Source organism: Pagrus major, chromosome 4 (assembly GCF_040436345.1).
Source record: "Pagrus major chromosome 4, Pma_NU_1.0".
Lineage (NCBI taxonomy): Eukaryota > Metazoa > Chordata > Actinopteri > Spariformes > Sparidae > Pagrus > Pagrus major.
The window spans coordinates 33,458,731-33,602,909 of record NC_133218.1 but is presented as its reverse complement, the minus strand read 5'-3'; the positions used below and the strand labels follow the sequence as shown (position 1 = coordinate 33,602,909).

At 42.3% G+C, this 144,179-nt stretch overlaps 1 protein-coding gene and 1 long non-coding RNA gene across 2 annotated transcripts; one reads left to right on the top strand and one right to left on the bottom strand.

Moving 5' to 3' along the window:
• Positions 1-15,831: 15,831 nt before the first annotated feature.
• irx5a (iroquois homeobox 5a) lies at positions 15,832-18,853 on the top strand. Its single transcript, XM_073465174.1, has 3 exons — positions 15,832-16,074; positions 17,024-17,429; positions 18,165-18,853. The coding sequence occupies exons 1-3, from the start codon at positions 15,832-15,834 to the stop codon at positions 18,851-18,853; spliced, it is 1,338 nt and encodes a 445-aa protein (XP_073321275.1).
• Positions 18,854-58,484: 39,631 nt separating this feature from the next.
• Positions 58,485-129,246, bottom strand: LOC140994363 (uncharacterized). Its single transcript, XR_012178730.1, has 3 exons — positions 129,068-129,246; positions 126,761-126,860; positions 58,485-58,584 (listed from the first exon to the last, which is right to left on the bottom strand). It is a non-coding gene; the product is annotated as an uncharacterized lncRNA (long non-coding RNA).
• Between the last annotated feature and the right edge of the window lie 14,933 nt (positions 129,247-144,179).

The window sequence follows — 144,179 nt, the reverse complement described above, 5'->3', positions numbered from 1 at the left end:
GGTCAGAGAAGAGAAGAGAGAAGATTGCAACTTTAAGTTTCGGGTAACTCCTAGCGATTGTGCTCTCGACTGTGCCTATCAGGCTTGAAAAATGCAGAGCAAGACAGTTAAATTGGTTTCAACATGCAGGTCAATCAAACACAACACTATTCAGTTTCAGTATCACAGAATGATTGTAATTATAATCACGGCTGACAAACATTTCTCCATCTGTGAGTGCTAGCGTCACAATAATTACCCTTGTCACACTAACTGTGTAATTTAGCAACACAAATCATGGCATTTACCTCTGCTGACAGCTACAATGATAAAGATTCAGTAAAAGCGTGGCAGAGCACCTTCCAGTTCATCTCCACTGTTTGTATAGAAAGACTTTTTTTTTTTTCCAACAACAGAGACGCAAGCAACTCCTTTCTTTTCGCTAAACTCTCTGTTCTCAGAAATCATATCAAAAAGCCTCTCTCGCAGTGCAAGCCCTCCAGGGTTCTGATGTCACTTCCACTGTAACACTTCGCTGATGACTGACATATGCTTCACATGAGTGCAAAGGCAAAAAAAAAAAAAAAAAAACATACACACACTACACACACCCTTTTTGTTTTAGACGACACTTCCGACTTTACGCTAACTTGTTTTGTCAAAACAATTCCCGAAGAAATTAAACGACACATTACTCAAGTCAAACCTGAAACCTAGATCTGCCACAACAAACCTAATCCAGTTTGAGCAGCCCCTCTGTTGTGGTGTCCTCGGAGTGTGTGTGTTTCTCTTGTAACACAGCTTAGGTTTCAGGAAGTTTCAGGCCTGGAGTCAGTCATCGAGGGGGGGATGTAACGGCACAAAAACAAGGGCTCTGATAGCACTGATAATGGCCGTGCGTTCATCCCTTTGAAGAACTTTCACTGGTGTAAAAAAAAAAAAAAAAGGCTGAATGAATTACAAGAAAGTGATGTGAGTGATTTGAGCAGGTGGAAAAAGCTAAATAAACACTTAATATGAGGGTTTTCATCCATCATGCTCAGCAAGAGACAGCGGTCCTCTGCCAAAAAAAAAAAAAGTCGCCAAAAAAAAGTACTTATCTCTAAGGTATTAGAGTCTAAGAACACACTCAAAAGGGGAGCCCTGCATTTGAAAGAGCAGAATTAGGTGCGATTAGAAGAGATGGGAAAAAGTCCATATTTGTCAGAGAGCTCCTTTCAGCTTTCACCTCGTGATCAGAGGCGTCATTTAGACAAAGAACAAAAGACGGCAAATATTTTGGGAAGGAGAGAAAAAGGGGGCCTGTGTAGTGAGTTGCAAGAGTGAAACTGAGCGGGGAGGTGCGCCAAAAGAGCCCGTTGGTGTGGGCTACAGTTTGCAGTGCGTAGCAGCCGAGATCTATGAATACAGATCAGGGGAGATGTGAGGGAATTTTACAGCAGGTATTGTCTGTCACTCACCCCGTCTGTCTGTGTGATCACTGCCTCCGCGGCGGCTGTTTCATCTTCCACTCTCTCTCACACACACACACACTCACACACATACACACACTCCTCCCCCAGCGCTACCAAAGGAGACCTGGTGCTGGGGTGTGCCCTTGCCAAAAAGTGACAGGTGTTCCAATAGGAAATCCAAAAATCAAAGGGCCATTATTCCTATTATACGTTATGATACCCTGCTTATGTCTGGCTTTGTATAAGTTACTGACATCTGGATCTAACTGAGAATATAGCAACAAACATTATGTAGAGTGTGAAATGAAATTTAGCCATGGCAGGAAAATTCAAACATTTCCACGTTTTTTGTATACATAGTGTCGAGAAAGTATGTTTCATGTCCCATACTTCGATTTTTTTTTGTTCTTGTTCTCATGATGGGGAGAAAATACTGTCTGCATAGCCTGCAGCCCTTTAGCACACACTGTGAATTATGCCTGCAGTGAACATAAACACAGTTTTTACAGCAAAACAGCGCTGTATATACACAGCGACTTGAATCACCCGCTCCTTCTCTCATTTAACAGCATCACCGCTGAGCCGAACCTTGCTCTGTCTCTGCAAAACACAGCGCGCTGCCTCCCAGAAAAGCCAACATGTGGATAAGATGGCCGATCAACATTAAAAGTGAAACGCTGAACAAAAGGGGGCGGACTTCTCGCGAGCAGTCCCAACACAGTCGATCTGCCTGAACAAGTGTTTGCTTTTGCATGGGAGTGTCAGTGTTGATTTCTAGCATCAGGAGAGCAAAACACACATAAAGCTGCCCCGACTGTTCAATCACGGTGCTCTGCGAACGGGAGCGGGCCTGCAGTCTCAATCAGCTAAGTGTAGCAGGCAGCTGTTGTGTGGCGGATGGAGTGTGTCGTTAATTCTGTAAATATAGCTCCCCTCGTGTGTCTGAGAATCACCCGCTCAGGCCACATTTTGGCCAGATGAGCAGAAGGCAACGTCTGGTAAACCGGGCGAAAACTGTGAATGACTCAACGGAGCACGGAGGAAATTTAAATGTTTCTTTTGAGTAACCTCATTCTTCCCTTTGAAAAGACCCAGTAACAAGGTTGCAAAACTTACTACAAGGTTTTCAAATGTAAACGGAAAATGGAGCAGAAGTTTAAACAAATAGAAGTTATTGTTGTCTGCCCATGTTCCAGTTGTAGCTCATTTTATCCAAACAGGACAACAATGAGAAAAATAAACAGTGTGTTCTTTCAGGGGCAGCGCAGCATTCAAAATGATGGTTTAGCACTTGTATTGTTCTGCAAAGTTGAAGCAGAGAGGCAACAACATTCTGGCACTTCTTTTATGGGCTATCAATAATCTTTTTCTGACACATTATTTGCTGGGCTGGAGGAAAATAGGGAGCAGCACGGTCAGTGGTTCACCACAAAGACTGCTGGGAGCTGGCGAGGGGCAGTGTGCGTAGGCGATGCATCCACCCTGGGACCCTGCCAGGATGTCTTTTTGACCAGGCTGCTGGAGCGCTGAGGGCCAGCGACCGAGCTGCACACAGTCTCTGGGAAAAAACACACAGAGGCAATTAGAAGACATGACAGTCATGAAGATGACGAGTCTGCACCGAGCCTCATTTTGTCTGATTTAGCTGTTTGTTGCTACATTAACATGTTTTTACAAATTGTGAGCTATAGTTGTGGCCCTGCTCCATGTTAAATCTAACTTATTAGTATGTAATAGATCCAATGAGCTTTCCATTCCCTCTTACAATTGTGGTATATTTAAGAATGGAGGGAAATAGAAATAAATCATGATTTCGGTTAGACAACTTTTGTACAGGAAATAAATCCCACTCTCCTGTGTAAAAGTCCTGTGTCTGAGCCATCCATCCACCCGACCTCCTCCGTCTGTCTGTATTTGTTCGCGCTCTTGATAGTCATATTTACTTTATACTCAAACCATGATCTTGATCTTTTCTCAAACAAAACCAAGTGGTTTTAAGTGCCTAGAATTGCAATTGTTTCAAACGGTAGGAAGGTAGGCAGGATTGTCGTCATGTTGTCGGTAACAGACATGCCTCAAAATTATTGTTCACATCGTGACAGATTAAGAAAAACACATTTTTTAATCATAATTTGCCACGTCGAATATAAAAGCTCTCAGTGCACTGCAGATGTATCTCTGTTTCTATAACCTTCACTATTTTCTCTTTTCCATTCCTCCCAGTTGCTTCTAGTTTTCCCTTGATGGCCATCTTGCTGGTGTGCAGAGTTTCACACCCATATTCCCTCTGAATTCAGCACAGCTAAGGCTTTTGGGGGAAATTAAATAACCTGAGGATTGAGCTACTTTAAGAAGCCCAATTAACATATTTGCCTCTAGAGGAAAATATTGCCTGAAGTTGAATGGACGGTAATTTTACGCATGGATTTTTCCATTCTAATTCGCAGAGCTTTGAATAATCCGGAGAATTTGTTTTACAGAACAAGGGGTTTTTACATTCTGCACTGAAGCTGAAATGGTTGGATTTTTTTTTTAGAGAAGTGTGTGTCAAAACAAATAACACAGCTGTTCAGAGGGCTACATGTTGTGTTGTGTTAATTGAACATGACTCAGTGATTTAATCCAGGACAGTCATCTGTTTTGAGTTTAATGTACTCAAGTATCTTTCCCAGAGCGAGATCCAAGTTTGAAGAGATAAATCATCTCTGTGGTGGCCCTTTATGGTGTATTGTGTTTTGACAGCAACTGTGTTTGACCACTGTGATTTTGGACAACCTTCCAGTCTGGTGGTAATCTCATGTGTCCCTCCCTGTGAGTGACTAATCCAAGATATCCATTTCGGTTGAGCCTACAATATGTTACACTCCAAAAACGTTCATCCAAGACTCCAAAGTTAGAGCATCGTAATTACCTCTGCGTTGCCTTCTTCTCCACCCACCTCAACACACATAAAATGGGGGTCAAATTCCAGTTCCAATCTTAGCGTACCTTCTCCAGTGCTATGTCTAAATCCCACCGTGCATGAAGATCAAAGTCTTATAAAGTTGGGATAACCCTTATTACTTCTCATTAGTGGGTAACCTGATGCACACTGACAAGCCCAACAGTTGCTGCGGTCAGCTGCTGATGCCTCCAAATGGTCCGGCCCCCTCTGCGAAAAGAGGCTGACCAGACGCTGAAGTAGTCCCCAAGTCTAGTCTAGTGTGGCTTAGCATGAACCCCATTTGCGCTGTCGCCTGTAGGCCCAAACCAAAAGGGACTGTTAAAAATGGGCTTTAAGTCTCCAACGGCTCGGCTGACATCCACCACTACAGATCATTAAGGCTCCACGGCCCCCCTCTTTCTCTCTCTCTCTAGCCTCAAACACACCAGTGGAGTCATTAAAGGCAATGTGTAATTAAAGTTGGAATAAACAAAGGCTTTTCCCCAGGTCTTTTATTTCTCCCTCAACCATGTGTGTATCTCTCTCTCATTTTCACACATGCTTTCTCTTTCTTTCCCTCCCTCTCTCTCTCCCTCTCTCCGTTTCTCTTTTTCTCCCTGTGTCTCAGAGAGAGAGAGAGTTGACATATAAGAGAGGAAATTCTCATTGGCTCCCATGGTGGTGGCAGGCATGGACGAAGGCCCTCAGCCTAATTAGAAAACTAAATACTCTGAGTAATGCCTAACCCTGGGGAATACAACTGCCATATCTCTTACACATGTGATGTGGAAGGACCCGGAATGCCACTGGGGTGTCTCGCTGAAATATCCTGTGCTGTTCCCCTTTGCACAGCTGTCCACACAGACTCATGCACTTAAGACAGGCTCGCTTTCATAGTTAAAATAGAAATTTGTGTCCTAAGTGCTGCAGCACAGCTAATGCTAAATATTTAATTCCCCTGGGTGCTAATTATGGTTGAGTACTGGCAACACGGATTCCCTTTTTTCACTCCACATAACAACTGTAAAAGCAATTTAAGCATTTTTCAATTAATTAAACACACAGTCTTCCAGTAACCTCTTGTCATTTTGCCCTCCAGGACCATAGCTAATTTGTGTAGAATAGAAAAGGGAAAGGGGAAGGAGTGGGGGTGGGCGCTGTTTTCATCATCGCAAAATGCTCCTACAAAGGAATTAAAAGGGAAGACACATCATTTTCAAGAGAGTTTAAAAAGATCACACTATATCATTCTTTTTTTTTCTTTTTTCAAAAACCCTGTAGTATTCTTAGTGTAGTTTTGAATGTGATGAACCTACATATCAGATGACTGTAACCACGAGCAACCAGCCCCCATTATGTTATCAAAGCGGTGTGAGATAGTCTGGCCATGAAGCTAATCCCTGATGTATTTTTAGTCACAACTGACTGATGAAGTGAAATTACTACATCAGTGATAAAATGGGGCTCTCTGAAAAGCCTTTACAAGATCATGTGGCAACCAAGAGAGCTCTTTAAGCTACTGCAAGTCTAAATGAACTTGTACAACAGTGGTGAAGTGCATGACAATATGGTGAAGATGACTAGTAGGGAAATTAAGATAAGGACACATTAATGCTACTATAATATGCTGAAATGATCATTTCTGCTTTAAAGTTCTGTTCTCATTGTGCCGGCTAAAAATATGAAAACGGCCCTTCTTTCATCCATTCATAACTTTATCTGAAAATTAAGAAATAAAAGTAGAATATCTCATCACATTTTTGTGATAAAACTATGCACGATTTTACAGGAAAAATGCATTTACATGGCATATAGTGGCAAAGTTCACATCACATATCAAAGTGTCTCCTATATTTTACCATCCATTGCGTGTGTGCTTTTGGTGCATGCATGTGTCAGCTATTAGGAGGGGTAGTGGCACACCCATCCTCTTATAAAGGCCCCTGTCATTGCCAGAGATCAGAAGCAGGCTGTGAAATCCAGCTAATAGTCATTATGGGATCCCGGTCCCCGCACACCCTACCTGCTTGCCAAGGCGGCTCCCTCCTCACATTTCATATTTGCATTGTGTCATCTTATCAGCATTCACCCAGACAGAGGACAGATCACACCGCAGACTGACAGCCGCATCACTAATATGAGTAAATAAGGCAGAGGGAGAGGAGAGTGAGCAGAATTAGATGTCCTGCACCCGGCGAGAATAAAATCAAAAAGAAATTACACGACGGCACAATCTTGTGACACTAAAAATAGCTGGGGCAATATTATTTTTCTCCTGATGTAAAATTAATGTCCGTCGTCTTTGTAGATGCCCTAGCCTGCGATCTCCCCCCCCCCCCCCTGTTCTGAGTGGCGAGGAAGGGTGAACTCTAAGAACCCTGTGTGCTCAGTCACTTCTGGGCCCATGCAGTCAATAAGGCTATTTCTGATCTCCGGATGGCTAGGGTTTCAAAGCCTGTTTAAATGGGCTCCCACAAAGCCGGAAGCACCAACCTCAGTCCTCTCCCTCCCTGTCTTTCTCCCTCTCTCTTTCCTCCTCCACTCTTTCTCTAAATATTGAGCTCAGCTTGCCTACCCCCTCGGTCAAGAGAAGGGGAAGGGGAGGGAGGGAGGGATGGAGAGGGAGAGAGAGGGGGGGTCCTCCCCTTCCACATGCATGGTGGTGAGGAAAGACAGGGAAGCGCAGGGTCAGGGCTCCCGGTGCTAAGCTGTGAAAGGCAAACGTTTGGCAGAGTAATTACACGCCGCACTGCTCTGGGAGTGATTAGTGATAGTTGTCTGTTCAAAGTGTTTGGAGCTCACAGCCTTTATGGGCCACGCTTGCCTTCCCTTCGCCTAATGTTTAGATTGCATTTGCATGAGGAAGAGAGTTGCATGTGTCAACATAAACAGTGTGTCTGTGAAGCTCACCAAAGTGTGCACTTGCTCGTGTTCCACTGATGCTCAAAATATATTTTAGTATAATATCCAGGAAAGATTATCAGGCTACATTATTGTGGCGTATCTTCCACAGCTCATCTAATATGATTTTGTCTTTGCCAGGATTGTGTTAGAATTTTGCATTTAAGGGCCAAAACTCTTAAATTTATACATAATAAAATATCTATATAATCTTGATCTTTAAATTGTGCTTCCGAGCTGCATTACTAACACTGTATACCCTGGTAGCGAGCCTATTTAGCACTTCCTGAATATAATGCCTCCACTTGGCACGACAAAATCTTCTCCATTCCCAGGTCAGGTGACACTGCGGTGCATTGCAATCAACATGCTCAGGTGGTGCGGCCCAGGCTGCCAGCCTTTGATGTCCTTGCTGTGTTAATGTTGGCTAGCAACGCTGTCCCAGCACAGCCTGCAGATGTGCCTGCAAGCTGTAAGGTGAGCGGCAAACACTCCTGAGTAACGTGTCCAGTTGTAAAGCACACCCTGACAGAGGGTGTGGCGGGGGCGGGAGGGGGTGTAAACAACAGGAACAGACGGATACAAGGTAGCAGACATGTGGGATTAGGGAATTAATGATGTTAGCATTGGAAATGTTTTGATATCAACAGTCATTCTGGCAAAAGTCGTTCCTCTCTTTGTTGAATAGAGAACACATAATTACGTGACTCGAGTTCACTTTTCTGATGTTCTAAATAGACATTAACTGTGAACGAGTGGCTTTGTTCTCATTCTGTCTCTTTGAAATGCTGAGATACACACAGCGGTATTTACTCAAGTACTGTGCTTTTGAGGTACCTGTACTACTATGCTACTTTATACTTCTACTCCACTACATTTTAGAGTGAAATATTCTACTTTTTACCTCGCTACATTTATTCTGTACTATTGGTACTTTGATTTTTACATACAACACTTAAGATCAACTCATTTAATATGATGCATTGTTACAGATTAAAGGCCCTGCACTCACAGGTGTTTTCACTTATGTTGCTGATTAGACCTGCTCATTTTAAAGCTCCGCTGGGATGTAACGTCAGGAACATGAGGCCCTGAAGTCCAGAGAAAATATTATCTTGTCAGTCATAATAATGTGTGTGTACAAATTACTATCTTGTGTGCAAAGGATACAATATATATATATACACATTATGTACTGTATATGTATATATTTTGTTTCAGCACCTTAAGTTTCCATAATTTTACACTCTGAAAAGTACCATTTTGCATAGTGAGTACTTTTACTTTTGGTATTTTAAGTACATTTTCCTGGTAATACTAATGTAATTTTGAATGCAGGACTTTTACTTGTAACAGAGTATTTTTACACTGTGGTACTGTTACTTTGACTTAAGTAAAGGATCTGAAGACTATCCACCACTGGATTCACGTGCAACAGATTTTTAATCCTATTGATATCTTCTGGGGCCTTAAAAAAAAATACCTCAACAAATCAGAACAGTGTGTATCAAAGGGATGATAGGCATCGTATTTCAACACCTTATCACCCTAATCCCGACACAAGGGCTGACTTTTTGACACAGGCAGGAGAGTTGGGTGGCAAAGCGGAGGAGAAACAAACACAGCCGCGGACAGAAAAGGAAATACCTCAGGGACTTTCTGGGATTGGGGAAGAGGTAAGACGGTACCTGTAGTGCAATCCCCTCCAAATCTGCACCAGGTGTCAGGCATTAAGGAGAGCATCTCCGCTTTGGCTTTCCACGTCTGGCTCAATCACCCAGGGCAGTGTGTCAGATGTTGGACAAAACTGATACTCTCGAAGAAGAAGAAGAGGAAGAGGAGGAGGAGGGGGAGGAGGAGGAAGAAGAAGACCTGGGGCTCTGCACAGTACAGAGAAGGTTTCTAACGGTAAAAGTAGAATCTGCACCGTGCCTAATAAAAGTGCCCTTTTGCAGAGGTAATTTCATTATTTTGCCTTGATTCTCATCAATGTTTGACATTTAAATATTCAATTACATGTGAAATTAGTCTACTGAGAATACAATACATTGGAAAGACTGCAGTAAGACAATAAAATATGGGAAGCAGAGCTGAACACTTTGGGGTTTTAATGAGTTAAGATAGATTTAGAATAACATTACACTGTATCCCATTGAGATTTCCAGTTAACTACAAAGACAATTGAGCACTGCCTATTCCCCGTGTGATAACACGAAGCAAGGAGTATACTATAGAATGCTTAGCTTGATATTAATATTACACTCTCAATCGTCAAGACAGGGTCTAAATTGAACACCTGGCACTGTCTCAATTTCAAGCAAGTAAGCTTTTTTGCACGCGCAATTGTCCTGAAACAAAACAGTAGCAGCGTAATGGTTCAGTACCAAGAGAGTGGGGGAGAACATAGAGCCATATTGGCATTGTTGTTGCCACAGATTATACACGACACACCGAATAAAAGGGGCTGATTGTAAGATGTTTAAATGTATCAGAGACATGGGAGAGGAAACTTAATGCCTCAGCACTGGGAGATGGAGAATGCGACTGGGCACGTGCGGAATGCAGAGTGGCAGGAGGAAAGCGGCAATCTAAATTTCTAATGCTGAGGATGTTTCCCATTCTGTGTTTATGAAACATGGCTGCCGGGACTACAAAGGTAAGGGGATACAGCATCAAAGTCTGCCCTGACAAAAACAAAAAAGCAACAATGCTGCAGTGGAATGCACGACAGAACATAATACTCCACCTCCTCCTTCTCCTCTCCCCTAAGCAGTCTCATTTGATTACAGTGTAGCAGGCCCCAAATCAACCCCTTAGTCCCATCTCTGGCTCCCCACCGCTGCTGTGAGTAGGAGGTAGAACACAACTTGCCAAAGTGGCCCAGGAGGAGAGGTGATGTTGCGGAGCAGAATCCCTCATTTGGGGAACAAAAAGAACATGGGAATGGGTGAGCCGAGGTGTCCGCGGCAAGAGGGTGGAAAGTGGTTGTTGTCTCAAGTGCGGAGACCGAGGCAGAGACTGCATGTCTGATGGCGGGCCAGGCAACGTATCGTTTACAGGCCCCCTCAGCAGAAGCCCCTCGCATGTCCGTCTCCAGCCACAAGAGTTTGCCCTCTACTTAAGGCAACAAGAGTCAGGCTCAGCATTACAAGCCTATTAAAAGATACTTTTAATTATGCCCCGCTCTCCCGGGATCACTTCTTCCGTGAACTCTGTGTTTCTTTGGCATGTGCACTTAGGAATGGCACAACCAGGAGCACGTGTTGTTTTCTCCCTCCAATTAAAGGGCATGTTGACAGATTAAGGCTGCTTCTGGTTTGTGCTCCACTAACGCATTTAGAGAAAGATGATGAACATGGAGGGAGGAGGAGGAGGAGGAGGGGGGGTCTCAAAGAGAGAGAGAGAGAGAGAGAGAGAGAGAGAGAGAGAGAGAGAGAGAGAGAGAGAGAGAGAGAGAGGAGCTGATAGAAAGAGAAAGAGAAAAAGAGAGAAAGAACATGCACATGAACCCTGAGGGATTAATGTGTTTACATTACCTGGGCTGTGATCTATCACCAACCTCGTCAACTTCTATTATGCATCACATACATAAGCGAGCAACAGACCTGGGAGCCCCTGCAACTCACTCATACTATTTCAATTGGATTAAGTCAGTGCAAATATCTAGGGCACAGCTCCCACACTGTGGTTTTAGCATTCTGGTAGTCATTTGATTTGTACGTTGTATCACTTTACCTTCATGCAGGCATTGCAGGAGTGCCTCCTACATGCCTCAGGAGCTCTAAGTAGTATGGGATTTAGATGATTACCATATGGCACCTATAGCACCTTCAAAACAAACATGCTATTGAGCTGTAGGTCTGGTTTAGAAAACAGTCAGGCACGGGGAAGCTCTCAGATCATGAATCAAAATATACAGGTACACACCGGTGAGAGGAAGTGTGTGGATTCACCATCTGTGATATTCACTGACATGAGGTTTACTCTGTCCCAGCTGTAGTAGCAGGTCTGTATTGTGTGTAAAACACTCAGTTGGAGAGATGCTGACAATGGAGTCTGCAGCAGGGCCCCTGAAAGAGCTCATAGTCACACTCAGGCTTCATTATATCCAATCAATATTCGTTTAGTCACTGAGCCTATTGACTCATTTTTGAAATAATATTACAGGTCATTTGTCTTGTCATGGAGTAGGGAGAATTATCCTTTTATACCATCCCCCCATTTGGAAAAAGGGGGTATGGGGTGAGTCTGGGTACGCCCTATGTATACAACTGTAAATAAATATTTTTGATAAAGCACTAAAAAATCAATGGGTGCTTCCTGTGATCCATCTCGAGCGAATCAATCATCATCTGCGCGGCTGACAGTGTGGTGCAGCAGGACGGCGTGGCAGTGAGAGAAGGGTGCAATCTTTGTCTGATACCTCTCATTTTGGAATCGCTTCTCATAATAGGGTCATCATTTCATCACTTAGCCTATCCAGAGCCCTGCCACTCAGCCTTGCGGGGATCATTGGGAGTAGGAAAGGGGGTGGGGGGTGGGTGGGTGCAGACAGGCCCCATCAGGAGTAAACCAAACACACACACACACACACACACACACACACACACACACACACACACACTCACACTCTAGCTCCATACATCTTCATTCAGGTCAATAAAACAAAAAGAGATCTCAGGAACAGAAAAGAGATCAGAGAACGGATTCTCTCTGCTGAGAGCCAGATCGGCTCATTGTGCGTCATGTAAATTGTGTGATTTTCAGGGTTGTACCGAGTTGTGTTGCAACTCATGTGAGCAATGATTGTGATATCAGAAAATTCATTTAACCTTTCTATATAAACAATCACATAAGTGTAGCGACAATAGCATTTCTAAAAAGTAGAACTGAGCTAATTAAATGAAAAGTAAGTAAATAGTAAATAAAGTGAATTTAATGGGTGCTGTGGTAAAGTTTTATCTGTGTGTGTGTGTGTGTGTGTGTGTGTGTGTGTGTGTGTGTGTGCATGTGCGTTTGGCGTAGAGCATTTCACTGACTGCTTGGTGACATGAGAAGACTTCCTCAACATGGATCTGAACAGATTTAAAACAAAGACAAACAGTGAATTATCATTTTTAATGCATTTGAAACAGTGTCTAAAATGAAAGCACACAAAAAACACTAAACCTGCAGTAACAACAGATGTCATGCCTATCACATTTTAAAATGCATAAATAAAAAACGGGTCAAATTACTGCTGTACTTTCATAATAATAGCTAATCAAAGCTGCATAGGATGCCAGTTGTTTAGTCAAGCAGCATAGTGCACATATGTTTAATCATTTAATAACCCCCTCTTCAAAAAAAAAAAAAAAAAAATGCAAGGTCAAAAATAAATTACATCCATTATTTGCAGCAGATCTCCCCAAAGCATTTGGAGCGAAAACTGTTTTGAATTTCAATTGGCTTCCAAGTGGCAAAAGCCCTCAGCTAATACATCAAAGAAAAATTGGTGTCAACTAATCGGTTTAGGACACAGATTTAGAATGGTTAAAAATCCCATGAATACTTCAAGCATTTTTCTCTGTACACCACTAAAGCCTTGGGAGCAGTGCAGCTGACCTTGTGCGCTCCAGAAACCTGTCCGCCACTCGACATTAACTGACTGTTTAACTCACCCAGCCGCGCAATTAGTCCGCCACGACGCATAATGTTGTGTAATAATACCCTCTATATCCAATTTAGATTACACTTGCTCCCTCAGGCATTTTTAAGTGGCATGCATCATCTTTCATTCACTTCTTCTTCTCCTTTGCCACGTAAAGCCTGTGTTCATGCGTCGAAACGGAGCTCGTTCTCTCAGGGATGTAAAAAAAAAAAAAGGAAGATAATAAACGATAATGTAGAAGTTAGAAGCTGTCAGAACAGCAGGCGCGTAAACATTTAGATTCGGATCAGCACATTGCGTGAGGAGCAGCCCACTTTTACGCATCTAAAAAACACAGACGCACCTTTTCATATATAAAAAAGAAGCGCCAAATGAACAAAAACTATACTCACCTACACCTCCTCCTTTATCAAGTGCAGTGCTGCTGAGAGGTGGAAGCAGTTGCCATAACCTTCTCCTATTATAGGCTCCGTGATCTCAAATTATGGGTCCTCCTCCTACTTCAGAGAGCAACTCTGAACCAAAACGCGTTAAGGAGGACACATGACACGGGCTCTCTCCTCTTAGAAACTCCACCGCATCTTTTATGCAATAACTAAATAAATAAATAAAATACATAATGTTACTAATTCTGAATGCCATTTTTATTTTAAACACATCACATGGCACGATGTGATAAAAACGTGGACGTTTTCTCTTTTATATCTCGGGACAATAATTTCATTATAAGCGGGATACACCCGTGTCTAATAATGACGTTATATTGCGCCTTTTCATCAGCTTCTACATAAGTAAGAATGTCAGTACCAGCGGATTCAGTTGCTTCTTCTTGTATCTGTTGTTATGAGAAAAGTTCCGGCAATTAGTTGATTGTCTGCTCACTACAGGAGGCTGTGAAACCGGGTCTCATCGTATCACTGTCATCTGATTAGGGCTATACTGTAGGGTCGCTTTGTGTATCCATCCTTCTTTCTTTATTCCTCCCCCCCTCTCTCTCTTTCTTTTCTTTCTGTTTTTTTTTTTCCTTTTTTTTTTTCTAAGTCTGCGTCGGCTCCCACTGTACCAGCGTCATCATTCTCTCTGCTCTCTGGAGGGTTTTCAGAGCGTAAAAAAAGAAAAAAAAAAGAAAAAACACGTGACACCGTGTGCACACACTCTTTAGCAGCGCCTACAGCGATCCCTTTCGGCTTATCGGAGACTTGAACTGGAAAGTCAATCACTGGAATGAAAATGGCTTGTAGACGCTTGAAACACAGTGAATAATATTCATAACAGCGCGTTAATATGTTTTTAAAGCCAAAGACGCGCAAAGACGATGAATTGAATTATAAGAGCTTACTGTCATTATAATAATAATAAATAATAATAATAATAATAATGATAAAAATAATGAGCCATCGCATTCCAGTCAGTTAAATATAAAACGGTAATATCCGATAACAGTGGCATATTAAATAAATCTAAGCTGTCCAGTATTTCAGCACTGAAACGTATCTGCAGTGATCAAATGAGATTACAGCCACTGGTCCAGGCGGATTTGGTGTAGTTGGCACTAATCTGCCCTGGCTTGAGGGTTTATGACTTTCTTGGGAGTGTGTATCTGACTGGGTTTATTCTAGGATCTATTGCAAAAACTATTTAGCCGTCGCCACAGCAAATCCTCTCAAACACGAGCGACGGGCGCAGACAACACAACACTTCGACTATCACGACATATAAAATGTCCATCAGGCAAAGTTTGTTTACACAACAACAACTATTCTGACAGGGCTCGATCGGCCGACTCTTTGCGCCATCTTACTTTCGCTTATTTTGTTCAGCGTGTCGTATATCTTACCGATGCAATATTCATCTGGCGTTAGAAAAAGTTGACCTGCAACGATAGTAGGAAAAGAAATCCATTTTGTAAACTTCCCATTGCGGATTTTAACACACAAGGCGCGCAGAGATCGAGGATCATCATTTAACGCATACACTTCAAATTACGCACAAAGAAAGAATAACCAAAAAAAAAAAAAAAAGGAGCAAAGCAGTGGAGCGACTGCTTAATTCCTGCCGGTATCTTGCAAGCCCCCATATCCTGGCACACAACAGCCCGATTTGTTATTGATCAAGTGTGAAAGTGACGGCTTCGTATTTGGGGGGGGAGAGAAGAAAAAAAAAAGAGAGAAGAGAGTTAGGAGTTGACAGTCTCGCATGATGTCGCCATCCGAAGGGGGGCTGCCAGGCGCACTTGAGACTTACTGCATCGAGCCTTGTTAAAGAGGGGAGAAAAAAATAGAGAAATAGAGAATGAGAAGGACTGTTAGTTAACGCGAGAGAGGGAGGGAGGGGGTGAGGAGGAAACAGAGAGCGAGAGAGAGAGCGAGAGAGAGAGAGAGAGAGAGAGAGAGAGAGAGAGAGAGAGAGAGAGAGAGAGAGAGAGAGAGAGCATGGATTTGGGCAGGGCTGTGGTTACCCAGCATAAGCTTGCCTTTTCCTTCGGTGACTACACCCCGAGAGGAGGAGCGTAGTAGGCGTCGGGATCCTCAATTTTTCAACTTAGCATCTTGGCAGGACATTTTCCCAAGCAAAGCCCCCGTCCGACGGGTAAAAAAAAAACTTCTGCGCGGGCATGAGAGCGACGGTGCAACTCAGATAAGGGAGCAGCAACAGCACAAAAAAAACAAAACCAGACAAAACATCCGACGAGGCTGTGGCTGGCTGACTGGCAGCGACCAAAAATAATCCATCCAACATCCGAGCCTCTCTTTATTTAATCACTTTTACTTTTTCTTGCCTTCACCATTGTCATTTAGAAGGTGGGGGGGACAGACAGCGGGTCTGCAGACACACGGCTCTATGCGCTCCGGCAGCAGCGCATGAGAAAATAAAGAGGGGGGAAAGTGCGCAAGTTAAGTGGCTCATACTCTCCGGGCTCCAGCATGGCGTATCCTCAGGGCTACTTGTACCAGCCGTCCGCTTCTCTAGCCCTGTATTCCTGCCCTGCGTACAGCACCAGCGTTATATCGGGACCCAGAACCGAGGAACTTGGGAGATCCTCTTCGGGATCTGCTTTTGCGCCCTATGCCGGATCTACTGCGTTCACCAGCGCCTCGCCAGGCTACAACTCCCACTTACCATACAGTGCAGACGCGGCGGCAGCTGCCACATTCACCTCGTACGTGGTGAGTAAACTAAAGGTGATTATTCAGTCTAATAGGAAGTAAAAAAAGCTGATGATACTAACTCGTTAAACAAGCCTGAAGTGTCCGCTCTGCATTTGGAGCCAAGCGATTAAGAGAGAAAATGTGCGTCACCGAGGAGTGCATGGATATAATATTACAGACTGTCAGGTCCAGGAAACATGTTGTTGAGTAAACAGAACTAATTTAACTGAATGCTGTGATATTATATGGCTCCTTTGTGAATTGTAGTTTTTTATGACACAAAAAAAGTAGGCAATGTCCTGCTGGAGCTTCTGCGCTCACAACCGACTGCAACGCGCCGTGATGGCAATTTAGGTCACTGGTTGTTTCTTATCATCCAGTTGTGCCAGCTGTACAACTTAAATATTGCAACTTTTGACTAAAGAAAGAGGAAAATTGTGTTTTTGTTTTTAGTTGTATTCTCGGTGAGCGATATCTCAGCAACACAGGTCATTCATGCAGACCGGGGTAGACAGGCCTGGGCATTACAAAGACTGATCGCAGAGGAATAGGCAAAGAAACTGCACGTTAGGCCCGTCATGTTTAATGTCAGCGCGTTATCATAATTTGCTAATTGTATTATTTTAATGGGGAGAGTTAAAGCCTCTGCATGATGACATCATAATAATTAAAGATGCACAGAAACAGACGTCACAATTTCTAACACAACAATCAAGTTCCAACAAAACTCCAGAAAACATTCACTGTCAGCTAGTAAACTATTTAGACCAGTGTGCTCGTGCATGTGCGTGTCTGAGCGTGTGTGTGTGCGACAGAGAGAGTCTGTGTGCGCGTGCATGTCCATGCGTGTGCGCGTATGTTTGTGTGCAGGAAGTCCTTCTAACTATTTTTTGAAGCAGTCTGAAAAATGACCGTGACACAACTTTTACACACTTTTTCATTTGTGTGTTTTTTTTTTATATCACAGAGCTCTCCATATGACCACACTACGGGCATGGCCGGCTCAATAGGATACCACCCTTACGCAGCACCCTTGGGCACCTACCCTTATGGTGACCCAGCATACCGTAAAAACGCAACCCGGGACGCCACCGCCACCCTGAAGGCCTGGCTCAACGAGCACCGCAAAAACCCCTACCCAACCAAAGGCGAGAAGATCATGCTGGCCATCATCACCAAAATGACCCTCACCCAGGTGTCCACCTGGTTCGCCAACGCCAGGAGGAGGCTAAAGAAGGAGAACAAGATGACCTGGACCCCCCGGAACCGGAGCGAGGACGAGGAGGAGGACGAGAATATCGACCTGGAGAAAAACGACGACGACGAGCCAAGCAAGCCCACGGACAAGGGAGACTCCACAGACACAGAAGCAGGTCGGTGGTGCAGAGAAAAAAAAAAAAAAAAAAAAAAATCATCAATTTTTCATCGCAGTCGTTTCCACTCAGGGTGCAAAATTGATTGCTGGTTAATGGTGGTATATTATTTATAATGGGACAATTGCTTTAAATAATAATCACCTTGAACTCCCCTCGTTTCACTTCTCAGGGGCTGAAATTGCTGGTGACGCAAAGTGTTTAGCAGTCAATTTATCTTTAACTGCATAATAAGGATACAGCTGGTGTGTTGCGCCGGATATACGGCTGGAAAATATCGCCTTTGTATGATAATTATATCCCACTTCTGAACGCTCACTGAATGCTTGAATAACTTCGATAACATTTCATGCGGAAATAAATATTAAAATGTCATTTGTACATTTTAAATAAGCCGACATACTGCACTGCTCACATTTTTAATTTGCACCACATTGTTCGCGTTTGGGCAACAAAAATTGTGGAGAGTTCACCTTTTTTTCTAAGGCTGGCACGCGTCTTTATGAGGACGATTTATAGCACGCACGTAATTACTGTTTTTAGAGGAAACGTGCATTAGCAGCCTAATTATTTTCATGCATCCGAGCTCAGTTTGCTGTGGTTGTTCGCTTGACTCACGATCACCTGCGACACGTGTTCCAGTTTTTATCAACCATTTTTAATGTTCCGCTTATTTGGCAGTAATTCTGATCCTTTTTTTTATTTGTGCTTTAGATCATAAACTGCTGAACCCAGGGGACATAGGCTGTGACAGATTTAAAGAGGAAAACCACGGCAAAGACACGGATCCCCTTCTGAGCGACTCGGAGTTAAAAGACCAGGAGGAGCGGACTACAGAGTTGCTGCCGGATTCCGCGAAACCCACCACTTCGTCTCCGTCGGCGGTGCCCCGGGGGAACCAGACCGTTGCGCAACAAGACAAGCCGTCAGATTTGAGCCATGCACCGGGAACGGTGACCAGCAACGTGACCTCTGTTATCCACTCGCCCCCCTCAGCCCCCAAACCCAAACTCTGGTCCCTTGCGGAGATCGCCACGTCCTCAGACAGGTGTAAGGGCAGCGGCGAGGCGCCACAGGCTTGCCCCGGTTTGGGCCAGAGCGCAGTAATGGGCACCAACGCGTCTCCATCACGGTCCTCCCCTCAGTGCCCGCTCCCCAACAGCACGGTCCTATCCAGGCCTCTGTACTACACCTCCCCTTTCTACCCCGGCTACACGAACTATGGTGGCAGTTTTGGACACCTTCACAGTAACCACGGCTCGGTAACCACGGGCTCCACGGCACATTTCAATGGATTAAACCAGACTGTGTTAAATAGAGCAGAGGCTTTGGTAAGGGAGAGCCAGAAAGTCAGAGGCCAAACGCAGGTAGATCTTTGTAAAGACTCCCCTTATGAACTAAAGAAAGGTATGTCAAACATTTAATACCTGAATATTTTCCACTCACCGCGGACTTTTATTTATTTTTTTGTGGTTGCATTAAAAAAGAAAAAAAAAAAAAAAGGAAAAAGAAACAATGATGAAGCAAAATTCTGAGAACAGTTATTTTCTGAGTAAATGCTTATCCTCAAATTTTTAGTTTCTGAATGGTTAATCCTAAAAAAACTGTAACAAGAATGGTCTTAAATCGCTGCAGCCGCCTGAGTCTATTTGTATTAAAGACTAACATGTATATTTAATGTAGCATTTTTGTATTTAAAATGGACAACACACTATCTTTGAAGTAAATTATGGAGAAAAAAAAAAATCTTTGTGCAAGCGATTATTTTTTGGGGGGGAGCAGTTGGCTTTGCCTGATATGTGTCTAAAGTGCTTCAAGGCCAATTAATTTATACGAAATATTAATTAAATTTTGCACCGTGACAGATGCTTCAGTGGTAATCATCATCTCTAAATATTCTGAGAGCTCTGGAAAGGAGAAGGCCTACATTCAGAGAAGGGGTGTTGGAGTATCTGAACAATAAAAGGGTTCTGGTTGGTTCTGGTTGGTGCGAATATTTAAAGGGTTGTTTTTGTGAATGAACATTTTTTTGGAAACAACACGGAGGTATGTTTTGGTCTATGGCTTATTCCCAGATATATTTTTTTTTATTTTTCCTTTACAACCAGGGCCTCCTTTTTCCTTTTCTTTCCCTTTTATACTTGAGCACGTTTCCAAAAGTGGATATTGATATAATAACAACACCGAGGCGCAGTTATTTAACCCAATTACCTTTCGTGTTTTATGCAGAGCAATCAGGTGGTGAACTCGGGTAATGAGCTCGATTTTATGCCAAATTTAGACCTCATTACTATTTTCCAAGGCGTGGCAAAGCTGTTAAAAAGGGACGCGACCATGCATTTAGAACATACTGCCCTATTATATATCATTAATGGAGAGGCTCCTTAATGGCGCGTTAGATGTGAAACACTGGTGTTTTTTTGGAGAGAAGCGAGGAGCGCTGTCATGCACACAGTGTGAGACAGGCAGGCAGGATATTATTGTAGTGTGCAGCCGGTAAGCCATGCAGGCACTGTCCTCTAAACTCTTCCAACTTCTGCAGGTAGGTGTCACACTTGCTCCTAAATTCAGGGGGACTTTTCTTTTGTTAATCCGTCACGGAAAACCCATCCCTGATCAAATGGCCTAGTTAAAGAAAAAAAAAGAAGAAGTGGAGCCAATGGGGCACACACAGTGATCACAGTTATTATGAGGATTATAGCAACTTTGACAAGTGGATAAAAAAATATATATATACACATGAGCGACATGCAGGACAGAGAGAGTGATATTTCTCAGGCACACTGGAGAAAGACAGGTGTTGGTTTTATGTTTGTTTTCCTGATGATTTCTTTAAGTTTAAGCTCAAGATTGAAAGAAATAGAAACAGATTGTCTTATTAAAAAGAGCTTTATTATTATTATTATTATCATAATTATCATTATTATTATCATCCTGAAGCCTCCACAGTAATGGAACAGGTGAAGGCCATGAGCCTAAATTTATTTTTTACAAAAACAAGGCATGCGTTTTTTTTTAAATATTCGTTTTTCCAGTTAATTTTGAAGTGCAGTGAATTATTAATATTATTATTACGATTATTATTATTATTATTAATGTTGTTATTGTTGACCTCCACTGAAGTGGGACAGCATGCTCTTGTTTATGGCTGCCATTAATCTCTATAGTTTACTTTCCCCTTCTCCAATTTGAAATCTCCCCTGAGGTTTATATAATTCCCTTAGCCTTAATGTCCTTTATTCGGGGGCCCTCTATTTTAATCTGACAGAGTGTGCTGGAGCAGTGATTGCGACACATCAGCCGGCTAAATAGCATAATTATGTTTTTTTTTTTTTTTCCTCCTCTCTCTGCTGATCCCCGGGGGGGATCTGAACTGTTCGATGCAATGTCCCCTCAGAGAGTATTAGAGTTTTATTAGAAATTGCGTTGTTTTTTCTCGGAATTGATTGAAGAAGTAATGTTTCACAGGGACAATATACACACTGTTTCCATGCGGTGTAAATCATCCGTGTGTGTGTGAGAGAGAGAGGGACAGAGAGACTGGGTAAATACTGTGACGTTTATATGTCAAGTAGGTTTTTCAGGTTTGTGTGTGCATGTGTGTGTGTGTGTGTGTGTGTGTGTGTGTGTGTGTGGAGGGGGGGTGTGGAGTTACTACTAGCTAAAGGCAGAGTCGGTTGATGATGTTGTTAACTCTGCTGATTTAAATGCAGACGGGAAATGCTGGGTGGATGATCATCTAAACTGCCAAACAAATGGGCAGGCGTGATAAAACATGTCTGACTGTCTTCCTCAGTATTGACACAGCTTAAAGTATTTGACCTTTTTTTTTTTTTTTTTTAAATGTACAATGCTGTTTTGAGGCAGAGATGATTTTGTGTTTACTGTTTGTTTTTGTCTTTAACTCAAAGATCCTCAACATTTTTCTTTTGAGCTTTTTTTTTTTTTTTTTCCCAGCTGTCTGAAATCACAAAACCAGTGGGAGAAAAATAGCACTGGAGTTTGCACTGTAATCCATTATTATTATTATTATTATTATTATTATTGTGGAAAAGCTAAATCAAATATAGCAGATGTATTTTTATATCATATATTGAAGAATCCGCGACAGCTTTGATGTCACTGTATTTCAGCTCAGTGTTCATTAAAAGGCCTCGTCTGAAAAAGAAAGAAAAATAACAATTAAAAAAAAAAAAATTACATATTTGATCGTTGATTATACTTGTTCTATTCCTGTGCGTGATAAAAGCCAGTCAGTGAACCCTCCAGATTACCGGAGGAAGCGGAGCGAGAGAATATTTTTTGCAGCACCCCCCCTCCCTCCCCACTTTCCATCAGAGAGACTCGGTGTAGCCTACAGGGGAGATGCTCCTCTGCAACTTTATACAACTTGGTCCCCGGCTTCCCCTCCACTTTGAATGGCGTGTCGGTTCATTGTTGGGATTGCTACAATGTGAGAATACTAAGTAGGGGGTGAAACCGTTCCCACGTGTGAAAATAGGGGAAAATAATCCGACAGCAGAAGAAGCACAAGAGAAAAAGAGGAGGATAAGGTCTGCACCCTTCACTCCGACTTTGTTGAGCGTTCAGACGCAGATTCGCAGACTGTTTGGGGCGGAAAAAATGCTTCTTATTACTGTCGTCATATTAATTATTATTATTATCATTATTTTCCAAAACGGAATATAAAGGCCTTTGACTACACGTGTGCCTACAAGGGCCACGACTCATGCGTAATTTACATTTTCTGATTAACTTTTAAATATCGGTCCTGGACCTGACAAAGTAAATTGCACCTTTTCCCAACACATATGTTAAAATCGAATAAATGCATAATTAGTGTATTGATGCGAGTAAACAGCCCCCCCAAAAAGCAAAAAAATAAAAGTGACATAAAAACAGTTGTAGGCCTATTTTTGGTCATTTACAGAAAAAAACAAAACAAGAAAGCAACAGCTTCTCTTCATGTATGCATATTTACTCTAAAAGTAGACTCGACATTTATGTGTGTGTGTGCTTCGGTGTGTTGGGGTGTCATGAGGGAGACTTTCAGTGGGGTGACTGAAAATAGTGCTAATATAAGACTAATGAATAACAAGAGTAAACCGTGGTTTCTTGTTTGTTTTCGACACTTTTGGGAACGCCAGGATCTAATGAAGTGAAAGTTAAGTCTGGCATCTGTGGCCCCGTATGATCCCTTTATTATTGTAATTATCTGTGCAGCCTTGGGCGGGTTTATCAGAGGTAAAGCCACGTTATCCAACGATTACCTAACATTCAATTTTAGTTGTCCGCTATGTAATAGGGGCGATGTTTAGACCGCTAAAACTCCAACTTTACGCATTTTTAAAAATATAAAACTGCACCCAAAATTCACAGCACCTGCGTAATCAAGAAGGATATATACCTACTGTATATTAAGACGTTTTAAAATGCGTAATTAAATTGTTTTTTAATTAATACACCTGCGTGATAATCTACAGGAGATCAGCTCAGCCATCACTGGTTTTGACACTATCCAAAAACGCACCCTCCTGCAAAACTACACGCCTGAGATATCAGTAGTTTGGCAAGAGATTTGCAAACGGGGGCAGACTTGTGAAGAGAACTTGGGAGCAAACAGATTAGACACCTGCCACTGGACAGCTCTGTGAACGCCTCTCAAAACCGCTACTGTATGTCAGAGCACAGGGCGAAACCAGAACCTGTTGATAAACACGCTCCCAATATCACTGAAGGATTTACTCAGCGGCCCAAACGCCACTCCGTATAAACAGCCCACTGATAAAAACGTCCTGCTACACGATACAACACGTACGAGCTTGGTGGGGGTCAAATTCAAACTCAAATGCGTAAATAGACACCCGCTGTACTTAACCTGCACAGATTATTACAGGGAGGGGGGGGCATCATCAGAAACATGAGTGGTGGTGCCAAATGCGGTATAAAAGAGGGCTGAAATAAAAGGAGAGCGTCTTTTTTTTTCTTTTCCAGAAAAGGAGGGTCGGTCATATCTGTGACTGAAATGCAGTCGGCTGTGGAGATATTTGTTTTCCCTGGATTTACACGTTTCCTCTTCAAAAATAGCCTTCAACTTCAAAAACCAAGCAGAAATAAAAAACAAACAGTGGGATGTTTTACAGGGAGCAGCTGTGCGTCTGTGGCAGGCACACTTTTATTTCTCTATATAATATATACATTGTATATTCTATAAGTTTATTTACATATCACCATAACAAATAGTTTATTTTTGCTCTGATTTGTTTTTGGGTTTTTTTTGCAATCCTTGCATAATGTGGCACAAGAATATGTGGAATCACTTTTCTTTCTTCCCCCCATTTATTCTGAAATGTAAAGAAGTGAGCAACTGTTCTTTAGTGAGCTTCAGTGAGGACTGCAGTACCTCCTCATGGCTATTTAATCATCATCATTCCCTAAATGAGAGGGCTAATTAAGGACACAATATTTCAGCTTTTAGTCTCCTGGCGAGACTGCATGAGACTTGAGACTGGAGTCGACAGGATGTATGCGCTGTGCTCGGGTATAACAGCCTGTAAAACAAATTCAATTTTTACTTTGAATCAAACAATTGACTCCTGAAACGTGTGTCCATTTACCCACTTTCGGAAACCCTAAAAAAAATCATGTCAAGGTAATATGAGTCTCAAGCCTTTGGCACCTCCAACGTTAATGTTAAGTGGAGTTATAAAACGCTCTTGAACACACTGTAAAGCGACCCAGATAAGGTGGCAAAGAGTGATTTACCACTATTTTTCCGCACTTCACGGACTGTTTTTCTATTTCTCCCTGGAGTTCCTCTGGGACAGATTACACGTGTAATTTTCAGCTGTGAGATGGTTTAAGTGTCCTCCCCCCCCAACATAAATAAAACATTTCTATGAAGGGGAAAAAGGGGGGAAAAACATTAGCGAAGAGTGATGAACTATGAAGTCCTCGGAGGCCAGGGGTTCAGGTTGGGAGAATTGAGGGATTCAGTTCCAGTGGCAAACAATAATAAGCCTATTTAAGAATGGATGGATTATTAAATATGTTCATTAAGCAAAATAAAACATAAATTAGGTTGTTTTTTTTTTAAAAAAAAGGTGGGAATTTAAATTCAAAATGTTTCAGCTATGCAAACAAGTTGTCTCATTTTAATATATAAATGACATGACACACACAAACACACACACATGCACACCCACAGAGCTCTACTCTGCGAGCACCTTGACTCCTTGAAAGGGGCTGCTCATTGACCAATCTGCTCTGACAGCAGTGTGGCGTGAGCCTCTGACCCTGTGACTGCAAAGGGTCTGTGTTCAGTGGCCATGTAAGGGCTCACTGGCGCCCACACTGGGGGTTTCTGCCCCTGCCCTGGAGGAGGTGACACGCGCACACACACACGCGCACACACATTACAACGCACACACGTGCAGGAGGGGGATACACTCCACGCCAAAGCCCCTCAGGTATGCACAGCCACAGAGCAGTAAGTGTGTGCATCCAGTCTGGAGGTGGAGACACCGGCAGGTTCTTCCTCCTGTGCCTCTGTACAGGTCGTGTCTGTGTCCTCGCCTGGCTCCTCCCTCGCTCTGCTCGCAAGGTGAGCAAGTTCAGCACAGCCACTCCTGAAACACTGACTAATGCCTGTGTTTTATGACACAGCCCTGCTACCTCACACAATGCAGCATCCCGCTCGGCAGCTTCCATCACACCATGCGCATTAAAGATAATCTAAAATAACATAACAGCCGTGTAGTATTGATCTCTTCCTACTGGGCTGCACCAGGGTCAGCGTCTCTGTAGATGTAACTTGCATATTTGTTAAATAGTAATAATATACTAGATGTGGTTTGTGAGGAAACATTAAAAGGGGCATCAATAATAAAGCCCTCTAATATTACAACATTAATGGTTGTGATGAAGATTGATGAACTGTTTTCTTTCAGTGACTTCAGAGGGTCCAGGAGGGAGCAGGGGTACCGAGCTGCCTGACTGTTTATTTACATTTGCCCTTTTTAAATGATCCCTTTCTTCTCAACATCTGCTCCACATTACCACACAGATATCTGTCCTAATGACTGCTATAATGCCCGTGCTCACACACACTTTGCTCCGACACTAGCGCTCACACATACACTGCCTGTAACATTACCATTATCCCCTGTTCATCTGGGACACTTTACCCTCTCCAAACCACCTTGCACAACAAATGGACCTCCTCTCGCTGCCGGCCCTTTTGTTTGCTCCGAGCTTTCCACTTTTCCTCCCAGTTTGGTGGAGTCTGATGGATGCAAATGGGCACTTACTTAATTGGATCAGTTCCCAAGATGGAGATAAACGGGGCACTGCCTTTTTTTTCCCCCACTTCCCCAAGTTATTTTGAGCGGCGCTCAGTTCAGCGGTGTGTGGAGAGAACGTTAATGAGGAGGGGCGAGGAGGAGACGCCGCCGCTGCTGGACTCATTCAAAACTCTCTGCTCCAGACTGGCCCTCGCTCCCACACAATGAGGTAAGGTAGCTGCATGGGCCCCATGTGCGACGATGTGTCGATGCCAATTTAGTAAAGTGCCTGCAAGTGATGCAGCTCGGAAAAAATGCCCAATCAAGAAGCACCACCCTGGCTGCTCTGGTTTTGGTAGTTGCAGGTTTTGTCTGAAGGACAATTAGGTGGTAGCCAAATCTAAACATAAACATGGAGGTAAACAAATTAGTTAAGTTCATGTCCATGCTTACACTTGACACCTGAATGTTACAGTCAAAGCAGATGATTACTAATGAGAAATGTTTGGTAGTTTCTTTTTTCTTCCCAAAGCCCACCACCATCCATCCCAAAAAAAAAAAAAAAAAAAAAAAATCAAGCAGTGGCTGCATGCCAGTGGGAGTGTGTTGGCTGCTGCACCCTGATTAACAGAGTGGTTTACAGCCAACTCCAATAGGTAATCTCATCAGAGAGGGGCTTTAAACAGATAAAGACCACCCCTAACTACCCCCCCCCCCCCGCCAACCCCTCCAACTTGCATCCCTTCCCGCATGAGACCTCCCATCTAATGCTAACTGAGAGCTGCTAATACCTGAAGGAGGCTAACATGGCCAGTCACAAACCAGGCTCAAATCTTCTATTGACCTCATTTTCAATAAAGGAGCCGTTTCCAGTCTGATGGATGATTTGTTGGTCTTGCATGGAATGGCCATCTGGATGGAAGGATATGATCGCTGTAGTAGGTACACATCACCTGCCAGCTAGGATTCTCTGTATAGGCTGTATAGCTCGCAAGCTGCAGCTATGCGTCTGTCTTTGCATCTCACATGAGTTGATATGTTTAAACCCAGACTAGCCGAACATAAAGAAAGAAAGGAAAAAAGAACGGCTAATTGAATCTCGCACCATATGGTCACTATTGGCTCTGGTTTCTTCATCTCAAGTCAAACATGAGGTTATTTTGATCCAATATGAGAAAATCCCTGGTTGCATCTGGAGACATAACAGCAGTTCATTCAGTTATCAAAAGCTTTGTACTCGGGCCTCTTTGTTGCAGAATAAAGAGGAGGAATCCAAAACAAATCTGTGAAAGAGCTCGGGCTGTAGTAAAACCTCTTGTCCCACACTGCCTCCCTTTTTTTGTTTGGGGAGCTCAGATTGGGTTCACAGTAGCTGCACTTTAAGTATAGAAAGATCTGATTTATTAGCTTGTCAGGGGAAGCATTGTTCAAGAAAGCAATCAAAAAGCACTTACCTAGCTCCTCTAAAATTACTGCTTTTTTCACTGGCTAATTTGTGTAACTCCCATGGAGAGGCTGGCAAAGAGTTTGATGAGGCATATAATGATGATTAATGAATTTATTGCCCTACTGCTCATCAAACGGTTGTAGTATATACTTCTCTCCCTTTCTTCCAATGTGTTGCGCAGGCTCCAGAGCGACAGAGGGGCAGAGATGAGATAGTGTTGCCCTCCTCCCTGCTGCCTCCCTTTGGCTGTTAACCTGAATGACCTGATGGGCATAAGAATGTAGCGGAGGGTCTGTGGGCAGGAGCCGGAGCACAATGGACAGTTTAATAAAAGGTTAAACTGGAAATGCGAGTAAACCTGCTGCGAGGTACACATGCTCTCAACTTTCAGTCTCTGATCACTTTTGTGGGAAAAGCCGGGGGGTAACCAGATCCACACGGTTTCTTCTGCCACCACCGCCGACACAACAATCTCTCACAGCCCCCCATGCAATGGCCTCAAAGAGAGCGAGAGGGGCGGAAAAAGCATGGAAGCCGCTACAAAGTCTTAGTAATGAGTCGACAAAAATCACCGAGCACACAATCTACGTACGGAGCGAGAGCCATGTTGAAAAATGACGGCGCGGTGTTCGCACATAGCATTATTCTGTTCAAACAAGGCCTGCTCTCATCACAAATGATGATTAATGGGCTGACGGGTTTGTGTGTGTCGGTGGGCTTGTGAAGCGGTCACTATGGGGTCAAAAGCACTTCTACATATTTGCTAAATAAGCCCACCCCCTCCATCCAGCCTGCTCTCATAACTCTGGGGTCACGCATCTCTCCGTTCGACATTGTATAGGATGTTTACACTTGATTACACCCCATGCCTTCCTATCCACTGCTCTATGGCCGACTCTGCTTGATTAAGTCCTTGCTTGTTCACCATTGCTGGCAACTAAAGAACGCATTGTTGCAACTCCCCCCCACCACTGCCACCACCACACACACATACACAACCGCACGCACACACATCCCCACCCCCACCATCACCCTCTTTGAGATCAGCTCCCTGGATAGGCTGTTTCTGCATTCACTGATTCATTAGGATGGTCCCTTAAATACATCAAAGAGCTCCTTCGCTCACACAATAAACCAATAAAAGCAATTATAACCCCATATCTTCTAGGCAATGTTGATCTCCTGGGTGTTAACGTTAGATAATGAAAGTGTTTGATGACATAAGTTTTCAGAGAAAGCTCACTTTCTGTCTCTTTCTAGTGTGCATACCCTTCCACAGATCGTGGTTTTTTCTGAGTGCACAGTGCAAAATAGCACATGCCACAGCTTCCCCCCTCAAATAACATGCATGTAATTTGCCCATATATCATAACCCCAGAATTTGGAGTTAAAATTAGAAGTCTTTGCAAGTATAGTGACAAGCCAGTGCAAATGTAGCGCTGCTTTGGCTCTCATGCGTTTAACATTAAATGTTACCAGTTAAAGTGCTTTAAATATTCATCGCCCTCCCTTGCTCTCTCCGTCTTTATGTGTGATGGAGTGGATGGAGAGGTTTAGGTGGAGGCCGTTCCGGCTCTGATAACCTCTTCCGCTGACAGGGCGGAGATGAAATGCATTTGTCAAAAAGGAGAAATTGAGATTCACTCAGTGCTGTCTGATATTGCTTTCATTCCTTTCTCTCAAAACAAGAGACGGCAACCCAATCAGGGGAATCGGCATATGCAGATCATGGCGATAAATTTTTCATGAGCATGTTTCATCCTAAAGCAGATAAAAAGGAGGATGGGGAAAGTGGTTATTAAACAAAAGATGGAATCAACAGAGTGAAAAATGGCGTTAAAGATGAAGTTTCTAAGTGGGTGTTTTGCTTCACAAGCTGTTTCAATTCTCTGACAAGTATGCATATAGCAGGAATCATTGTACTGCATACCGTATGCTAAACGGGAACAGTTAAAACCTCCCATTATGCAGTTTGGTAGTATTTCTAGAATGTAAGTTTTTCTGTGCCGCAAGTTAAAAAAAGACATTTTTTTCTCTCTTATTGGAAACACATTGGACGAACGGTCAACAGGTTCACTTGCATATATCACCAATAGGTTATAATCACACTGTCTGTCGCCTGTGGGAATCCTGGAATTTTAATGAATGATGCTTCAGCTTCCACACACATGAGCTTCAGTCTCTCTGGATGGAGTGGATGTGTGTGGAGCTGACCTTGTTCAAACAGTATTTGCAAACATTTTTCATGGTTTACTTTTGCCTTACAGGTGCTAGATGGATGGGGTTTGCCACAGAGGATGATTTGAGTTTTTAATACCACTTTTCCACCAAAATTAGCTGGTCTACACAGGTTTTTTTTAAACGCAGATACACCCGCTAAAAATCGTGTATTGAATTCCCACTTCTCGCAGGCAAGGCAGTCCGTCTGTGATTTTTATCTGAAGCGTTATGTTGTACATCACTGACGTCTTGAGCATCACAACCCCCGCAAAATGACTTGTTTCACTATCATAATTTAAGCCATTCAGTCCAATAACATTTGGAAAGTCTAGAAGAGCCACATGATTAAATTATTTTATTCCCATTCAAGTAAGCTGGATTGGTTGGCGATCCAGGTATTTTCATAGCTGGGAAGTCGAGCTTTTTTGTCTTCAAAACACCACTGAGCAGCTTTCAGAGGAATGAGCGGGGCTCCGCCTCCAACACTGTGTCCAGTAATAAAACATCCTTGAATAGACTGCATCCCAAACTCCTTCCTTATTTACGTGCCACCGGATGTTGATAACACATCATCACTTCGCGCACGGAATTTAGCACATTCACTAGAAGTGTTACATTTAGATCAAAGCCGAGGTGATAAAAACTTCCCCATCCCAAATTCAGTTGTATCCAGTCTGAGTTTGTGTATTACATGGTCTGAACAAGTAAAAGTTTGTGTTAAAAGTTAAGTTTGTGATGAATTAAGAAGGGTCCATAATGCTACTTATAAATTCCAGGAAATTTTATCAAAATGTTCATGTCATTAGGCACAATAAATATGCTGTTGAGCAAGGCATTTAACCTCCAGCTGCTCCAGTGCAACCAAGACCATAGCTCAGCTGATGTTTCCTGATTAAACATGGTTTGAAAACATTTAGTACACTGTAGCCATAATTTCAACTGTTTACAACAAATGAACTGAAAATGGCTTAACTGCTTTGTGTCAGTGCTCTAGCAGAGGACAACTGTGCATTACCCTTCAGTCCTTGACCTGCTGACTGACTCACAAATGCGCCAACTTCATTAGCGGGTCACCAGTCGGCACTCGCACTGTCATTAGTAAATACATGAGTATTGACACACACATATACAGTAAAAACCCAACGCACATTATGTCATCGACTGGAGCGGTTTTACCTCCGAGGCAACAGTGAGTAGAGATGATGAGGGGTCGCCCAACCAATTACAACTGTTCCACCTGAAGCAGTCAATAGCAAGTAAAACCTTGATTCATTATCAAAAGTGCATGGATAAAATTGTTAAGTATAAAAGAAAAAAGAAAGATATATTGACCAGCATAATATGCGTACTGTTAGACAGTCCTATTTTGTGTGCATAATTGCTTTAATGTGGGCTATTAAGCCTAAGTGGATATGATTTTACTGTCTGCCCTACATTCAGTGTGATCGCTGCCATGATCAATACTTATGATTTGTAAGTCACCAGCCATCGATGGCATCGTGTGATAGTTAAGCGTTTGACCTTGTGAGAGAGAGCTCCTTGCTTGTTCTTGAAACTATCAAAGGGCACACGGATGCTGGAGGACAAAGGATACAGACTGCAAACACAGGTACATACCGCGGATACACAGGACAGACAGATACGCTTTCAGAAATCCATGTATCATGCAATGCGTCTCCTGTAACATCAAAATAGGCTTTCATGGCCAGGTAGAATATGCCAACATAGATAATAAGTCTGGCTTTGGAGCAATTAATATTCAGTGACATCAAGTTGAAAGCATGCAGGCAGGAGAAAGGGTGTAATGATGTGGTGAGGAAATATTTGAGGCTTTGGCTCGGCTACATTCTTTCTCAACCCAGAGCCTGTTTAGAGTGCTTCGCCATGTATGGAAGTGACACAAACACACATACGCACACACAGACACACACAAACACGCGCTTCAGATTAGACGTTGAGCCTGAGTGACTTAAACAAGAAAAGATAACTCTTTGTATGGTGACAGATGGATAAGCAGAGCTATCTCGGGCTGGTATCTTGGACTAGTTTGAGACACTTTGTGTTTTGGCAACAGACGAACACGATATGTGATCTCCCCCTGAATGAATGAGCAATAGTGTTTTAAGAGAGAGGGATCTGTTTTTGATTCGTGTTGTGTCATGTTTTTACCGTAGGCGATCAGACACCAACATCTGGCACGATCACCCCCAAATGCAGCGTCACTGTAAGACAATACGTGGCACTCAAAATCAGACACACCGCAGGTAAATAGCTGCATTGTTAGCACGTACTATTTATATATCATCTCTATGTAAAATGCACATATGAGGTACATTTCAGGGGATTTCATGCACTGTTTCGTTTCCACTAATGGAAATTATCATCCACATGGGAAAAAAAAGCCAATGTCATGTCATTTGTGCAAATGTCCAGTTCACAATTGATATTATTTTCTTTTCACTACTAAAGCTTTCATTCACTTGTAAAAATAGCCAATCTCATATGAAAATATTCAATTCACATGTGAAAATCCAAAATCCACATGTGACATTTTCGAAAGGGATGTGTGAATACACCGAGTACTGATTACTCAGGTTCTGGCGTACCTAGACCAATTAAGATGTACTTACTGGATCAATAAAGAAAACATCAGAGTGAAAGAACTCCCAGCCTCATTAGTATTATCAAACCCTCACACTGGTCAGGCATTTGTTGATAAAGATCTGCACTCAAATCTCCTGTGTGCGTGTCTACATGTGTCTGCATACACGTGCGTATGAGTATTTTACAACAATACACACGTTCGCAAATTAATACGAACACTATGAAACATGCTCGGGGTATGTACGCATCAAAGGCTTTACTTATAAGTGGTGATTAAGACACAAAAATCATTTTAACCACTCTGATCTCCCTGTCAGTCATATATGTTATTCAGTACAGAATTATTCTTGTATCAACTTGTCCGGTCTCATGTTTCCACTTGAGCATACTCTGACCGCAGGCATTTCTTGACCAGCGGCTGGGGCAAAGTATTACTGAATTCAGTCTTTGCTGTCCGTATGGGTGAGGCTGAATCTGAAGGAAGCAGGACTAGAGGCACCTAGCACAACACAATGATCAAGTGCTTGTAGCATGAGTAGCCAGGGCTATTAGATGTGAGTGATACGGTTGAAGTTACTCCTGTGAACTTTGCCGTGACTAGACGCTTGGTACTGTTTTGGGTTGGGGGGGAGCCACTTGAGTTGGGGGTGCGAGGGGGTGTGTGGTCTAACAGTCGATATTTATCCCAGCGGCCACACAACTCCCCTCCTTGTCTCCAGTTGGATTCCACTTATAAGTGCTGCCATTCTTTCTTCCATCGAGCTCAGGCAACACGTGTTTGTGACCGCACTCTCTCTTTCTCTCCCTCTGTTTTTCACCCTCTCGCTCCCTTCTCCACCAAACCCAGTTATTAACACAAACACTGGCTGACACTTGTTTGTGCTTTTAATTGTGTCTGGATGTTATGTCTCTTGTGAACACATACATTAGCATTTCTCTGGCACAGTATAATCACTCCTTCAACCACAACACCGTGCAGACAGAGCACAGGAAATTACCACATGCAATCATGTTTGCTGCACAAGCACATTTGGCTTTCGCTCGGCTCCTGTATAGTCTGCTGCAGCCACTGACTTTGTGTTGGGTTGTTGTGAGTAAGTGCTCTTTGTGGATGATCTTTCATTTCAGCCCAGTGCAGTGACGGGTAACTGAATTATAGAAAATGACCCTTCCAGTAATGTCAATAGTGTCAAACTGTTAAAAGGCCATGGAATAATATGAAATATGGATTAAAATGTTAAATTGATAATCCATTCTGCTTTGTTTAATAGTGAGTATAAAAAAAGTCTATATTAACATTGAGCTCATGGACCAGTCGACAGACTGACGATGTTTATATGAACAAAATATTCCAGTTTTTGCCCTTTTGCTGAAAAAGACTGCATTCCTACTAGGCTGTTTACATGGCTAATCTAAATGAGTATGCTATTTACATGACCCCTATCAAAAATAGTGTAATCTGTGTGCATGTAAACGTAAGGAATGTGCACAAAATCCCACTTTCTTCACCTGCAGACTCCGGTGTGATTATTAAAGACTTCACTGTAACACTGAATTGATTCTGACTGTCTTAACACATTTAGATTCCTCCCATTTTTCTCTCACTGATATTACAAGACCCACAAAGAAAACCCTCTGTTTCTTCAGGCCTCTCCATACACTGTGAACAAAAGCAGTGGTGTGCCAAGGATTACACTGTAAAATATGCATGTCCCAATGAAATATGCATATAGCCGTGTGTCATCAATGACATGGCTCCTACAAAGGCTATACCGCGTACACAGGAACGCATGTTTCTCTGATTCTATTCCCTTGACTTTAATTGGTGTAGACACAAGAAAAGACTCATCTGGGGGAATAATTAAGCCTGACACCAATGTATTTGGTGTGCATCTTAACACGTTTCCCTGAACCACTCATTTACTTTATTTGAATAACTTCGAGAATGGTAATAAAAAAGCATGCAATAAAAGAGGCTCAGTGCGCCAGCCGGTATTGTTTCTGAATTAAACGCCCCAAATATCTTCAGGAAATAAGATTGTTTTCCTGCGGATGGGGGCCTAATCTACTCAGTCATGGTGGTTTGAAGAGGGAATGTTTTCAAGTTTTAACAGGGTTGGTTCCAGCATTCCCACCACCACCACAGTGATCTAACTATGGAGAGGGGCTTCTCTTTTCCTCTCTCAGCCACCAAAGGGAAAGGAGGTTACATGGATGAGCTGTGAATTACACCCTGGAACAGCCTAAGCAAACCAGCTTGATTGCCTGCGACCTGTGAAGTGTCACTGATGATTAAATGATATTCATCAATACGAGCATTGTATCATCTGCGTACTGTGGAGTGAAACTTTGTCCTCTAAGCAGAGATAAAAGGGAAGGATTTTTCAGATTCATTACAAGAACTATGCCCAAGGCTATAGGGCCGCCAGATAATCTCCTCCTGACTCCGACTCCCACAATCAACACAAAAGCATTAGAACCATAACAGTTTGACAACATTCAAGTACAAGAGGGTGCGACCAGAGGGAAGCTGTGTTAGCTGGTAGCCTCTAGCTGCTTGGCTCCGGGTCTCAGGTGTCCGCTTCTCTACAGGTATGTGTTACCATAATAGAGTAGTTAAGAGGGCCTCTTGTCGAGGGCCCTTCCCTCCTGTCTCGGCACACTGACTCCAGTGTGAACAGGGGTGCCTGGCCGATTTAGCGCAGTCTTGTTAGATTGAGTATTGCACAATGGAAACTGTCATGCGGCTTGTAATGTGTAATTGAACTTGGAGCCATTTTGCTTGAGAATATTCAGACCCAGCTCGATTGGATTTCACTTGGAAAAGCCGACAGACATCGCGCTCACTGTTTGCTCAAGGGCTCTTTTTTTGTGTGCAGGGAGCACAGGCCGGGGAACACGTCTCAGAGTAGCTCTTCCCAAATGGCTACATGTCCAGTACAGTTGCAGCCTTCTCTTATGTCCCCAGAAACCACAATCAACCCCCGCCCTCCAACCCCCACACTGCTTTCTCACAACCTACCCCACCCTCGCTGGGACTGTTTTGTCCTCTGGAACTTTCATTATGTGAAGAGGATAAAAATACAGCACCCTGTGAATTTATGGTTCCTTCAGAGTTGCCATTGAAAATATGAACTTTTCAGACATTCGCTCTGAAACCCAAGTAAGAAAACAGAGCAACCACAGCGTTTATACAGAGTCACCGCAACATAGAGGCCTTTAGTCACTGCGCTCGCACTCACAGCTTCATGGTATTAAGGCGTAGACACTTTAGGCTCTCTCCACACACACACACACACACACACACACACACACACACACACACTCGTACACATCCACCCACAGCTTGAGTACACATTCATACAAGCATGTAAACATTTAACCATATCCACATGTGCCCATATGAGGAACATAAGCATTGAGTAACAAATGAAAACATGCACATTTCTGCACGCAGAATAAACACACCCACACACAGACACACAATTACCATAATCCATTACGTCCTCTTGGATATTGTTGTAAATGTTTGTTGACTGTGCCAGTTTTAAAGGACAGACAGTATATCTTATTCCTTCCCAGTGTAAACCTGTCCTACCCATTTCAACCTCAGACACTGATGACACATCCCTTTAAACATCCCTTTCTCTTGCATGGACATATGACTCAATGATAATGACAGTATTGAGCGTTTTATAGAGTCATAATTACAATCATCTAAGCCTCCATTCTTGGGAGTTTATGTCCATCTCCACCTTTCTTTCTTTCTCTCCCTCTCTCTTTCTCACTGACAGCTGCTTTTCCTGGGAAAGTGCCTCTTTTCTCAGACGATAATCTATTGCCGTCCCCCCATCGCTTACATGTAGCTACATGGTGAGTCAGTGCTGTAATTCCGTCATTAGCTGGATAATGTGTGTGCTGTCTGTGTGTTAAAACTCTAAGTGCCAGCTTTGGTGTGACCCGGGGGCAGCCTGTGGGTTTGACTGATGCCAGTCTACCCACCAAGCGTCATTTGAGCTCCGTAATGGGTTTTGTCCGGCTCAGTTTGGTCTAGATTGGCTTACTGTATCAGGATCTCCACGTGTGCATGAATGTGGACTAAATGCTGCTTCTCCTACCATGCAAAACATCTCATTTGTTTGGGTCCTGGATGTACCTAATTAATTTATGTGGTCTTATAAGTTTTAGAAGTCATAAACTAATACAGGGACCAACTATATAAAACAAAAGACAAAGGCATAGTTCCTGAGAGTTCTAATCACAACACATAATGGGATGTTCATTAAATTGCATCAGAGTATGTGAAAGCTCATCACTGTCTCTTTCTCCACCCTCGTTCTTTTCTTGATGAACTTGTTGACGTTTCAGACACAGAATTCACACCAGTACACAGTAACACCTAATCACCTCCAGCCAGTTTCTCCACAGCCAGCCTTCACAGTGGGAGCATTCAACCACACAGTCTGCCAAAGACAGACACCTCTAAATCAAAAGCGGAATTACAATAAAACATGAGTTGCATTACGCCAATACTTTAAGATACATCGAAAAGACACAAAGCCAAATTGATAAAACATGTCTCGGCTCAGTCCCCACCTGTCTTTTTCCAATAACAAACCCACACAATTAAGTTCTAAACTCTGCCATAAATCTTCCAGGACGCATGTTTAAAGAGTCCCTCCAGGCAGGCAGACATTTGCTTTTGATTGCAGCGTGAGTAAGAAAGAATGAAGTTTATGTCTGGGTTTTTTTGTTTTTATTGAAAAAGTCATATTATTTATATATATACATGTTTGTGCGCTGGCATACATGCATAAATGCATGGACACATGTAGATAAAGTTCTTATGTGTGGACTTTTACAGACTTTCAAATGCACACAGACCCACACATTCTCTTGAGTGCACATGCATCTACTCTCTGCATGCGTGTGTGTGTGTGTGTGCGCACGCGTGCGCGTGCGCGCGCGTGCACACATGTCACTTTTCAAACACCAAATTCAATCACAGATGAGCTCCTACCAGCCCATGACAAATCTCCACCTGTGTGTGGGATCAGTGTTGTTGCACATGTGGGAGCTCGCCCTGATCCCACAGCCTCTGCACTATCACCCACCACCTGAGGCCCTGCCTGAACGACTGACTGACTGATGGGAGAATCTCGCCTGACAAAAAGCTTAAGTGATTGATCACCGAGGCTCACCTGAGCACCTGAGGGGCCCGACGTGCCAAGCACTGCGGGGCCCAAAAGGGTGCACCTTTCCTGGGTTTGTCCACCTGACACCCTGGGGCAGATTCCCCAGTACATGGATCTGTGTAGTCATCACCACTGCTATGTGTAAGTATGCAATCTACCAATGACTGCATCATAGTAACCTAAAACATATACAGTACACCCTGAGGACAGGAAAATTAATTAAGGCACTAAATCATTTACACTTTGAGACAAGTGTCTTCTCTGTTGATCTTGAAAGGAGCCCACTGACAAAGCAGGTCTTGGAAATAACCTTGAGGTATTATACTGACTAGTCTGAGAAATTGGATTTCGCCTCATTGAAAATAAATTAGGGTATTTTACACCATATAAGAGCAGGCCAAATTACACCAAGGAAAGGACAATTAGCGCTGAATCAATCCCTTTCTTCCTGTTTCCTTTTTTCTCCTCTCATTTTGTTGTTGCTTTATTTTAGCACCATAATGAGTGCTAGCAGAGGAACACATAAACCATGAGATTCTTGGAAGAAGAAGGCAGACAAACCCCCATCTCGCTCGTAGCTATGTCTGGATTGCCTTCTGCGCTGAGATAGGAGTCAACATGTTTAGCGACATCAAAAGAAAACCTGATACCTTAAGTATAAGAAGATTAACACTTGCAGTGATCTTGAGCTTAGGCTTCTCCAGGACTTTCAACAGACTGTGCCAGAAGGGACAATTACCGATGAATTGGCACCAACATCTCGTAGTTATTTAACAAAATCTGGCACAGTGTATAAGCTCTCGTCCTTAAGACTTCCTTTCAAGTCTGGCCCCGGTATCAGAAGGCTAACAGATTGGGGAATGTGACGAGAGTCGACAGCAGGGGAATCTGCAGGGACACTGAAGGAGGAGGTGGGAAAAAAAAGAAAAGCAAGCAAGAAAGAAAAACAAAGGATACAAAGAAGCAAACAGAAACAAAATCGTATCACTCAGTAGACATTTTATTTCCTGACTTTAGGGCTGTGTTATATCTCAGGGTGGATATTTGTGGTGTGTCTAAGCTCACTGGTATGCCTGTGGGTTTTTTACTGTGTACCTCAGTGGACTCAATTTGACAACTTTAGGAATGTGACATTGTGTAAAACTCTGAAAACAAATGCTGACAGTATGACACAGAGCCACAGAGACATGCATGCAAAAACATGCACGTACACACAGAGAGACGAAATTAAAAATACATTTTAATCGTATAATAATTTAAATAGGATATTATTTCATGATTATTGCTATTTAGAGTAATTTATAATACTTAGGTGTCACCCACAGTCCCACACCCACACACACAATTCAGCTAAAGAACACCTGTGAGAGATGTTATGTTGCCACAAGCGCTCTGCTAATCCTTACCTTGAGCACCTCGCACTCACCACAGGACTTCTCGGGGTTTAGAAAGTACACTACTCTTTACACATATATCACTCCCCATTAATCCAAAGTACATACTGTATGCTTGTACCTACAACGATTTTGTACAGCAAATGTAATCTGCCTGTCAGAGGGGATGCCAAAAGAGGAAGCCGCATGGGGGAGTCATAGACAAGCTGCTCAGACAAAGATGTCTCCTTCCCTGCAGGAAACTCTGAAAGCACCTCTGATTTTCACCTCCAGAACGTAGGAGCAACAACTTGGGTGAAATTTCTTCATAACTCTAGTTTGAACTTTTGCCCTTTTTCTGAAACTTAAACTGAGCAATATGTATATGTCATATTTGTATGTAATATGTAATTTGACATTTTTAAATTGATGCTCATAGTGCTGGAAACATTAGTAGCTATCAATTTGCAGCTTCATTGAGCTTTTTGTCTCTTTAAGTTCACTGTTTTGGTTTACAAACCACACATTTACTGTATAGTTATGTCTCAGATGTATATTTCATGTGTGTATATGATTTGCTCGGGAAGTCTTGGTCTGTGTTTTCTGGATGTGAATGAAGGAAATTGTTTGCTAACCTGTTATCGTTAACAACTGTAATCTGACATGTGGTTGATGTGTATTATTTCAGCTTGTTCCAATGTGTTTCACTCACCTAGTGGCCACATATTGATTATTGCAGCTTTGAAGTGAGTTGTGCCGAGTCATCTACAACAATGAATGTGAGTGTGTGTGAGTGAGAGAAAATGAGCAGCCACTTCTTGGTTCTCGAAAAGACTTTCTTTCAAAAAGTACTGAAATTCTGTCCCCTGGCCATAACGTCCTTCTGCGATGATGTAATAATAACTAACTACTCTTTCCGTGTCATATGTGGCTGTTGAAACATGGAGAGATTGTAAGTGTTGAAGGAGGATCTTTTTGAGAGTGTGCAAACGGCTGCTGCTACAGAGGTCTTAAACATTAACCTGCATGTAGCGACTACTATCCATTTAAAAGCCGCTAAGAGGCTAAGTTGGCTCTTATCTGTGACTCATTCCAACAAATCCATGATGTCCAGATTCGCTTAACTGTTTATTTTGAAGTAAAGACTGACAAGCAATGATAATCAAAACAAGACGTGAAGGTCAACAGAAAATATCGGAGCCTGATTCACCCTCACTCCCACCGAGAAGTGAACAGGTAAATAATTTGTCACCACACCAAGGTGCCAAATACCGGATTTGACAATAACCAAAAAGACATGCAGCCAAAACAAATAATAAATAATGACACAGACTAAATGCACATTTTGGCTCCAACACTGCATGTTGTCAAAACTAATCTGAAACAAATGTTTGCTTCAGCACTTTTACCATGCTAATGTAAAACTATTTTGTATACCTAAAATGTATTCTACGGTAAAGATGATGCCACATGGATTACCAAAATATGAATATTTTGAATGTGCCTGAAAAATGTTCCCCAGAAAGGTTTTGCGTTGTCATCTTTTACAATAAAAGACCAAAGCACAATCAAGGTATTTCTGAATTTAGGGAAAGTCATGGATCCAGCTGTATAGTCAGCAGATGGTTGATGGCCGACTTAAACATTCATCTGCCAGAGCTCCACACTTTTCCGTTTTCCTCTGCCACATGAACATTTCACTACTTTCTGCCTTGGCACTAAACATTGAATGTAAATTGCTATTGCAAATCAGTTACACATGAACATAATTTCTAGGAGACATTGTTGCTTTACTGTTGAGAAAATGTGTGTCATCTGTCACCCCCCGTAAGTAGCTGGTTTACATCCAGTTGTTAATTTAAGACACGTTCTCCGAACCACCAATTTGACTCGAACATAAAGAGGCGTGATTTTCTGAGTGACTTTTTCCTATTTTACTTGTTTCCAGCCATTATGGGCTGCCAACTTTAATAGAATTGCAGAGATGCCACGGCACGTTCCATGTTGTAAAACACACACCCCTGCATTTTTTAAGAAAAGCAGCGAGTGATCTGACGCAGAACTCCAAGACATGGTAAAGATAACAGGTGACAAGACAAGAGGCGCCAGTTCGTTGTTGGATCTAGAGGCTGCCTTGGGATACTGTGACAGATGCTGGATTCTGACACGTCTCAATGGTGGATGGGGAGGAGCAGGAAAAGTGAGTGATTTGGCGTTGTTTTGGAGAAATTCCCTCCAGTCATAGTGCTCTCTCATTCCCCTAACCCTCTCTGGAGTGGCTCTGACAGATAGACTGAGGAGACGTGACCTGAAACAAGCGGCTGTTTGATCATCTCCATACTGCTTTCATTCTGTCACAAAGATCTATGCAAAAATCACATAATATTAAAAAAGATTTCAATATTATTAAAGTGAAAATAAGCTCACTGGTGCCAATGCATTATACATCAATAACCCTGACAAAATCTATTTTGTAAGTAAACTGATGAGCCGAGGGAAGAAAGAGAAATTGTGATAAGTCTCAAGAAGGGTATAATGTAGGCCATAGAGCGATTTGGCATATGTCTGTGTGTGTGTGTGTGAGCGAGAGAGAGAAGAGAGAGAGAATGTGTGTGTGTGTGTGTGTGTGTTATAAAGACAAAAGGAGGGAATGATTCAAACAGATCCAAGAGTGTCAAGTGCAGTGAAAGAACATTTTTTTTACTTCTGATTTTGTCCACTCTCCACACCAACCACAAGAGGATAAAGTCAGTGTACGTGTGTGTTTGTGTGTGTTAACGTGCAGACAAACAATTCTGGTACTAATTCAATTTGATTTAATTCCCTAAGAGTGGTAATACATGATGTGTGTTTTTGTTAGGATACCATGTATTGAAAAAAAGGATCTAGATCTCTTTACAGAGGGTAAAGGTTTATCTAGAGAAAAATACACACATAAATCTGCACACACACACACACACACACACACACACACACACACACACACAAACTTCATGCTATCCCAACACCTCGTAAAGTCCGAGACCGCCCACGCCCCAGCAAATTTAAAACAATCAGAGGGTTTGGCGGGAGCAGACTGCTCTAGTCATTACTCTGGTCTCAGTGACAGCTTGCCCTGCTCACCTCATCTGTCTGCCCTCTATAAAGACCAGCCTTATGGGCCCCTCTCACACCCTTGCTCTGACACTGCCCCCCTTAGACCCTTGTCTGACAATTTAGGCATGGTGTGGATACTTTCGAACGCAACTACTAGGGCTGGGGACGGACTTCCAAACAACTTTAAAAATTAACTTTGCTTCTGAAACTTTCAACACAGATGTCACAAGCACAGCATCACAACACGACTATAAGATTTAGTTTATTTAAATCTCTCACTCACAAATACATTTCAGATTTAACAATATATCATCTCACCGGTATATTATATACTGAGACGTATGTAATGACCTCTAATCTGACACAAATGTATTTTTTTATGTTTTTTTAACATGTTGGCACAGTATTATTTGGACTGGTGCAGGCCAGACCCCAAGACCCCAGGCAAGATACTAGATGTAAAAAAATACCTAATCTCTCAACCTTCTGATATCTTTCTCCAGTGTGACCTTCCATTAAAGATCATTTTTTATGGCTTTGTTGATTTATAACACATTCAAGAGTGGCACCCAGGGCAGTAAGGGCAGCAAAAAGTCTGCAGAGTCATCACTATGGCCCAAAACCCCACAGACTTCACTATTGTTCAGCTTTCTTTCTTCTTTTTAGCCACTGACACATTCATATATACCGACACAAATATGTAAGCAAACAGATGGATGCAACTAATCACCTAATGTTCACCGACACATACTTTTAATCCCTCTATTTCTGACAATCACGTGTTAAAAACACTCAGACACATGCAAATCTTTACCTCTTCCCCTTAGGCACACATACGCAGACAAAATAAACCAACACACCCTAACATAAGCCTCTCTGACTCTCCTCCACTGCTCCACTGTACCCTGCCGCAGCCGACTTAGCCAGGATTTACGCAGCCCAGTCACAGCGTCTCCATTAATTGCTGAAAGTGACACCATGCACGGTTATTACACGATTACGACATGACAGCTCTCGTTTTTCACCATTAAGAAGCAGACGGGCCTGCGCTCAGCTGCAGCAGGGTGTCAGCGCATGGGAGTGAGTCGGCAGGAAGACAGGTTAGACTGCGAGGGCCGCGGCCGCAGCATGGGGTGCTTAGCTTGCTTATGTGCTGGCACGGTATACGGGTGACGTTAAGAAATCTACCAACTCGACGAAACCGCACAAATGGCTGAAAGTGTGCTCGGTCAACACAGACGTGCAATTTGAGCTGCCACTCATATTAAAGTCACAAAAGAAAAGCCAGTGTCACTTTTTACATCCTTTATGCTATTAGCAAGAGAAGTAGGGAAGGTAGCAGCAATATAAGTAATTGTAATCCTAGAAGACATTTATGAGAAATTGTGAATGCATGTCAAGCAGTCAGCGGAGTAGTTTGGGGTTTACAGCTGCCATTGCCTTGATATCTAATATGTCTCAACCAGTATAAATGATGTGAGAGGGCATCGGTATCCCTAAGGTCAAGGGGGGAAACTGACAGGAGAGCACATATACATGTATATATATACCATCCATCACTATCCAGGTTTTTCCCTGCTGTAATAAGGTGTAGTACCCCAGCTGTTTTGGGCCAAACCTAAGCTGATGAATGCAAAAATCAAAGTGGAGAGCATAAAAACTAACTAAAGAACCTTAACCAGACCTAACAGATCTAGTTAATCCCCAGCGGACTTCTTTAACAAGTTTTTTGGGTTATCTGTTCTAGCTTTTCCAACTTTTTGTACAGCGGTATGGTAACAATGATGGTCCATATGATGTGAAACTGCATATTTTTTATTTTCTTGGGGGAGGACGCCCTAACTTGTCCAAAAAAGTGCACCCAAGTTTCCTCAAACATAGGGAACACACTATGCTTCACTATAAGTATTCTTTTTTTTTTTAATTTTAGAAACTCATAACTGGCACTCTGGAGAGGCCGTAACCGACTCAGAACCAATAACATGCATTCACGATCATCGTCTCCTTGCCAAAAAAATTTACCAGTGTCATTTAATGGCATCATTATGTCCTCACCTTTAACTATAATTATGAGAGAAAATAGATCCGGCTTTCAGTACTATTAATTGCCCACTTGAAGCAAAGACATCAAGGCCGTATGGATTTTCTGCCAGGGAAGTCGTGTGTGGCTGTCCTTCTCCTGATCCGAGAGGGTTGGAGTGAGGTGGGGGTGGGTGCAAGAAGAGGATGTGAATAATGCATTACAAGGTATGAGGCTGGTAAGGAGCCGGGGCTGTGGGGAATTTAAAGGCATTTGTGTTTGTCACACAAATCAGGAAGTCTTGCTGCACTCGGAGGCAAATCTGAACTGACGGCCGAGAGCGGAGGATGACACCACCTTTTCCACAGAACTCGGGCCTGAGAATGAAGCAGTTGGCGAGAAAGTGTAACAGGAAGTGCGTGTGCGTGTGTGTGTGTGTGTGTGCGAAATGGAAAACAGAAAGGAAGAGAAGAGAGATAGGAAGAGTTAAAGGGAGCAATGTCAGCCTTTCTGAGAGAGGTCAAACACAATTGAAATGCTTGCCAAGTAAATGGTCCAATCATTGCTGAATAGATGAGATACACCACTGAGTACAATATACATTCCAATCATTACTGCTCATTGTGGGAATATTTTTTTTTTCCTGAACTGGAATTCATAAATATCGTATAATATTATGATATGAAGCATTATCTCTGAACAAACATTTCTGCATTTTTGGAGTTATTGTTTCTCGTGCTGTTATCGGACTGACTTACAGAACAGTGGCTGATCTGCAGGGCTTTAGAGTCACTCAAGAACACTTGGACATGTGCATGAGGTTGATGATTGACCTGTGGCTTTGGGGGAATCAAACTTACCGAGTATATTAGGTACATGGTGATCTTTTTAATCTTAACTCACCCGACTGCCTCTTTTACTAGGTTACAGATACAATCTGCTACACTGATTTTCACAGTCAGAAATTGGTATCCATAATTCAGCATTTACTAGCGGCTACTCTCACGCATGCGAGACCTTCAGATGAGTAAGACCCACGCTAAGGTCAGACACACTAAAGATAAAAGCCATTGACCTCTGCTCAGGCGGAGATTCTCTTCCTGCCTGGCATGCCGTGCTGCTCTGTGGCTTGTCTGTCAATGGGGCAGTGTGTGCGCGTGTGCGTGAACGAGTCTATATAAGATAATTTGTGCCCGTCTGTGTGTCTATCTATGTAGCAAGGGTCAAGTTGGGCTCCTTGTGTAAGCCAGTAAGGCGTGTCCACGGCAGTCTGGAAATGGAGGTTGGTCTTGAAGATTTTCACCTCGCCTGGTTTGGTAAGGGTGGAGGCACGGCAGGGCAATTGGAATGGACAACTGGGTGTGTGTGAGACTGTTGCCCTGCCACTGATGAAGAGGGAGCGGAGGTGCAGACAGACAGGAAACAGATCACACTCTGAAAAGGCTGAGCACCAACAGTCTCAGCCCTTTTTCAATCCTCTCTGTGAGCTACTATGACCCTGCTCTGTAATTCAAAAAGTACGTAGATAAACCCTCAAATCTCTGCAGAATAACCAATTTTTTTTTAACTTCCATGTGATGTAGAAAAACAAAGTAGTAAAAGCAACAGCAAGTTTGCCTTTTTTGTCTGAATGGGCTTTTTGCTGCATGTCAGGCTCTTATTGCCTTCCATTATTGTTGCTGTGGTAGCTCCACTGCTGCCCTAATAAGTAAAAACAAAGAAATGGACCAACTACTCCTCTCAAGAGCAGCGGTTTAAAGTAGTTTCTTGCCTCGCTGCTGACAAGAGATTGCATGTTACTTAAGGTAATGGCACAAAGGCTCTGCTGCCAAGCTGAGGCTGGCAGACACATACCAGACCTTCACTTAAAAGGCCGCGTCAGGGGTTAAGTGGTCATGGAAAAGGAGGCAGAGAGCCGCCGCTAAAGTTATTAGGCAGCATAGTTTCTCTCGTCAGCAGGTGGGAGGTGAGATCTAGTGTGAGGAGCAGGTGCTGCTCAGGGCCAGAGATCACAGCTGAACCTTAGGCTGTGATAAGCCCAACGCCACTTAAATTACACCCCCAGCACCGCTCTGACCCTGCATGGTTTGTATGTGTGCGAGAGAGAGAAAGTGAGAGAGTTGAGGGTATAAAGTGTGAGAAACAAAAGCTAAGACATGGTGCGTGCGAAAGCGAACGGGGTTCTCTTTTTCTTTTAATGGCGAAGGTTAGGAGTGTCTACATACTGTGTGTACATTAAAGAGAAAACACTGACAGCTAAATAAGTCCAGTCGGGAATGGCAGCTAAGGGCATCTTTGTCTGTTTATAGTCCTTTCCATTCCTCAAATTCTCCTCTTCAAACATCCACCCAAGTGTTGATTTGCCTTCACAGCTCTCAGGGTGTGGGGGTGGACAAAGGCTGCCGATGAGCATGGAAGATGGAGGCCTATGAGGTTTTGTCAAACGCGGGTGCACATCCACAAACTCGCATCAAGCCACAGATTTCAAACTCCGGTGTTTTGTCTGAAGCCAGTGTCAACACATGTTAACGACATTTTGGAAAGGAAAAGAGTGGGAGGAAAGGCAAGGTAAGGGATGAAAGTGTCAGAGCGAAGAGGCGAGGTAAGAGAGCAGGGAGGATGCATTTATTTGATGATTACTTTTTTGTTAGTTGCTGCCCTAGAGACCCCCAGCACCTGAAGCACTTCCAGCAAACCGAAATCATAAACAAACAAAAAATGTTAGAAGAGACCGGGGATGAAAGTGGACAGAGAGCAGAAGCACGGAGAGCTTTGAGGATGAGGCGATGTGAAGTATCGATCATCCATTGACAAACACAATAGAAATTTTAGATGTGATGTGAGAGGCCCCATCCATAATTTATCAGTGAGCCAAATGTGAGTGACGTGGGGTGTGGACAAGGGGGGGCACTGAGTATTGATTAGTGGGGGGAAAAAAGTGCACAGCGCAAGGGGGGCTCCAAAGAGAAGAGAGCGGGGAAGGAAAGGCGGGGGGGGGGAGGTGGAGGGGATGCAACCAAGAGATGGCTGAGAGGGAAGGTGGGGCAGGGTAGGGGAGGGGGGACGAAGATGGAGCACAGGAAAGCCATTAAGGATGGCAGTGTTACCAGACACTGGCAGCGACTGAGAGCGCAAAAGAGAGACGCGCGAAGATTGGAGGAGAGAGAACCAGAGAGAGGTCAACAGTCCCCCACCACACCCCCTTCCCATCCCACTCCACCCGTCTCCCCACCACCCCAATCAATATGACCATGTCAAAACATAAAATGCATGCTTTTGCTCTTAAGTAAAAGGTGTCTCAGATTTTTAAAAGCATTGATTCGAGGACGGGTCGATGGAAATCAAGGCATATTTTCCTGTGCAAAGAGGGGTAATAACACTCAGCTGATAATAGCACAACAGAGGGGACTTGACTGTGTCTGCAAAGAGTGCGCTGGTCAGATTACTACACTCCACTCCACCAGGAGAGGTCCCACGAAGGGGGCAGGTCAAGGATTTGAGCTCTCTCTATACAAACCGACTCTGAGATTTGTCTATGGGGAGAGCACAAGAGGGAGAATGAGTTGATGGCACTGGACTTTTACTGGAGCATCTGTCAGAAACATTTTACACATTAAAGAGATGAGTATCTAGACAAGAAGTTCTCACAGGCTCGGTCCTGGGGGAATCTGCACCATCAAGCACAGCCAGACGGAGCAGATAATTCCTATTTTGCAATGCTAACCACACAGAGCCAAAAACATTTAATGAGAATTCTTTTGAATGATATACTGATGTTTAAAAATGTCAATCATCATACCTTGAGGTGATATCACTGTACTACTCTTATGGTTGAATTTCAAGCTTAACCCTCCCGATTATTATTTGGCTGACAGTTTTCTGCATGCCCTGAATAAAAGTCACTCACTGAGGAGGAAAACGAGTCTCAGGCAGAAAGGTTCTGGGTGGGTTCAGTGGTTAGGGAAAGTTTTTTCCCTAATGTGGGCACCAGTAAGGCAGAGACAACCTCCATGCCGGCACTGGGGACACAGCACCGCCCATGGAGAGCCAAACCCAAGCAGTTAAAACAGACCAGGCACAAAGAGAGACAGCAAGAAAAACACAAGATGAGAGAAGGAAAAAACAAAATCATGTTCCATAATCAGAAACAAAACTTGTACCCACCACATGAAGGGCACTGCCAGTGTGCATCCATGTGTTCCTTGCTGCTGCACCAGTTAGCACGGCAGCCACAAAATGGGGCTTTAAAGACAATGGCAGTACAGCAGCAATTAGCCTTATCCCTGGGTGTGGCTACGGTCTGAAGACACTCATCTGTCCACGACCACAGAGGCGTGTAATGAATGACATGACATTGCTGTGACACAATAAAATAAACAACATCTGGCTGAACTTAGACAACTCCCTTCCTCTTTGTTGACCCCTTGACCTTTCATATGTCTTAGAAGTGGGCTTTAATCAACAGCAACTGCACAATGAATTGCAATCATTCATAATTTTTGAATGTTAGGATTGACACATTTACTTTGGTTGGATTTTTAGAGCGCTTGGGGCAGTGGCTCATTAGCTTTCTAACTGACAACACCAACTCTGTTCAAGCAAGCCTCAAAAAGTGATTTTGCATAAAAAACATTCCTGCTTCTGCATGTGTACTTTCAAGACTTTTAAAATTTTGTGATGCATTATGATTGATGCATCACATGGTCACCGAAGGGCATTTTCAGAAAGCTCTTTACATAATACACCAGGGTACTGAGAGATTACCTCTTGCAACACTAGAGGCCATCACAGAGCAAAAGGTAGAGAAGTCACACAGAACTCCAAGTGATCCGAGCAGAAAGTAGAAATGTCACCCACAGGACAAGCACCACCTTGTCATGCCTCGGTTACTGACAATTGAACAGGATGGTCACAGTGGTCGCTGCAGCCTAAGATTGAACCTGTGTTCTTCCAGATACCCAACAATCTCTCTAACCGCCAGGCCATGCTAACACCCCAAACAACATGGTTTTCAGCTCAGAGAGGTGTACGCTTGACAAGCTGCATTACTCACTTTGGAACATCGCCCATCAAACTCTAGACCTAATGCCAAGACCTTTGAGTCAACAAGGTCTGACCTGAGCATTTCTCTGACACATGTTGGGGAAATAGCAGGACTCGTACTAGTTAGTCATTTGGCTGGTTTCATCCTGATTGTGCGTGATCTGTTTTCAGTGTAGCACATGAGAATGTGGGAAATGGAAGCCGGTGGGGAGATAATCTGGTCACCTGATCCAGGCCCGGTGACGGCGATGACAGCCATGCTGTGCCACCGTGTGTCATACGATGAGGGGGCCAAACGGCAGGTGACTGACTCACCCCCTCTTAATGGACGGATGACCATGCCACCAGGAAGACGTGGGAGGAGAAGGAGGAGGCACAGGGGGAAGAGAGGAAGAAGAGAAGGGGATAGGTAGATGCGGTTAAGGAGGTAGAGCGATGGCTTTCATTTGATACCCTATTTTATGTGATTCTTGATAAAAGTGGGTTTGGTGTTAGGTGGTGAGGGAGGGAGGACCGGAAAGAAGAGGTACTCTGTTTCACACTGTAGTGAGCTAGAAGGCTCTCTGCTGGTACTCCAGCGACACTGTGTGAAGCCAGCAGGTATGGAAACACTGTCTAATACATCCATGTGTTAGTGCGATCGAGGATGCACATGAGCACGGTGTGTGCTAGCTTGTATGTGTGTATTTAACAGCTTAATCAATTACCTAACCACTTGCCAAAGAGGAAACAGGATTTGCTCAACATGCCTCCCACCTTTCAGAAGAGGAGTCTACACAAATAGCTTACGCACACAGCTCAAACAAAGAACAAAGCATCTCCCCCTCCTTTTGTTTAAAGGAGACTTCTGGTGCATTGTATCAATAGCCAGAGTTCTCTGTGGAAACAAAGCCAGATGACAGTCATCTGTGTGAAGGAGAGGGGGCAACCACACAAACACATCTATATTAATATCTTGTATTACTACAGTCACACTAGATAATTGCCCAAAATAGATAAAGGGCCAGGCAGCATGCTAACACCCTCATAAATGCAGATGTTATGCGGATGATTTAATCACGGGTCTAACAGATGTTTTTAGGCTGCCCTCTTTCATTAAAAGCCTGCCACAGCAGATACAGGAATCAAAGATTATTCTAGGAATTAGGATATGAAAAGCATGTTAGCTCAATTAAGAAAATTAAATTGTGTACATTAGACAGAGTTCAACCAGCAGTGAGCATTTTTCCGGCAAGGCCGGGGCGTAATAAAATCAAAGAATCACGGCTTAATTGAAATGCACTTAAAAAGGATCATGCTGACAAATGCGATTGCATTGAGGCGCTAATGTGCACACCTCCTCCCAGTCCTCTTTAAATCCAATGAAATTGAAATATGCTGAGCTTCTGACCGCTTCCTGATACAATCAGCCGGCCAGCAGCGCAGCACATTCAAAGAGGAAGAACAAGATGATGAAAAAATAGCAAGTAGGTAATCAATTTAGAACAAACACATCAGGACGGCACCTCTCTCACTGCGTCCCTTTTCTCACACACGCACACAAAAGACCACTTAAAGATCAAAACAAATGAAAGGTGAAGCGTAGATAACAAGCGTCATAGTCTTATCAGTTTCGTCCTGCCAAGGGAGACCGTTCACTTCTTTGAGCTCATAATAGCACGAGTTGGACGCTAGAGACGATGGACCACTTTGCCAAAGGCTTAATTAACATGCATTACACATGCACACACCCACAAGAAGTCGTTCCTACACGCATTTATGTATGCAAACACATGCCAGCATACGTATAACCTCCTGTATGTTTCCATATATCTCATCTTGATCTCATGAATCGGATTGCTAACAATCTCAATGGGAGGCTATCTACTGCCATCAGACGCACATATTCAGATCCTCCTGACAAACAGCACTGGGAACTATGTTTTCAGTGCTTTGGCCGAAAAGACTAGTCAGTGATTAACATTTAATAACAAGGTGTGCTATTAGATTTGTGGTTCTTGGCTTGGCCTGCAAATACTGCATAGATTAAACCAAGTGTCTAAACACAGTAAAACATTAATATCTAAGTTAAAAAAAAGAGTAGATCGTATTATTTTCTACTCTCCGAGGCTCTATCTGGCAGCCTACTTTTCTCAGTACTAAACAGAATATATTAGGCTGAATCATAGTGGTTGTGAAGAGGAAAAAAATTACCATCTTGCAAGTTGAAAATCATGTATATGAAAATACACAACTCTCTCCCTTAACAATTTTATTTTATTTAGTAGTAGTTGATGAGAACATTGTACTTGAATTGCAAACACTAAATAGCTACACCCTTTTTGAGCTTACACTACTTTTCACAAACAAGCTTCCCCTCTACATATATATGTAAGCAAACAAAAATAGAAGGTACACAGTTGGACTGCTGATATGGAAACAAAAAAGTAATGTGTTTGCTATTTTTCGTGCCATTAGTGTGTTTGCTGCTGTGCAGAGTAGTACTCTCTAAGGTAATTCTCTGGAGGAGCCACTAGGGGAGCTTCCAACCCCCTTTTCAGCCAACTTGAGCACACAGTGTATGCAAACACAGAGGAACACATGGCACATACACACACAGACACACACGTACACACACACACACAGGGATAGTGGTAGAGACTAAAAGAGAAACAAAGAGAGAAGGAGAACGGGTGTGATTTACTCAACAGAGGAGAACACTGCAACACAAATTGCCCTATTTACAAAAAAAGTAATGCAATTTTATTATTATTGTGGCTTTCATCCTTTAATTATTCAGCCACCTGCATGCACTTCTCACTGTTGACGCTGCTGTGCGATACGACGAACAAGCCAGCATGCTATTGTAGTACAGCCTGGTATAGCAATGGGAATACTCTGCGCCCCAAAGTACAGAACACACCTCCATTATGCATTACACATCTAAGATATTTAAGCTCTTTGTAAGAGTTAAGTCTTGGAGCCATGCCGTGTCATTCTGCGGGGGATGATAGGGAGCTTTAGTCATGTCTGTATTAGCGGGATGACTTCCAAAGCCTCTGGGATGGCGTGTTACAACCACTAGCTCCAGTCAGTCCCTGCATTGATACTCAACTCTGCCTGGCCCTAAGCACCAGATCAGAACCCCAAATAGGCCTTGCATTAAAGGGGATAAGCCTTACCACAGGGACTGACTATTCACCAAATAAGATCAAATGAATCGCTGTAGGTTTATTGTGAGTCAAAATAAATAGAAAACGCAGTGGTTCAACAGTCCAGCACGGGGATGGAGCCAAGGAGCAAAGCTCTGATTTCTGTTTTGTGCATGCGGACAAAAGGCTGTATGAGATTATTGTGCTTTACAAAAAGTCTTAGGGAGGGGAAGTGAGACTTGAGACCTGTGAACATCAACTGACATGAATTCCAGGACACGTGTCCTCTTCAGAAGTGGGAAAGGCAGTCTTTTCCCTTCTTGGAGCAGGAGAACATGGTTCTTATTCTAAGATAAATACCGCCCATCTGTCTGGTACTGTATGGTGGCGGGGTGTGTGTGCCAACATCGGAGCCCTTCAAGAGACACTTAGGTCTGTGTGTATATTTTCGCAGTCTGATTGAAGTAAAACACAGCCTTTAATGTGTCATTTCAAGTGAACACCGTGCCCAAATGAAAACACACACACCTACAAGCCCCACTTAATTGAAGGCTACAGGTTTTCACATAGCAGACAGGTTTTTTTTTTTTCCTTCTGCTTTTTTTTTCCAAGGGGAGAAGAGAGCACTTTTTGAAATCAATATTCTCAACTTGTTTTCCTGCAAATTAAAGCTGCCATTCTCAGGCTGGTGTCACCAGGGACCAGCACTGAGAGACAGAGACGGATAAGAACTGCAGCAGTAAAGTTTTATATTTCAAGCAAAAAAGATCGAAACGTAATCCTGCATTATCTCAAAATGAGAGAGACAGAGAGAGAGAGAGAGAGAGAGAGAGAGGGATGGGAAAACATATACACCAAAAGGGAGCCCAGATGCTATTTCTGTGTTCTGACAGAATAGGGAAGAATATTCAAAAAGAAGAGAAGAATAAAAATATCATGACATGATCATAATTTCAAATCTTCCTCATGCATTTCTCTTTGAGATATAACATAATAAAGTGTCTGTTACAATAACTTGGTGTTGACATACTTTCCATCTGTGGGAGAAGAATTTCATTGGTACAAGTTTCTGCCTCATCTTCCATCTCAATAACATGCAATTGCCTGCAGTTAGTCTACATAACATGCAATTTACACACAAGACTGCACTCTTCTCGCTGTCTGCTCCGGTAGACCAGGACTGTATTTTGCCATAAAAACAGATACTCTTCAGGAAGCTTTGTAGTGCCTAAGAACCTCAATTAGGTTCATCAATATTTGATGCAACGACTCTGATAAGGTCTGTTCCCCCACACCACCCCCCCTTCAGTGCCCCTGTGCTGGCGTGATGTCTTTAATTGTTGGCCCAAAGCACTGGAGACAGACAAGACTTTGTTTTCTCCGTAATGGATGGCTCTGTCCCTAACACAATATTGAGACTGACTATTTTGCAAGCATGGCTGCCGCACTTGTGGCCTGATGTGAGAGTGGAAAAGCAGGGGGGGTGGGTGGGTGGTTTGGGGATGTTGACAGTACTGGAGGAAAATGGAGGAGTCATGTGATGAGCAATGAAGCCCCCCTACATCTCCCAACATGATGTGCATACAGTTTGTCAGTATGTACTGGCACTCAGAAGGACAACAAACCGCAGGACCTCCATCGCACTGCAAACCAACCGCTTCTCCTCCACATCCAACTCTTACAACAGAAAAACTTGTGAAGCATTGCAGACGGAAGCATTCACATTGGGACAAGCTCTTTAAAACTATCTTGCACATACGGCAGGGCTGTCGAGATAAAACAGGCACAAGGGGAAAACATGAAAGACAGTCCTCACCCTCCCTGCCTCCCCCTATCTCCTCCTTCCTCTGGCGTGTGTTACTTTCACCTTGGCATGCGGCATTCGCAGCCTCCATCCTCGCCTGTGCCCCTCTTCCAGGACCCGTGAGCTGTCCTGGGAGGTGCCTTTACTAAGGGATTTCTCTTCATTGACTTCCTGGGTAAATTGATTTTAATAGCCAACACTTGGGGCCTTTTCTCACGGTCTCCTCTTTCAGCAGCGGCAGTCTCCGTCACGCCCTGCCATATTTCTCTACTCAGGACGTCTGGGCTATTTTCCAGGGCTATTGGAATAAGAACTGACGAATCCCTTTCAAGGTCCCAAGGAGATAATCTCCTGTCATTTCTGATTTGCATAACATTATTTAAAATTTAATGTAATGGCATTAAGCTATAGAAGACCCTCCCTTTTCTGTGAGCCCACATCTGTTTGCAGTGTGTGTGCACAGACTTGTGCATTTGTGTATGTGTATATGCAGACCCACAACACTGTGGGGGCTCATCTCTGATGGGGTAACAGGAAGCCCCCTGCCTCCCTCTGCACTTCTCTCTTTCTTCCTATCTTCCCAAAGCGACCCCCACCTTCCAATCCGTCCCCACTAACACAGAATACGACCGCACAGCACAGAGATAATCAACAGATAGCTCAAAGCAGATGAAAGAGGTATCAGATCTATCCACATTCAAACGCACACACAAAGAGACACACACGCGGCGCAGCTAACAAAGCAATGTGTTCCAGGGTACAGGGCCAAGGCATAGCCCTGAGGACCGAGGGCCGGATACCATTCCATTTGTCGGATCCGTACGTGTCCTACTTAGAAGGCTGCAATGGGACTCAATTAGGCTGGAACCAAGACGAGCTGATAAATTAATTTATTAATGAATACAATGGAATGGAGAATGGAGGGATGAGCTTGCTCATTTGTTCGGGGCTGGCTAGGCCAAACAGCTCCACTACAATACTGGGCTTTGATGGGGAAGGAGATGGGTCAAACAGGGATTATGCAATGGAGACTTTAATAGTTTTGTGGTGGGTTTGTGAGAAGGAAAACTTTGAAAACAGCACAGTATCTTAATAAATAATATTAAGCCAAAAAAAAACAAAAAAAAAAACACACACACCTCCAGAAATGTACGCTGGTAAATGTGTACACAATGTGCAACTGCATTACTGATACATGCACATACAAATATACAAAAAAGGCAAAGACACATGGAAACATAGTACTACACAGCAGACAGACAAGAACATAACACACACACGCATCTCTATTCTCTGTGGTAGAGCATCTTCCACACATTAAAAATAAATTCATTCAGAGTCAATTTGGGGAATGTTTGGCGATGCAGGGCAGGAATACCATCTGAGCTCTGGGAATTGTAGATTGCTCCCCCTCTCCCTAAGGCATTCTCTTTGTCTATCTATTTGGTGTGATTAAAAATACAATGATGAATGCATATTTCTTCCAGATGAATAACTTGAAGGGGTTGGCAGCAGATGAATCAGGGAGCAGTGTGTTGGTAGAGAGACTAGCCAGGTCAGACCGTTTCACAGTCAGATCCACTGTAAGCTGGACTTCCTCAGTATGGAGAGGAAAACAGAGGAGGTCATCTGGACAGCAGTCGACCACAAAGGGCTGGAGCTGGTTAAATTCACATTAAAGCTGGAGGCAAGATTTTTATGTGAAAATACAACATCAAATCAGCCTGAAAATGGAACTGCAAAGGGAAACAGAACTACCATTCCACCATCTGAGAGAGTGAAATTCATCCTGTATGCCCAAATTAGTCTATAATTTCAAGAAGGGTCACTAATAATATACTGTTCCCTCAAAAGTGATAAACTGAACATCTGGACCGAAATACAAAACAGTTTCTGATTGTAGTGATTAATTCCCAAGTAAAAAATGGGAAAAAGTTGGAATGGCACTAATGCCACACCAGCACCAACAACAAAAAACAAAAGTTGCTTAGCGTGTGTATTTCATTGCCATCACATTCAGAAAATGTTTTGGACTGTAAAAAAACAACAACAGATACATCTTGCTACCATTTGGGGCCGCCAGTGTATGGAGTTGCTTTGTGAAGCTTTGTTTCAGTTAAAAATGTAAAATGTGGGAAACAATTGCGATATGTTACAACACTCAGGAGCACCACAACAACTGTGAAGCACATGAATGTATGCACACCAGTCCTAACACCATACGGCCATACAGTCAACTGTGCACCAAACATATGAAACGTAAGCCTCCCCAATGGCTCGGGATGGTCTGGGTTTGAAGGCGAGCGTTTGAGGCTCATATTCCCAGTAGAGATCACTCCTGGCAGGGCTACTGAGTGGCCCCCTCCCTCCCAATGCCCCCTACAAACCAGTGAGAGAGGAAGGCCCTCCTCTCCTTACATGTCAACTTCAGAGAGCATGCCTCTTGCTGCCTCAAAGCTTTGATACCAAAATAGTCCAGGAAGCCTCTGTCTTAAAAATGCCCCAGCAGACCTTGATTCCGGGGATAGAGGGAGGGAAAAGAAAGAAAGAGGCTAGAAAAAGAGAAAACACAGGAGAACTGGAGCATTACTAGGAAAGAAAGAAAGAAAGAAAGAAAGAAGGAAAATTTATGGGTTTCGTACGATTGTTCAACATTGCAAAAGGCTCAGGCAATATGATTCAATCTTGACCAGCAAATAAATCTTTACATTACAAGAGTTCACACAGCTTTGGTGCTGGCGGTAAGGATGAAGAAAAAAGGTGTGAAAGGCTCTTACGGGTGAGCAAACACTGCTCCGCTCTGAGGCCCCCTGGCCTCCAGGTCTTTCAGAGCATCCAGTATACACTGTATTTATATAAATAATACATAAACAATGTTATTCAGCATCTGAGTGAAAATAATGCTTAAATAATATAATTTTTGGTGAGTTTAGAGAGCAGAAGAAAGTGAATATTGGAGAGGTGAGGGTCTGTTTTTTAATAATCTGAAGATGAAATGACAGTGCAGAATAGAGAAGACACCATGAGGGCTTGGAGGGTGTAACATCCATACTCAGGTCTGTAGAGAGACACACTGTTGGTTGATGGTTACTGATGTTGGTGATGTTTATGTCTCCATGCCTCACTGTCTTTATTTCAAGTCATCAGAAAGCAGAAGACGGCGTGTTATTTGCTTCCACATATTTACATGTTTCCTGTAAAAACAGTCAGGTCAGGAAAGAACGATGAGCATGCCGATTCATATTTATAGTAGCCAAAAGAATTATTGCTTAATGTGAATTATGCCCTTGCCATGCAGCTACATGTCAAATTTGCTGACTCTGAGTGAGTTTACAGTAAACACAGCCGATTAAGGGTTAAAAGGGCGAGCCTATCATGGCCACACATTGCAAGACCGACGGCTGCCAATACGCTGACGGGGAATACAGTACCCTGGTTTGGCACCAGGCAACCCGGGGCCTAAACGTTAGTCAGCTAATAGGACCACTGATGTTAGCTGCATGATCGAACAAGTATACAGTAACTGTCCAACAGCAGCTAAACTCCATAAACCACTGCGGTACTGGATTCCCCGTCGTCAAACTGGCTGCAGTCGGTCTCAGAGTTTGTTTTCGGTCCTGACATCAGCCAGAAAGCAACATTTCTGGCAACTAAGGCCCATCTGTTTTATGTATTTATATCCATATTGTGTTGTCACAGAAGGCTGGCATTTGCCATGCTTTTTTGTTTTTTAAGCAATGTCAAACCAATTTTCCTCTTTTTCTTTTTTTGACTGAGAAGTTTTATGAGGTATGAGTCACTGTTATTGTGCACGTGGAAAAAAAAACGAAATGTTAAATGAGAGCAATGAGTTTGTCTCCATTCTTGTATGAAGATGCATCTACAAGAGGAGATTTAGTTTCATCTTCACCTATCCTATGCTACTTCTATTTAGTACACAACCATCGAAGCAAGCGCAGCTTTGTGAGTGAGGTAGGCCTGACTCCTGCAACTATTGTGGGTGTTGTGCAAGCTATTCGCTAGGCTGGCACAACTGACTTGGTTTACATTTCGCTTGCCAAGTTAGCAAGTAGGCCATGTCGCTGCACTTGCTCATTCTGCAGACAGACCGATTGGTTCGTTCAATTCCGAGCTCACCTGCTTACTCAACATATAGGTCCAGGTTACCTTGTTCATTCAGCAATGCCTAGCACTAGTCAGATGAAAGCACTTGCACCTGTCAAACAAACTGCTGGAACTGTGATAAATTAATGATCAAATAGCTGACTGAGAAGTTCAGTGGCACTAGTGAGTCCTGTAAGCACCAAAGCCAAAGAAATAAAGATAGAGGGGAAAGGAGAGGGTGAGAGAGTCAGAAATGAGGAAAAACAGAGGGAGGAGAGGGAGAATAACAGCGTAGCAGAGTGGAAAATATGAAGATGAGGGAGGAAAGAAAAATAGAAAAAGAAACTGACATCAAAACATATTCAGTGGTGTGTGTGTGTGTGTGTGTGAGAGAGAAGGGTAGCATGTGCCTTCAAAGCAAGAAACACGATGGGAGCACAAAACTCAGGCTGCTACAGTGCCCTCTAGATTGTGCAGCACATACAACGCAGTGGTGGCACACACTGACCATATTAGTTTGTACGTTTTTTTAAGTTTTTATAGACACTCAAACTGGTTTGAACAAACTTCTGAAAGCTGCCTACCATCCTAAAAACACTGGCCCTGTGGCTGTATTAGTTTGTGACAATGTTCCTACATTGCAGTAAACACATACACTTTGATAGAACAGCAGTTTTATTATAGACATACAAGAAAATATTAACAAATCAAAAGGCTTCATCCAAACACAGTCAATATTCATTATTCATCTGCTGTATTTTTGTAGGGGCTTTACACAAGCATATTGTCGTTCTCTGTCTGTGTGTGATTGAATATGCTTTGGGGGATGATGGCTTCTGAGGAAAAAGGGAGAAGATGTCAAAAAAGGGTTTTTGTAAACAACGTATGATTGTGGGTTTTTGGTAGTTGAAAGAGGAAGTCACAGTGAGTGAGTGGATACTCTGTTCTTCTCTGCACATTTCCATCCCTATTATGTCGTCCAGGCATTGTGACAGAGCCCTGCAGCTCATCTCATATGCAGTTATCCAACTAACTACGAGCCTTCCCCCTGCTGCTCCACCGGCCTTTGATAAGAACAGAGGGAAATTAAAATCATGAACCTGAATTATGAATCCAATGACAAGATAGCCTCTGAAGGCTCTTTCTCAGCACCGTCTCTCTTGGCCATTTCTCCTCCTCTCTCTCTTTTTCTGGCTTTCGCTTACTTTTATTTCTCTTTCAATCCCAGTGTTGTTCTCTTTCACTTTTTACTTTTTCCTCAACCCCTCCCCCTCCCTTCTCTCCCAGTTACAGAGGATTCAACTGCTAGCATATTCCATAAGAGCAAGAGAGAGACTGAGGGAGAAAGAGAGGAAAAAAGTTTCAAACGACGATAACACACAGTTTGATAAAACTGACAAGGGACTCAATTAAGGCTTCCCTGTCAAAGCAAGAGTGATATTTTATTAAGTGGCAGTGTGCCATTCGATGGGTACATCAAGCGACACATCTGTAGACGAGAGGACTGCACCAGCCGGGTAAGAGGGACACGTGTTGCCACTTTCAGGAAACATCAGTCGAAACTCACTTCATCACGTCTGCTGAAAAATTAAGAGGCCCCGATATTAGGATGCTCATTTACTTTTTTATGCACCAACCCTAGTATTTGGTAGAAAATCTTGCTGTCCCCCTTTTTTTCCCTTTTATTTCGAACACATCCAAGCACAAAGGCTTCTGGTGTTAGCTTTTGTTACATTACCATCGGAACAAGCGCGACCAAGATTCTCCCACATCAGAAAAAAAAAACAACCAAAGGCCCACATTGTCGCTGTCGCACATTCAGCTTTTAAGCAACAGATTTTTAGGGCAACGAGTATGCTTATTTTTTAACTGTGTCTAATGTTTTAGTTGTGTTTCCATGATTTCTTATTCAGAATATTAAAACAAGTGAGTTTAATGATGCTGAACCATTGCAGTACATGTTTCCTCTGAATGGGTACTCGTTGTTTAAGGAATACAGAATAAGTTAATCAGAATTAAAGTAGTATACATTTATTCAGATTTACAAATAAGTGAAAACTGCAAATGAGACTGCACTGGCATGTAAGGATTTTCTTAAACTATTTTGACAGGACTTATTTCCTCAATACTAAAATTATATAACCTCATTTTATATAGGACATGTATCCTATTTTCCTCTAAAGAAAACAAATATTTTTCTCTCTGGCTTTTACTGTTGTCTAGGAAATCTATTGCCAGGGTGACTTTAACCCGAACTTTACAAATGTGTGCATATATAAAATTAAAAATACCCAAAATGTCACATGGAATGTAGCTTTCATTGTCTATCACTACAAGCAGAGGATTTGAGTATCAACATTATATATAAACCTGGTTGTTTGTGTGAACAACTGGATATATATTCAGCAAGTTCCTTCCTGCTTTAAATTTCTTTTTAAGTAAAAGTAAACTTAATCCCTCAGAGACAGCAAACATGGTGGTGTTGTTAAAAAGAAAACAGCAGTGCTCTGATGTGCTAGGAAGAGGCCGTGGTGTTACAGTAAGATGAAACTTTAATTCTGAAGTCTCTCTTGTAATTGAGATTACTTTTGTAGGATGTCTTACTGCTGAGAAAAAAACAGATGCCCCTGTCCACCCCCGCTCACATACACACACATACACATTCACTCGCCCACATAAATATGTGGGAGCATGGGTTTGCATGTTGTTGTACACAAGTATGTGTCTACAACTTGCCATGGTGCCTACAGTGTGTGTGTGTGTGTGTGTGTGTGTGTGTGTGTGTGCATATGTGGTGGCGCAGACACAGCTCAGTGCTGACCATACATAGTCTGTTTCATCTAGAACAAAAGCTCTGTTGGAGGACACAAAAGGCCAGGTTCAAAAGCATTGCAGGCGTCAGGAGCCCAGGCCCAGATACATGAAACAATCAGTGTAAACTTGTCCACAGCTAAGAGTGCTGTGATGCACCTACAACAATGCTCCTCGTGCTCAACAGGCACGGTTCTGTCCACATAAGACAAGATTAAAGCTCTGGATAGATCAAACACAGTGTTGATGATTAGCGCGAAACAATGTTTTCATGTTTCTATCATTGATTAAAATGTTAGTCCCAAGACGAGCGATGATTTATGCATGCGGTGTGCGACTGACACCGCAGCCCTCTGCTCTGTGTAGATAGCATGGGGTGTGCAGTGGTTGGAAAAAAGCAGGTGATGTGTGTGTGTGTATGTGTGGGTATGAAAGGTTTACTCACATATATGTGTACAAATGAAACTTATATGACAATTGTGATGAGCGAGGGCGGGGGTGTAAATCATTCTTAAGGCCACATCTCAATGACAGCTACTGGAGATACACTGACAGATTCAGGCACTGACAAGCAGATGCCTGAATCCTGAATCTTCTTTTAATGAAGAGGAAAATAAGTACACACACACACATACACACACACACAAATGTCTGAAGGTCTCACCCCTCCCTTTCTGTTTTTCCCCTCATTTCTTCTCCTTTCCTCCTTCCTCCATCACTCTCTCCAGGATGGATATTTATGACTGATAGATCTGTCAGCGCTCTTGCTAAACAAATGAAAGTTGCAGCTTGTGCCATGGAGGCGACGCTTTCATCAGGACGCTGTTTGAAGTGGGCCCCCGCCTCCCTCATGTACTGGCGCTGAACTTGATGAGCTAGTACTTGGGAATGTGACATTTTACATTCAGCTACCACATGTAGCGTAACTGTGTTTATTTTTCAGCTGCAGGAAGTGGTGTTATTGGTCTGTCATGATTATATAACCTAAAGTGTGTTTTGGTGTCACCGTCTTGGATGCAATTTGGATTCAATATGATTATACTACGGTAGCAAGTAGCTACATTGGAGTCACGTCTCAGAGAGTAACTGGAATAAATTCATAACAATAACATCTGTGATGGCAAAGTCCTAATCAGACAGGTTAGGTTTTACATTGCTGTGTCTGTAAGGATCTCCGCTGTTAAACACCCACTAAAAATGACCTTAGAGAAGTCTTTTGCAAAATCCATTGGTAAACATTAGTCCATTTAATGTGGGAAGGGAGATCTTTTCTCCAGTTTTTCTTTTCTTCCTTATCATTGAGGTACTAGATGAAGCCTCTGAACTCTTCACTTTTGTCCAATAATATTGGTACCAGCATTATTCAGAAGTTGAACTGGGTCGAGAAATATCCCATGTTACCATTGCTATGCTGGGATTGTACACGTGTAATGTTGCTGTGACAATGACACAGAAATTAACCGTCATTGTCCTGAAATCATATAGAGTGTGTGTGTGTGTATGTGTTAGTGTCTGTGTGTCTGTGTGTGTGTGTACGGTGGTTCAGATAGTGTTTTGTTCCTCCTTAGTACCTGCAGGCTGTTCTGCTCTGACCACATACCAGTGTGTTGTCAGCCCAGGGGCATTGTGTCTAGGTTGGCCTGGCTTTGGTCCCCTCACCATCACCCTGCTATGTTGCTTGAAAATCTGATACAACTCTACCAACACACTCTCTATGAATCGATATTCCTAAGGACCCAAGGACGCAACCAGTCCTATTTGTCCTACTGCAGTCAGTTTCACTGTTGGCTAGTTAGCAGTGTCAGGTTAAGGATCACTCAACTTTAATTGCAGGTGTAGAGGACAGCGATGCTCAGTTATTTCTAGACATATTTTAAGACAGTGATTGACAGCTGGATGAGAAGATGGGCCAAGTGTGTGAGTGTTCTGTGTGTACCATGCTGATGGTGTCAGCCTTGTGTCTGTAACTTCTGTTTCCCCTCAAGTGAAAGCATTGGAACAGATGAATAATAAACATAATGGTATGAGTCTTGACAGCATCAATCATACACTGCAGTGAGGCCTATAGCACAGAACTGTAAAACTCCAACACAGGAATGCCTAAGGGATACACAAACACACACAAAAACCATACACACACACAAAAATAAGAGCACGCTCGCAGTCAAACAAGTGCTGAGGAATGTACTTTATCAAGTTGCAGCAATTCAAGCATAATCCAATCTGTCCTCAGTGTGAGCAGGCACCTTGGGTAACAGTGGTTGGTGAACCTTTAGTCTGACTCCCCGGATGTAGACTGTGGGTATAAGCCTGCCATTGGCGATTACTTCATTCTGCATTGTCTCCCCTTCCACTCTCTGGGTGCTGGGTTGTCAAATGTCTGTCTCTACGGGAAACAACAACTTCCCAACTAGTAGCCTACATGCTGAAAATGGCAAGTTACCCTAAACCTAACCTACCAACAGTACAAATGTAAACAAGATAGCAGCTTTTAGCCCTTTAAACGCCAGGGCACGCCTCCCCACCTGCAAAACTAGTTTCCCTGAAACTCTTTTGCAGGGGCACCATTATTGCATGCCGGGCGCCAACCAAGATGATAGTTAAAGAAACATAAACAAGCCAGAGCTTTCCCCTGCACTGACACAGTGCTGTGGCAATATGGCAAGACCAGTGAACCAGAGGCTTCTGTTGTTATCTGTAAAAGCCACATTAAGTGAAAAACTTATTGATTACTGACTTCTGTGGTCTTTTAATTAGGCAAATGCATGCCAACATGAACTCAACATAACTAGGAACCTCCAAATGTGATTCACTGTGAACCACCATAGCCATCCAGCCAAGTAAGACCAATGTATGGCACAGGTATGAACATGTCAAACAATGGTATTTAGCAAAAATAATAAAATAAAACAACCCATAATTAAGAGTATACATCATACACATTTAAAGCATTTCACAGTATCTTAATTAGGGAGTCTGTGTAGGGCAGGGGTCAGTAAAACAGTGACACATGTAAGATGATTAAGACTCATTGGGTCTTTCTAAGCAAGTCTGTATACAGCATCCACCTGTTACAGACACAATGCCAGCTGTAGTCTTGTTTGCTAAAGAAATAACACATTTTTTGCACATTGTCCTATCTGCGTGTTAAGCTGTATTAAGAATAGGTGAGCTGAAAAGGCTCGTTCAGATGAACCAACTCAAACTGACCTGTGTAAGTAAGCGCCACGTCTGACCCTTGTTTTGTTCAAATCACTTGTGGCTTGGCACACGCTCATACAAAGCAACACATAAATACATACACATGCAAACACAGATGCAAAAAATGTTTAGTCTCCTCCAAATATGTATGTGTGTATCCGAAAGTGAGAGGTAAACAAGTCTAATCATCCTGTTCCACGTCAGTTCCACTGACAGTTTACGTTAACAGACTGGGACGAGATGAGAAAGGTGGAGCGCGTTGGTTTTTTACCCTAGCTGACGCTAAGTGGAAAAACTGCAGTGAAGAAAAAAAAAATAGTTAGGTGGTGATGTCACAAAGCCTAACAGCGCTAATTAGATACACATATATTTGTAGAGAACTTAACAGGCCCTTAAATTATGCATTAATCAAACAAAGCTTAATATGAACTGACAAGGAGCTTGGCAATCTGGCAGCCATCTGGAAGACAGGCCTGTCAGTCACAGAGAGGTGAGAAAGAGGGATGGCTGAACTTTGGGTTAACCCCAGACGGGGGAAGAATGAAGGAGGGAGAACAAGACAGCAAGCAAAGACAAACAGAGACAAAAAACAAATAAAAGACAATGAGAACTCGAGGTTGAAAAAGACAGTGAGAGAAGTTGGGTCTAAAGGTTATACTGACAGATATGAAGACTACACAAGTTGATTTGGACATTGCTAAAGATGGGGGTCAAGTATCACTGACGCCAAAACAAGGTCAGTGAGTAAGACGTGTCCCTGACAGCTCTGGTGAAAAGCATTGTCAGGGTCATCATAACTCAGTTTTACAAATAGCCACATGTACATGCACAACACTCACTGTGCCGCACACCTTCACACAGTGAACCACACACACACATTTGCAGAGCTCAGACAAAAACACACACTAAAAATCCACATTCCACAAGCATCAAAAACACACTTACTTAACCCAGACAAATGTGCTTCAGACTAAACTTGCGGTATGCCTGAATGCAGCATGTACCTCATGAACCCTCGTGACAAGCTGTGTTGTTGATAATATTGTTGTCGCAGCATTTGTGTGCTACAAGCATGCTGTGGGTTTAGAGCAAAAGCATACATTCACAAAGTTCTCCAAATGGCACATGGCTGAACGGTTGCCATTGGCAGATGCTTCATTCCGCAGATGGGGACACAGTAACGAGGCGAACAAGAAGAAAACTGACAAGACTGTGATACGAGCAACGAACAGTACTTCTACCAGCTCATGCTGCACTTTGATTCGCTCCCTCCAGTGGTTAGAGCGATTTTGATTTTGCCCGCCTGTAGTGTACTTAGACTCTTTTTCTCCTTTAAAATCCAAGTCTGATATCACATTGTTCTTCACCTAAGTTATGTATGACAAACGCCTGGGGCCAAATCACCATCAAAGCAGCACATCGCAGGAACACGGCGCTTCCGAGCTTCTTAGCGATGACAGATGTCACTTTTGAAGTGAGTAAGGAGATGAAAGTGGCAGGGATGTGACGGGCGGCATGAGGACAGCTTCTCCACCGCGACCTGCCATCATCAGTGCTGCTGAGGTGTAATAGGGAGAGACTGGAGGGGCCTGGCAGCTCCAAAGGCCGTCTGGGGTGTCTCTCTCTCTGTGCCCAATGGGGGCCAAGTCTTAAATGTCGTACCCACCTAGCCTGCGAGCAGCCAGCACCCAACCTGGCAGGCCGTCAGACAGCCAGCCAGCAAGCCACCATGCCTCTGCCACCCGATTGGGATGGGAGGTGTCTCCCTCCGTTACAGTGGCTGCTATGCCAGTGGATTCGTCAGGGTATAGAGAGAATAGCTAATCTGAGGGAACCAGCGGCCCGGTATCAAAGGGCCACTGGCTTCTCTCTTCCTTGTGTGTAGCAGCGCTCACCTGGGTACTATCCCCGGTGTGACAGAGCAAGCAGCAAGAGGACTTGGTAAACAAGGCAGAGCAATACAACTTTCAAACAGCGAGGCAGCTAGTGCAGGGAAACCAAAACAAACTCTTAACTCAGGAAATTCACAGAACGTTTTCCCCCTGCCTTCTCTACTGTTCCCTGTGTCTTTATTGTGGCTTGATATGTCACCACTGTCTATATCTCCTACTTACTCAGGACTTCAAGTGGCTGTCTCTATTTTGCTGGGCCATAAATTATTCAGCGCCATGTGTCTTCTTAGTATCTGCGCTTTCCGTCGGGATGCTATCTTATCCCCTCTTCTGAAAGAGGGGCTGGTGCTTTGAGACAGAGTTTGCAAAAGGTAACACAGGAACTTCAGCACCGACAACCACTTTCTTAGTAGGAGCTCTTGTCAAGTACATATATTTGTTCCAGCACAAGGAAAATATGAAAAAGAAAAACAAGAAAAAAAAGTTGTATCTGAATACAACATGGAAACCAACAAGCTCCACTGCTGCTACTACAACAACTTGGACTAGTATCGGAGCTAAAAATAATGACAGTATTCCACATAGAGGAGTGTGTGTGTGTATGTGTTTTGTTTCCCCAGCGCGTGCATGTGTGTCTGTGTGTGTAGCCCGGGGAGCCCACTGTATGTAAATAGCCATATGAGACTGCATAGCATTACTGTCCAGACATTGAAGAGGTGACCTGATCCCAATTAATCACACAATCCCAGGGAGAACTGTCACATCCCATCTCCATCAGCAGTACCATCCTGTTCTGTCTGCCTCTCTTGTCATCCTCTGTTCTTCCATCTCTTTTCCTCTCTCTCTCCCTCTCTCACACACACACGCACACAAAACAGACGCTGCACGCATACCCTACCAAAGCCCATCACCCCCTCACCAAACTGCCCCCCCGTCACCTCCCTCCTTTTATTCAAACACACAGGGTCTAAAGCTGACAGGTCAGCTGGCATGGGCCAGTCGGTCCCCACCTGTCCCCTAGCTTCTTCCCCCAGAAGGCAAAGTGCCAGAGGAGCGGAGAAGAGGCGATTCTATCTTTACAGCTGCCAAAACAGGATGCAGCCTTAGGCTTTCTATCCCCAAAAGAGATGAAATGTTCGCATTGCTACACTGGTACCAGTGAAGGAGAGCATCTAATTTTATGGTTTATCCCACTTTTTAACAAGAGTACATTGGGGTGAAGATGGTGACAAAAAGATCCGACATATATGAGAAGAGGCAGGTTGTTTTATTAGAATGTGACACGATACTACGTATAAGGAATGCTAGTGTATTATAAATAAAGGCACACGCAACCTTCTATTAAATGCGGTATGCAAGTGTTTCATTACTGCTCTCTTGACTGACATGACAGCAGATGCAGGTCCTTTGAAGCCTACAGTAATGACTGTGAATCTACACACAAGTCAAAGCTATAGCCTTGTAAAGCAAAAGTGTAACAACAAATGTGATGTTTTAGGTTTTATATTTGTACTGTCACCTGATATTATTTCTGAGAGAAATTTCATGAGTTGACCTACAACGTGACAGTCTATATATATAAAAAAATCACCTCATAAAAATGGAGAGATGGCAAAAAAAAGAAAAGAAACATTCATCTGACGCATCTGGACTCGCATGTGACCTGCAACTCAAAAGATTGGTCTAATGAGGGTTGTCTGTCGAATCTATCAGCTACACTAAAATAAAACATATCCCATATTTTTTTAATCTTTTTTTTTTCGACGTAGATACAAGTGGAGATCAAAACACCAGGTATGTCTATAAAGTGGCATACTGGATACAGGAGTCATGTCGTAGCTTTGTCTTGATTCATCCTGATATAAGCATTTTGAGTATTCCCTTTGAAAAACAGAGAACTGGCATCTTGTGAAATCACAGAAGAAGTCAGGAGACTATGTATCACATGTCGTTAAAGTTCTATTGTTTCACCCATCTGTTCGTAGACTTTTTCATGTCGGCTTGCTCAAGCTGTTCCCTTTTGTGCTGTTACAGTTACAGGACTGTGACATAAAATCAGAAGTCTGCAAACGTACAGGGTAAAGCAAGGTTTTCTGTCCTCATTCAAACAATATATGACAGTAGGATAGTTTTTAGAAGGTTGTTGTCTGATGAAACTTTTTTGCTGCTTGTGCTTGGCAAAGTTTAAATGAAATAAAATGTAGTATACAATTGTGGAATATTTGAAAACTATAAAATTATTCTTCACTATTTGCCTCTGATTCAACAACGTTTTATGATTAGCTCAGGGTCTCACAATCACACACCCTTCCCCTACTGTTTCTCTGCGCAGCCTCCTCTGCTGCCTCCATAGTTCCTCATTAATGGTTGTGCCTGTGCGTGATAACTGTAATTGTAGTAGTCGTAGGAAAAACTGAGAGTGAGCCAAGGGAGATGGAGTTGGGAAGTGGTGGGCCAAGGGGCCGTTGTTGGGCCCGCAGAGGAGCCTGTTGAAGAGATCTTGGGAATTAACCTGAGAGGAGAGAGGAGGAGAAGGGTGGGTCTGCATTCCCACAACACCACAAACTCCCCTCCTCTTACAGCATCTTGTGTACTTTCCTAACCCCCTCTCTACCTTCTCCTCTTCCCACCATGCCATAGAAAAATGGAAAATCGGGAAAAAATGGAACAGTGGGATAAGTATTTACGATGGTAATGAGGCCCCATGTGGCTTCCACCATCTTAAATCTTGTTAATCATCAGGTGAGTGAGGGCTGTTTTACTGGGAATCCACCAAGGACAGCAGTGAGGGAAGGTGTGTGCCATAATCAGATACACATCTCTGAAAGCACCACCAACAGCAGCAACAGCTATGGAGACATTAACCTCTACCAGAGTGAGAGAAACCTCCTCTGAATGAATTCAATTTAAACTTTTCCCCCAAGAAACACCTGCTTCAAAGGGAACATGTAATATATGACTGTTGTTCACCAACAGTGGTAAGTAAAGGAGTCAAAGCAAACATACATTTTGCATAATCATTTTTCACTGTTGGTATTGTTGTCAATGAGAAGAAACCTTTGACAGTACTGATTTAAAATAAAAGCAGCCAATACCAACATAATATCTCAATCCTGGGACAGAGAAGTACTGCAGCTGAGAGAGAGAAAGATTAAGTAGAAAGGATATAAATATGATAATACGGAAAAAAATGTTTATTTAACATGAATTTAAAAAAAGGGGGACATGTGCGTTCCACAGTGCTCCCCTTCAGGCTAAACTGTTTAAGAGGCTGTCCTACCAAGAAAAATGACAACATCAGTTGTTAAAGCAAATGCCAAAAACAAGATATGTTTGCGTTCAGGACCTCTAGCAGTTTTTACTTGTCCATTGAGACCAAAGGAGGAAGTAGCATGGGGTTTTTATAGAGCCAAAAGTCCACAGGAGCAGGAAGGGACAACAAAACGTCTGACATGAAAGACCACTTTTTGCTTCCCATTTCCAACTGACAGCCAAGGCTGGTTTCTTTTCAACTGTGATGAGGATTGTTCTCCGACCTTAGCCAAGTACTTATTTCAACTCACACCACGATATTTCAATTATCAAGTTCTTTTGGTGCCTAAACCTAGGCAAGACATTGTGATTTTATATATTTTTGTGACTGCTTACTGATATGGAGTGGATAGTCATGGAAACAAAGTGATTTTTTTTCTGCAAAATAAGTGAAAAACCATGAAGAGAGGGTTCAGCCTGAATGAAGATACCAGAGAAACTACAGATCTATTTGGACCATTTTCAGCTTACAGATTCATCTCCGTCTATATAGTGTGAACCCTACGTGGTCCAGCTGCTTTGACATATCTACTGTAGACCCAGGATGGGTAATTATGAGCTACAAAGCTCACTGACCTTGTCAAGATCTTTCTACCCTCTCAAAGCGAGCCCGGTGTATGGGAGGAGGGGGTACATTCTGTGTCTGTCTGGTTACCCCCAACACACACACAAACACATACACACACACCTGGACCATGGCTGTTTACCTGCCAGGTTAAAGGGCTGAAGTCAGTGACAGAAGGAGATTTAACAAGGAAGCAAGGGAGGTGGAGGAGGATGAATATGCAGGAAGAGTAGGATGTGAGGAGAGGGGCAGAGAGGAAGGAGGGTGGAAAGAGAATGACAGTACCAAAGCAGAGGGAGGGGGTGAATGGGGGTCACAGAGTGATGAGGGGGTTAAATGCCACAAATGCCATGTCTCAAGGCCTCATAAAGACAAGCTCTGCATTGCTCCCAAGGTCAGGGCATGCACACATGCACCTGTGCGATGGTAGTGGAGGTTTTGTGGGTGGGTGGGTATGAGGCTGGGGGAGCAAGTGAGCAACACAGAGTCTAGCCTGTTAGTGCTTATTGTCTGGGACAAATGGCCTCACAAAAATAAATTGTGCACCACTCTTAAAGGGGATTAGAGAGAAATAGATGCTTTTAGCCTTGTCTGCAACAGATGCGAATAGAAAGAGGGTTTGGTGTGAGGGCAAGAGGTAGAGCAATGGGAAGAGAGGAAGGGATGAACAGTCGTGTCATTGTTTGCCCTTAGTCACACGAGTCTCAGCAGAAGTGACTGACTGCAGAGATAGATTTAATATACTGTAATCTTTTCAAAGCTTCGGCCGATTAAGAATATGTACTGTATAGTATGTTTTGTGCATACTCCATCAAAACAAAACAAAAAAAAGAAAAAGGCAGATAGTGCCCTAAAAAAATAGTGTAAAAAACTAATGGATGAAGCCAATTGATTATATTCATCTAATCGGTCAACCCTAACTCCATCCTGCTAATCCAAAATATTATTAAATGAAAATTTCTTCAGAAGAAAACACGAGTTCAATACAACATTGGAGAGAAACAATGCCACCCCAAATGAGTATCTTTGGATTGCACCCAATAAAACAACAGGCTATTTGGGATTTAGAGAGTGTTAAAGAGCATCCGGTCCAATCGAAACTTCCTACCAGTTCAGAGTCATTCTTGCTTTGGAACAACTCCCCAAAAAGGTAGTGAAGGGGTAAGGGTAGAATGACATACCCTTTAAAACATGATGGAAGAAAATCAGATGACAGCATTAAACTACATATAAAAAACTGACCACTGACATTGTGAAGAACAATATTTTACCTAAGCTGTATCACAATTGTTTTAGTCCATTCATTTTACATAAAAAACATAACTCTTTACATAGGGAAGAGGTGAACATTGGGCTTATTGCCTCATAATCATTTCATGGTAAAGGCATATAATCTTCACATTATTTGTGTCCACAACATATGCTATGAGTTTGTCCTCAAAATTACAAAATTACAAAATTATATGAGACTGTGTTGGAATCCCCCTGCTGAAAGAGGATAGTGGACAAGCCAAGTGGCAGGTTGAACATGCCAGCGGCCAACCAGCATGCACCAAAGTCCCTTTAGCCAGCCAGCTAGAACCCCAGATGGCCGGCCAAACTGTGGTCAATGGAGTCTGCAGGAGGTGGCATCATAGCCATCCGTGGTTATCAAAGCCACCATGATCACTATGGTAACTGAGAGATCTGGACTCATCTGGAGAGCCAAGTCTTCAATTAGGGGAGGTGGGAGGCAAGAGGACAATATGTGCTATCTGCGGTCCAGGCGAGACAGAATTAGCCAATGAACACAAGCCCTTCACAAACTAGCTCACATTCACCCCACGCATGCCCCATGAAAGTCCACATACACGTGCGCACACACACACACACACACACACACACTGTACACACCCTCAGCCTCTTAGACCCAAAACAGCACCAAAGCCAGACAATGAATCTGAGATAGTTAAGAGTCTGATCCTTTGATCACTTCCAATATCCAGTAACTTTGCCACCTAAACCATTATTGTCCCATGAACTTAACAGGCAGAGGCAGCCTTCAGCCAATTACAGGGCGGCATTAGCGTTAGGCGGGAGTCTGTGTTATATGAGACAACCAATTAAAATCACTTATGGGTAGGGTAATATCCAGTGATTTAGGCCTGAACAAAACGGCTTTGGGAGGATTATCCCTAGCGTAACCTGATCTCATTCTCTTACACTCCAACACACACACACACACACACACACACGTCCAGAAGCTGACACCACGAGCTTTGCAAACCTTGTACACACACACACACACACACACACACACACACTAGACAAATGACAAGACAACTGGGTCTTGGACTGCATTCATGCACATGCCTTTGTCATTCCCAGACAGGCAGCGATGAGGTCCGTTCAAATCTACAGACTATAGACGGAAATAATTGTTCGCAAACACCTGCTTGCATACACACACACACACACACACACTCACATTTTATTAGCTTGCAACTCTTGCCTTGCTACTGATCTTCTAGCCTCCCTAATCAAACTGTATTCTCAAAATACAGGAGTTTTTTTGCGCTGTGGATCAGCGATACTAAAACAATGATACAAGACAAAGAAAACAGAGAGGAGCCAAACCTGGTTTATGCCAAACTGAACTGGAAGGTGATTTTGAAGACTTTGTTTTTGCATGATGATGATGGTGATGGCTACACTTCCTGCAGTCAACAATCACTTATGTTGCTGAAATTTAAACTTTCACTTTTATTGAAGATATGCTTTCTGGTGTTCTCACTGAACACTGTTAGGACAATACTTAAATTAAGCACTTTACACCTTGATTTTACTAATAAATTAGGTTTAATAAGGTTTAACTGAATATCAAAATAAGCAGTTCTCATTCTGTTCTCAAGATTGATGCACCTTTTACCAATCTAACTTCATGTTCATAGAGATACTGTTCAATGAGATCCTCAATAAAAAGTCACAATATGTGAATGGCATTCTTGGGCAGACTTTTTCTCAAAGCAGAGCCGAGCTGCATAGACACCACCTGTCAGATGGACAATGGTCAATGTGAACTGTGTCTACAGAGATCCAGAAAGTTAGCAATACTGTCTGGCTGATGCCAGTCAATCCCAGGGGATTTACTCTTTATGCTGAGGCCTTCAATGTAATCCTTAACAGGTTTGGTTTTCAGGCCTTGTGTCGGCGCTTTAAAATGTTTTTTTGCACTCTGGTTCAAGAGAACAAAAGCCAATTCTTGGAAAATGGAAGGTTAAGTATTGATAATATTGCTGAGATCACTATTGACTTTAAAACCCATGTATAATTGAAACAATGAGCCCATAAAATGACATCATTATAAGCTCCACTAGTCCAGAAGAACTGACACAATTTCCATTACTTATTCAGACTCCTACTATTTCTTATTCTCTCGGTCTGGACAGCAAAATAGCTATCATCACCTCACCATTTGTGCACACCAGCCAAACCCAGCATGAAGCCTACTGCTAATGAGCTAATGGCTAGTGCTCTACAGCCGTTTGACTGACATCGCCAATCTGTGAGCTCTGTTTGCCTTTCACCTACTTGTGGCTCTGCTGTATTGCCAAAGCTCCCACTAATTCTCCCCATGGGCGTTTTTTAAGGCATCCACAGAAAACCATTGAAACGCAACCTAAAACCTCAAATGGGCATGTCAGTGTGGGCTAAGTTTAAACTGGCGCAGTGGAGTGTACTTTCCTTCACCTCGGGACCACTGGAGCTGACCTCGACATGCAGAGAGATGGTTTAAGGGATGTGTTTGCTCATGTGCCTTGGCTAGATGAGTCTGCTAGATCACTAACAGTGAGGAAATGTAGTATTGTCAGGTTGTTGTGGTGGGCTGTGTGGTGAGACTGGTCCTCACTTTCCCCCCACTTCTAGCCACCACAACGGCATCTTTCCAGGGGTCAAGACTGGAAAAGAAATCTGTTTAAATTAAAAGGATGAAATGTTTTCCAAGACCTTGTAAAATACCCATGTCTGGCGACAAATTGTTTGACTCAAATAAGACTTGGATAAAGAGATTTTGGAAAGAGAAAGAAAACCAGAATTAGCTGACAAAGGAAGAGATCAGTAGTTCTACATAGAAAGAGATAAAAATAAAAACAGCTGACTAGCACTAAGCCTTTTAATCTTTCTGGTTTGGAAATATAAATAGCATTTCTGGCAGTCGTTTAAATTCATCAGTCTAGAACAAAATCATACAGTCTGCCAAAATGTATGACACAGTCACTCTCCATGAGAACATTAGTCCAGCAATTTGAGACCTTGCACTCACAAATCACCGTACAAAGCGCAACAGGGAACAAAGCAAAACTGACCTTTCAAATGATTAAGCTGAAACATTATCATCATGTTCCCTATTTTTTTTTTCCTCGACTAGATCACAACAACTGGTGTGCCAGTTCAGAGCTGGCAGGGGCAAAGCCCATCTATGATTTCAGTTCAGAGCTGCCGGGCTGAGGGGCCAAGCTGGCCGGTGCCCATCTGGAGCGGGCCAAGTGTCTGCTCCACTCAGGCTCAATGCACAGTGGTGATTACTGTGATGGTGCGGCGGCGGTCATGGTGGTGTGGTTATAAATATAAGCCCTGGTCTGATCCCTCTTGTTCATAAACAGAGGTTGGAGCTGCTGTGGGAACTGAGCACAAAGGTTTGTGGGCCTCTGAGGGCAACTGAGCTCCACAGCCACCATACTACCTTAGGTTTGTCTGGCCAGCTGCTGGTGTCTCACCAGATGAGGACGGCTGGGCAGCCAATGAGGGGGCTGAACAGCAAAACAGAAGGATGAAGCAACGCTTGGCACCGGCAGAGATGGTGGCAGAGATATGAGGGTTGGAGCATGGGAGAGCAGAAAGGCCACAGGGCACTGTTTCAAATTGACTGGGAGATTCTGCTGAACTGCTTAAAAGAAAAGAGGCTTGAGGATTATTCAGCACAAGATAATTTGGAGAGACTACGTGAAGAGTGGATGTGTCCTTTCCAAAGGAAAATATCAGGACTTCTGAGCTCAATCATTTGATACATGTTACTTGAAGAAAATGGTGACCAACCCAACAGAGCAGCGTTTGACTGTGTTAACAGTCTTAAATCCCGAACACACAACATCTCCTCGCCTTGATCTAATTAGCGTAGTGGGAGCTGAACCCGAGTGGTGGCATTCTCCAGTGGACTAACTCTGCCATGTTGCCCACTAATCCATGCATGGATCAGCTCACCAATAGCAACCCCTCGCCCCTCTCAACTCCTGCCCGCCAGTGGTCATATGGCTCACAATGTCTGCTCCATGCCCAATCCTATATTAGCATTAGCATCAAGGGTTAAGCCGCTAATGCTGCCAGCTGTGCACGGCTGCCAACCCCCCCACACCAATCCCTTCTGAACAATGAAAAGGCATGGAGGCAGGACAGTTGGGATCGGGTGGGGTGGGGTGGCATCCCCGGGGGGTATGCGTGGCTGTAGTGCCCTCTTGTGCCAAGTGCTTTCAGTTGTTATTCAGGAGAGTAGAAACAGAAAATAACTGAAAAGTTAAAACACATGAATTAATAAATGAAACCGAGAAAACATTCTAAAATAATAAATAAATATCTGGTTATATTAACAGTCCCTCTTCGAATAGTCTAATAAACAGCTAACAGTTTCAAAAGCACTTTACAGTTATATCTACGATTAAATCAATAAAGTATTTGCTCAAAGCATGAATATAAAAATAACTTGTATCTATGTAATCTTAAAGTTGCTCAATTAAATTTGCTGCTGTTTGTCACACTTTTCAACCTGTAGTTAAGTGCCGAACTGAGATATTTATTCTGCTTTGTTTTAAATGGGTAGGCCCAGCGGTAAGCGTAACCCTTAATTCTGGCAGTGCTGGTGCATTGCTTTACTAAAGCATGTCAAGACACTACACTGGTAGAGCACAGAGGAGAAGGGCATGGCTGAGCTGGCGACACTGCTTTCTCAGTTAAGCTGATAATTGCCCTTATTGATGTATAAAAGATATCCCACAGAGCCTTGTGAAACACCATTAGCAGGCAGAAGCTGAATTGTTCATGAGCTGCCTCCAAATGAGGAAGAAGGGCAAAAAAGAAAAAAAAAAACTCTGAAGATTAATAAGACTTCCCCTGGAGTGTGATAATAACATGATGTATGTGTGTGTGGGCCTATGTGTGAATGTGTATTTTCAGCCCAGCCTCTCAAGAGTTTCCATTACTAACAGGCATTATTCAGGGGGAAACTAATCTATTTTAAATCTCAAATTGAGGGGAAAAGATGTAATGTCATTTAGCATACAGGGAAGGGTGATGGTCATTATCATAAGGGCCCTCCTCATTTCGACGAGGCTGCTGAAGCCTAAATGATGACACTTAAAATGCCCCCAGAGCTCCACAAAAATGAGACACTCACAGCAAATGTACACCAACGGGGCGCTGTGTGAGGCCAAATCTTCCGTGCAGACGATTTTGTGGTGAGCGACATGAAAGAAAGTGGCCCCAATGAAGTGAATCTTTGCCTCTGTAGGCTCCTGATGCCCATTAGAAGCATAAACTCTGCTAACAAAGGCTGGTGGCCACAAAGGACAGTAAATACGGTATAATGATTACCAAAGCAGGACAACCATAAATGTGGATCAGTGCAGTGTGCAGAAAGTAAGTGCTTAGTGAAACTTTACGAACAAAATCTTAACAATGTACTGTAATATTAACATTAAGAAAATGCCATGAAAAGAAAAGGGATGACACACTATTATGTTACAGCATAGCAACGTGCGAACTTAGCTTAATTATTAACTTGCATGTCAAGAGGAGTTCTACCAGTTGCAACACACTGTACGTTATATCAAATCTGGATATACTTAAACTTTCTTTACCTCACATGTTCTTGAGCAAGAGCTTGAAAAAGGAAGTTGAAAGAACCCATTACAAATATTCATGGGCTCGACTGAAAAAGGGAAATTTGTGAAATATTAAACACAGCATTGCGCACTGTATCTAACGATTCCTGAAGTCTCTGTGTATGTATTCAAATCCAAACCTCCTAATTATTCAGAAAGAGAAGCCACGGAGATTCTGACAGTGCTTATCAATGAGAAATGACATCTTGTTAAGTTAGGAATTCTCTTTGTGTTAGCAAGGTTTCTCTAGTTAATCTGGCACCTTTCTTGATCTGCACCGAGGTAATTGGAATGCACCATGAAAATGCCTGCCGTATTGAGCCAGCAGAGAACAATGAAAGAAATGGATATCAGAACAGGCGTCTTCCTAATCAATCCCTCAACTTACTGTTCAAAAGTAGGTTTGTATTGTTTTAATGAGGATGCGGGGGCTGGATCTTTTTGGCTCCGCTAACATGGCAGATTACAGCGCCAATTAAGTAAACTTTCACTTAGACATCAAGCGGAGTCATCTCTTTGAAAGACTCCGATCGTTGTTGTGGAAACCTTGTTTGTTGTTGCTTTCCCAGACAAAAAACAGCAAATGCTGACTAGAGTACCTATATCCATCAAACGGATGAAAAATGAAGCAGAGCAAGAAAGATCACTTCTTAAAGTTTGCTTGACTGTGTGGGTTAATTTGGTTTCTTTTTGTATGTGTGTGAATCTGTGTGCTGAAGTACGTGCGTGCATGCTCATTTATCTAACTGCGAGTAAATGTGTGTTATCCAAGTCATCACACCCCCAGTGCCCTGGCATTAAGCAGAAGGAGGGGTGAGAGGTCAGGTCAGGGGCAGCCACGACCTTTCCGTCTCCGCGGCACAGTGTCATACTTTGGGCAAGGCAAACAAACAGGCCTGGCCTCCGGGCAAGGTGGGCTCAGCAGGGTGGCATTGCCAGGTCAGGGTATAGCTTGGGACAGGACAGGAAGGGATGGCAGGCCCCTGATAGATGCTGGTCATTATTTTCAACCCAGAAAACTGGGACAATTACAAACAGAGAGATGCCATGGCAACTTGGATAAGGGGTCACGGGCAGAGGGCTTTTCATCCCAGCTAACTCAGCCACATTTGTCAACTCAGCCACACAACAGCACACACATGGACACAAATAACAAGTGCACACGTAAAGTTTCAAACATCTGATTGACCAACAAACTTTTGTGGGCGTAGTATCATTGTCTCAGTATCTATGTAAACACAAAAAATCAGACTCACATACGATGCATTATAATCATTTAGCTGTTTTTAATGAGATTTCATTTTTGGTAGGTATACACCGTATTGTCTATGCCCTCTTTGAAAACAGGGTGGAAAGAACACAAATCAAATAGTTTCACAGCATTTGCCTTCATATTTAACCTACCTACTATTCTGAAAATGATCCAAAAAATCTCAGCAGAGATGTTGAACCATGCATTATATATTGTTTTGAATTATGTAGAGAGAAACACTGCTGTTTGTTCACTGTCCAAATGAAAGCATTCCTAAATGCTCTGGTGAACTTGTTCTGAACTTATCACAAAAAACTCAATATCCTAATAACCTGCAAATCCCCCAAATCCCCAGATGTAACTAAGTCAAGGAACTGAATATTCCCACTCCTTTTGGCTGATTTCTTTTTTTTTTTTTTTTTTTACAACCTGCATATTTTCCTAGGTTGTTTTGTATAATTTAAAGAGACTGTAAGGGAATGAGGGGTGTGTGTCATGATGTCTCTCTGAACTACCTATATTTACTACTGAAAGTGAATTCTTTATGAGAGCACAGATATCAAAGACAGCGGGATCAAAGAGGATTTAATAAGCTACCCACTGTTCTACGAAACCTGAACTTTCATGTCGTGCATTTTCCTTGGTTTCTTCATTTTGGGCTTTGGGCCAAGAAACTGACACTAAAGGCAAGCATGTGTAGTCACATTGTCATTCTCTATTCCTTTAATTTGTTAGTCTGTAATCCTTCTAGCGGAGAATGTCCCTGTGGCTGGCAAGTGCTGATTTTTTAAATAGTGTCAGTATTGTACACCACATCAACTATCTGCACCTTTCATAGCATTATTTTGGTAGATGTTGCTTGGGTTAAGCCAAGGTTAGTAATAACTCGTAAGAGTGTCTTCCTATCTTTAATCAGTAGCCCTTGCAGGCATGTAGATCTCTCCCTGTTACAAGAAGTAAACAAATAGTAACTGCTGTTGAAAACAGTAATTCTTTGACACGGCGCGACAAATGCTGCTTAGTGTTTTCCACTAATAAAACATTTACATTTGTTTGATTAATGCCTGTGTAACCACAACATGACTAAGTGGCAGAAGATGTTCTTGTATAAGTAAAATAGTGCTACTATCAAAACTAGTTAACTTATAAGGATTGTAAATGTATTATTACAGAATAGGAGGACATATTAGGAAGTATGATAATGTGCTTTCTTCAAAAAAGATGAGAGGATTGACACCACTCTCTGTCTCTCCATTGTGTACGTAGCTACAGCTAAAAGACAGTTAGCTTAGGTCGGCATAATGACTGAAAATAGGTGGAAACAGTCGGAAACCCAACTGACAAATCAACACGAAATATAACCTTTGTATAATCCTGCACAAAAAAAACAAAGACAAGTCGTGCTTTAATGGTTTTATGTGGATTTATGTGTGACACTATTTGTCAGCCATGGGTTTTTGACATAACAGTGAGGTTGCCAGGCAACCAGTGGAGACCAGAATAAGTCATTGCACCTGGCAAGAAATAGTCTAGCACGTATGCTGTGTCTAACTATTCCTTTGAGGAGAAATTCAGTCAATCATTGTGCTAGAACTGGGTGAAACACTTACGTATTCAGTGTAGGTCTACAAATGAACACACAGAAAGATCCAAGATCCACTTTTCAAGAGACCAGCAAAACTGAACCACGACTTGGTGATTGTAAATCCTCATTTTAAGGAATAAGTTCATCTAATGGTTACAATGACTATAAACAGGAAGTAGAGAGTAGAGTAGAGAGTTTAGTCTACATGGCATTGTTCTAGAAAGGTTTGTAATTCAGCAAATATAGTCATTTTTGCCATAATAAGTCATGGTTAGGTTATCCATAACCAAAGACCAATTACTTGTTTGCTATGATACAGTATAAGAGACCTTATTTACTTGCTGTAATTTGCTTTGGACCACAATATTATAGCCATCACAGAATTGTGGCTTGGTAGAGCTGGTTTATTTATGGTTATTTCATGTTGGTTTAAAAAGCTGTCAGCACCATACTAAGCAGTCCCCCTCTTTAAGCTAACAACAACAAAAGTAGTTCATGCTTTTGTCAACACTGTATTAGGGAAATCTGAGTAAAACCACAATTGACGAATTGGATGAAGGAAAAGGATCACATTGAAAGGCTGCCGGCAAGCTACTTTGTTTTCTACCCTAATACATGGTTTGGAATGTGCTACGAGTTCCCTTTATGCTATCCGTTAATAACAAATGTATATTACAGATACATTAGATTTATTAGCATGATATTATGTATAATAACATGATGGTTTTTCTGCATGAAGCTTACTTGAAAATCATCCAATGGCAAAAACCTCTACTTATACCAAACACGGCATGTGAGAAAATACAGTTCTACTCGTGCGGATACACCCAAACTGTAATCTTCCGGGTCCCATGAGATGATGGTCTCCTGTGGAGGAACCTCACAAGAACCTCTGATGTCATTGACAGCTAGGTCTGTGGTGCTATGTATTCAATGCCCCCCTCCCCTGAGGATTACAGTAGCTCACTGTACTGGTGTGTATGTCAACTCATGTCTTGGGATATTGACACATTGCTACTGCACTGGAGTGCATGATGCCTGCTGCATTCATCAATACTTTGAGAATATATTGTATGGATAAAGCACTGTGCAAGCAGCAGTTCAATACCGTAGAGGAAATTCACAGAGGTGAGTTGTATACAGTATGTGGGGAATTTAGCATACAAAAGTATAGCTGAAGTTGTGCTAGGAGCCTGCCTGCTGTGAATGCACAAGCTACACGAGTACCCAAAATGCAAATGTTTTCAACAAAGGACTCATACAGAGATACACTCACCTGCACACACAAACCTTCAGTGTGTCGGCTCCTTGTAGCCTGTATGCTTGCCTTGTTCTAAACACCATCCAGTGTCTACCTGATTTGAAATGTATTTGTCAATTACACGGTAGCTATCCAATATATGCAGAATACATTGGAATACGATACTGTTGCCAGCCTAGACACCAAGCTGGCTGGTTGCATGGGTGATTAACATTTAATGCTAATGGTAGGCTTATGTTCAGGGCAACTGCACTGGGGTTAAGTAATGATAATAGCAGAGTTGGCCACACCACATCTGTAATAATGCTGTCTGCAAAGCGTGATGTGATGATTGTGAAATTGCTACTCTCTGCACCGTTTACTGAACAGTCAAACAACCAGTTTTACTGTCAAGCAACTCAGTCACAAAGGCAAACATAATGACACACATCAGAGACAGAGACACACACACACACCGACATTGCTGGCAGAAGTACATATACATAGTCACAAGGAAGTAGATGTTCAATGTTCCTTGGTATGAAATAATGAAAAATGAGTTAAAATTGTGCTGCATAAAAACAAACACTGAGAAAAGGGCGGATTCAGCATTCTTAAAAAGGAAAAATGAGTGAAATGCATGTGAAATTACATGATGCTATATTGTGGTTTTAGGACAATGCTGAATTCTGTTTGAATCATTGAAGTGTTGTTTCCATTCAAGGATGATCAGACATGGTCTTCATTTATTAAGCTGTGTTTACTGAGACGATGAAACAACATCATCAATCATTCTTAAGGACTAGTGCTCCGATGGGGAGAATTAGAATGCATTACAGATGTCACGCATCATCAAGCTAAACATCTCATTTCCACCTCGCTGTGCGCTGTGTCTGCTCTGTGTCTGGGACTTGGATCTTGCTCTGTCTGTGAAGCATTTGTGTGTGTGTCTGTGTTTGTCTCTGCCTGGTTACGGTTAAGTGCTCTTGTGGCCATTCTCCCTGGGGCAAGGTATCCATCACCGTCCAAGCAGTTTCTGACTGGGCACAGCTTAGGCCCTCGAGCCTGCTCTGGTCCCCTCAATATCTCCCCTGGGGTCCCTCTATGTCAAGGGATACCACCTGCACCAAACACACACACACATGCACACACACGCTAATACAAATCACTGTGACCCTAACACTCTTCTAATGCCCTCATTAGGTGATTAGTCCCAGAGGCAGGACTAAACTAACATTGCCCACTTCCAAATACCCAGCTTTGCCCCCTGGGGGTTAATGGTGGAGTCAGGTGGGGGGACAATACATGACAGACAAAAGGGTGACATTTGTATATTTTGCTTGCCCTCTCAAGGCGGTTTGCATTATTTTTGTATTGTTTTCTAACGGGATGCATAAATTGAGGCCAGCTGTCCATTACTGCCTTACTGTTTTTTGTTTTGCTGCATTCAAATACCTACATTTGCCAACAGTTTTCTGACTCTCAGTGTTATCACTCATTATAGCTGGACAAACAGAGCAGATTTTTAATTGTCAAAAGATTTTAATTAATTTATTTTTGTTTTTCATTAAGTTACGTATTTTTTTTATTTATTTGGTTTAACATTTGTGTTTGAGTCTCATCAGTTGGGTGCAAAATAAATACTGCAATGCAAATCCCAAGGCAGAGCCCGTGAAGCTAAACTACTAATGTAATTTTAATTGGTTATAAAACAGTATTAGTTTAATACTGACGCCTGTGTATGACCTACAGTACATAAGCAAACAAAACCATTAACGAGAAGATTGGTTATTTCTATATAGTTATTTTTACATTAAGTAATTCTTCATATTAAAGATGAATTGAGGAGTCTGACGGTCCGAGAATAGAACAACTGGCATATAATGTTACACTTTATGTCAACCTTGCGATTAAACTATATTTTGCCGTTGGCTTATTATTATTATTATGAAGACAAACATTACAAGGAAATCTTGATAACTGCAACTTCAGGTCAACAAAATTACTATTACAGAGAAACTAGATATGTTAGTTATAGGATTAAATATAACCTCGGTGTATTAACGATAACGTTACTAAAACAAGCTTACTTTGTTTCAACATTGTCATATTACAGTTATTCTCACAAAGCCACATAAACAGTAGATAAATGACCTCATCACTATGCATCCTGCCAACAGCTGTGAGCAGCTCTCTTTGCCAGCACACACTAGCGACATCAAAGTCTTTCCAACGTGAGGCGGTGCTCATATTGCTAATAAGTTCTTAATTATTTTAAAAACTGGAAAAAAAAGATGATGTATGCATTGGAGAAATATGTCTATCAAATCTTAATGTGCAAAACAATGTTACTAGTGTGTAAGTGTAACTAGTAAGTTATGATCTGTCGTGTGTCCATGTACTGCTCACTTGCATGCATATGTGTGGTTGGGCAGGAGGAGTGGTTCGACTATCCATATCCTTCTGTATTTATTAATTCATCTGACATTCTTCCAGTCTGGTGTGTCACTAACAACAATCAGCTGCCGAAACCCACCACAAGCCCCTTTCCAGGAATATTAAAGTCAGTGGCTTTGGTGTAATAATTATCTATGAAATATTGATGTCTATAACTTCTTCTGTGGTCCCTGTGAGCAAGCCTTTAAGACACACTGGGTAAAGAGGAAACTGTATGTGTCTGCGAGCTTGCAAACCTGAGTTACCGATGAATAATTGACAGCAACATAATTAGCTTGGTGCTCTATTGTGTTAGCACGTTTCCCCCACATCCTGGAAGCATGTTCTGCTATGGAGAAAAATGTCAAACACAGGCACAGAGCGTTCTCTGAAGATGTATAATTGAAATGTATTCGAAAAATGCTTTTTTTGACCTCATGTTGCATGTTCAGTTAACAAATACTAGGATAAAATAATTATGATAAAATGTAAGTGAAGTTTTTTTTAGCCATCTTTCATCTATGCTCACTGAGAGACTATATACCTTCAGACACTGCTGTGACTCTGTAATAAGTAATGCGTAGATCACATGCCAAACTGCATAAAGAAACACTCACATAGATGTTTATCATCTGTTTTAAGGATGGGCAACCGGACAATTATAGAGACCATGGCCAGTTGTTTTTTTAGGGCAATTTTTTAGGGCAACAGACTGTCATTCAGCGAGTTAACACAGTAGCACACACAGGACAGCAACGACAGAAAGGGCAGCAGGGACAAACAGCATGTGGATCCAAAATCTACTTGAATCTACTTTTTAACCCCCAAAGTTTTTTTTTTTAAAAATCAACTCTGAGCTCTCTTCTTGCCCATTAAGGAGCCAGATCAGAGCAGCTCTATCCTCCAGAGCCACTGTCTGTACCTCCGCTATGTCTGGACTTTCCCCCAGAATATTTTCACATCTAATTCTGTGAAATAAGGGTTTATTTCAACCAAATCAGAGTTGGTGGTTTTTGGGGTAGACCAACCAAGATTGTTTTGATGAATTTTATTTTGTTTATGTCGACTTTGAATAACAGGGCAATTAAGTTCGTCTTAGCTTGGGTGAAAGAGGGTATAAGAAAATTTCCTTTTGAGTTCTGTTACTATAGAATCAGTCTGCTTTTTAGCCACACTCACTACTTTGGGGAAATGTAATTATTGCCTAGTGTAATTTGAAACAGATCAAATCTCATACTTAATAAAACTGGATTCATCTATATTTCCTCCCGATGTTGGCACAAAAAAGTCCAAAAACAACAATAAATAACAGTCATGAGACTTAAGGTTTAAAGATGCAAGATGACTGCAACTCTCCCTGACACAGCGTCACCTGAAAGATATTATAATTCTAATAATGACAGCTAGGACTGCCTAATTCTGTGTTACAGGCAAATTTATGAAAAATCACAAGTGAATCACTGGAAGCCGACAAATCCAAAGCTAACTGAGGGCTGTCTGCTGAAACCGTCCTCATGCCATGGAATAAAATAATCCCTCTCATCTGCTCGGACTTGTTAACAAAGCTGTCAGCTTGCTTTTACAACCAAACAGGCCTCAGTCAGACCCTCTCTCCGTTAGTGAAGGAGCACTCTGTGCAATGCTTCAAACAGCGGCAACACTGCCCCCAAACACACACATGCACACACACACACTTCTTCCTCTCCTGTGTCGACTAAATGTCAACTCTCCTGACATACAGCCTTGTTTGCAGCCAATGATTACCTCATAGCTAATTAATCCTGATTCAATCAATGTGAACTATTCAGATTTTGTGTGTGTTTCTGCGTGTGTGAGTGTTTATGCTTCTCGTACGTGTGCGCATGTGTGTGTGCGCGCGAGACAGAAACAGAGTAATCAGAAGGGAGGACCAGTAGGTTAGATGATGATGGATGGCACTCAGTGAGAGGCCTGTTCTAATCAGCAGGACCTTTTCCCTGTGGTAGAGGAGGTGGCAGTAGAGAGGATGGAGAAGGGCTGATTGACGGTGGAGGAGCGTGTTGGTGTATGTGTGTGTGTGTGTGTGTTTGGGAGGTCCCCTGCATTTCCCAGTCTATCGAGCATGTCTCTAACAGAACTGAAAACAGTAGATAATAAAAACAATAAAACATCTTTCTGAGAGAGACGATAAAAGATGAGGACAGAGATCATTGACGTGTCATATGCTAAATCTGACAACAAATAGTCACAAAGAGATTAATCAACATTAATAAACACATGTACAAACACATGGATACACAATAATAACACTGATTTTATCTTTTAACACTCACCCTCAAACTGAGCAGGTTGCTACAGACAGTAAAGCAGAGAGACAAGAACATTGCACAAAAAGCCAAATCATTACAGAGACAAAAATAAAAGATGAAGGCACTAAGTTGGACCGAGTAGTGAACGACGCATGTTTTTTGCTTTTTGATAAACGCCAAACAGATGGGGGTAAGGCTCTGTTACCTTTTTATCGCCGCATTCATGCTAAGAGTCCATGTGTCACAGAGTTAGTGTTACTTTAGCATGCGTACTAACGACAAGCTCCATCTAATAGCTGCTCTTTTTATAGTCTCCCCTCTGCACCGCACCAATCCACAAGAGGTCTTGGCATACATCTTATATCAAACAGCCGAGGCCATGAGAATTAAAGAAGAAAACATGTTTGTTGTCTCCCTTCCTCTGTTCATTAGCAGCGCTCGAGGAATCGTCCCCAGGTAGCCTCTTTCTAGTTGTTTTCTGGAGTGACTTTAGAGAAGTTCTACCAATGGCATGTTTAAAAGATCATTTGTAGAAATTCAACACAAACAAACCAGCCTCATTTAAAATGTTAAGGCATAGTTTATTCGTAGGGCTTGTTTGCATTTGAGTAAACATGGTGGCGTAAACATGTTATAAATATATGAGTATTCTTATTAATCTGGGATTTTCTAAGAAAATTAAAAGTAATTAGTTAACAAGCATTAATAAAAGAGGAAAAAGCTGTCGCCTTGCTTCTTTTCAGATGACACTGAAGGGGGAGGGGGTAAAAGGCTGACCCAGATAGATAAAAAAAAAAATCTTTTACCAAACCCCTCTCTGAGATACAAACTTGTCACATGTTTTTGAGAGATGGATGGCATCTCTCTTGAGTATAAAATATTTATCTTTTATCGTGGTGGCAACAGTAAAGTGTTGCCAGACTTTGCAAGAAATAATGATTCCATGTAAGACAACTTATTTAAGCTATCACTGATCAATTATAGTATGATACATGTTGAGTTTTTCTCTATAATTTTCATTTAGCATTATACTCAGCACAGTGGGGCAGTGTTTTGTCACCACACAGGTCCTGTGTTGTGAGCATATCCAGTTCCTCCAGTCAAAGGTTAGGTGAACTGGAGACTGACTACACACTAGGTGTGAATGTTAGTGCGAATGTTTGGGCTGTCTACATGTGTTACCCTGTTGGCAACCTTATTCAAGAGGTACGCTGCCTCTCAACCAGTGCATGCTGGGATGGCATCCGGTCCCTGAATGGATGCACATAGACTTTAAAAGTTCAGAGCCTGTGTGTGAGGAATGACTATAAAGGAAGAAAAGTAGTAAAAAATGTTTTTAATTGTCACAATATTGTGTGTGTGAGTTCAGGGATTAGGACCTTAATTTTGTTGTGAGCACGCAGAAAATGTGTTCAATCGGACATCTCATTTAAATAGGCCTTGACAGCTTATGTTCTGAGACTTGACCTGAACTTTAGATTTGTGACCTATTAATAATAATCATCCGCAAAACAGAGTGCTAGTGGTTTTGGGTTGCACATGACACAGTCACAGACACAGGCAAACATTTAATACATGGAAATAGAAAAGAACAAAACAACTAGTTTCTGCTCATGATGCAAAAATGAAGATCAACTTTATCTGATTTGACCATTTACGCCTTATCAACAAATAGGGGGGTTGGAAAGAGACATGGTAGACCTATTGCATGGTAGTTTAATATAGGATGTGATTGAGCACACTTGTGGTATTTATTTCATGTTGCCGAAATAAGCTTCTGCTATGAGGGGAAATTCAACAGCTAAATATGACATGATTTAATCAACAGCATTTTTTACAGAAATAACTTATGTCGGTTTATGCAGATTGAGACTTCACTCAGACTCATGACTAAACACTAAAGACTTGACTCAGACTTGCATAAGTGACTGCTGAGCTTCGCCGTCATGATCACTCTATTCTTTGTGCACATCGACTCCATTATCTCTCTTCATTGACTACCGCTGAGGTCATGTGCTTGATGCATGATGACACACAAGGCAACAGCACTGAGATACAAAAAAAAACTATTTGACAGTGTGTGTATTTGTGTTAATGTGTCGCGAACTTGTATTTTTCTGAACTTGTGTATGGAATTACTGGGATCAAAGGCAGTGACACACACCGGCAATGAGAATCAGACTGTCGTGATTACCGGAGTCATTAGGTAAGGTAAGGGAAGAAGAACGGTGATGTTTAACGCCCATTCTGCTCCCTCTGGAGCCTCGAGCTGGTTGATTTGTGATCACACACACACGCACACACACACACACACACTCTCATAATTGCACGTGCAGACATGCTTCCATGCAAACACTCAAAAAGATCTACACCCACATGAAGCTATTCACACATATGCGAGCGCACTAAAACATTCACAGGCGCGCTGCGAGAGCTGCACAGGTGGTGCCTTGTATGAGGTCTGCACTCCACATCAAAAGGACACCTCTGACATCTCAGATCGCTCACAAATGATGATGCACAGAGATCTTTTGCCACTACAAAGGCAGAACAAAAGAACTGACATGAAAGAGAAGTCAATAAACATAAGGCGTTTAATAAAACATTTTTTCTGCTGAATTCACTACAAAGGTTTTCACTGTTTTTCCTCTCACACGACACAACAAAAAGAAAAAGCGAGAACTGTTGAGTCACATGATTGACTGCGAAGAGTGGCAACAATCCAGTCATTTTCCGTCGGAAAGGGCCTGCCCTGGTTAGATTGCAGAAATGTGAGGGCAACTGCAACCAACATTGTAGTGTCGGTTAAAAGACATATGCACTTTGTGCGTGCGAAGGAGTAACACAAAAACACATATCACACCTTTGCCTAGCGTACAGCAAGCGATCAAACCCCAGTGAATGGAGCGTGTTAGAAGTTGTCCAGATATTCTATGAGCGAAGCTGCAGTGCGAGGAGGGAATGAGATTTACTCTTGGCGCCGGTTGTGATTTCTCTCTCTTTCCAAGTTATTTGTTCATAACTTCTATAATTTTCTTACTTTTTAATAATTTCCTCAGCTGTGAATCATATGAGATGTGCTGCCTCTCAACCTCGTATACAAGTCTCTCATCATCCATGTTGACTGCTGACTAAAAGGGAAACAAATGTCAAGGACGTCAGCTGATGAGCAGATGAGCGAAACTTAGTGGAACTAAAGCAGAAACAGCGCGCCCAAACAAGCAACACACACAAAGCATCACTTTCAGTTAGTAAGCAGTGTCACGTACAGTAAACTCTCTCTCTCTCTCATTGTATTTGACAGTAGTTTGCTAATTTGTTTACTCTTGCAGACATGCTGCACATAAAACGTCCCTGTAGCAATGACATGCTGTGCACACACGGACAGAGTGGCTCACAACTTGTACCAAATAGGACCAGCATCAAAGTATGCTGCACACAACCTCGCAAGCTGTGCTGGAAATACACACACAGCAGCCCAGCGCAGAGGCGGCTGAGTGAGTCGGAGCAGTGGCTTACAGATGTTCAGTGTCCCACAGCAGTTGTTGGAGCTACAGTGAAGTGTCAGCCCAGGAGGACGGAGAGCCGAGGCACAGCGGCATAGAAACAGAATGGAACATGAGGTCACACTCAAAGCCTCGCAGCCCACAGCACCTCAAACAACTGGCCCTGCCAACAGCCTCTGAGCAAACATCAAGTCGACACAAGTCAGAGTCGAGGGGGTGTTAGATGATGACTAATCTGAATTTCATAATTTTCAGGCACTGGGCTGTCATTAATACTGTACTTCTCTGCAATGTTCAATAGGCCAGCGCTAAGGGGGTCAAAGTAAATGGTGGAGGATTACAAATATGGGGAAACATAACAGTTAATGTACCAAGATAATGTATCATAAAGGCAAAATTCATTTGTAATCAGCTAGACTATACACAGGTGATTTTCAAAAACTTAATTCATAGCAGACTGATACAATATATTCCTACCAGGTGACTTTACACAGTTGGTTAGCATCCAGTGTTGCCAGATTGAGCAGTTTTTCCACCCAATTGGGCAGTTTGGGGTTGAGTAAAATGTTTGAACACTTGAGTTGTTGTTTATTATCATGTTGAAAAGCTGTGACCAACCACAAAACATTGGTTTTTCATCAATTTTGAGCAATTATTGGTCTGGAATGCATCAAACATGTCTGGCAGACTGTCTGCATCTTGCATGTGTAGTATTTTGAAGCTGTACAACACAGCTGTGACTCTTTGTTTGGGATGTTCAGCTCATTAAAAAAAAAAAAAATTGACTGCCCTTTTAAGTCCAGGCAAAAAATGTGCAGTAGGTATAGTACAGCACAGACGTTCTACAACAGCTACTTGTACCGAATAAATAAAATGCTCTTGGCTTAACATTCTGCATGTCCACTGTAAATCTCCACAAACACTGAGGTTTGTTTGAGAATTGAGTGACAGCAGAATTGCTCCAAAGTTAATGGTGGGGGGCTGCATAAATGGTGGCTAACATTAACTCATTGCTTTTCCAGGTGGTCTGTGGCAAGGTGAAAATGGTCCTGGTCATAGGTCAATCTTTTCTTCCCTCTGATGTGGCACTGTAAAATGCCTCTTTGGCTTTAGACACCAATCAAAGCCTTTCCTGTTAGAAAGATCCCTTGCATTGGTGTGTCCAAGTTCTCCCATGCTGGCTTTGGCCTCGGACGCCCAACTGTGCCTGCACGAAGTATCCTGAAGACAAACTCAGATGAAACCAGCTGGAGATTTCCTCTGTGTTTCAACATTCTGTGTACTATTTCAAGTGGATGATGCAATATAATCCAAAAGTTCTCTTGATGTAGTTATTTTTGATGTTTAAAATGACTAAGCCTGTTCCTTTTCTCTTCATTTCAAACATTCATTGGGGGTGCTGCCTTTTTCATGTTTGCGTGTGTGCGCAGATGTATCAGTGGCTGTGTGAGTGTTGTGTTTGTCTGTGTGTACATGCCTGTGTACACGTCTGTGTGTGCTTAAGCCGACTGAAGGATCACACGCACACGGTAGTGTAACATGAATATTCTCCTTTGCGTCTGGCTGCTGTGGTCTCCCTCGGTATGGGGAGCCGTGTAGCTGGGGGTGGGGGTGGTGGTCGGGAAGGGGTACACTCTCTAATGGGCTACCCAGGGACCTGACGCCACTCTCCAGAGACACATGGGCTCCATACATCCCAGCCTGCAGCCTTTGTCAAAATGCACACTTCCTCAGATATTCCTTTTCAAATCTATTAACTCCAAACTCAAATCTACACCCAATTAGGCTAAGCAGGCCAACTTCATAGGAAGTGTATGAGACACATGGCATGAGAAAGTTCTGAAATGGTGTGTGAATGGGTGAGTGTATATTTGCTTATGACTGTGGGGTGTGTGACAGTGTAATGATATTAGAGTTCAAAACTGCTCATCAGGCTAATACTGCAGAGATTTATTGAGAGAAATAATTAACAAATTAAGAGACATATACATAGAAGTACTGTTAAAAACACTTTCCAACATTTATAGCTTTGCTTTAAGTGTTTCAATACTTTGAGCATGAGTCGATATTTTTCTGTTAGATCATTTTGGATTACTAGTATGCACGATAGAAGTTTGGATGTACCAGTATCTTTTCTCCATTATGCATCTTTGTGCACGTGATCTAAGAAGACATTGAAAAAAAACACCCATGCTATGATTACAATAATTACTGTATGTGTGTTAATCTGAGTCTGTAAATGTTGTCTACGTGTATACGCATGTCTGTGACTGTATACGAGTGATTATGCACATTTGTATCGGTATCAGCATTTGCATGTGATTCTGTGTGTGTGAGTGTGTGTGTGTGCGTGCGTTTTTCACCTGCCTCCATGACCACCATGGAAAGCAGTGTGCCTCCTGCCCCCTTTAATCAGAGTAGCACAATGGTGAGGCTAAAGCCGCCTTATCTCGACACAATCAGATTAGAGAGGATTGCTGCTCTGCTAAGCACCACAAAGTAAAGCGCACCCCCCCTTCCGGATCAAGATGATTTGATTAATAATTTGTGATCATATTATCCTTTAAGAAGCATAAATTGTTTTATTTTTATTTATTTATTTTCCATTTGTTTCTAGGTTTTTTCCCCCCCACAGTTCCTAAGGCTAAACAGAGATTGAAAGATTATCTTCCCCACCTGAGCAAGTGCTCTATCCTACTCCCTCCCACCATTTCTCCCCTCAGTTTACTAGAGGCGGTCTGATGTTAGTTCCGCCAGTGACCAGATGGGGGTGCCATTACTGCTGCACACAGTGGGGGCCTCCTCCACACCTAATCTCATCAAAATAAACATGCCAGCAGTTGTCAGCTTCTCCAGCAGCGAGACACAGGGAGGGAGGGTGCTATAGAAACAGGTCAGGCTAATCATGCATATAATTGCATTTTGACATTTTGGGCAACTGGGACCAGACCTTTGGATATCAGGTTATCCTCGAAGCACTTAAGTGATTAACAAATGAAAATGCAGCTCTGAAACTTAATTAGATATTATGTCTCGTCCATGCCTATGGGGTGGGGTTTTAAGGTAGCTGTTGTCAGTGAGTGGTTGTGGGGGGGTACTTAGTTAAATCAGGGAAGGTTGAGAAATAGGGTTTATTCTACATCACCGTAGACACATCATTGTGCAAATGATTTGTTTCCGAAATTCATCGCTTCTATTTTGGGAATATATTAGTTCTTAAACAAATCCCTCAATATTTACTGCAGCTGATGATTAAAGTGTTTCTGATGCATAGTCTCCAGACTACATGTATGACCCAGGTCGCAATTATTATTAAATGGCAAGGAAGTGAGAGCCCTTCATCATTAGCTTGCTTTAACTTCATTGTTTGCTCTTAGGAATAATTACAATTACCCTCCCTTGTGGCACAGTTAAAGAAAAATAAACATTTATCCTCCATTTTCATCAAAAAGCCGCTTTGGGCAGTGAGAAGCCTGAATCTCTCTCTCTCTTTCTCTCTCCCTCACTTTCTACGTCTCCATCGCTCCCCCTCTCACCCAAGAGTAAATTGTTCACATTAGGGAGGTGTAAACAGCCGTGGGTTATCACCATACCATTCTGCAAAATCAAAATTCAGTCGCAAAGATGAAAAGACCCCAGGGTGAAATTGCTCAGCTGGTCTGTAGGAATTTGTTTCTTTCATTACCTAGTACAGCCTAACATTATCTGGCATAACCTCATAATCATTTGACAAAAATGAAGACGTTACTGCTGAAAAAAGTGTGTAATCACTGGTTGCAAATCTGTGGGTATTGCATGGCCTTGTTTTTCTTTTATATACAGTATTATATTATTTCTTTCAAAGCAATTCAAGTGTATGTCATTCCAATGTTATTTTCTTTAGTTGTTATAGTTTTTGGGACTCTGCAAATTCCATATATGGTTTCATTAATATGAATATTATGACAGCAATCACCTCTTACTTGACGACTGTGAAGATTAAATATAAAAAATTTGCTTTACTTTCAAATATTGCAACTCGAGTCAATCAACCTTAAATTATATGAGTCCTCTAATCCACTTTCTTATTACAAACTGTGCCCTCCCGATGCCATCCAAAGAAAGAACACGATCTACCCAAAAGCAAAAACTAAAATTTTGGAAGTGCATGCCCATATTTTGTCCCAAATCCTGCAGATAATAATGATATGAGATTGTGATGGGGTAGTATGACCCCAGTGAAGTTTTCTCGGCCACTACCTGATTCTCTGCTTACCACTTCTCTTACCCCCATGTTGGAACCAGCTCCTGAACACGATTAGCTACTTTTCCACTTTACTAATTCATGGGCCAACTTCAGCCTCTGAACACTAAGGGCACAATCCATCTCCTTATCTTCCTTTATCATTCTCTAGTCTATCTGCGCTGCTTTTGTCCCTGTAAAGTACAGATCCACTCCATTTGATTGTCCTGATTCCCTGTCCTGCTTCTGCTCCAGCACACTTGCTAACCCATCACCGTGGGGTCATTCCTCCATCCGTAACAATGAATCCCACTGCCATGCTGTACCAGGAGACTATCTCACCTACTGACTTTCCATATCTTACATCCAAAACAGCAATTTTCTCTCTTTTTAAGGGGAACTTTCGTTTGTACCATACATTTTTTCTTACAATCCAATAATGACAGTAAACATCACACTATTAAGACAGAAATTAGCACTAATTAAATTGTTCTAGAGTGTCAGCCCAGTCCTATAGTTGGCAATGGCACATGCTCCTCCATCAAATAAATGTATCGTTTTATTTATAATACAGCTACACAATCTCTGGTGTGCCTTAGGCCAATTAAAGCATCAAAGAATCCTAGTGAGGCTTTTCATCCACTGACCACTGGGACCAAGGATGACATAGAAGTGACAAGAAGACATGACTGTTGATGCTCAGCCCTTAATTACCATTGAATGAAGTAGTTGGATTTATTGAGACAAGCATAGAACATAGAGTACAGTATATTACAAGAGCATCACTGATGTTGAACACCATGATATTAAATGATTAATAAAAATCATAACGACAGCATTGCATGAGACATTTCAAGTGGATTAATGAGGCACTTCTCAGTGACCGGCATTAATCATGAAGCTGACCTCATTTTGGTTTACTTTTTTTTTTTTTTATGTAAACAAGAAATTATGCAGTTGTGTCATCTTGCATAAAACAAATGGGCCTTTGCTCACTGACAGGCATTTTCTATCTATGACTGGGTTTTACAAAACATTTAACACTGATTAGCTAAATAAGAGCATGACAACGGTTCCAAATAAAGTGAAATATTTTTTAATTGATTGACCCGGGAGCTGCATTACATGATGATTGTTACTCTTAGTTCTACAATAAAATTAATTTAAAGTGTTACATGTTTAACACAGTTAAGACATTAATCTTGAATCCTTCTCATTGTGTTGCAATTAGATATATGCTGCAGTGGCAATAGCGTCATCTGGACATGGTAAAATTCACGAACAAGAGTTACATCTAATTTAAGTCAGTAGTATTAAGTATTAGTGGCGTTGAATTAGATGTGGACATGTGAGTGCTAAAGCTGTCAGCTCCCTCCACCCTATCCCGTTCAGAGCTCATCATCAGCACAAAGACCGTGATGAAGACATGGCTCCCGACAGACGTCCTGGACCATGTCTGTGTTTGTGCCTCTGCTTCACAGGACAACAAGAGCTGTCAGTCAGAGAGGATAGGCGGGGAGAGGGAGGGATGCCAGGGGGGTTGGGGTTTAGGATGTGGGAGGGTGGACGAGAGAAGACTGGGCCTCAGCTGTCAGCTCCGTGCACTCACATATGGTTCAGTGTCCTAGTAGCACTATGTTAAATGACAAAGAGCCCTCCCTCTCCATCATCATAGACAGACACACCTTTACAGACACCTCTGTCTGTCTGTGTATGTGCACACATAGATGTGTACACACACACACACACACACACACACACAGACCTGTGTGCACATTTTCAGATATGCAGGATACAACCACACAAGCATACATATACACAAGTATGCACACACAAAAACATGCACAAAGCACATTCACAGGCAGGCATACTCATCTCCTGCATTTTGCATAGGTGACACTTTTCATTATTCAAAGCTTCTTTCTGGGGATGTGGTGTGCACATTGAGAGGCGACATGCACTCTCTCCAAACAAGGTACACCTTAATTATGCATGCACAGACTACACGCATTGCATTTTGGTGTCCATGTGTATGTGTGTCTGTGTACGTGTGTTTTGGGCTCACTTGCTTAATTGTGAGTGTTTATATCTGAGACATGTGCACGTGTCCTGTGTGTAAGCATCTTCAGTATACCTTTGTGTGCATATGTTGGCATTTAGATAGTTGGCACCTCTGTGTTTACACCTGCACATATTGGATACACTGTCTTCGTGTATGTCCATGAGTGCAAATGCGCATCTGTGACAGAACCTGTGTTAAAATCCAATATTATCTGCGAACAAGCCACAATAAGTCCCAAGCAGTAAATTCAATAATGGTCCAGTATGGTGCACATGCAAAAAAGCTTGAGAAAGCCAGCCTACGTTAGCTAAACCCATTCAGTGTGAACAGATGAGATGCATTGTGTCATACAGGGCTCCCACCTGACCCGCCCTTAATCACAGCCGACTTCCGCCCTCGACTAAACATATTTGTATTGTTGTTGTGTGCTTAGTCTCTTTATCCGCCTGACAGGGTTTCAAACTCACACGACTCTCCCTGAAGAGAAAACGGTGATGAAACAATTCGAAAGATGGCGGCTCCTGTCGTTCACTCAACGTTACAGCTCACTGTGAAACACACAAGTAGGCTTTCATTTAGGCGATTACACCAGATTAAAATTACCATTAATGTTGGGGAGTGCACGTTCCTTTAGAAGAGGCTGCCGCTTTGAGTGTCGACACAACGGCGCATTAGAACAGTGAGCATCACATTAACCAGCAGCACTGGCAGCTCAGAGGTGCAGCAAGACAGGGATTTTCAGCTTGATTGGGTTTTCATCTTGGAGTAAAGGGATGAATTATTTATTTTCCAACTTGAATGTTTGTGTGGGAGAGTATACGGAAGTGTGTGTGTGTGTGTGTGTGTGTGTGTGCGCGTGTTTGTGTGTGTGTGTCTGTGTGTGTGTGTGTCTGTGTGTGTGTCTGTGTGTGTGTTCGTGATGGATGAAAAAGCCAAGCCAAGGTAAATACTTTAAAACATTCTACCTTTCTCTTGATGCAGAAAAACAACAAGCTTCAGGGTCAGAGTGCAACGTTCCCAAAAGTGAAATTCCAGCAATTATTCACGGGAGATCCACAGCGGGTGCTCAGGGCAACATGTCCGCACCCTTGAGTGGGCAGAGGAGACTGACAGCCCCATTATAAAACGGCCCGCGTGACAGATAAATATTTCAGACACAAATAAATAAAGGATGCCCGGCGTTTTCCCTCTGAATGACTTTTCACAGCCGAATGCCCACGGCCGCTTGCCCCAGGATCTCCTGACGGCACCCTTCACCCCTCCCTCACTATCACCCCACCACCTATTCCACCTCAGGCTCTATGCGACACCCCAAAACAGGCTGATGTAGCCCCCCCCTTGCGCACGACCACAGTCCTCCTCCTTCCCTGTACATATCCCCTGGGCCGACCGCCCCTGGCAGCAGCATGCAGGTAAAGGCGCTGCTCCTCCATTTCTGGGTACAAAGAAGCAATTAATCTACGTGTCTGAGACAGGGTGTCTAGGAAGGCCTTCCTATTGTATTTGTGGATCCCTCTCTGTCGAGCTAACTCAGAGAGCCAGGGTCCATTGTTGCCCAGTAATTACTGTAATGTGTAGAATACATGTTGAATTGTAATGACTTAGTTCTTTATTTTTTTTCCTCTTTTTTTGCTAATGTTACCTATGAGGTGATTACAAATGGGTTGGGTAGAAGGTTCTCGTGGGATACGTTAAAAAATAATAGATTTCATTTAATAGTAGATTAAGTGTGTTAAATGTCTGTGGCTGTAATAGGCATGGCTAAGCGTCTCCTCTGCCCTCCCCAATAGTTTCTTATGGATTACCTCGCTCTATTTTATTAGGGCGGACTGCCATCCCAGAGGAGCGCAGTGTGATAATTCAATTAAGGAAAAATTATGAGATGTTCCTGTGGTTACAATCTAAGAGGGGCCAGATGGGAATCTTGCAGCTATCCTCTCCCTTGCCTCCAAGAAAAGAGATGGAGGAAGAGTGAAGAGTGAAGAGTGAGGAAGACAAAGCAGGAGAAAGATAGTGTCCCAGTAGTATCAGCTCTCCCCTCTTAGGCATACACTGGGAAAAGATAGGAGACAAGTGTAAGATGAGAGATCAGAGTAAGTGATGGGAAATCTCAGATCAGCTTCCTCAAAATATAGAACACTATCTTTTGCTGGGGCTACATTTGTAGCAAAGTTTCAGACAGTTGAAGTTTCTGCCATGAACAGTGCTGCGAGTGACTTATTCAACAGTGGGAGCCATATACTGCATGAAAAACCCATGTAAATATCAGCACTGACAAGCATTGTAGTTAAGGTATCAGACAAGTCCTCTATCTGGCTAGAATGCAATTGTACTGACAGGTTTGCCTGTGTTGGACTCGTCCAAATGTTTCTACTGTGTGTACAGTAGTTTGGATATCAGGCATTTTCTTTGATGTCCTGCTGGGCGGCACAGAGAAAGCAACTCTTCTACCAATGGGACTATTACACCAGACAAGTTGAAATCCTGAGAACACAAGGTCTTTCTGACTGTCTTTTTGTCTGTCTCTCTCTCTTTCACTTTCCCCCTCTCCATCTTTCCCAATATTTCTCTTCCACGGTCTCCCTAACAAAAATCATGTTGAGCGGTGTTAGCATTGAGATAAAAAGAACGCTAAAATATTAATGGAGGTGTGCTTTGTTCTGGTGAGCACAGAGACGTAGAGACGGAGTTCTTCTGACTGGTAGAAACCAGGTCTGATTCATTAGCTGGGGTGTCTGTGTGAGGAGGTCCACAGAGGACTGCCACATCCATTGAGATTGCTGGGTAGGCCACCCCCCCGCTCCCCTCCACCCAACCACCGTACCCCCTTCCAATCAAGCCGTCCCGTGCACTCGACCTGTCTCTCTCCTCCTCCCTCTTCATTCCCTCCATCATTATCCCCCTCCTCCTCATTTTCGCTGCAATTCTTTAACCCCAAATTCTCTCAAAACCTCGCTTTGCTGTATTGTGAATTCTTCTCACATTAGCCTCTCATCCTCCTCCTCCCCTGTAGTGATATGGTTCCATTTACCTCCGCCCAACTCAACCCCCCTGTATTCATGTTGTTTGTTCTTTATAATGTATCTCCAAACGTGGAAGTGAAAGAGACCAAAAAAGAAAAAGAAAAATGTGTCTCTCAGCTCCACTCGACACTAGATCGTGGGGTAAACAAGCCAGAGACCTCAGAGCTGAGATCTGGTGCTACACTTTACCCTCAGTGACTGCCTTTGAGAGGTAAAGCGCTACGCATTCACACACATTTTTGAATTATGCCAGGCTGCGCTGGGGAAGACTGTACCACAGGGAGAGTCCAGCTTCTTTCTCTATCTCTCTCTTCTCTCATCTTTCTCTCTACCTCACTTTCCCCTTCCCCTGTGAGACACAGATGATCAAACCATACTGAGTGGACACAGTCCCCCCACAAACTGGAAGGGGAAAACCTAGAGAGAGTAACAGAAAAGAGAGATGGAAATTATAGACTGCTCCAAAACTCCTTTCTTCCACAATCCCTTAAAAAGATGAGCTGCCTCCCCACTGAATAGGGAACAGCTCATTGGGATAGTCTAAGAACAAGATTGAGGATTTCTGGGGTATGTTTTATATTCTTTTATACTTTCATTGAAAGAAAAATCAATAGAGAAACATGAGGGGAAAAGAGAGAAAAGATAACAATGAGGCTACATAAAGTAAAGTTTCACAGATGTCTCGATACTTGTTAAGAAAAGTACTACACTTGTGACTTTGTTTCAGGATTAAAACTTATTAACTTGGGTTTCTGTGTAAGAAAACTCTTGAACAACAGTGACTTTCCAAAACATTACACTGAAATGAACATATGACGACTTCTCCATTAATAGGTCGAAATTCGTAACAGATGTACACGAGCTTTAATGTCTGTTGTGGTTTATACGCATCTACTGCGGCTTGCTGGAATGCTGCTCTATTTTTCATCAAATGGCTTATAGTAGTCCAGCGGGAAGTTGGAGAAATATGGGGACACTTGTTCTGCTTGTTCTTTTTGTAAACAAGACTTGACAACCTTACCTGACGCAAGACAGGGATAATGCACTGTGCAACAGAAACCCAACAACTGAGATTCTTTATTGCCTGAAATATGAGCAGACAAGTTCAAATCAAGTCTCACATCCTCTATAGCCTCTCTTGTGTTAGGTTTGAGTTATTTAGATTGATATTACGTTGTCTTAATTTTGTTGTTCATGTTATGTTTCTGCTGAATTAAATAGTTTATTGTGCTTCATACAATCTTATGTTTAAAAGCACACAATTGGGTGTATTATGACATGCACAAATCCACACAGACTTACATGCACACACTACACATACATTTACCTTCTCACGCACACAAAGCTCTCTCTCTTTCATACACACACAAGCACCCTAGCAAGCAAACAAGCACACAGATGAGCCACGACAAGCTCAAAATCCCTTTATTACCTCTCGTTGTGGAGAGGATGCATAAGTGGCCCGCCAAGTGCTCCCCTCTCTCTGTATATAAACCCTTAAAGCCTCGTCTCACAACCAATGAAAGGCCGGTGCAATCTGTAAGCAACCCTGTTCCCATATGGGCCAGCCTGCCATGGGCCTCGTTTGCCTTTGTCCTGTGGCTCTCTGAGGGCCGAGCCCCGCACGCCCCAGCCTAGCTCCAGGCATTTATTAAATATGCACCTTCCAGTTGCTGTGAAGAAAGATCCCAACCAGCTAATCTCATCACAGGCTGGGGACCCTCCACATATGTAAATCTACATCTGTTCCCCTTCAAAGAGAGAGATTCTCCAGGATTATCCCGCACACAGACCCAGACGCATACACACATGGACATGGACACACACAAACACATACACACGCGCGCACACACATAAGTACTTGTTTCTCCCACATGGCCACTGCCAATCAAGAAGTCCCCCCTCTGCTTGTCTGCCATCCCCAGACTCCAAACATACCCTCCTTTCTCAATTAGCTTGATGACAAGCAATGGCCAAGAAATTGCTCTTTGTGTCATTGCTTTGTATTTTCCTTGGTGGGAAGTGACAAGGCAAGGCCTTACAAAACCTGCCCAATGCCTAAAGGCTGTGCCTGGCATTGGGGTGCTGGGGCTGGGCCAGAGCCCATAAAGAGTAGCGCCAGAGGCCCAGGAAGCTGGCACCATACAGAGAGAAACATCCTATAGCGCCCTGGGATATCATTATACATCCCTGCAACACAGGATTAGCTTGCTCCCTGGCTGGGGGCTGCCATGAGACGGTCTATGGGAGAGACAGCTTCATCAAATATTATTGACTGACTGGCAGATGACAGTAGAGACGGCTCTACTGTAATTGTGCCACCATCAAGCACAAGCTCCATACATGTTCATATTGAGACAGTTCAACCCATAATGCAGTAGATAAAGGTGAGTGAATTATGATTTCTATTGGATTATGTTTGAGACCCCCAAGGAGAGGGAACACAGTTGTAATCAGTTTGCTTGCACTGTATGTGTAGCTGAATGAAATAAAAGATGTTCATTACCTACATTTAAAATACAAGTATACATCAATACATTATGTAACTAAACACACATCATTGTCACCATACACAGATGATTTTTGTTTTCACTGTTTTTCCTATTAACTGTGTCAGTTCCGTTTCCTTACTTACATACAGTGGAATACGTTACATTTTTATATGAGCTTAAGAAGATGGTGAAAAGGTGGAGAATTTCAGAAACCAAACTCAGACACCGTGTTCCTCTGAGTTTACATATAAGACATGACTGAAATTTATTCCATCACATAAATAAAAGTATTTTATTCCAAATTTGCTTGACTACTACATGAAACTTGTTTTGTTTTCTTGTCATAATCACCAACCCAGTACTGACCTGCCTTAATTAGATATCACAGTGATGCAATGTGTACAAGGTGCAGCCCGACAAGTGCCTGAAAACACTTTTTACAGTACATTCAAAGGGTTACCAAAAGTAAACTGTCAACTGTTCATACATCATAGTTTAACACAAAACACTGGGACAGCAACAGATTGCATGGGTGAAGCTACCCGCTGTATTATATGTAAGATTACATATTCTCTATGACTGAGCCATGGTTTGCCTGGGGGTTGTAGACAAGAGGAGGCCCAAGTTGGCCCAAATTAGTCATTACTGCAGTGCAACCATATCAGTAGTCAAAAAGCATCAATCAATCTTGAGTGTTTGCTTAAACCCTGGTGAAATACTATTCATCATGCCTGCATAGCCATCATTGCACAAGCTTGTGGTGACAGTAGCACTGACATAGCGTGCTTATACATGAATACTACTGGTGACAGATGAATATGTAAGCTTATTTTACTATTGTTACACTGTGCGGTTGCGGGCTCTCAAAATTTGGTTTCTTGAAATGTTAGTGGCATACAGTGCGATTTAAAATGTACCGCACTTCCTAAGGGTCTAAATACGGTTCCGTCTGGCCCTCCATTCAAAATAAAAAGATATGTTTATCTTTAAATACAGATAAGACAATACGCAGCCTCACGTGTCAACAACAGAAGTGAGAATTTTGAACAGAGCATTATGAGAAGAAAAACAATTCATGATTGATATTGATGTGCCAATTCCCCAATGACCTGCACCACTGTACATATACTGTTTCACCAAAATCAATCAGGTATATGTTAAATTTAATTCACCTTGAGATGGAACAGTGTGTTCACATGAGCTGGTATTGTATAATTAGATTTTAGAAAAAAGGCTCAAACACAAAGAAATGCCATCTGACACGACATAACACTTACACGGAGAATGGTTGTTAAGACGTGTTCGATAGATCCGATTTGCATGTTTAATTAAGCTATCAGCTCAGTACAACAGAGACCCAAAACCTAAAGCCGCAGAGTCAACAGCCCCTGTAATAACACCTCCCTCCGGTCAGAAGGGCTGAGGAGAAGTGGAGGGAGGAGAAGAAGGAGGAGGAGGAGAGGAGGCAGGCAAAGAGGGTGTGTGTGTGTGTGGGGGGGGGGGGGGGGGTTGCAGTCAGTCACTAATACACTGAAAGGGAAAGCGCAAAGCTTTTCATTAACACCCTGTGAAAGGCACATTCACACTCCAGCCCACTAATTAAGTCAGGCCTCACTCACTGGGGAGCAGGAGTAAAGGGGAGAGAGGAAGAGAGGACAGAAAGAGGAGTAGAGTGGGGAAAGAGAGCGAAAATGAGGAGACTTGGAATATTGAAAGGAGGAAAAGAGGCAAAAAGTGGAGTTGTGAGATGGAAGGGAGAGGCCGACACACAGAGTGAGAGCGAAGTAGCAAAAGGAGGAGGGAGGTGCACAGATAATATCTCTGCCCCTAATCAGGTTGATTTTAAAGTCACTCGTTGCCAGTCCACTGCAGGCCTCATTAACTCGCCTCTGGCTGGCATCATTGTTCAGGCAGCGTTTGAAATCCACCAAAGGAATGTAGATTTGCTTTAATCCGGGCCCATCAAAGGTAACACTGATGCTGCAGTGACGCTCTGCCTCTGGATTAGGCCGAGCTACAGGGGAGAGAGAGAGACGAGAGCGGGTAGAACGAGAGAGAGAGAGAGACCCCTCCTCAAAATTTAACCATTTCAAATTCAGTAGGTGACAGGTCTCAACAGCCTCACCGGCACTGAAGATGACACTTTCAGGCAGCATTTGAATAATCTGGATGGTCCAGGTTACATAATTATGCCATGACAATTTGGGCACATATGTCAGAGTACAGTCTGGCAGCCAGTGTGTCAGTGTGGGGAAGCTTACAAGGGTAGGGATAAGCGCCATACTGTCCCTGCATTTACTCTCCTCCACTGTGTTCTGCGAGGTGCTGATTTGGGAAAATTTGCAATTCAAAACAACTTTTTGAAAAGAATATTTTTTCGTCTCATGAATACAGAATTTGGGAGGCAGGGTTTAAATTGCACATAGCAACAACGGGAGACCATTTTGTGGTTAGCCTACCTCTGGCTGTGTCAAAGATGAGGACTAAAGACGGGCAGGGTATCTCGGAAATCACTCTATCATGGCGCTGTGCTTTTTGTCATGTCCATGTTCGGTCCATTCGGATTACTAAAAAACTGAGATTAGTCAGGTTGCAAGGAAAAGGAATATCAGTGCTCGAGGGGCAAATGCAACAGATGAGCTTTAGCCTCATACAGAGTGCATGATGATGCTTGACAGCTGTGATAAAAGGCATGCTGAAGTACACACTTATCACTTTCTGACTGTATCTTGTTTTCTGAAAGAGTAGCCTCCACTTGCAGAGAGAGCACTCTCCTATCTGGGAGACCTCTGAGTTCTCGGGTTAAAAGAGTATACTGACATCTCATCTTTATTCATGAGCAAAGCCACTACAGTGGATATTAAACTCTAAACAGTTTCAAGAATACCGAAGAAAAGAGCATCCATTCGCTGAGGCTGCAGTCCGGCATTTCTACATTTGTGGCAAGTGCTAAAAGGAGAAGTCCACACAATGTATGTTTTATGCTGATTCCTAGCATGCTTATGACATGTTAAACATGAGTTTCAGGTGTCACCAACCGTGCCCCAGCATGCTTTGCCACAGTCAAACCCCAGTGATGCTGAGGATTCTCAGGGGACCTGAGGGCGAGGCGGAGAGCGGGGGATAAGTAGGAGTGGCAAAGAGGCGAGAGATTGTGGGCATGAGGGTCCTAGGCTCACAGGGGGAGCCAGGTTAAGCCAGTTAAGGGCATTAGACCTCCAGGCTGATGAAAAGGGGCCCTCCCAGATCAAATTGAAGTAAATCTAGCCTAAATCCATCCTACAAAGGGAGTTTAGACTTCGCCATTGTGCAGGCCAGAGTAAACAGGGGGTCCTTGGGTAAGCCTCCCTTCACAGGGGACAAAGGCAGAGAGTTGAGGAACTGATCTTACCCCAGTAGGCCAATGTTAGCACACAGATCACAGGGTTAGACACACTCAAACCTATCAGCTGCTACACAGGCCTCTACGGTCACAACACTCTCCTAAGCCTTAAACAAGCTATAAGTTCTCCACTGGCTCTGACACTCTAGCATGCCCCCCGTGACTGCTCACATTTTGCCCTGAAGACAGGAGTGAAGATAACTTTGTATTCAGTCGCTGGCTCTTGGACAGACATCTCAAAGCACAGTTTCCTCACCCTCCTGGCTGTTTCACACGTCCTGGCATTTTTCTTTCATAGGCTAAAAGGATTGTTATTGCATTGTGACTCTACGACAACTGACGAATCAAGCCGCCATCATCCTTTTCGTCAAAGCACGAGGTGATTTTCCCAGATGGCCACTGGGCACTTGGCTTTGAAAGCAGGATCACAGTGGCAGGGGAAAAAAACCTCCTCATTCACGAAAAAACTTTCCAGAAAAGCAAGCATAATCATCCTGTTAATGGTTCTAATTGAGGCATCATCATACCCGTCACACTCCAGCTGAACCTAGCACAATAAATATGTGTTCAATTAGGATCCATCAAACGCTCCCAGCCACCGCTGCTGGAAAAACAAAGAGGGCCCCCGGCCCATGGGCCTCGTTCAATTCACCTGGCAATCATATTATGATGCTCTCATTTCTGACCTGCTTCAAATTATCTCTGGGAAAACAAAACCCTTCTCCGATCCATTTGTGCCAAGACGATTGTTCTTCCTCTCCCGAGTCAAAAACTTCAGCAGATTATAGCCTCTTTGTGCTTGAAAGGTACTAAAGTAGGTGTCAGCTACTATTACAGTCAAGGGCTACACAAACACGAACTCACACACACAGACACACACAGAGGTTACAGGCCCGGCAGGCATTTCTGTGAGCCTCCGAAAAAAGCCCACATTGCTTCGGTAATTATCAGCCACGGAAACCATAACAGTGTTCACACAACAGAAGAATGCAAAAACAAAGGAGCCATTCAGCAGCTGTAACACCCAAGGTGTTTTCATAGTGACGGCCATCTTGTCAGCTGACACAAGCTGCTGAATGAAATGAAGATAACCACCGCAGGCAATCAGGTGCTTCTTCTATTTCCAAGGCATCTATTCATAACACAATGAGCATGGCCGTGTATGCATATATTTGTGTGTGCACGGCTTATCTGAAACAAAGACAAATGAGCTATGTGTGATGGCTCTGTCTTGATTACACATCTGATGGTGAGGTGCACAAATAGATCACTGCAGTTCATCAGGTAGTTGGTTAGTAAGAAGAACATGTTGATCTGCATTCATTAACAAAAATGAATCCGTTTGTGAGTACACGGGTAGAAGTTTCATGCGTGTAGTTACCAGCTACTGAAGAGTGAAAAACTAGATCTTTCCGAGCATATTAATATCAGGGATGAAGCCAAGGGACGTCAGTCTGCAAACATGCAGCATGTTTTTCAGTGGCTACAACTGAGAGTTTTACCACATGGCTGTGTGTCAGTGCGCAGGCTTGGCCATGTGTGCAGGCTCTAAATGAGCAGGAGGAGGGTAGAGGGCTCGTCACAAGCCAGGCTATATAGGAGATGATAAACAATCCAGCTGAAGTCAGCCATAAGGAGAGTCTGCCTGTCAGTTCTCTTACCCTAGAACAGCCTGGGGTTATCATGACGTGCCAGCACATTTGGTGCGAGCGTTTGACTGCTTCACCTCCTAATCGTGCCTCCTCCGGGCAGTGCTCTCCTTGGAGACCTCCCATCTCTCCTCTTCCTGCTCCCCCTCATTCAGCAGACACTGTTACATTGAATAGTCCCATAACTGCGGATGGAGGAAGCTTGTAAAATTGAGAGGATTGTTTCTACAGTGGATGTGTCCAATCTTACTGCTCCCAAGTTTATGTACATGCTACGCCTCTTAATGTGTGGATTTTCAATTTTGGCCTTACGTTTCAGTTTTTGCCATCATGACAAATGCTGTGTTTACTGACAGCTAAGCAAGTTCTAGCAAATACCCATGATTTGTCAGCAAAGTAAACTGTTTCCTGCCTACATGTGATTTAAATTGATGGCATAAAAAAAGGATATTTTAAGTACTGTAAATATAATAAATATAACTGAAAGTTATGTCTGTTAAATAGAGATGGCCTGTTTTCAGGTCGACCTCCTGGTGGAAATTACAAGGACTAAATGTGGACTATATTCTGAGCTCAAACACCCCCCACTTGGTATCACAAATTGCAGCAGCTATCAACAGCAGTTGCTAATTGTAGCTCTGTAACCACCAGTGTTGGCATGCCAGGATGCTGAAAAAACTACATCCAGCCTGGCACCAATTTTGTGGGATCTAGCACTCCATCTGTCACTTTTTCCTGGTCATTTCTTGGAAATCCCTTAAGAAGATAATGGGTTAGGTGGCAGGCTAGTGTTATTCTCCCTGATACTGTCAGTGAGCATAATATGTGCATCTGTACAGTAGACTCCATTGCTGCATTGTATGTAGTAACCGTGTATTTATGAACTAACTTCCCCTAAGCGCACACCTTTATAGTGTCCAAAAGAAGCCATATAATTAAATGGACATAAATAGCTCATATATCAGATGTAAAAAAACAGCTAAGGCACACAGATAAACACTGAACACAGATCTACAGATACAAGTTCATTTGATTTTCTAGGTTAATTTAGTATCATTTTCATACTTTACAGGCATACACTTTTATTTCCCAGGCTGAAAAACATACAGCATGCATGGTAAAATGGCACCTCCATCCACAGTATTTGACTCGTAGTCTAAGAGGTGCAGTAAAGGTTATGTAGCACTGCACTAAAACACTTCCAGTAAATTTGACCACTGTGTTTCATTGCTTACTATATTTAACTCATGATCACACACAGCTATGAACGACCAATGAAGCCAAATAATAAAATTCCACTTTTCCACAGTCAAAACTGCACACACAGCCCCAGTTAAGACTGCATTCATTATCAGGTAGGTTTGTACGAGAGGATTCAACCACTCTTAACAACATTTCCAGCTCTAATTATTGTGACAGTGTCACAACTATTTTCTTTCCCCATGTAAGCATCTATTTCCGTGGCAGAGGCAGGCTGTTTGTATGTGGCCTGTTTAGGCCACATCTTCCTCTGCGGCTTGTTGTTCTGCGCATTTCTGAACCCACCCATTTATTTTGGTTTGTCATAAACTATATTTATCTTTTTCTCTTTGACAAGTGGGACTTGAAAAAGAACATAGTGTAAAGAGCAAAGTCCAAACAGCTCTCCCTTTCTGGCTCTTTCACTGAGTCTAAAGAATTACTGTAAGCCTACAGCATATACAGTGCCGCCATTCTGTAAGCCAACGTTTTGATTATTCACGCAATGCTTTAACAGGCATGTAATTGTAACTCGTAAAAAGGCTTGCTGGTCAACATGTTAAAAAAGACGATGTCTACCGTAACAAAGCACACATGCACACATCAGAAAACATATTTGGAAACCAAGATGCAAGATGATAAAAAGTACAGGATAGAGAACAATGTTTCTCAACACTGTCTAAATAAATGACGTAAAGCTTTAATGGTCACACATAGCAGGTAACATTGGCCTCCATCACATAACTTCAACCTTTAAACTTTGTTCTCACATTTTGTTTCACTCAATTTCATAAGAATAGATCAGCCAGTGAGTGTTGAGTGTCAACTCAGAGCCCTGCCAGCAAGGGGATTTTGAAACTGACGGCAATGATAACTTGTTGTGAAAATGTTCTGTAACGTCATATATTATCTTTCAGTTTTTCCTCTAAAAACGGCCCGTAGCCTTGTCCAACAAATTTAGCCGTGACAGTAGTTCACGGTCCATCATGCCTGTCTGTCTACACTGCTCCACCGTTGAGATATATGGATTAGACAAAACAAATGATCTTCTCAGGCACAGACAAATGTTGCTTTGGTAATTCAGCATTTGAACATTGAATGTAATGTGCCAGTTTCTCAGATCAGCGTTTACTCATTTAAAGAAGTAGATATACTAAAAAGGAAGGCTATCACACGTCTTGAAGTTCTTGCCATTTACATTACAGTAATAAAATGGCTGAACTTTCATAAATTGCAGAATGTTTTATTACAATACTACTACTGTTCATATCTTTTGCCAGTAAAATTTAGTAGTACAGTAATTATCTCTGGGATCATCAGTAATGTGGATATAATGCCTAACTGGGTAACGTCATGTATGAGAACAAGTGGAAAAGTCTGGTAAGTTCAGTAAATTACATCAATTTATTGGTTCTATAACCAGGAAAATACCAGAAAACGTATGGAATACTGTATCATAATATTACAAAATACAAAATCTAAGACGATGTCTAGTCTCATATCCTGATGATGTAATGTGAATATTTGATTTCTTTGTTTTCATCGTCTCTACATTGCTGCTGTAATGTAATGTGAGACCATTTGCAGATTCGATCAGACTTCAGGGGTGCCACAGGTGCCACCCTGCTGGTTCAGAGCTTGTGTCTTAAGTTATAAGTTGTATAAGTTGACCTAGACCTGGTTGACTGGGTTTTCTCTGACTCTTGTTGCTCTTTAAAGAAGCATGCTGACTAAAAGAAAACAGACGAGCCTGTCCACCCACACAAACTTCCCTTCTACGCTAAGAATTTTGACAGCTCTACTCTAAAAAGCATTGCGCAGATTGAGCGAATAAGCCACAGCTAGAACTTGGAGGCTTAAATGATGCAAGAGGGTGGGCAGCTACTCAGGAGGATGAATCAGAATTTCTCAGTGCATGGGTATACACTCTAAATATGAATTATTAAGTGGCTATCATACCCCCATAGTATGAAAATAAATCCAGGGGTGGATGAAATGAGAAGGGGCTGAGGTAGTGGACCTGAATACTGATGTGGAAAGAGATCCCAGAGGAGGTACAGGTACTAAAAGGCCGCCAGGAAGCTTGCTTGGATGTCCGGCTGCAAATGCCTGATCGTGCCTTTTAACCTTTGACATGGCGGATCACAACCATAACTGCTTTGACATCTAACTGGACACTTTGTGTCCTCATATGATCTGGTGAAGCAATGTTATTGTTAGGAAACTGTGAAAGGTAGCATGTACTGACGAGCCATATTTGAATAATAATAATAAAGAAGAAGAAGAAGAAGAAGAAAGTAGTTCAACCAACTAGTGTTGAACCAACTCAATACAATAATGCACTGTCTGATTACAAAGATACCCCATTATGTGGACTATGAATATGCTTAAGTTTCATGACAAACGGACATTAGATTTTTATATTTCTCAAGCAAAAATCTTATGGTGGCAGTACAGTCAGACAAGAAATACAATTTTAAGAAAACATTCTCTCGGGAAGTTGAATATTCAGAACAAAATCTAAGCAGTCTCGGAGTATTTTTAAAGAAGAGATGGACTCACCCACTTATCAACACCACCATCCTTATGCTGCTACCAGAGGGGCAAAGTGACTGCCCCTCTTCTCAACCACAATGCTACTTAACATAAAAATTTGAAGGAAAACATTGGCTCAACCCTGTTTTGTAGGACTATAATAAACACAGTAAAACTACAACATGGTCTAATTATGAGCCGCAAGTCTAGTGATTATCTTTATGTGATGAAAGGTATACATTTGTCAGCACAGCAGAACTGAACGTTAACAGCAGAACAAGGACACTATTTAGAGGGAGACAGTGTGGACTCACATCTTTGTGACCAATCTACCTGAGCAAACATAATTTATTCATCCTTACCCTTCTGAAGCGATTGTTTTTTTATCAGTAAAATAGTAGCAATATCCTGCAAGTAGGCGGATTGCTCAACAACCGCAGATTCATAAACATTTTTGATGTACAGTTAAATGTCTCAGGCAGGAGGACAAAAGAAAGTATGCGTAACAGTGACATATAAACACTACTAATACAATGAACAAATCTGATGGGAAAAAAACAATGGCTGATGCGGGCTGTGGGTACCATTTGTGAGAGATGGGAGGCTCAAGAGTGTGGAGGTAAATGTTATTGAGTCTTTCACCACAAGATGGGGTCTGTCTAGGAGGTCTTATTCCTCTGTGCACATGCTTATGTGGCTCTGGGACACAGTGCCCTGGGACTGTCACAAACCAGAATTACATAGCAACACAATTCTGATGTTCACATCATACTCCTTAAATAAACTCACCCATACACGGAGCTAAACTGGTCTAGTTACACATCCACCACATTTTGGGACAACAGTTGTCAACTTTACAGGCTTTGCACATGTTAAAAATAGATCAGTCCACGTGTTTTCTTGTATTCTGCTCTCCAATTCAGCGGATGTGTATTCAGCATGTGAGGAACTGCTGTAGTTGTTACTTTCCACATTCAATTCAGTAAATTTTGTTTGACTGATTTCAAGACAAAGCCTGCTGACTATAAAATAAGTTAATGTCATGGGGGAAAAAATCAAAATTCAAAAACCATATGCACATAATATATTTCTTACTGATAATATTTTTAACTTGAAAGTACTGAATTCTGACCTCACAGCAGGAAGGACACTGTGATCACATCTTGCCTATACTACAAAGGCCAATTTCAATGGGAAAACATCTGGAAAACTGTTGCCCAACAAAAGACTGTTCAAATGAACTGAGGTTTCACAGGCCGCAGTAAATTTTATATACATCAAACTCTGTTTGTTATAGTAAAGAGATGAAAAGCTCAAAGCAGAAAACATATTTCATGGTCCTAGGTCACACCAGATCCAAGCTGTAACATCTTAACACATCACACCTGATCACACAGCCTTAAAACCCTAACCGCTGCATGATTCCCCCATAGAAAGACGTACCAGATCGAACCTTTGGGAGTGAAGCCAACTAAACCTCAACCATGTGTGTAGCAGCTGACGCAGAAGTATGTGAACAAAGTAAAATTGCAAACACTGAGACTAACCAATCGTAAGTCCAGTAAGTCAATGCCCAATAAATATGCCTACACTCTGAAAGCACGCAAATGCTTGTGATTACAGATCCAAATCCGTACGTGATATAAAGAGTGCGAGTAAAGGCATATTGTCAGCTCCAATGTCTATCTCGTAACATATCGCAAGGACTTTGCCTCTTACAATAAATAATGATGACACTGGTTTATGGTTTTGTCAGAGAATCAAATAATCACTTTTCTCTCTATTTACCTTGTAACATATTATTTATAGTTTGTTAAAGAAGAAAAAATCAATTCCTGGTAAAATGACAGTATTTATAATATATTGTAGATATAAAAGAGAGCTAGAGAATAAAAGCGATTCCGAGAGAGCAGTTGTTTGTCTGACCGTTCATCGGCCCTATAATTCACTCTTTATGTTGTGATGTCTTAAAATGGGATTTTACAGTCACTGCTTTTATTTCCACATAAAACAGAGTCTTGTACTGTATAAGCCTGTTAAGAGAGTATCCAACGGTATCTTGCAAGCTTGGTCCCAAAGCGCCCAAACTACACAACAAAGCATAAAGAATGTACTGGTGCCAGAGTCTGACCGTCTGCTTTCACTATCACAGCCGGCTGTTTGTTCTTCTCTTCTCTCTCTATCTCTCGTCTTCCCCACGTCTTCCACACTCCAAGCACCAAGAGGAGTATAAAGAAGGGAGCAGTCCAAGAGGGAGAGGGAGGGTTTTCTAGAATTCACCTTTTATCTCGCATAGAGAATGTGGCAAGCGGAGTGTAGGAGGGGAAAGGAGCAATAAAGTGGTAGGGAAAATCAGAGACGAGAGCTGAGGGAGAGATACAGAGAAAGAAAGGGTGTAACTGAGGAGAAGAAAGGGTTGGTTCACATTTCTTTTCTTCAGCATATATTTAATGTTCTCTGATCTGAGAAGGAAATGTTAAGAAGTCATTCCAGAGAGATACAGAGAGCATTGATACCGCTTTCAAATTCTACTTTGCTGACCTCAAGCTTCAAAAGTACTTCCAACTGTCTGAGCTACCCACCAATACAGCCTTCGTAAATTAATGGAGTTCACTGCCTTCTTATAATCAAATTTGTAATAATATTCCATACTATATTCCTAAAACATACCAACTCTTACCAAGGTAGTTTAGTTTACCTTTTCCTCATAAATCATTCCCTCTATGCTCTCACCTGACAACCCAAGTGCTGTTTCTGAGCAGAAACTGTACATCCTCCTTCTCCATGCACTACAGTCGCCCTTAGGTTAATTCAAAAGATTGCATCCAAGGGTAAGTGAAGTGTGGTTTGTTTGCTGTGAAATGTTTTTAGCTGCTGTCTGTCTTAAGCTACCCTCATCCTGCTGCAAATCACAGCTGTCTGACTACAGGAGAACCTGGTGTAGCAGCAATCTGGCAGAGACACCACAACAAACCGCTCAGGAGAGGCCCGCAATCACATCAGACTGAGTGATAATACACTTTAGAGTGGAAGAGTTTTGAAGGCTGTCGATGCGAGTGCTGCTGGCTGGACTGTTGAGTGCTATAAGGAGATACTGATTCCCTGCTGCCTATATGTCACTTGACAGGTGACGACAGGGGGAGGGGGAGGAACAGAACGTGGTTTGGGTCTCTCCAATGTCGCATCACTCTGGGCAACCAATGAGAGGTGATGGGGGCTTATTGACTTGTCTGGCTTGATGGGCACTCAGTGGTTGACACAGCTGCAACCAACATCCTTCAATGCTAAACCAAATGGCTGAGCATGATCAAATCCTTTGCCCGCTAACCTCTTTACACCGAGATATTCTGGAGATTAACCTCAAACCTGCCATCACCACCCACCTCCCTCTGGCAACAGGGAGTAATGCATTATAAAGATCGATGCCATATACGCCATTTTCATCTCTCCTTGAAAGTGTGTCACAAGAGGGTTTCCAAAAACAGTAATTCAAATCCTGTCTACCTGTCCTGGCACAACCTTGACAAGGACCTCACTTTATGAGCTTGTCTCTGTGAGCAGAGTTCTGTTCATTGTTGTTATACATGGGCTAACTCAAATTTAAAAAAGGGTCATTTTTGACTAGAGCGTTTTTAGAAGAATTATATATATATTGTAGTGTTTCAGCAGGGTTTTTCAATAAAAGAAATACACTTGACAAATGTTCGTTTTCACTCGCATTAATGCTGACAATAGGACAACACTGTGATCTCTCACTCTGAGATCATTTAGAAAGAAATTGCCAGGAAATTCAAGTGATCACTTTTTTATCTGTACACATGGTTTTCATTGCTTGAAGAAATCCAAGTAAAGGGGCAGTATAAAAGTTGGTTGGCCATGGTACTATCTCATAACAGGTGTCTCTGCTCAAAGGTAAAGTAATCATGCTATGGAATAGCAAGCTCCCTCCTTCAGACAAGACTGTAAATTGAGATGAACCTACTTGAAATGAACTCCTAATCAGCCGCCAGACACAGACAATCTCTCTGATGACTGGTGAAGGGTATTCATTGGAGAGGAGTTTAACATCATTGCGTCTGATTGACTGGGCTCTCAACCACCGTGGGTTAAGGGGGCTCCAGGGGTTAGCCTGGTCAGACAGAACAAGTGAGAGCGAGAGAGAGAGACAGAAAGAGAGGTAGAGAAAGGGAGAGAGAGAGGGCCCTTCGGTAAATGGGCAGTCCACAGAGAGTTGTGCAGCAGTCTAATGGAGCCTCATCACGGCCAGTCTGTCAGTCAGTCAGGTGAATCAAGGTCTAACGGGGTTCTAATGAAGACAGCTTCACACCAAGTTGTCTTGAAACTGCCCAGCTAAAAAGCAGACACACTTATTATCCATCTTCCATACAGTGGAATATTGGCCACTGAAAGTCACTAACAAGAGCAAAGGAAGATCCAACTTTAAGACCGACAAAAGACTTTGTTCATTCTCTTTGGAACGAACATAGCTAAGAAACAGCGGGAGAGGAAGTACTGTTGCAGTGTACAGCTGTAGTTCTGTTATACACACAAGGCTGCAGGCTAAGTGCTGAAGATAACTACAGCTGCACAGATACATACAGTAATTTGTAATACACAATGTACCACTCTTGTTGTACTGTACATCAGCACTCATGGAACGCCTCTTGTCTTATCAAAAATACATGGATGGAATTATCTTTAAACAACACCCTTATATAAGTAGAATAATTCTATTGTTTGGCTTTTTCCGCTTTGCTTTTGTTGTGTATGTTGGGTTCTGCCAGGCTATAAGATGAGATTTAATATACAAATTACTGCAGTTTGCAAATGTTTCCCCAATCTTATTAATAAAACACAACCATGACATTGCTTAATTGAATCATTAAATATGCATATTCACATTGGGATACAGAATTTCAACAGATTTATAAAACATTCCCCACTAAATGTGGAACTGGAAAACTGGAGGTTGATAAAACAAAACTGCATCACCTACTACTCAGGCCAACAACAATAAAACCTCTTTATTGTTCTTCAAGCTTTTAATACCAAATTGAGTTTATGACAGGTTATATGGGTTAAATGGTCTCCTTCTCCGACCAATATTGTACTACTGTCAAGTTTCCTAAAATCTGTACTACTGTCAAGTTTTCCTAAAATTAACACACAGAAACCACCAACAGGTCAGACTTTTGGGCTGTGAAGCGAGAAAGAAATACGTCTTTCGTGGTGTTTACGAAGATTTGCCCTGGTGCTGTCTGAAGCCCATTCTACAGGCATAAAAAAATGCTTTTAGGTTAGTATGAGAACAGTCGAGGAGAACCAATCATCCTGACTGTCCATCCCGGCCCAGTAGCATTGCCTCAGGACAAAGCCTCTGGGTGGCCCCTAACCAGGCCTTGGCCTGCCGTCTCTACAGTAAGTGCTCTGTCACGAGGCTGCCAGGGGCTACAGCATATGCCACCAAATCCCTGGCGTCTCCCCCATGGTAAACAGAGGCCCAGCTAATGGAGGCATGATTCTCTGTATGTACGTATATATCTGTCTGTGCCTCAGACTGACCTTAAGCTGGCCCACTCCTCCTCCTCACTGCCAAATGGCTTCACGGCTGGATGACGCTGCACTGCCTGACTCACTACAAGTGGGGAAAAAAGACGGAGAAAAAAGAGAAATGACTGAGGGTGAGAGAAACAGAGAGAGGCCTCCTTATCTTGCCTGGACCTCAGGGTTCAAAATCTTCTGCACAAGTCCAGTGCACAGCAATGCAAACGGGAATGAATGGTATTTACAGTATGCACATGCATAAAGCTGTAGACACATATATATATCAAACACTCACAGAAACACATGCTCACAAAAACTCACACAACACATGCACATCTACACAGACATTGTACTATGTCTGGTATTCCCTCAGCATACTGAACAGTGAAGAGGCTGCCTATTGTAAGATGGTTAAGATTTAAATGATAGGGGCTGGGATACTGCTGTAGAAGGAGCTGGTGAACTAGTTTATACGGTTTGACAGATATTCTAAAGGATGCTACATGGATAATTACACTCATGGTTTATGAAAAAAATAAACTAAACAAGATCAAAATACTGCCTCCAGTGTTATGATCACCTGCTATAATCATTGCGGGTGTATTTTCATTGTTCAACATATAAACTCAATCTTTACACATAATGACAGGCGTCTAAGCCATCCACCTATGTGTAAACAGTCTGCAAAGACTGTGGAGTGGAAACTGCTGCACTGATCTGACCTGCAAGCCTTGGCAAACAAAGCTTTCCATGTATTTATTTGTGTTGACTTTGTTTGTACTGCATGCATGCCTGCTGCCAGTCAAGCATGCCATTGCCCACGCAGTAATCTATGTACCGAAACACAATCATAGAGTGAAATAGTTTTAATAGACACTTGGTGCTTCTTTCCCTCACAATGGCCAGTGCCCCAGTGTGCGTCTGCCATTCTGTGGGCATCTAACATAATTACAGGGCTTTGTAGGTTTGTATAAGAGTATTGGGGCTAGATAAAGCCATCATTACTGTACACATACACTGTCGACACACAACCCCAGCGCTGGGTACAAAGCAATCACTACAACTGTATTATCTTTCCTGTACAAGTCTATAATTAGTTTTCCCCTTGTTACAAAGTAGGCATATGTTTCATGGAAGAATGAAAAGAAACAGATTACTTCAAACCTTAACCCTGTCCTATTTCTCGGAGATAGTTTTATAGCAGGCAAAGATAAGAGGAGAGCTACAGGGAGGGACTTTATAATGTGTCTCGGTATCAGGGAGTATAAGGGGAGTTCAGAAGCAGAGTGGAATGAGGAGCCCGGGGCTTATGTCTTCAAATCACAGCTTTCCCAAGCACTGTCTCTGCTTTATAACAGTGAAGATGTTAGAGGGACGGGAATTAGTTTTGACAGTTTACATTCATAGATGCTCTTATAGTACATGTGTGTATGTGTGTGTTCATTACACACATCCAATAATAACATCAATAATGCCAACTTACAATATCATCTCTGGTGGCTTCTGTCCAACGTGGAGCAATTAGTTTACAATACACTTCCCCTCTCATATCTACAAGGTATTTTAGGAGTGAAGGGGTTTATGCTGGCATCCATAAAACATAAAGGGGTCACATTTAATTGCAAGGGAGGGAGGAGATGAGACAAGACTAATTATCTTTATAGCCTGACGGCAATATTTTATTTAACTTCAGCACTGGGTCCTTTGCTGTGTTGGCCAGTGGGCAGTGGACACGAGTAGATTTACTCCTTGGGGTGCAGCTGAGCAGGTTTTTGTGGCAGCTATGATTCCCCATCAACTGCCAAAATGACAACAGTAATATATAGATGTGATGTATTCATTCTGCATCAATTCTTTCCTCATGGGCTAAATAAAAAAGGAAACTACTATAATTCCATTTATATTTGTCATCTCTCTCATTTTCTTTCATTCTGTATGCTGGCTGCAAAAGTAATCGCCTGGTTTATGGCTAATGCAGCTCTAACACTAAGAAAAATGCCAAGGGCCTGGGACAAGAAGCCAGTCAGGGGAAGGCTGTAAGAGAGAGAAGATAGAAGAAGAAGAAGAAAAAAAAAAACAGAAAAATAAATTGAGTGAAACACCCAAGAACAGAGAAGAGGGCGGGAGAGTGGTGCCATGGGAGCTGAGAGAGGCTAGTGCCATGCTATTGAGCGCCTGAAAGAGTACAGTCTCTGATTTCTTCCCTTTCTGCTTTTTTCCCTTTCAAAGAGCACTTGAAAGCTTCTCTGAGGTATCGAGCAGGTGGGAGTGTATGGTTGAGGCAGACTGGGGCCGAGAATGGGCAGGGCTGGGTAAAGCAGCTCCCTCTTTCTCTATCCGACGCACAGAAGTGGAGGACTCAGAGGTCCAAAGGCCCAGTGGCCCAGAGCTCCAGCCAAGCGTCTCTGAGGAGCCTTCAGCCGGGCAGAAGTGGAAATTGGAGGCGTGAGGCTGGGTATCCAGGATGAAGGCTAACCACAAAAGCTGCCGAAAAAGTATCCACACTTGGAAAAAGGAGAGCAACATTGATACATATTTCAAGAGATAGTACCTTGACATTTAGATTTTTTTATATCTTTTCTTTTTTTTCCCCATAACAGCAAAACATTTGACACTGCTATTCCCAGTAGTTTGACTCTGCTGAAAACAACCAACTGTATTCATTTTCTTTGTTAAATGTGGAAAGTCTCAAGCAACTGTAATCATATGGTTTGTATACCCTCAGTGCTGTTCTTATGCCCAAGTGTGAAGCACCTAGAACAGTCACACTTAAGACAATAGCATTGTATATAAATCAATTATAGTATTTTATCACTGAGTGGACTTAATTTGAGTCATTTTGACACACTGTTTTCATTGAGACCTGCATAACACTGCTGAATTAAAGTAGACTAGAAGGCGGTATTGACTCAATCCAGATTTTTTAAAGTTTGCACTTTAATATAATTGATCAAAAAAGCAGCCAGCCTTTGAATGCTCCATCCCCTGGGAGTAGCTTCAAACAGTATCAATTATAGAAATCGGCTCGGAGGAGTGAAGTCAATTCCCTATCAATAAAGTATTCAGCGGCAATCACCAGGAGATTAGGAGAGAGATGAGCCAAGTGCAAACCCACAGGACTGCCTAAATCTACTGCATGGTGAATGCTCCAGTAAACTAAGTAGCTTCAGATGATCAAACAGGAGGTATTCCAATCAAACACTGCATGGAGCTACGGTAGCAGAAGCTGTTAATACAGTGTTAACCTCTGGAGAAATGTTTTCGAGCTTTGACTGAAATGTGAACTGAGATGTGGCACTTTTTAGTGCTAGTCTGCTTCCACTGCTATATTGTTATGCTACAACTAGTGTTCAATATTCTAAACAAATCAATCTAAACGACCTTGGAAAATAAGACCATCAAACTGACTGGTTCATACAGAGTGGAGAGAAAATGATCCTGGCCAAACAATGTGAGTTGAGCATCAATTGACTTATCATTTGTATCTGTATCTGGATTTATCTATATCTGGATTTAGCAGGTTAGGGGATACAATCGCTGTGTCTTGTGTCCAGTGATGAGCAATGAACAAAACTACAAAAGCTGTTTTCATTCAGAGCATATTCTTATTAAGTTTTGCAACAATTCTAGACCATATACCTGCTTTTATGTGGCCAAATGACGATACGATAAGACTCAAAGAGCAATATGAATCGTGCAAATACATTTTAAAAAAGATCAAGAGCATTATATCAGCTCCAAATGGACAATAAAAATAATTAAACTATATATGTAATTATAATTAATTAACACTTGCAATCTGCAAAGCTCAAAAATCTCAAAGAAATGTAAATGTTTCAATCTTAGAGAACTTCCTCTACATCTAAACCCACCCAACATATGTAGGGTCCCAAACATGAAAGTGAGCTACATAGCCTTTTTTCTGCTTCACAAAAGTTAGATAAACAAATGTTTCATATGATTGCAGAGAAAAGATTTTACATAATGTGAAATTCTGCAATTTAGAGATGTACCAATATTCAATTTCAGGGCTGGTAAAGATTAGCAATAATTATTTGTGTGCTATAATATTAAATTGTACAAATGTAAAAATGTAAGAACAAGAAGAAAAAGACGTACATTTCTACACTGACATGTTTACTTTTCTAATACAATCCCAATCTAGGAGAGCCTTTACCTTCCTTAGAAGAAAGAATATGTTGATTTGTTGTAAACTTGTCTGTAATAAGCTTAGTTTATTGTTTAATATCTACCTATTGTTTAATTACCTTGCCTCCTCGTTGACAAGCATGTATAGGCAAAGTAAAATCATTGGCATAAGTTGACATACTCTTGGGGTAATTAACGGTTACCTGACGCTATTGACCTCCACAGCTCAAAAACGCTGCAAGCCCTTCACAGTAAAGTGGCTGACAGCCCTGTGGCATGAATCATCCTCTCTCTGCTGCTGGTGTGAGGAGATTCACTGAATAAGATAGAGCTGGTAGAGAAGAGAGGCTGATGAGTCTCAGCCTCAGAGTCTACAAGAATTAAACTAAATTTGAGATACATATAACTCAATTCAATACTAACATAATGAGCACTGAAAGTCTGTGCACACATCAGAGGTAGAGCAGAGTATACATTGCTTTTCTGCAAGTTTATATATGGATTGCAAGCCGAATCACCGTTGGGTACAGTAAAACAGTCTGTATTGTTTGTCTCCGCTGTGACCTCTCTGTCTGCTCTATGTTTGTGGGCTCCACCTTCAAGCAAGCGGGTGGAGCTGTGCTGTTCATTCACTCACAACGACTTCCTTTTTAATTGTTTACCAAAAGTTTCTAAAGTTTTTAATGCTGAGCCACCAACTTTTTTGTTTATGAGGTAGGTTAGGGTAAGTTAGTTAGTTACGTTAACTCTGTCCACCAGGATGTTTACAAAGAATTCTTGCACAACATGATTTATTTTAAAAGCTAAGGAATACTGTGACAATGAAGGGGAACACAAAGAAACAAGGCAACTAATCTTCTGCTCAGGCTTGTTAAACAATTAAGGATAGCTGTTATCAGATTGCCTATGGTTGACTCACAGTCAGTACATGCATACAAACCTACAAACAGATAAAAACAGAATTACTCACATGTACATGCACACATTCTCTAACACACATGCATATACAGTAAGTATAAACCCGCTCTTCAACAGTATCAGCGTTACACTGTATAGATCTATTGACAGAGCCATGCCATATCAATGACACCTTCAATCTTTACAGGCCCTTCTCCCTGAAAGCCTCTGTTGCGACACAATCATTACAAATTGATTGCAAAATAGCTAACAATCATGATTAAATCATTAAATTCTTGTCTACGCTTCAGAGAATGGGGAGAAAATTAACTTCCCACCAACCTCATTTTTTTCCGAACACGAAATAATGATTTTCTGCCAGTCTAATTACAAAGCCAACATCTGATCAAGCCCGCATCCAGAGGGGATTATCACATGCACCAGTATTAGACCTCATTACCAGCCTGAGTGCAGAATTATTACATCTTGTAATTGGATGGTGAGATTTATATACAGATCAGGCCGGTTTCTGTAAGATTGTAATTACAGGCTTCGTTGGTTAGCCACTTATCACTCAGCAGTGGAGTGCAGGAAATCGGCGCGTGGAAGAGCATTTCATTAATCCCTCACCCCGTTGGAGGGGGGAAACGCTGTACCTTCCATGTCTGTTTTAGGGACAACAGCATCATTCCCACATCAAACAATTTATCATCCCCTCCTTTTCCCAACACCTGGTCCGAGAAGCCCCCAATTTCCAAAGCTCTTTCATCAACAATCACGGGAAATTTGTCTGAATAAACAGTCTATTTTTACTGTTGACTGAGCCCCATTTTCTAATTACCCGAGATAAGTATGTAGAATTTGCCCTCAACAGAGGCATCATGAAGCACCTTGGTTCAGAATTAGCTGGCTAGGGTTAACAGGCTAAAGGCTCATTACACTGCAGCTTGGGAGGAGTGTGTATCTGTGTGTGCAGGTGTTTAAGAAACCATTTGGCTTCACCCATGTATACAGCCCAGAGACCACAGTATATTTCCCTTCTCTCTGTGGGCAAAGGCTGTTCCAGTTGCCTTTAGCTCATGTAAATTATTGAACACACTTTCTCCCCTTTTTTCTTAAGGAGGCCCTTAATTAATGGACCGGGACGCTTGTTAAACATCTCACTTTCCATGGCACAAATCTGCCAAGTGTGATTAGAGAGGGCCAGCGTGCTCCAGTTCATCAGCGGAGCAAAAGAGTGAGATAGAGAGGCTTCTGCAGCCATCATCATCAGTCCTCATCACAACTCAAGCAATGGCTGCTCTACTTACAAACAGGTCACTCACGATAAACCAAAGTAAATCTGCTCTGACAATGTCAAGCTCTGACACCTTTTACATATGGTAATAAATTGAAAACGGGGCTGAGGCAAATCTCGAGGCAAATGAAATGAAAAATGACAGAAGGAGGAAAAACAAGAAACGTGTGTTGTAACGTGAAGCTGATGGAACACAACTCATTTGCTGTCCGCCATCCTGCAACTCAGCAACAAACGCCTTGATCCACGTGTCAGGGTGACACTGGCGGGGAAGAAAAGAAAGCATCAGCACCTCTTCACAGTTAACACCCATACAACTTACTTTCTCTCTGCATATCACTGAGCCCTCCCCTGTAACAATCAATACAGGCCTACATTTTATGAGACAAGGAGTTAACTTGTTCAATTATGCCACAGACAGCTCTATTCTTTTGTAACAAGTAATCTGGGTAGTGAAATCAATACTGACAGGCTCACGGCACGCTAGCTAATTTCATATTACCTCCAGCCAATGACAGAGCAGCTCGTAATGGAGCTGTAGTTCCACTTCATTATAAGAAAGGAGGGGGGGGGATCAATACTAGCACGGACGCACACACGCCCACGTTAACACACACATATACACACGCAAGCAAAAAGGTCTGATTTTCCACACATAGACCAACACAAACACATACGGGCAAAGAGGGCAACTGTGCTTTTTCAAAGCCCCCAAGGGGCTACACAGAGCTGTCTGATGCAGGGCAGATGGGGTGGGGGGTGGATGAGGGTCCAGGGTCACAACCCCCCCAAAATAAATTACACTTCCAATCGTCAGCAAACACGCGTGCACAACCCCAAGTGCTCACAAATACACACCTCTCTTTTGTAAACTGTCAGGCAATCATTAGGGAAATATCCCCATTTTTATTCACTGATCTTCCTTTAAGCACACACACACACACACACACACACACACACACACACACACACACACACAAAAACACACACATGCACACAATTAACACTTGACTTCTTCACAACAAGGTCATAATCAGATTCAGAGGTTGACTACTGAGAGGGAAAGGGAAAAAGAAGAAGAGAGGAAAAAAAGAAAAATAAGGGAGGATAACCTTCAGATGGAGGATCAAGTCTTTGACCTCTGCAGCTAATTACAAATTAAACTCCATATCTTCTTTTGTAAGAAAAAATATCTCCATTCTTTTTTCCCATTATTGTTATCACTCTGTAGGATTAGCTGGGGACTAAGGGGATGATGTTGTCTAAGCCGATGTCAACTGTACAATTACTCGACTCATCCATCCCTTTCCAAGAAAAATAAGACACTGTAGATTAAGATAAGCTGTCTTGAGAAAGAATGGGGATGTAAAGCCTTTGACAATTACAAAGTACACATGGCACAGGGTGACGATTGCTCTTGGTAAACAAACTAAATACTCATTAGACTTAACTCTGACATTCCTTTTTTCATAACTTCCTATTATGCAATTTGGATTTATTGCACTCATTAATAATCTTTACCAGGTTAGGCTACAAACACCATGACAGCAGCATCATTTAGTTTTAGTAAAAGGGCACCCGCAGAACGGACGGCTATGTGAGAACACATCTCAACTGCGTTAGGCGAGACCCAATTAAATGCATTTTAATCTAAATATCCCTCAATATGCTTTATTGTTCTCCTTTAATTTCCTTGCCACTATTCCATATGGAGCTCCAGTTATCAAGCAGACAGGCTTTATGAGCCTGACAGAGTTGTGTAACACTGGGGCTCATCAGTCCTCAGCCATTAACAGGCTGGCAATGTCTCTGCAACAGGGGGCAAAGGCCTATAACAAATGCCTGGCTTTTGGTGGGAATGCATTTAGGACCTTTCACTGGAGATATCCAACAATTATTATCAATTAGGTGTACACAGCATCCATCACATGCTGATGTGAGAGTTTGGTAATGTAAAGTTTTAATGTGTGGATCATTGTGAGGTTTTCCCTTCAGAGACCAGGGGGATTAAATCAGTGTGGATGTTTAAGTCACACAATTAGTGATACACTTGCGTTGTTGTGGTACGGTTGCACTACCTGCCTCTTCAGAAAACCGGCATTTCTTTCTCTTTATGCTGATGCCCTCATCCCCAAGTTTTGTGAAAAAACTTGGGGATGGGGTGCTGTTTTTCTGCGTTATCTTTGATGTGGCACGTACATGGAATTAGCCTGTATCTTTATGATATTCTCAACTGCATTTTGATTTATTTGAATGATTGTCAAGATACCTATAAATAAGGAGAGTTGTCTTCAGTGGGCAGCAGGGCTGAATCTATTTCATGTAATCAATTTATTTTGGTTTGCATGGTATGTAAAATATTTACATTATATAAATGTTCTTGCCGTTTTGTACATGTTGGCCTAAATAAATTGATGTCCCTTGAATCTCCTAACCCTAACCCTTAGTCTTTTTGCAGGAAACAAAAAAATACTGTGATTCGCCCTTCCTCCCTCCAGATCCTAACCCTTTCCACACAGGTGACCCATCTATCCAGGTGGAGTCGCTGACGCAACAACTTGGACATGATCCCTCACCACCTTCCCACCTGCCAATACTGTTAACTGGGCACACAGTCAAGTCATAAAGCACCACTGCCAGGGGCTGAACCTGAATCCTCAATGGTCACATTTTTTTCCCCTCTTTGGTACCTGAGTGCCCCATTTCTCTATTATCTTAACAAAATCAAACCTTTGAGCTCAACGAAAAAGGGCGGCATATTTTACATTTTACTTTTCAACAATTGATATGTTTTCATTCATGTGTGTTTTTATTAAATCAATAATGATCGCAATTTTCCAATCACCTCTTTATTATGGTCTACCATCAGGTTTTAATTAGGTAACTACTGAATAAGTAAATGATGTGAATGTTGATGACTTAACATATTCAGTTAAGACACATGGTAAACAGAATGGATCACCTTTTACAGGACTGTGCATGCAAGACGAACATATGGAAACAGAGACAGGCAGAGCTGCAGTTGAGAGATTGAAGATTCCGACTCACTCTCGCCCATTTTCACCTCCCATTATCTGATTAGCCTCCCATTTCTTCCCCATCAGTGCAGTGACCTGGATTTCGGTAGGATAGTGATGGTCAGCCAGGGCGGGGTCTGGTGAGAGGGGCCAAACCATTTGGGGGTGGCGGAACCATAAATCAGCAGCAGCAGGAGAGAAGAGTGAGGGGGATTTATAAAGATGTTGTGCTCGGCCAGCCCACTTGTGGACACTGTGATGAATTCACAAGCACATTGCCAAGGCAAACTACTTCATTATACCATGGCCCAGTGGTCATTAATCTCCCTGGGAGGCCAGCATCCTGGGGGATCGCCAGACCAGAGAATTTATTCAGGCCTGGAGGTACCCATTTCATTAGCCATTCAATCTGTTCAGTCCCCCTCTCTCTCTCCATCCCTCTCTCTGTCTCTACTTGCCATCACCATAGTTTATATGAACTAATAAATAGTACCTGAATTTCTCTCTTTTTCTTCTCTGTGTGTTGTCTTCATTATAACATATTACACATTCACACAACATCCCCCCAAATATTGATTGCATTCATATACTTTTTGCACGAGTGAACTTTTGTTGTTTATATAGACTAATCCATCATACCTGATGACCAAAACATACTGTGGCTTGTTTGTTTATTTGAGTATTTTTGATGGCTATTATAGTAAGCACAGGTTAAAAAAGCAGCTGCATTTTCAGTTACACTGCAAGTTGGAGGTGAGGCACATTGGAGACAGAGAAGAGATTCCCAGAGGTAAAGTCACAACTGGCTACTTCGGTCCTGTAATGGTGTCATTACTGGGGGCAAGTGCTAGTGGCCCAACATGTTATGGGAGGGCCAACATCCAGTGATTACTTATTAATGCTGGGACTCCTTATTTCACACACACATAGAGAAAACAAATATGCTATCCCCTCTGTCTATTACTGTGATCAAACAGATGCACCTGGACACAGAAACACAGCTGCACAGAACACACATGCTTCAAGGTGAATCAGTGCTGCCAGTGACATTGTGAATGCAAGAGGATATCGATATTTATCTTCAAGCCAGGGCTTTCTAAACAATTCAGGTTTGCTGTAGTCGCATTATGTAAAAGTGGCAATTGGTAACACCGTGTCAGACACAAACACAAACACTTACGCATATTATTCTCGTCTGACACACTCACACACAAACACATACGCTGTCTACCTATCTCTCACACATAGCCCAGGAAACATTCACAGTAAATACATCACAGTGAATTCCTCCCACGTTGTGAGGTCAGTAATACCAACATGTCGGCCAAGTATACGAGCACCCCCTGTCTGTTATCATGTGATCAGATCTTACATCTAAAACTGTAGGGACGGCTTCATCTTTCTATGTTCCCCTGCTCTTCTCCCTGAAGAATTTAACAATATATATATATATGTACTGTATGTGGAATAATTTCATCAACCAAGCCGTGTCCCAGTGGACCCCTTCCACTTTAAACACTTAACGGGCTAAATAAATAATGATGGCTTGCACACACTGTGTGTGTTAACGTTAACGGCAGCAGCCACTAGCCCCGGGTCCCACAGCAGCAGGAGTCCTTAAAGCGAATAATTTGCTTCCGCTCAGGCCGCCACACTGTAGCCATTCGCCGAGCAGATTATGGGCCTTTAAGTATCAGCCAGGCCTGAAATGTGACTCTAGGGCTCACAGGCTGTCAGGGAGGAGGCAAGACTCCTCAGAGAGAAACAGTGGGGCAGGGACAGAGAGGGATGGGGACTAACAGAAGAAAAGCTAAATCTATGAATATGAAACCAACTATGCACTATGTAGGTAACATCCAGGATTTTCAGGAAACAAGACTGGAAATTGTGAAAAGGATTTTGGTACTGTGTTTAGTGCTAATGTTGCATACAATTTAATTTGCTGTGGCATGGCTAAGGTAGATTCTCTGTCCCCTGTTGTTAGGTAAGATTAAAAAAAAGACAACAATAAATCAACCAACAGTGCACAAGGTTAGAATGGCATAATTTGTGCACAAGTTCCATACAAGTTTAAACCCAAGCGTGATGTCAAGGATTGGTTTGTGGACAACCGTTTCTTGAGTTTGGCATTACTGCAGTCACTATCTTGGTAATTTCCAGCCAGAAGTGACCAAATTTGGACAAGAGAGTAGAGCTTGCGAGGATATCCTGATTGGAACATGGAGCATACACTGCTTTATCGTCTATTTTACTATTTTTAGAAGTTTTTAGAAGGAATTAAGGTTTAAGGCACCTCTGCGTTGGCTTCACTTTTCAGACCTGGACTATATTTTCTACCGTCAATTGTTCCATACTTTCAGGGTGTATTTTAACAGCTGCCACATTTCCATAAAGTTGTAATTAGTGTGGTCTGCAATGCGTACCACAAGCAATAGTGATCCGAATCCGTGATTAAGGCCTAGCAGGAATGGCAGGAATGACACAGTAAGAGATGATGCTTACCTGGATAACATGTTGCAGGTTCATCCAAACTGAAGTAAGCACCTGTCACCTCTTCATCCCACCGGTTAACTGTGGCTCCTTCCTTTTTAACCATTCAATCCTTAAAAAGGCAAAGCAGGGTGGGTGGGCAAACTGATTAAATTATGTTCACACACATGATGACTATGACTTATATTATGTGTGTATATATATCATCCCCTCCCATACCTTTATGGTTGACTCCTACCCACTGCTAATAACATCGGGTTTATGCATAACCCCTTATGACCCCAAACTCCATCCTCCCTCTCTCTGTGTATTTATAACCTCACCAATCTCCATTCGCAGCTTCTGTACTACTCCACCCCTATTCTATTTCACCTCAACGGTGCCATCCCATCACTGCCATCATTTTAGAATCATTAAACAGTGAATAAAGATGACAAAATATATTTACCAGAGCAGAGTAAAACCAAAACCGAATTTGACTTTGTTGTGGGAGCAGAAGCAGTTTCTATACTGATCAAATGTCCCGATAAAATGATTAAGTGTGTGTGTGTGCTGTCATCCGTGTCTGATAATGTCTGTTCAGAGCCCTTGTCCTGGGTTTGGAGCTTACAATGATAACCCCATTAAGATATCAGGCTTTAATTCAAACAGCTTTCCTGGCAAAAAAAATTAATCAATAACATCTTTCCCTAAACCTTTCCTCCTCTTTTTTTTCTTTGTAATCTCAGCACGTTCCTGCTCAACTTTACATCCGCTATTTCACTCCAAACAACGGCAGGCTCCAGTAACACCCTGGAGAAAGCAAGCAGACACCATCAGTTGATCTATCATGCCATCTCCTCACTGAAGAGGGGACAGAAACATCAAATCCCCCTGAAATGACATCTGAACATCAATACATGGTCCCCGCCCCTCCAATGTGACAGTAAAAGCCATATTGATTTCCACCCAGATTAAGGATACTACTGGGAGCAATTTAAACATACAAGCTGAAGTGTCCCGGCCCAATTGTGAGTGATGTCTCTCGCCGTGCATAATCACGCCTACACCGTGCATTTTGGAGGAGCAAGAGTGTGGATCATGGAAATTTACAGGATTGGAAAGACTTTAGCATTAGAAAGATAGATGGATAGATAGATGTATAGGCTTATCCAGTACAAATTCCTAGCATTTGCTGGTTAAAGCTTCTCAGATGCAAATATGTTTTCTCCACATTACTGCAAATTGAAAACCCTTGAGGTTTTTAGGCAGCTAGCCAGTCAGTGAGTGAATTGTAAAGCTGCATGTTGGCACTAATAAATTAACATTACCTTATGGACATTGTAACTCAACATTTAATAAGCTAAATAGGTGACCTATTGTTCAAAAACAAAGGACTGAGAGATAAAATTAGCTACAATCACCTACAGCACATTTTAAAAGGCCAATATTCCAAGTTCAAGCTAGCTTTAGTGTTAACAGAGGTACAGGCTAGCTTGCTAAACCTAGCCAGCGTAGCTAAAAACAAGTAATTCGGTCACATAGCTAGTTTTGCAGGTGATGTAATGATGCTAACCTACAGCATCAGTCCTCTTGCGCAGAAACGTTGCGCATGCGCTCCTCACTTTCTATCCACTGCATTCGTCACCAGTGCATCACCAACTTTTCTTTTTGTTTTTGACTTTACTTTTTACTACTTTACTTTATAGATACACAGACAATACAAAACAAAAAAACAAACAAGACAAAACCAAACAAAAAACAATTACATTCACATTTTGCAATGGCAGGAGGCTGTAGTTCATATGCATCATATTATATTTATTTAATAACTTAAAAGGTCATAACAGCTTCTTCATTTTTAACATCAGATAGACCGTGGCCTTTTTTTTTTTTTTTGGACATATTTTTATTTTTGACTTTTTTGATACTTCTTTATTTTTATTTTATTTTTGTCTTTTTCTTTAACTTTTGTCACTTTAATTTGTTGTGTGAATGCACCGTCAAGTTTGGTTTGTCAGGAATCTAATAATAAATGGATGCAAGTTGGAAGCTATACAACAAGTTTTAATAATGATAATGACTATGATGATGATGATGATTGTTTATTGTATAATATTTTATATTTTCCTGTACTAACATTTCACTATTTTAATGACTACTTCCTAATGACGATGATGCCACACATCCTTCTCTCCAGCTCGTGTCTCCTTCTGCCTTTGAGGTTATTGCTAGCAACATTTTGACCATCGCTCAAGCAGACTCTCATATTTACACTACCAACACAGATGCACACAGGCACGTACAGATGTGCAAGCGAATGACTGCACGCATACACACCCATTCAGCACATCTGAATTTTCCTTCGCCCCAGCTGTGCAGCAGTGCTGAGGCCATGTGTCCTGATGGCACTGATGATGCTTCATGCAGCCCTCGGTCCTCTGAAGGTTAACTCCCTGACCTCTGTGGTCTCCTGGCTGAGGGCTGCTCTGATAGATGTAAGCATGCTCACAGAGAGGCTGTCCTGTACAAATCATCGGAGAATTAATCTTGTGATTCTTCCGCATAGACAGCTTGTAACACCTGTGCAATCTAATTCAAGGTAATATTTATGCAGAAATTGATGCATTGGTTTTATTTTGTCTGGCAAATATGCACCTTTATGTACTCGATATAGTACATTTGCATTTCTGCGTATGATACTGATGATATTTTACTTCTGATATATACATTTGCCATTTTTTGTCAACATATATACCCTCAGGGATATTTCTAAAGTGTAGTAGCGTATTCAAATTTTTATATTATTTTTCATTATAATGTACACAAAGAAGCAGCCTTCATGGAAATCCTATCGCATCTAGCCTTGATGCCATTACATTATAAATATCAATGTGACACACACACACACACACACACACACACACACACACACACACACACACACACACACACACACACACACACACACACACACACACACACACACACACACACACACACACACACACACACAAAACAAAAGCGAGCTTTATTAACAAAAGCTGACTAAATACAAAAACCAAGGGATCCTAGACCCACAAGCAAACAAGACGAAATGCAAAGTAGCAACTAAAAGGCTCAAAAAACAAAGTGCAAAGAAAAAGCAAAGTTCAAATCAAAACGAGTACTAGGAAACCAAAAACATACCAAATGGTAGACACAAGGAATGACAGACCAAGACAGGGTAACCAGGAACAGACAGACTGACGGAACGAACTGACAAAGACAAGAAGGAGGACAATGACTATATACAGACACACTAATGACAAGACGAGGAACAGGTGAGGAGAGTGAGGAGGGAAGAGGACAGGTGAGGTAACGAAGGGAAAAACACAGAGGGAAGAACACACAGGAGAAATTGAAAAGGAAGAAGAGACACACCAGGGCCTGATTTCAAAATAAAACACAACAAAAAGACACTGAATCATAACATGCATGGCCTTCAGTGAGAAGCATTCCCGTCTCATCTTCTCAGCACACACTGCGTGCTCGGCATCTTTACACAATATCCCACCTGGGGAAGCCCACTAGGTGAATTAGTAAAGTGGAGGAGAAGGGAGGCATAGGAAAATCAGTGAAAGATAGGAAACAAGGCACAAAGGTAGATAAGATAAGTTAAGTATAGGGTTAAAAGAGAGATGAAAGACTGCAAGGAAAACTAAGAGAAACTATGTTTTTGGCCGAAACCAAACATCATATTAAGTGCTGGAGAACAATCAAAGCCTCGGTGAGACCTGAACACGGGTGCACTTGAACTTGGCTAAATGTTGCTCTTGAACGTGTGATAGGTGCTGCGAAAAAACAAGCCATTAGAGCCGGTTCAGGTAAACAAAATAGGACTCCAGCGAGAACAAGCAACATTGAAGAGTTGGGGGGTGGGTGGGCGTCTTTGAAGTGGCTCGGAGTATTCCCCTGACACTCCTGAGATATTTATTTGAATAATGTGCAGATTCACACCCGAGTGAGCAGAGAAGTGTACGGTGGGTGGGAAGATGACAGGGTTTAATTTCCAACTCTACTGAGAGGGGTAGCGCGAGCGAGGGAGGGGGTGAGAGGAAAGAGAAACAAGGGAATTAAAGAGAGAGAGAGATAGTGGGGGAGAGAAATAAAGAGCGAGATATGAGATGAGGAAGGCAGATGGAGGTATATCGGATTCCCTAAAAACATTTTGACATTTTAAACCTAAGGCAGTTTGCAGGCAGTAAATAAAGGGAAGGGAATCAATAGCAGTCAGTGATAAGGGGATAAAGCAGCTAAATATGAAATACAGCCTAACAAAATGGTATGGATTTCCAATGGGGCCACGTGACAGCTGCTTTGAAATGCAAATAGTAACTTATGCACATTGTCCTTCTCAGGCCCAGCCACCTATTGATCGGCTAAAACAAATTCTATTGATCATTGAATATTTAATGGCCATAATTAAATCTCTCATGGAGGTACTTACACCCCATTTCCAGTTTTCATCGTCTTACTCAGGAGACCTGCCTTTGACTCACTGGAGCTTCGGGACTGCTCAGTGAAGAATAGCGCACAGCTAATTGCAATAAAACTAGATATTGAGTTCTTGTTGAGAATATTGCGCAGGCTGTTTCCTGTCAACCTGCGTGTTCCTCACAGGGTAAGACATGTCTACTCGAAATGTAAAGTGAAAATCACCTTGTTCCATTCTAATTGAGGCAGCCAATTATCAGCAAATGTTGTGAAATGTTCCTGCCTTACGTAACATTTCAGAGAATCAATGTGCCGAGAATGGTGCAATTTGGATCCAAATGATGCAGTGCTAAATTTCCTGGTGAGAAACAGGAGAGTGACTTAGGAGGTAGAAAGCAGTACTGAGGCTTGTCTGTTATCTAAAATACCAGCAGCACTGCATATTTGTCAGTCCTTAATACCCCTACAACCCCAAGGCTGTACAGTATGTATATACACATACTATACATTAGTGCTTGCCAACCATTTCTGTCTGAGGTACCCGCTTTACCACACCTGATGAGATTTATCTACACTATCCATCATTTTCCAACTGGGAATCAATTAAAAGTACATGTTAACGCTATTATGTCAATGTTGGCCCTTTTTTCACCATAGGTTCAGTCAAGTTTGCATTTTGTTAACACTTAGAATGGGGCGGCAATGGTGGCTCAGTAGCTAGAAATGGTGCATAACAGCAAGAAGGTCCTTGGTTTAATTCCTGGCTGATTTCCCCCACCTTAAAAACATGTACATTAGGTTAATTGTCCGCTCAGTGCCCCTGACCAAGACACTGGCGTAGAACTGGAGTTGGTCTCCAAGTGCTATACTGTAGCTGCCCACTGCGCCACAGGGATGGGTTGAATGCAGAGAACACAGTTTCATTATATTGAACTCAGGATGATCATGTGTCATCAATAAAGTAAGTAGGTAAGATTCTATTTATAGAGCACCTTTTAAAACGTGATAAGGGCAAGAGATAAATGTGACACAAACAATACAACCACAAAGAATGAATGTTTTAAAAACATTTATTAGAAATTAGAAATCTGAGCCTCACAACAATTTAAATTGTTAAATTGTGTGTGTCAAAAAAAAAAATCAACACACACATGAAATTTAACAATTTAAATTGTTGTGAGGCTCAGATTCATTTACACCCCAAAAAAAGTTTCCCATTTTGTTTTGTGACGCTTCTAATAATCTCTAATAATAAGTGTTTTTATTTTTTCTGGTTGGGAATCAATGTTATATCTTGTATTTCTGACACATAAATGAAAATAACATAAATTAGACCTGAATTCTACCCTTTGGAATACACAGTAGACTTCACATAAGATTGCATGGGAACATATGGCACCATTTGTACCATGTGTGCATTCATTTAATGCATCAAAAGTGACCAAATGTTATGGTGCAAAATCACCAAAGTCAATAGTACGAACTTCTACATTCATTTAAAAACCGTAAAACATGTCACTTGAAGCAATTTTGAATACATCAGCATCGGGTCACTTAAAGGCCTGTTATTATCCTGCTGTGGTACATCTCTGCTATGTAATAATGTACTTTCTGTACAAAAAAAGTACTGCTACCAAACTTCTGTACTGTCTTGTCTTATTGTGGTTCTGCAGGTATTAACAATGCTGGTTGGAAGTTGAAATAAACACAATACAATGTGTTGTAAATCCAACTTTCTAAATAACCAAATATATCTTTGCACTGAATACATGAAGTTCAGATCAATCTTTTCATCTGACTGTGTGTTGACAGCAAACAAGCCTAATACCCAAGATCCCAGGTTGTTGCTCTCAGGTGCCACTTCTCTCCTCTCTTCAGGAGCTACAGACTAAAACCGTCCTCCCAACAACGGGGCGAAAACGTGACGGAAGAAATATCTCCGTAATCGACTGACATAATTTATGACATTAAGAGACTGGCAAACAGGAAAAGGTTGCTGTCAGGATAGTATTAGAGGGCAGCTCTCACTGCATGGGCCAGTGTTAAACAAAGTGCCAATCAATAGCCCTTTTATTAGTGACCGCAATCAATGTACCGGTGACTGAGTGAGCCAATTAACGCTATCGACCGCCTGGGCAGAAGAAAGAGAAGAAGAGAAGGGAACGTGGGCGTAGGAGAGAGATAGAAAAGGAAATATGGGAAACGATAGCAAAGGATGAGCAGCAGTGTCTTTCTCAGGTCTTGTTTTCCCTCTCATCTGTAGGGAGGGGGGCATCCATGGAGTGAGAAGACCAGATTCCCACCAAGCGAGAGGCCCCAGGGGTCCGTGGCTGAGGACACCCTGACAGAAAGCAGAGGCCGCATATCTCCCAGGAGGAAGTGAGTGTGTGTGTGTGTGTGTGTGTGTAACAGTTGTAGGAGAGGCGGTTCAGGGGAAGCTGCTGCCTACACCGCAACCCCCCCATCCGTGCACATCATCTACTAGTGCTGGGGGTGAGCTGTACTGGGAACGCAGCAGCACTCGTCTTCTCACCGCTGGTTCTGAATAATAATGAGGTCACAGGGCTGTAAGGTCTCTGTGCACACTCAACTCCACCTTTCTCCCCGAGAGGCTGACCGGTGTGTGTGTGTGTGTGTCTGTGTGTGTGAGATAACCTATGCGTGGGGACATACATTACATAATTTCCTATGGTCTCTGTACAGTGCTAAAACTATATGTGACATTAAACGTCAGGGCTGCTGGATTTGTCTGAGTTTATCTCTGTTGATAAGAAACCACGTCGGACAATATCCTCATGATTGTAAATTACTAAAGACCGGAGCGTCCCTGTTTCCTGGAGAAACCATGTATCTCTCAAAACATCAGCTTGTCGTGAGCAAAGAAAAACAGATCTGTTATCAGCTTTGTGATTTAGTTTTTGCCTTGTGCACGTAGGAAAATGAAAGGAACAGTGAATCCTTCGGTTGAACTGAAAAACGGGAAGATACATGGTATTCAATGGACATCAATGGGGCTAAACTGTCACATTTCACTACCCAGAGTCTTACTTTTTCTGTGTTGTTTGTCTGTTTTAAGCTATAAAATGATCGCAAAGGTGAACTATGTAAAATGTGCCTCAAACTCAAAACAAGAAGGGGGCAGCGTATCATCAGACTAACTGCAAACTGCTGCTAACAGTAGCTGCCCTTAGCGGGTTAGCTCAGCCAGCTGTGCAGGTAGCGCTCCTATCAGATGGCTCTGCCCGGACCGGGAACTCGAACCACTGGGGAAATATTGGTGTTGTTGATTATCGGACTCTCACCATTTGAGGTTTAAAGTGGCTCAGGGTGTCTTTGACATGCAGTCAAAACTTTTATTTTTTCACTTTCTGTTGATAATTTTATTATCTTTTTGAATGTTTTGCACCTTTAATTACGCTTGTTTTAAATTCTTGATTGTTTAATTGTAGCATTTTATCACTTCAGTCCGGACAATTAATAAATGGGGGGAAAAAAGCCTGAATATGAGCTGTTGTTACTATAAAAGGCAGATTCTTATCTACTGCCAGATTCTAAAAACGTATCCTAAAATAGAATAAAACATTTCTTTGAAAGTACATATTCACAAAGAAAAAGCTCATGCAAGGACAGTAGACACTTGCCAGTAAATAATATCAAAGTAAACACATCCACATTGCTCTTTGACTCACTTCTTTTCTTCAACAACAAATTTCTTTAATTTTATTGTCTGTCACACAATTTAAAGCCAATAGTATGCTTAAATAATATCTATATATTGATTGCCATGCCACGCCAAAGCTCTGAATGTTATTGTTAAAAAAATGTTATTCCTGCAGATCATTAGGTCTGAGGTATCACGTCACACCTTCTCAGTAGCAGAGGGACTCTGCCGACATCTCAAGCCCTCCAGTATTTGTGTTTGGGTGTCCTGTTCCCAAAGAGAAAGGGGTCAGGAGGACATCTGCTTCATGTCAGCTGGCAGCGTAGCACTTGGCTTAGAGGTTATCATGCTCCCTCTATCAGCCTGTGGTCGGAACACGGATCCCTCCTTCCTGAAGGAAACCCTCCGAACCAGCGTGCCGACAGCTTGAGGAGGTGCTACGGAGAGAGAGGAGAGGAAGGGCTGCAGGGTGGTGGAAGGAAGAGAAACGGAGAGAGTATAGGAAATGACAATGTGTGTGAAGCGATAAGCCCCTGGCAAGGACCCCCACACCCTGGGGGAGGACTGGGGGCTACAAGACTTCAGCCTCAGTGCTCAGTCCTACCACTGTCCCTGATGACCCTGCCCAGCCATCTCATGGCCAAGTGTGTAGACAATACTAGCTTACAGTATCTCGGTTCATCTGAAATTCAAACAAATAAAGGTCATCCTTTTCTAGAGAAAAATAACAATCTTAAAGTGTAATACTCAAAATTTAATCAGTTTAATTATGTATGTGACTGGTTTCAAAGTATGATGCGTTTAAATACAATGTGTGGACAATATATGATGTTGTTTGCTAATGTATGTATTCTGTGTTTATATGATGTTAGTTTTTGGAAGAGCATTCTTGTATTAAAATGTTCCTTACATAGGAAAAAAACAAGTCAAATCAAATCTTATTATAAGCCAGCGCATATAAAAGTTTAATTAACTGCTTCTAACAATATCCAAAAGAAAGGAAAAGTACCCATCAGATCTGAATTACTTAGCACGAGTAGATGTTACTTATTTCTACAAATGTTGCTCACAGAAGAATTAAATGCTTTTTCATGTCGCTGTAATGAAAAGGAAACTTTAAGATGAATTTGTGCCCTTCTTTATCCTTACATTTTATACCCATTTTACCGCAGTACATCAGAATCAGTTCAATTAAAGGTGCAGTATGTAGAATATAGATGGAACAATTGGCAGCAATGGGATATAATATTTGTAACTATGTTTTCATTAGTGTATATTTAGCTGACGCAAAAAATCTGTGTGTTGTCATGACCTTATAGCAACACATTCTCACTCCCAACTACTCAAATACTGCAGCTTGGATTGTTTTTAGCAGTCACAGTAGGAAAAGGTGAGATGAGGGGTATTCAGTTGGTTGCGATCTGCAACCCAACCAATAGTGGACACTAAATCCTGCACACTGGATCTTGATCTACAAGTCTCCTGTGTGGGAGTCAGGAAAGGTGCCCGTCTCAGGATACACACTTCACCTGGACTTCTGTAGTGCTTCTGCAGATTGTAAAGGTCGAGACAGGCTAAGCACAGAGATGAAGAGAGAGAGAGCTGGATGTAAATGCAGTCAGGCTCATCCCATATATGCACTTTATCTATATTATAATAGTGGAATGCTACAGTGCTTACCAAGATGAAACTTACACAACAGGTTGGGTGATGCTGAGTGCCAAAATAAAACAAAAAACAGAGACAAAAATAAAAATAGAGCAACAGACAGAAGGAGGGAGAATAAGGAATGGAGGGACAGATACAGAGAAAGGCGCAGGGATGTATGTGGATGCAGCTGGGCTCTAGTCCGTGAGGATGCTGCCAGCAGCTTGTGATGACGGAGCTTCAGATGAAGCGGAGCACAGTGAGCCCCAAAGCCAGGGCTAAGTGAGCAGATTAGAGGACTGCACAGTGGTATCACTCTTCCACTGCTTTTGCTCTCCTGCTGACAAAGGTCAAGCACAGACTACATCCACACAGTCTGCAGTGTATACACACAGAGAGAAAAACAGTCACTAGACATACAGGCTTACAAGAAAGAGACAAAGTTAATGAAACTAACAGCAACATCAATTTGAGATTGGTAGAAAAGCTTGTGGTTTGATCTGACGGAGCACAAGGTTACAAGTGCAGACACCATTTGTGACAAGCTCAGTGTCATAAAATGTTCAGTCACTACAACCTGCCGGTACCCAACTCTGAAAATCATGGGCAGGCTCAATGATATCAGGCTCCACATTTATTTCATAAACTGTATTACCATTTATTTGATGAGCTCGTCAAACTACTGAAGTAAAACTGTTGGCTGCTATTTGTTAACCGTGCGTTGCAAGCTTGTGTCAGTCTGTACACTCTGCCAAAGATATTTTTAGTGAAGTGCAACAACTGTGTATATTGTTCTGGTATCTAAAGCAAAGATTGAGTGTTTTCAGTGTTCACAAAGACCAACAGAGCAAGGAGTCAGTCAATAAAAAGCTTATGTTACCTGCCTGCTCATATCAATAGCGAGCCGAAGTCAAGCACCTTCCAGCGGACCACCACGGGAACCTTATTTTGGAGAAAAAATAAATGTATTTGGTCCTGCTTGAATTGTGCCATGATGAATTACACATAAGATGTTAATGAATTAATGTTAATAAAGATGTCAATTTAAAAGATAATTTTCCAAGTCAAAAAGTTTGTCATAAAACTAATGAAATATAAGACTGTGAAAATATGTAATTATAAAGACTACACAGCTGACAGTGGCGTTAGTGACATCATCTCGTTGAGCGGTCACCAAAACCTGTAACTTAAACATTGTAGAGATGGTCCCTTATATTAGCTTAGAACTGACAAACTGCTGCATTACATAACTGTAGTCGTCAATATGGCCAGTTTTATTGTGATTTTCACCTTTGATAATACTTTTTCTGGCCATGCTGGTGTTGGTGATGTATGTTGAGCGAGACGATGTAGTTCACTGAGCGGTTTAAAAAAACAACAACTAGATAATATCAATAAATGTTGAAGTTCTTTGAAGATGAAGTTGGCTTCAAATAAAAAATACTGATAAAATATTTGTCAGTTGAGGTCTGATGAAAGCCAGGGTGTTTCTCACCCTATGTTTCTTCCATTTGATTTCACTCAATATGGTGTACAGCTTTAGCAGTACTGATTAGCGTATTGTTTCCCTAGGAGTGAGTAGTTAACCCCCCCAGAAATGTACTAATGCACCAGTCATTGTATTACAGTATTTAATTATGATAACATGAGCTTCTTATTATTTTTTCATGCCACTGAGGTGCAAGTATATATTTTTGTTATGTGTGCACTTTATTATAAGAAGCACTAAAAACAAATAGAAATTATGAGTGTTATTATTTGTTCTCATTTTTTGCTGCTCCTCGGGTAAAACACTCACGCTACTTTGTCAGTGATGTGCACTTCAATCTCTGTGTGTTTTTTCCCCTATTTAGCCTAAAGGTAACACCGTATATTTACTCTCAACACCTTGGGGTGACAGTGCTGCGCTTGCCGATGGAATTTAAGCCGTGCTCCGAACCAAAGAGCTGTTTTATAGCCCCCTCAGACGCCGCCTGTGTCGATTTGTTTTCCCACAAGCAAAGTAAACACAACACTTGTTGAAGGACCCTCATTCACCATGTATTTAAGAGGAATGCTGTTAGCCCCCCTCCCCCCATGCACCACTTTTCTCTCCATATATTACCCCTTATCGCTCTCAGAATAAATATCCTTGAGATAAAAAGAAAGGCACGTCCACGTTCTAGATATCGCAACCTCAAAGTGGAAAACATCTTGAACTGAGCAGGGAAGGAGGATCCAAAAAGGAGCCGAGTTATAATATTTCAAGGATACTGCCCCCTTATTGAGAGGCGACCGCATTAGCCCGAAGCAGGGGGCCTTGTGGAGATCTGATCCAGTCCTCTTGCTCTCTCCAAAGTAAGCTTGACAATCTGCAAATCAGAAATTAGCCTTAACAAGGCAAAGTTGAAACAAAAGTGTGTTTTTTTCCCTGTAATCTGATGATGTATCGGCCATGAGGCCAAGGTCAGGGTTCACTCAGCAACCATGTACTAAGCTCGTTTACATTAACCAGTGAAAAGGCTAATCAGAGGTATATGATTTCACTTTCTCTACAGTTAGCAGGAGCTTTTGATGTTGGCAACCATGTAACATCTGCTTTTAAGTCGGATGGATCGAGGGAGCCCCATTCTGTATTTTTTTGGGGGGGGGTCTTAAGGTGGATCCACATTGGGCAACGGAGAAAGACGGAAACAACTCAGGCTTGCTGATAGAGGTTGCATTTGGAAAAAGGAAAATGAAAGGGAAATAAAAATAACCATGCCCGAGTGAAAATCCAACTAATGAGGCAAATATTTTATAGGAAGCAAAAAGCATAACATCATGTTGATTGACACTGGTTCTTAGTGTGAGTCTGTGCTTTCAGAATTCAGAATACACTTCAGGAATTCTTTTTTTTATTCTTCTCACAACCTTAAGACACACAAAGAAATATTATTTTGTGTCAGCAGAATATAAGTGAAAAAAAAGAGAAATTAGTTAAGATAAGGGAGAAGGGACGAAGATAAGGAAAGTAGTTCTTGGCTGTGTGTGTGTGTGTGTGTGTGTGTGTGTGTGTGTGTGTGTGCGTGCGTGCGTGCGTGCGTGCGTGCGTGCGTGCGTGCGTGCGTGCTTGTGTGTGTCGAATGGTTAAGGATGTCAGGTTTTTGTCCACGGACAAGAAAATACACCATCATTAGCTCCTCAGCCTGACACGATGTGGCTGCAGAGGAGCCGAAGACAAAGACAAATGTTGCAGCGAAAAAAAATATTTTTAGCCGCATCTGGATCGAGTTGGGAGTCGACCATGGAGGGACCTCCACTGGCTAAGCAGCAAATAAGGAACAGAGGGCTCTAACGATTGAACTGTCATTGGTAGAATTGCGATTTCCATCCTATCGGGGGGCTCTGGCTCGGACTCAGGGGCCTGGGTATCTATACAGCTTACACAAAAATCTGTCTGGTACCGGTTAGCGCTGAGCTGGCACACTTACCTGGACATGAAATCAATCAGGCCAATTTTCTTGTCCCAAAAGCAAAACCAGAGCTAAGTGATGATGACTACCAATTGGTTGCTATGTCTTTTTTTTACCAGGATGTACAATCAAACAAAAAAAGTGTCCTTACTGTAATGGGAGATACATTTTCACTTACATTTTTCATAGGTGTAATACAAGCCTAATTGACCTCACTACATAACTTTGCTTTTCCTTCCTTCGCCTTGACCTGTGGGAGAGAAATCAAAGCCTATATACGAGGGCTTTAGGAAGACAGACGTTTTCCCTACATTGTGCCGGGCCTCTGAACTTTCATCTGAACTTTTAGCATGTGTTAAACACTACACTGATGTTATTGAAATTGACACTGCTATGCTACGAGAGAGGAGAGAGCAGCTCAGCATTCTCCATCATCGTACACCCACATTATATGCGCACGCACGCACACACTCGCGCACACACAGCCCACTGAAAAGTTCACAGTCCAGACTCGCTGCCAGGAACCGAGAAGAAAAATCCAAAACAATCTTCTTCTCTTTTTTTTTATTTTTAAAGAAGAGCAAATCTAACTGTCAGCTCAGCGAAGGATTATTCCACCACGGTTGGCTCCCCAACTTCCCCACCGTAATCCACCCAAAAAAACTCATGGTGAAGCCTTTCAAAACAATTTATGCAAACAAACATCAAGCGCAGCTATTTGTATTGGCACCACTTTGCAGTAAACCAGACTGAACCAAGACCAGATGGGGCTGGGCCTTCTCTGTCTCCGTGTGGTGCAACACTAGGGGCGGCTCAGCAGACACGCTCGAAGCAGAGCACGGCCCTCTGTAATGGAGAGTGTTTCAATATTTAGACCACTTCTCATCACATTACCCACTTCTGGGTGTATATATGCGGTGGATTGCCACAAGGACACATAAAACCATGGGGGAAACATTGCAACAACTTCTGTGTTGTGTTGTCTTTTTCTTTAAAAATCTTGTTTCCAGTGTATATCCTTTAAAGCAGGACATCATCTATATACACTGGGTTGTAAATGCCCTTCATATCTCATAATACACAAGCTCTTTGATCACTTCCTGCTCTACTTTGCATGATGTTATCGGAGTAGATTATATCAGATGTTGATTTCTTTTAGCTCAGATCTGTGCTGAATAATATATAAGTTCCCACGTCTACAACATATGGCTATACATGAGAGAAAAGATGCCAGAACATACCATGACCTGTCTGGTGTTGACAGCGGTGGCTGTGCTGTGGCCGGTAATTGGACTGACAGTAATAGGAACTGTCTTTCTGCCTCTGCGGGCCCTAAAGATGGGCCACAATGCTGCCGTGGATTTAGCAGCTGCAGTCAGATGGAAACCATGTAACTTCAATTTTCCTCGTCCTCCCTTTTCTTCCTCCGTTTGAACGCTGACACGATCATTTATGAGTTGAGTGAATTTCATGACCCTCGGGCCCTTGAAACCTGGTCAACCGCCAACGCGCGATTTCAGAAATACATGGTTGTCAATGAGAAAATGAGCCCTCCATTCGTCATTCCAGAGGAGCTTGTTTTTTTGCAGATACATGTATTTACCCGACAGCAGCGTTTTGCTGCTGCTGGCCCTCCGCCTTGAGGGAAAGTTCGGTTTGAAGTCAGCATCCATCTCGGCGAAGACCACACATACACAAACACGGGGTATGGTAGCAGGGAGGTAGCCTACACAGACTCCTTATTGCTGCTGACTGAAAATACATACTCGATCATATTCAGGTCCAAATGTGAACATTAATTCAGACGCGAATCCACACTACGCCACCGCGGCAGCTTTGACACACCCTGGATAGACATGTACACACACCACTCGCCCGACAAGAACACACATAGACAAAGAGCCTTAGGCCCCGAGATGAAAGACAGCACATGGATCCACACATCATATGATCGACCTACAGCCTACCCGTCCACGCACACACATCTGCAGACACCCCGGGGAGAAAATAGACACACATTCCTCCCCACTACTTCTCCATCTCCCTCTATCTCCCTCACACACACCTACACTTGCGCGAGCTGTGCGAGCCAGGCTCCTCGCTCCATAAGCAGTTATTTCCCAGAGTCACTGCCAGCACTCTCTCGCTCTCTCAGTGACAAGCTACAAATCCCTGACACCACCACTGATGATAGCTTTACAGTAGAGCCTCAAGGGGACTCTGCCAGCCAGCACACACAAACAACACACTTTCTCGTTCCGTCTTTCTCCCCTCTGTGTCTGTCTCTCTGCCTCTCCCAGGAGCCCCGGGGGCCTCTGGGATATGCGGCTCCCAACACAAAACTGCCTTGGGTTTGTTTGAGTTAAACATCTGACTACAAGCAATCAAAGTGACAGGGTTACAAATGAAACACCAATTATGCCTGTCCGTTAATGCACGAATTCATGTTTGAAACTGTGGAAAACAAAACCTAATTGAAATACGCGTAATTATGTTCTTTTTAAAACACACATTGTCTTGTTGAGAATCAAAGCACACCGCAGCACAGTGGCCCTACTTATACAGCAATCAAACTTGTACCGTCATGACATCCAGTTATTTTTCTCCACTCCAGATTGATTTATTGAGACAGTCGTCATGATGTCTTACTCGCCCTATCCCTTTTCTCTCTGTTTGATGAAGCTTTAATGACTCCCTCTGCGTGATGTAATTATTCACCGGCCCTGGAGATGTTTGTTTTGGTGTTAACCAGCCACTGCTGCCGTGACCACATCCGCCACTGCTCTTATTATTTCTCATTACAATATTTATTACTGTTCTTTCCATTTTGTGATAATTTTGCAGTGCTAATAACACTCTTCAAGGGGGGAAGTTTGTGTGCATGCGGCGTACGCGTGTGTGTAATAATTCCAGATCACAAGTGCCTTGGATTTATTGGCATATACCAATTTGGCTTTAATGAGATCACACACCTCCAGGTAGGTGCAGCTTCATCCCCTGCTCGGCTCGGGCTTCTCCCTCCGTCTCTCCGTCTGTCTGCCCTTATTACCATTTCATACAGCCCCCCCCTCCCTCCACCTCCACCTCCAGCACCACCCCCCATCTGATGAAAAACCAGAAAGGCTTTGTGTGGTTCATTAAGTCAGCATAGGAAATGTATTAAGTAGGAGAATAGGGCTGGGAGCTATTGAGTGTTGACTTAACCTTTCCAGGTTTTTTTTTTTTCTTTTTCCACCCAGTGATACTTCTAATGGAGGATGCGTGCATTACTCAGTCTCATTAGTAACCGCATGGATCCGTTAGAACAAGATATAATGGAGGTTTGGACTTGCTTATTCTAAAATAACGTGAGTGAATGTACTATAAGGGTGAATGCCTTTGTCTGCTAGTAGTTAAATGTTCTATTACATGAGCAGTCATGGGTCAAACGGTATGTCTACAAACTCTGACTGCCAGAGTTTGTTGCAGCCTGTTTCAAATAGAGCCATGCTTAGTTTTTTTTTTGCATCATGCAAATGCATCTATGCGGGATGCTAAACATTGGAAATGAAACTGAATTCATGCGCAACACTTCCTTGTGATTATCTGAACTTTTTGTTCCCCAACAAATGTGGTAACTCCAAAGAAGATCATATGAGTTTTGTTCACCTTTTTCTCTAAATTTATTTGACCACAACCCACATTTGACATAAATTAAACATGTTTTACGGGTGGTTCACGTAGGCAGGAGACATCCGAGGGTGAAGCACGTGGAAAACATGGATGCAACAACATCCTGCTGCATGAGAAGCAGCTCTCTTTGATAGGATACTGTTGGGAGGGTAGTACTCTATCGTGCTAACTTCTAAAATGGCAAACTTTGCCAGAAGTAATAAAAAACATTTGAAAAAGGGGAATCACTAATGACCATCGTCAGCCATTTAGCTGCTTAAAAACCCCAAAAACCTTGTTCCAGTGTGATCACTTAGTAATCCAGACAAAACACTGTAAAGAAAATGTCTCATTGTGGGGTTGTCACATATTTTAGAGGGAAGGGCACTGTGGTCAGTCTGCCATTACAATTAGTGCTCATTTGGGCCTGATTCAGTGGGATCCACACTGACTGCTGGACATGCATTATGCATGAGTCTGTCCATATGCACTTGGGCCATCATGCATGCCCTTGTAGAAATGCATCGACCACCGGCATGCAATTACATTTAGCTTGTTTCAACCTTCTCTGTGTGCACAAACT

Bases quoted from the DNA above. Each gene is read 5' to 3' on its own strand.
- irx5a (XM_073465174.1), top strand. From the start codon at position 15,832: ATGGCGTATCCTCAGGGCTACTTGTACCAGCCGTCCGCTTCTCTAGCC. The intron at 16,075-17,023 runs GTGAGTAAACTA...TTTATATCACAG, and splicing joins CCACATTCACCTCGTACGTG to AGCTCTCCATATGACCACAC. The intron at 17,430-18,164 runs GTCGGTGGTGCA...TGCTGAACCCAG, and splicing joins CTCCACAGACACAGAAGCAG to GGGACATAGGCTGTGACAGA.